Source organism: Lathamus discolor, chromosome 2, assembly GCF_037157495.1.
Source record: "Lathamus discolor isolate bLatDis1 chromosome 2, bLatDis1.hap1, whole genome shotgun sequence".
Lineage (NCBI taxonomy): Eukaryota > Metazoa > Chordata > Aves > Psittaciformes > Psittacidae > Lathamus > Lathamus discolor.
In genome coordinates, this window is record NC_088885.1 from 120,512,444 (window position 1) to 120,656,622 (window position 144,179).

General features: G+C 41.6%; 4 protein-coding genes and 1 long non-coding RNA gene across 16 annotated transcripts; 2 read left to right on the forward strand and 3 right to left on the reverse strand.

The window, feature by feature from the left end:
• Positions 1-7,200: 7,200 nt before the first annotated feature.
• On the reverse strand, positions 7,201-11,241 carry MOS (MOS proto-oncogene, serine/threonine kinase). The gene has a single exon (XM_065669371.1). The coding sequence runs from the start codon at positions 11,135-11,137 to the stop codon at positions 10,088-10,090; it is 1,050 nt and encodes a 349-aa protein (XP_065525443.1). The 5' UTR covers positions 11,138-11,241; the 3' UTR covers positions 7,201-10,087.
• An 8,603-nt stretch (positions 11,242-19,844) lies between these two features.
• PLAG1 (PLAG1 zinc finger) lies at positions 19,845-71,023 on the reverse strand. Of its 4 annotated transcripts, XM_065668299.1 has the most exons (5): positions 70,834-71,023; positions 43,587-44,004; positions 30,899-30,998; positions 26,605-26,963; positions 19,845-26,006 (listed from the first exon to the last, which is right to left on the reverse strand). In XM_065668299.1, exons 4-5 carry the CDS (start codon positions 26,844-26,846, stop codon positions 24,743-24,745), a joined length of 1,506 nt encoding a protein of 501 aa, XP_065524371.1. In that variant the 5' UTR covers positions 26,847-26,963; positions 30,899-30,998; positions 43,587-44,004; positions 70,834-71,023; the 3' UTR covers positions 19,845-24,742. The 4 variants fall into 4 exon arrangements, 3 of the variants coding, with proteins under 3 accessions (XP_065524371.1, XP_065524372.1, XP_065524374.1); XM_065668300.1 differs by lacking the exon at positions 43,587-44,004; XM_065668302.1 differs by lacking the exon at positions 26,605-26,963.
• Positions 71,024-71,237: 214 nt separating this feature from the next.
• CHCHD7 (coiled-coil-helix-coiled-coil-helix domain containing 7) lies at positions 71,238-82,964 on the forward strand. Of its 5 annotated transcripts, none has more exons than XM_065668303.1 (7): positions 71,238-71,383; positions 71,691-71,886; positions 72,279-72,350; positions 73,513-73,687; positions 81,231-81,305; positions 81,856-81,954; positions 82,734-82,964. In XM_065668303.1, exons 5-7 carry the CDS (start codon positions 81,255-81,257, stop codon positions 82,833-82,835), a joined length of 252 nt encoding a protein of 83 aa, XP_065524375.1. In that variant the 5' UTR covers positions 71,238-71,383; positions 71,691-71,886; positions 72,279-72,350; positions 73,513-73,687; positions 81,231-81,254; the 3' UTR covers positions 82,836-82,964. The 5 variants fall into 5 exon arrangements, with proteins under 5 accessions (XP_065524375.1, XP_065524377.1, XP_065524376.1 ...); XM_065668305.1 differs by having other exon boundaries at positions 71,782-71,886; XM_065668304.1 differs by lacking the exon at positions 72,279-72,350.
• A 7,161-nt stretch (positions 82,965-90,125) lies between these two features.
• Positions 90,126-97,195, forward strand: LOC136008686 (uncharacterized). Its single transcript, XR_010610194.1, has 2 exons — positions 90,126-92,569; positions 92,703-97,195. It is a non-coding gene; the product is annotated as an uncharacterized LOC136008686 (long non-coding RNA).
• A 6,307-nt stretch (positions 97,196-103,502) lies between these two features.
• Positions 103,503-115,037, reverse strand: LOC136008687 (epidermal retinol dehydrogenase 2-like). 5 transcript variants are annotated; one of them, XM_065668312.1, is made up of 7 exons: positions 114,687-115,037; positions 111,630-111,973; positions 108,407-108,538; positions 107,348-107,447; positions 106,066-106,210; positions 105,356-105,481; positions 103,503-104,802 (listed from the first exon to the last, which is right to left on the reverse strand). In XM_065668312.1, the coding sequence occupies exons 2-7, from the start codon at positions 111,948-111,950 to the stop codon at positions 104,709-104,711; spliced, it is 918 nt and encodes a 305-aa protein (XP_065524384.1). In that variant the 5' UTR covers positions 111,951-111,973; positions 114,687-115,037; the 3' UTR covers positions 103,503-104,708. The 5 variants fall into 5 exon arrangements, with proteins under 5 accessions (XP_065524384.1, XP_065524385.1, XP_065524383.1 ...); XM_065668313.1 differs by having other exon boundaries at positions 111,630-111,976; XM_065668311.1 differs by having other exon boundaries at positions 114,648-115,037.
• Between the last annotated feature and the right edge of the window lie 29,142 nt (positions 115,038-144,179).

The following is a 144,179-nucleotide window of genomic DNA, read 5'->3' on the forward strand; positions in this document are numbered from 1 at the left end:
CAGAAATATTAATACTTGTAGTTTTTCCAGCATGATGATCTCATGCTTTGCTTGTATTTACAAAATGCGTATATTACTAAATAATCTTTCAGTAATTAGGACTGTTGGAAGATGTTTCTGAGGGCCCCCAGCAGGTACTTTGTTCTTTCAATGTCCCCCTTCCCACACCTTAGCAACAGGTATATTTCCTTTTTGAGGGTCCCTTCATATGTAGAGGAAGACTTGTGTCTCATATACTCTTGAGAGATGTTCCTGGTGTGAGGCAGAGCCTGTCACTTTGTTCTGGCAGGCACAAAGGCTCATGCTAATACTTAGGGATTGATTCTTCTCTTTCCTTAAAAAGAACACCACACCTTTGATATGGGAAACTGAACTTTGTACTCTTAAAATCTTCTGTGTATAGAAGAAAAATCTTTTCCAATGAAGAATCCATCATTACTTGTGTACTAGTATACATGGATAAACCATTTGTGGTGTTAAAGTATACCACTAGGTAATCATCATCATAATCAGCACATAGTGCAATCATCAAGAAAAGAAAGAAAAGAACCTCACAGGCAGTTGGGGGGCAGGTAATGGTTTGTAGAGCATTTAAAATTAGCCAGTTTTTCCTTTTGATGGGCAGGGGGGATTTGGGAAGGCTGGGAGTGAGGGGAAGGCTATGCTTGTTTCAACTAAACAAGACCAGTATGGTCCAATGGTAATGGGTGACCGCTCTGAACTGAATCAGTGGTCTTGTCTGATTTTAAGACTAGCTGAAGACCTTAGTTTAAAAGTCACGCGGGTGCTGACAGCCCAGTGGGCAGGTAGCTCTAGCTCTAGCATAGAGCACAGAAATTCATGTGCCAGCCTTAACTTTGTTCCCAGTGAGAGCTTCACTGACTGAAAAGCTTGTAGCGTCCAGGTTTGGTTTGGGGGGTTTCTCCTCTCTCAATGTTCCTGGCTTTTCCCATTGCCTCCTCTAGCCACCTCCCTTGTGTCCCTGCGCAAATGGCTCTTTCCTACTACCCTTGCAATGATTGCTCAGATAGTGCTAATTTTTATGGTTAGGACCCTTTTCCAAATGCTGTTTGCAACTTAATACACAACTTTTTAAAAGAACTGTGCATGAAAACTAAAAAATGTAAAGGAAATTGATTTCCTCTGAAGCCAGCTGTTGAAGGGAACCATTAATTCATTATTAACAATATTCCTTTTCTCCCCTTTAAATTAGAAAACATCTAATAGCAATCATTTCATTCCCAAGGACTGACAACTTTAAGGGAGATCTGGTGAAGTTATTTCGCCTTCTATACAAAGAGAAGCTCGGGTGGCATTCACCTACTGGCATGTCAGTGCACTGATACATTCCTTCAGACACTTTACATGTGTTTTTTATGTTATCTGGAAGCCATTTTATTGAGACCGTTAGATAAGAGAGAAACAAGGTTGTCGCCACAGTAAACAATAGGTCTCTAGACTTAGTGTATCTATCTATCTATCTATCTATCTATATATCCATCATCTATCTATCTATCTATCTATCTATCTATATCTATCTTATCTATCTAATTTACTACTATTAAAAAAAAATAAAGATCCAGCCTCCCTGGCCTATCAATTCCCATATATGCTGTAAGGTTTTTCCTGCCTCTGTTCAGAAGCAACTTTTGATACTTGTCTCTGGGGCCAGCTTCACTTCTGCTACATCTGAATCAAAACCCTCTTGCTGTTTTTGAAGTCAGTGATCGAGAAAAATACATGGCTTGAAAATAAAACTGGTTTTCCTTCCGCCCTTTTTGGGGGGAGGACCTTAAAAAGAGCTGGACGTTTACGTTTCCAGTTTGCAGCCTACTTCGCCCTTTGTAGCCTGGCACATGTGCAATAGAATATTTATTAAGTTATGAATTACCTTATTATCCCAGGTGCCCTGCAAAGGCAAATGCGATCACCTCCCTGCTCTGCTGAACACTCAGGCTATTGAACCTCAAGCTGGGTAGAGACCGAAACTCAGTCTCGTGCTCAGAGAAGTCCAGAGGCGGATGGTGCCTCTGCTGTCAGATTGTCCCATGGCATTCTTAGCTGATGGCAGACTGGGAGAGATGCCAGTAGTCTTTTTTTTGTTCAGTTTTCCTCCTTTAACTGGTTTTAAGGCTTTTCATCTGACAGGCAGACAAATATTTGGCAGCTGGGTTAACTGAAGCATAGAAAGAGGCTCTTTGAGCACTGCATTAAGGTATTTGCAGCAGATAAATGGCTAAAATACAGTTTAAGTACAATGTTCAAAGTACAGTTAATTTAAAAAATAACCATTAATTTTCTCGTCCTATTTATATCCTTGTTCTAGTGGATGAATTCATAAGCACAGATGCTAACGCTGAAAAAATTGATGTACAAGTCAAATATCAAGCATGCACTGAAGTCCCAGTGAATTTGCAAATATTTGTGGTATATTCTGTAAAACATTGCTTTGTTTTCTGTTCTGCAGATATATCTTACCACAGGATATAGAAGACACCCATACATGCTCACGTCTTCACGCTTCCCATCCTACCTTCTGTGTTATGGATGTGCTCACCTCCAAGTTATATAGTATTTTTATTATTTAAGATAGTGGTGTTGCCTCTTTCTTTCTGGGGTGAGATAAAGCGTGGCACCAAAAAATAAAGGGGAAAATAGTAACAAAAGTATGAAATAAATGAGCACAGAAGAAACCTCTGAGGAAAGAGAAGCAAACAACGAAACAAACCAGGAGCAAGGTTCCAGAGGCTCCTGGTTGATGGGAAGCCAGAACCTGTGTCAAGGAAGAACAGATAGCTTCCCCACTTAGTTATCAGATATGTTTAACCATAATGCTCCAACCTGCCCCCAAATAAAGAGAGTAGCATCAGAATTGTAGCTTATGCTTAAAAACTTATTATGAAAAGTCTGTTGATATTTTTATTTGGGACCTCATAGCAGCCTTCCAGTACCTGAAGGGGGCCTATAGGGATGCTTCATCAGGGTCTCTTCATCAGGGACTGTAGTGACAGGACAAGGGGTAACGGGTTCAAACTGAAACAGGGGAAGTTTAGATTGGATATAAGGAGGAAATTCTTTCCTGTTAGGGTGGTGAGGCACTGGAATGGGTTGCCCAGGGAGGTTGTGGGTGCTCCATCCCTGGCAGTGTTCAAGGCCAGGTTGGATGAAGCCTTGTGTGGGATGGTTTAGTGTGAGGTGTCCCTGCCCATGGCAGGGGGGTTGGAACGTGATGATCTTGAGGTCCTTTCTAACCCTAACTATTCTATGATTTGGGAACCAAAGCCACTAAACCTATAGTAAGTGAGAAGTAATATAGATTGATAAAATTATACTTACATGCTTTTTCCTCTTTCTCATTCTTCCTAGAAGCTGTACATTATAACTGCATGCTTCCCACGCTCCTAGCCATCTATTCTTGTCTTTCCTCAAACCACTTAACTGCTAAAGTAATTGTTGCACTTCACAGAACTCAGTTGAGCACATGGATGCTGCTTTTCATCATGAAGAAAAGTATGAAAAACTATATTTGACCAAAATCCATTTCAGCACTGACCAGTTTTGGCTCTTTTGGGGATTCAGTTTGAATTAGATAAAATTACCTAAAATCTCTTCCTTAACTGCTTCCTGTCAAGTTTTGCACGAGTGGCCATTTGAGGGAAAAGAGGATTCAGGGGAACCTGGAGGCGATGGATGCCATTTGTTACTAAAAAAAGAAAAAAAGCCTAGAATTAGAACTTCTAATCCATGCTTTCCCTTAGTAGGCAATGTATAAACAAGAAAGCACAAAATATATCACTTTTAACATGGTTGGTACGTCCAGAGCTACTGCTGTCCATGACTAGACAAGAGAATGCAGGCACTTTACAGTATCTTCTTTGTATGCCCCTTCTGAAATTAGTAAATGCAGCCAGATTTGGTAGTTGGGTTGCTGAGAACTAGCTGAAGTTTCCATGCAGACTGTGGTTACCCCAGACAAGTACGAGGCAGGAGCTCAACCTGGTTTTCAATGATTAGGTGTTAACTGTTAGCGCTGCAGAGGTGGAAGTTTGAAAGGCAGCTTGTGCTACTTATGGACAGACAACGTAAGATCGGAAAACCAGCTCACCTTGAGAACATGGCCACTGGGACATGGGATCCCACATGAAATGGCACTTAATTTCCTGCTATTAAAAAAAAAAAAAAAACCCAAGCAACCACCAAACAAACCTAAACACAGCAATTATTTATTTCCAATGAAAATAACAATATGAAGCTGTGGAACTTAGTTGATGACACAACAGATCTGACCTTTACCAGCTGGGACAAAGGAGGTTTTGTTCCTTCCTAAGAACACAGTCAAGGTGCATGGTTGCCCTTATCTGAGGAGGTTCAGCCTCTTCTTAGCATCACATAACTCATGCTCTGAATAGAGCATACCTGGCTGGCAGTGGGCTGAAGGGCACAGCCCAAAGATTTATTACAATACCGCTGTGCCTACACTTACACTAATGCTGCAACATCTGAATCTGTGCAATACCAGATCTCTTACTTCCAAATTTGCTAGACCCTTCAGAGCCCACCAGGACATGAATGCTAGTTCAGCCTTTCAAATTCCTTATGCTTTCATATATACCTTGCCGAGGCATTTAGTCCAGAGAAAGAAAAAGTGATGTCCCTTTTTATATTTGGTTGGCTGACTGATTGGAGCAGCCATGCAAAGTATCCTCAGCACTGGCTTCACACAGTTTCATGCTCAGAAAGTATAGCAAGATGTTGATAAACTACAATTACTTGGTTGTAGCACTTACTCCAGGTCTTCAATACATCTTCTGTTCAGGCTGATCAAGCTGCTTGTGATCAGTTCCAGGAATGAAGAGAATAAATAAACTAGGTATGAGTAGCTCTTAAGGTTTATCCTGACATACAACCATGTCTTGCTAACCATCTGGAACTGTGCTGCACACGTATGAATGGGGAAGGAGAGATAAAGAACAAAACCAGCTTATAGAAACACTTGAGGGGAAATATGGGTGAACAGAATCCTGTTAAGAGTTGTAATGCAGTTGTCAGCAGCTGCTCTGCTAGCATCATGTGCTTCTGCTCATGTTTTATCTGAAGGCGTGCAAGTGTGATGAAGTCAAAGAGCAATGTGCTGCTACACTCATTAGCTTTTGGGCCAGCTTTAGAAGCAAGAAGGCATCTTTTAAAAACCTGAAGCTGAGTCCAGATGAAGAAAACGGAAAGGATAAAACTCTGGTGGATTAAATACAAAACTAAACAGAAGAAAACTTCAAGGAACTAAAGTAACCCCCTGATTTACAGTTTTCAGAATATAAAGAACAAGGAATCTGTCAGCCCTGTCCAGTGGGTCCACCAGTGTCAGGTTTTCAAAAGAGAAAAAAACTAAACAAAACCTAATCATTGAAACTTGATCCCCCCCATAAGCAACAAAGCCATTGCAAAGAATCAAAGTGTGTTCCTTGCATGTGTATTGTCCCTGGAGGAAACAAAATAGGCTCATGCTAGAAACACTTCTGCGGGAGAACTCAGGAGCGGTCTGAAATCCAAGCATCTATAAATGTTACTATATTTGCAGAGCTTTTGTGGTTGGAAGGGACCCTTGGAGACTGTCTAGTCCAACCTCCTGATAGAGTAGGGTCTGAGCAGCTGGCTCAGTACTGTGTCCAGCTGGGTTCTGAATATCTCCACAGATGAAGATACCCCAGTCTCTCTGGGCAACCAGTGTTTGACCACTCTCAGAGTAAAAATTTTTTCTCTTGCACTTAAATGGAGTTTCCTGTCTCAGTTTGTCTCCGTTGCATCTTGTCAAGTCACTGGGCACCACTGAGAGGAGATTGGCTCCATAGTTACTGCCTCCCATCAGTATTTATACAAACTGATAAGATCTGCTGGAGCTTTCTCTTTCCAGGCTGAACAGTCCCATCTCTTAGCCTCTCCTCATATGAAGAGGTTTCCATCCCGTAATCAGCTTAAAGGCCCTTCACTGCACTCCTGGTCCAGTACATCCATGACTTTCTTGTTGCGGCAGAATCCCAAGGTGGCCACAGCGCTCCAGCTGTGTCTCACCAGGTCTGAGCGGGCAGAGGGGAGCCTATCTCTTCTGGCAGCGCCGGCAGCACCTTTTGTAGCACACCCCGGGATGCTGTTGGCCGCCTTTGCCGCAAGGGCGCATTGCTGGCTCATGTTCAACTTAGTGCCTGCCAGGAGCTCCCCGTCCTTTTCTTGCTAAGCTGCCTTCCAGCCGATCTGCCCCCAGCCTGTGCTGCTGCATGGGGTTACCTGGCACTCCATCAGGTGCCAGGCTTTGCAGCTCCCTGCACTGATTCCCATCACAGATTGCTCCAGTTTGGTCAGGTCCCTCTGAACACGGCACAGCCATCTGAACTACTGACCACTCCAACCAATTCCATACTGTGAGCTTGCTCAGGGTGCACTCTGCCCCACCATCCAGACACTTAAAGGAGGTGTTAACCTGTGCTGGGACCACTATCAATCTCTGGGGTACACCGCTAGTGACTGGTCTCCCACTGGACTTCATGCCACGGGTCACAACCCTCTGAGTCCAGCAGCTCAGCCAGTTCTCAGTTTTCACTGTCTAGCCTGTACTTCATCAGTTTCTCTACAAGGATGCAATGGGAAATGGTGCTAAAAGCCACACTAAGGTGAAGATAAGCAACAGCCATTGCTCTCCGCTCATCCAGCAACCAGTAACCTCATCACAGAAGGCTACCACGTCGGTCAAACACGACTTCCTCTTCACTAATCTGCCCTGACTGCTCCCAGTAACCTTTTTGGCATTTGTATGCTTGGCAATGGTTTCCAGGATTATTTGTCCCACCACTTCCCATGGTATTTAGGTGAGGTTGAATGGCTTGAAGTTTTCTAAATCCTGTTCTGGCCATCTTGCAGATGTGAGTTAGATTTGCTTTCTTCCAATCCTCAGGAATCTCTCCTGACCACCATGACCTTCCAAAGTGGCCTCGCAGTGACATCAGCAAGCTCTGTCAGCATTTGTGAGTGCATCCCATCAGATCCCATGAACTTCGGTATGTGCCATTTGTTTGGATGTTCCCTAACCTGACCCTCACTACCAGCAGTCAGTCTTCCTTGCTCCAGACTTCCCACTGGTCTCTCAACCCTTGCACGTTTATTTGTTATGCTTCAGTTTAATCGGGAGCAAATTTTTTATCCTTGCAAGCATTCTGCCACCTCTGCTTGATTTTCTGCTCATCGGGATGTATCTGTCTCGAGCTTTTAGAAAGCAGTCCTTGACTATGAACCAGGTATCCCGAGGCTCTCTTCTCTCCAGGACCATAGCCCATGCAACTCTTTAAAAAACCCCTTTCCTAGTTACAGGGTTGACATATATTGCTAATACCGCTTTGGCTGGAAGGAGTTGTGCTGTGTTGAATCATATTGGAATTCTTTAGGAGCACAAACAGCATGCAGATAAGGACCTGGCTGATATGTTTGCTCCCTTTGGATTTCCAAAGGTATTCGAAAAATCATTCACTACAAACTTTTAAAGGTACTCAGCAGCCATGTTTAGGAGAGAAAATCCTGGGCTGGATAAGTCAAAAGGTAGCAGCAGAGTGTAAAAGTGGCAGTTTCTCAACTAGGAAGTGCCCACTGGTGTTTCACAGGGTCATGTGTGGCTGGGCACATCCATAAAGGAAGTGCAAGCAGCTGAGCCACAATGCAACCTCACCATCAGCAAATTTGTTTATTTAGGACATGAGTGCAAGGGCCAGCTACAAACTGGCAAGAGGAAATTCAAGGTAGATTGATGTAAAGTGAGGCAAACTGGCAAAATAATCCTTATCACGTAGAACTATGGATTCTGAGCCATCAGGCCCGAGATGTTTCTTAATTAGAATTAACTCAAAGCTCATCAGCAACCAAAAAGAAGCATATCAAATCTTTGCAGGTGCTAAAGAACAGAAAACATCTTCATGACAGCAGGTTATGATGTGCCTGTCTTCAGAGCTGTGCAGAGTTCTCACTCCCATTCAAAAGAGAGCCTGGTAAAACAGACAGACATCTGCAGAGCTGATTACACCTTCAAGAGCAGGTCTTGGCCATCCAGTATTCTTCTGTCAAGTATAACAGAGAATCTGAAGGGCGCTTGATTTTTCAGAGAGACTCAAGTAGCACTTATTGATAGTAAAGTATCATTAAGCACAATAGCAAGTTCCTAGCAGTTTAAGCAACAAGCTACCTAGACTGGCAAAATAAATACAACACGTAAGTATCTAAAACTACTAAGCCACTTTAATTCCATTTCTTTATTATATTCTTTTGAAGACTGGAGAAACATTTTTATCTAAGGCTTGATGTTAAGGTGAGGCACGCCAATCTCTTTATCTGACATTTTATCTTACATGCCCTCAGCTAATCATTTTAAAAGGTAACTGGCTTGGTATGATAAGCTTTATAAGGGATTTCGTGTTATGCAACATGAAAAAATAGAAGTTCTTTTCCTATAGCATAATTATTTTGACAGAGAAAAAGCAGGAAATCTATTCCAGGATTTACCTCGGGTTTTTTGGTCCCACACAGCATTTTACAGTTCCAATTAAGGGGGACAGAAGAGCAAGAGTTAAGCTTAGATATGCTTTATAAACCATTAATTTCAATGGCCAACCCAAATACCATAACGATCTACAAAATCATCTCAAATTCACATAGCGGCTCATTTCCAGGATTTCACAGGGTTAAGAACAGATGTGTGTCAAAAATCAGGAAACCTGCTTAATTCCTTTGGGATTTTTCTCCAGAATGGAAGCAAGAGGGAGGAAGGGGAAAAAAAATAAAACAATTTGACCAAAACATCACTCGCTCTCCTGTGTCAAGAATTGGAGTCTCTGAGCTGAACAGCAATATCAGCTACAGCAGACAGATCTTCCTAGCTCCAGATAAGGGTTCAGATCTCAACAGATGTATAATTATCAGTTCTGGTAAATCAGGGATCAGAGCTTTCTGTCTCCAGCATTGCCTACAGCACTTCCTTTCTCAGACACATTACAACCAGGGTAGGAAAGATAGCAGAGAAAACAAGCAGTACAGAGGATAGTTCAATAGTGTATGCTTTGAGCACTGGCAGAGGATCATTATTACTGCTTTAATCAGTTTTCCTTTTCAGTACTTCCAGTATCTTATCTAATACGGACCCATGCATTACAAAGGATGAGTAACACACACACACACCCTTACCTTGATTTAGGAGGGGTTTGTATCTATACATTTCCCTTCATGTTTTCCCAATTATTTTTGTTTTTATATTCCTCCTGCACCTCCAAAACCTGAGAACTTCCTATTCCTCACAAGATACTCTTATAACACTTCAAACTAAATAAAGTTTACAATATACCAACTAGCAAGCTGCAACTAATACACCTGGCAGCACAGAGGTCTCACAAAAGCCCAAATTGTTAATGCGTGTTCTTACTCTTAATAGCCTTAGACTGGCAAAACTGTTCCTTGTTTGGACAAGTGTATGGGTAGTTCACATCTTCCATTTCAGAAAGGGCATACTCACTGAGATTAAGTACATCCAAGAACAAGAAGAAAACCCACTGACACTCTGTATTTCTTTTTCTGCATTCATTGATTTGTGATGCATGTTCATTCCTTGGTAAATGAAGAGGAAAAGCTCAAACACACTAAACCTAGCAAAGAACTACTCAGAGCTGACATTTTGGAAATACCAAAAGGCATTAAGTACAAAGAACCTTCCAGAAGAAGCCCCTTTTTTGTACTTACTTGAAAACAACTGTTTCTCTGCACTTCACATTCCCCATTTTCTCCGTGAGCAAGGAAGCGCACAACAGATCAACCATAGAAAGCCAGAGTTGCTAATGTCTCAATCCTTGCCTCTATCCCCTTCCATGGTAAAACCCCACAGTTTTGAGAAATGTATTTATTTATAATCTTCTTACAGCAAAGCATCAAAACAGTTTCTCTTTTTTTTTTAAGTATAAAACACAGCAACAAAGCCTTTAGATCACACAGGGGCTAAGTCATCATGTTCAGAGAAAAGGCAGGGGGAAAGAAGAAGTGACAGCAAAGGAAACAGTCTCTAGTTTTCCTATAGGCTCTGCTTGAGCGCCCTGAGGCTGGGAAGAAGCTGGGCTGCACTTAGGCGATCCTCTACATTAGCCTTCCAGCAGCAGCTGATAATGCTCTGCAGTCTCTGTCCCACTGCTGACTCATGGAACACGGCAGCAGCCAGCGAAGGGCGCAAGTTGTAGGCTACCACAGCGTAGAGCACGTACTGCCGCTCGCCCAGGTAGGGCTGCTCCCGCATGACGATCTGCCAGAGGGTGATGCCAAACGAGTAGATGTCCGCTTTGGCAGTGACCCTCTCGCCCTTGAGGAGCTCAGGGGCACGGTGTGTGTACGTGCCCCCCTGCTGGCAAACATGGGGGCTCTGGGACAAGCCCTCCTCCAGCTTCTGGGAGCACCCGAAGTCCCCAATCTTGCACACTCCCTGCTCAGTGATGAAGACGTTTGCAGGCTTCAGATCCAAGTGCACAATGCCCTGCGCGTGAAGAAAGGCTAAGCCAGTCACAATGTCACAAGAATAGCACACAGTCTCCTCCATGCTCAGGGCCTTCCCTCCACATCCTCCTTCATCATCTTCATCCTGTCTCCACACACCTCCGGTGCCATAGATTACATGGTGCAGGGTGATGTTGCCCACGTACTCCATAATGATGGTGCCCAGGCTGTTCTGGCTGGCTGGGGCACACGTGCTGGCAGCCACCACACGTACCACATTATTATGCTGTAGCCAGGCTACGTTCAGCTCAGCCCAGAAGCTCTGCCGTGATGCCAGCCGGTTTTTGCTGCTCTTCTTCACCTGCTTCACAGCCACAGTGGCACCATGGTAGGTGGCTTTGTAGACAGAACCAAAGCCCCCGGAGCCAAGAGGCTGCAGGAGGCAGAGCTGATCCCAGTCAATGGAGCACCAGGCCAAGCGTGGAGGCAAGCGGCGGGTCCTGATAGACGGAATTCCTCCTAGAGAGTTCTTGCCATCTTTGCCAGGGATAACTAAGGGGCTGCTGCAGGGTCTCAAGTCCGCAGATGGGGAAAACTCAAAATGGAGAAAACAATTAAGAGGAATGGGTGATGGCATAATAAGGTGGAGAAAACAACAGACAGGCACTTTGTCACTAGTTGTTTTTGCCTGTTAAAACAGAAGACTGAAAAGTTTCCCTAGCAGAAAGGACTGCAGAGTGGCTTTCAAAGCCTTTTATCCTCTCTTCACCATTCTCCATCCCACCCACCCCCAAATGAACTGCATCTGTCACAACTAGCTGAACCCAATCAGGCTCACCTGGAAACATTCTCCACCCCTGAAGCAAATCTCTAGAAAGTCAAGGCAAATGGATTTAAAGCTAAAAGATATTAACTCACGTGGATTTCACATCATGTCTAATCTCAAGAGAAAAGAAAGATGTTCTACCCATTGAATGCCTCCAGCAAAAATGCCCCGACATTAAATAATGCAGTGATTGGTGAATGCATTTCACCACGGCTCCAGGCACGAATGATCATCAGATACATTAAACAGCACAAAGTCGTATCAGAGGAAGCAGCTGAAATTGTGATCGCTAGCATTTGATGAGGCTGTGGCAGGCAGAACCAACTATAAAAGTGTGTTTGTAGAAACTTGCCACTTAAACTGACTAGGATAAGGAGTCCTGGTTAGCCGCTCAGCTCTGCCTGTGCAGGACAGCAGCCTTAGTAGCAGCATAAACACAAATGATTGCTTTGTATAATCCATTAGATGTAGCAGCTAGAATTATACATAAATGTTTGCTCATCTTCCCATTGCACCCTGTGCAGTTATTACAGGTGTGTATTCTATCCCTGGATCCTGCTTAATGAGCTTATTGCTAAATTCACAGAGCTGTTGTGGCAGAAGTCAAGCAAGCATGATTTCACCTTGCTGGTCCCAGTAGTTTTTCAAAGGAGGTTTTGCTCTTTTCACCCTGCTTTCACATGCTCACAGTGTTCGTGCTATCTGCCTTTGTGTTTGCCACCAGCTGTGCATCAGAGCACTATTATGGGACCTATAGAGCTTTGGGGTATTTTAGTAAGTATCTTTCTGTATGTGTTGAGAAATATCTTGGAAAGTTTGGTCCCCATTTCCCTTCAGAATCTTCCTCTGGATGTCAGCTTTACCAGTACAGATCCTGGTGCGGGTCTTCAAAGATCAGCAGTGCCTGTTTCTCCAGAGCTTATCTCTGGGCAGCCTTAGCTCTGCAGGCAGTTCCTAGGTAGTCTTCCTGGTATTTCCTCTTCTTTTTGGTTTGCTTCTGAGTTGAGGGGTGCTCAGAATACGTGCAAGCAGAACTGGAGCGTTCTCCACCTTGAGATGGGTTTGGTTGCTCACCCCAACAGACACATACAATGTCCCAAAGACATCTTCTGACCCTACCTGAATTCAAAATCAGCTCAGCCAGAGGGTTTTGAAGGCATCACTGTCGTGAACCAGCGACAGAGATCTTCCCTTGTGCTGAGATTTAAGAGAAATTTGATCGGGAGAAATTTGTCATCACAATTGACAGGGAAGCAAACTTAGAGGAGAGGTGAATGAGAATGGGGAATTTGGGTTATCACCTGCCAGTGTGAAACAGATAGGCTGGGGAGGAGCTAGATAAATAGGTGCTAATACGCATTCTAGGAGCTGTTAACAAGTGAGAGTGCAGGAAGTTAGGGGTGCAGAGGGCTTTCTGTGACACAGTCCCTGCAGATGGGACTGCTTGACAGCAAAAGGCTCTTCTTCCCTTGCCCTTTCCAGGAGGGACTTGACATCAGACATGCAGGGAAGCTTTGGGGGTGGGGGAACGACCAAAGGAGCTTGAGTGTAGTTTTAAATGTGCAGTGAAGCAAGCCATCTAGACAGCAGGTATTTTATGCTCCTATTCTGAGCAGCACTATGATTTTATGCTTGTATGCAGAAGTCTTCACTTCTGATCTTTGCAGATAATGTTTTCCAGGCAGGTCAGTTGTGATGGAAATGAAAAGCTGCAGTAAGCAGAAGAAGCTGTAGGGGAGAGAGAAAGGAATTTTGTGCCTATTTTCTGAGTGCTATTAGGGCTCCAATTCTAGCATGGCCATCAGTGCCATATAGTATATAAAAGCAGCAGGGAGACATCTGTGCTGTGAATTCTCCAGGAACCTCGTCCTTCTCGTGGGAGTGCACTGGTTACAACCTGTTTTCACCAGGTTATGGTGGCAGAGAAGGTTCAAAGGGAAAGTTGGTTGAGGGAGAGGAGTAGGCAGAAGGATGCATGGATGGAGGGCCTGAGAGTGGACTTGTTAAGCTGACAACTACAGGAGCGTTTCTGGGGATTCTGAATGCTACAGAACACAGCAGTAAAATCTGTGTTCACAAAACAGGGCTGTTTCCAAACTCCTTTGGTTGAAGTCTCATTTGGAAGGCTAGAGCAGACCTTCCATGGTACTTTTTCTAAACTCCATGTTCTCCCCTCTCCTTCCAGTTGTCTGGTTTTTGGTAATTTTCCTGTTACCCTTTTTGGTTAGAAACCTTTCTGGTTTGCCCCTGTTGTGGCAGGCAGGTTGTATGGCTCTTGGGGAATACACTGGATTTCTAAACAGGAAGAGGACCGTGTTTTGGGATTAAATAGCCTTAATGTAACTCACTGTCCTGTCTCAAGCTGACTGCTGAGGACTGGAGCAGGGAGACATCCAGCCTCTTTCAGTGTGAATGCAATTAAAGCAGATTTAAAAGCAAGCAGGTTTTTAATAAATGTGATTTTCCCGTAACCCATTGATGGCTCAGGCCCAGTGACCTCCCACAAGACACAACTGGTGTAGGACATCCTTGCCACACTGCACAGCCCTGTTTGGCTCCAGCATTACCAGTGGCTGGAGGAGGTGGCCACAGCATGGTCCAGGAAGCCATTTTCAGAGGCGAGCAGGGCTGCTGGGGACAAGCTGCCCCTTCCCTCCCAGCCACCCTTCCCCAGGGGAACCCACAGCATCACAACCGGTACCCAGGGAACCCACAGCAGTCTCCAATCACACTGCTCCCATTTCGTGTTTCCATGAGGGAAAAGGAAGCTGTATGAACCAAAAGCCATCGGCAGAGAATGCAACAGGAACTTTCACAGGTCTGTGGGTCTGTGTCCCAAGGGCTGCAGTTCATCACAGCTACCCTAACCTGTGGCAGTGATGGTTTTGTTCCAAGCTTGTGCCACATTGTACTTGCACAGGCAAGTAAAACATGCCTGTGCATCTGATGCTGCAATAGCTGCCCAGCCTAATCCATGCTTCCAGATGAGAAGAATCAGCCTCACTCAGTTCATCCACTTATATTTCACTTGTATATTGGGAATATAGAAACTCTTTGGTTGCCATCACTGTTAGTTACCATTGCTGTCTGTTGAGTTGCCGGACAGAAGTCAACCCCAATAGCAAGGGCCTTAAAGGACTGTGGATGTAACCCACCACAATAGAGAAGTTGTACCAAACACCAGAGTTTCAATTTGATCAAAATGCATTACTGTTGTGGTTAGCAGCCAAAGTTTTGTCTAAAACAGGAGAAGGACAGAGCTGGGGGTTGGAACTGATTTCAGAGAGTCTAAGAGTGTATCACAGTCATTACTGTGTACATTTGGTTGGTGTACCATGTAACAAACCCTTGAAGGCATGACTGTCCAGTGGCTTCTAAGAACTGTTTTACAATGTAGAGGTGGCACTGTATTTCTAGTAGATTTCTTTATAATCCTGCTAAAGGAGTCAAATTGAAGTACTTACACTACAGTCCTACTCTCAAAACACTGTCCCTTAGCCTGTGTCTTAGTGATTTCTGAGAGGTTTTCTTCCCAGTTTCAAATCAGTTTTCTTTTTCTCTTCATTTACTGCCAGTCCCTATGATCTCAGTTTGGGATCTGGTGATGAACCTACATTCTTCCTTATGGATATAGTGTTTCACTGTCCAAATGTTGTTTCCAGTCACACCTCATTTACCTCAGATGATATTCAGAGTTGCCTGAAAGCAGTTCTGATATGATCAGTTGCACAGATGTAAGTGATACCATTATTTGAAGCCAGTCCATGCAGGCTCGCTCTGAAGATACGCCACTGATTAAATGAGGGGTTTTTACTACAAGCACATGCCAAAAGAGAATCCAGTTCATGTTTCAGAGTTTTGTTGTTTTGGTGAGACAAGTGACACCTTGGAATAGCAAATAAAAGCAAGGTTTCATTAAGGCAGTCAGAAGTAAACCCAAATGCAAAGAACAAACACATCTGCAAGAATTGTGGTGCCATTTTACCGATGAGAGATATAGTAATTTACAAAGGATAATCCCTAGTTTATAAATAGTAAGTTTCAAACCCACATCATTGCGAAGCAGCTGCTTGATGCTTTTTTCCTTCCCAGTAAGGTTAGTCCATGTGTTCAAGAGCACGAAGTGAAGGCTCTCCTTACCTGAGTGCATGAGGTTCTAACTGGAGGCATTGGCAACACAGGTGAGGTATTTACTGTGGCCTTGGTGACCACCACTGACCAGGGATAACAATCTGGTACTTGCTGCTCGTGATTAATATCACAATTGCATAAGAGCACCTTCAGACAAGCTAAGGGAATCTAAACCTAGGGATAAAAGTAATAAATGTGAAATGTAGGCTCTCACGGACAGCAATACTTCCTGGCCACGCAAAGACGGTACCTATCCTGGCGGATTTACTGTTTTCATATGGCAGGCACATTATGCAGTATTGGTTTTGCAGTCTTGCCCCGGGGCAAAACTGACTTTGCTGAATGACAGGATGATGACAAGAAGTAATGGTGGAATTTGAGACTTGTACTTATGGACTAGAAAACAGCTTCAGTGCTTAATGAGAAGAATGAAATGCCCACAGCAAAGGGCCCAGGGGGTAACATTAGTGTGATTCTACTGCCTGGAGACAGCTGCTTTCCCAGGTATGTAGATTTAATGCTGATGCCTAGGATGGAAATATGAAAGGGTCAGTCTTTTCCAGCAGCTCGCACAATCCCATTCATGCACATCAGGCCCAGCTCTGTGACCCTATGTCAGACACATCGCCATAGAAATGCACACAGCACGCCTTCAGAGAGCAGCAGAGGTGCAAGAGGATTACCTAAATGTGGTGGCTCTGAAATGATGGCCTGGGCACGCTGATGGGTCACAGACAATTATCAGAAGTTGCCCTAAGTTACAGGGCTTTAAACCTCCCAGATTAAAAGGGGTTGTACAGTTTAAGTACATTGTTACAAGGTTTGCATCAGTGAATAAGCAGAAGCTTCTTGTAAAAGTACTGCTGAAGAAGCAGTAACTAAGCTGAACGGAGCAAATAAACTATGGGGCAATCCTCTAATGCTTTATTGGCGTAGGCAGCCAGGCAGTGACAAAGTAAGAGGAGACAGTTCTCAGATGAGGGCAGACTTCAGTGAGTTGGGGAGTTTAGTCTGTGTTTATTTGTCATTTAAGTTTGATATCTGATACTACTATGCTACAGCTCGGATGCTGCTCATTTGTGGCCTATAACTGTACAGAGCCTGTATTTTCAATGTAATAATCTGTGAGGGAACGTAAGGATTCACCCGTGACCGTGTGTGCGGCAATTCAACAGAACAGCAGTAAGGCAGAGTGGAGCTTAATTTCAGAGGCACAGCATACAGAACTTTTCTGCTGAAATTGTATCTAACACTCCACAAGCGTATCTGACAAACACCTTCCCCCGCGAGTCTCTGCGCCCCGGAGATAAAACTGCTGTCGCCCATAGATTAATCATGTATTTGGAAGCAGCTCTTCCAACTTGCCTGGGAAACCACATGCTGTGTTAACTAGGAGATACCTTTACAAACGGCATGATTCATTTTGGACTTGTAAAGCACAAACACCTTACACTTAACCTTTTTGAAGTCGGCCGAAATGAAACAAGCGTCTCAACTTTTCCGGGTTTGATTACTACCCTCCCATGCACGCGTATGTACATACATACACACACACACATATATACAAATGTTTAAGCAAAGTACTAATTTTCAGAAACTGTGAGCATTCAGGTTCTCTGCATTATTTACACACATTGAGCAGAGAAAGGGGCCTGTAAGAAAGATGGGGAGAGACTTTTTAGCAGGGCCTGTAGCAACAGGAAGAGGATTAATGGTTTTAAACTAAAGGAGGGACATTCAGGATGGACATGAAGAAAAAATTCTTTACAGTGAGGGGGGTGAAACACTGGCAAAGGTTGCCCAGAGAGGTGGTGGATGCACCACCCCTGCAGACATTCAAGGCCAGGCAGGATATCGATGAGAAACTTAACACGAGCTGACAGTGTGCGCTCGCAGCCCAGAAAGCCAACCGTACCCTGGGCTGCATCAAAAGGAGCGTGACCAGCAGGTCGAAGGAGGTGATCCTGCCCCTCTACTCTGCTCTTGTGAGACCTCACCTGGAGTATTGTGTGCAGTTCTGGTGTCCTCAACATAAAAAGGACATGGAACTGCTGGAACAAGTCCAGAGGAGGGCCACGAGGATGATCAGGGGACTGGAGCACCTCCCGTATGAAGACAGGCTGAGGAAGTTGGGGCTGTTCAGCCTGGAGAAGAGAAGGCTGCGTGGGGACCTCATAGCAGCCTTCCAGTATCTGAAGGGGGCCTATAGGGATGCTGGGGAGGGACTCTTCATCAGGGACTGTAGTGACAGGACAAGGGGTAACGGGTTAAAACTTAAACAGGGGAAGTTTAGATTGGATATAAGGAGGAAATTCTTTCCTGTTAGGTTGGTGAGACACTGGAATGGGTTGCCCAGGGAAGTTGTGAGTGCTCCATCCCTGGAGGTGTTCAAGGCCAGGTTGGATAGAGCCTTGTGTGGGATGGTTTAGTGTGAGGTGTCCCTGCCCATGGCAGGGGGGTTGGAACATGATGATCTTAAGGTCCTTTCCAACCGTAACTATTCTACGATATGGTTCTGGGCAACCTGATCTACTTGAACATGTCCCTGTTTATTGCAGGGGGTTTGACTAGATGAGTACTGAAAGTCCCTTCCAACCCAAACTATTCTTTGATTCGCCTGCTTATATGAAAGTGACACTAAACCATTCTTCTTTGTACACTGTAGTTCAGTGCAACAGTGAAAATCAGTGTCAAGGGCAAACTATTATGGATCAGTTAAAAAGGTTCCCACCCAGCCACAGTGTGCAATACTAAAGTCCTGTTTTCAGAGTGAGTGCTCAGTTGACAGCTGATGCTTCTCTAGTCCCTTCTGAGGCAATGTAGCCTTGTATCTGGTGATTTTACGACACAAATGTCCTTGAAGGAGACAAAGCTGTGGAATGATGATGACACTGAAGAACACAAGTGTTAATTATATTTTTTTAAAATACTTATTTCCCTGAAAATGTTCATTTCTTGAGGACACGCACACCATTACAACAAATAAATATTATGATTTAAAAATAAAAATACCAGGCAACATGTTACACCTTTATTAGGATTAGATAAAGCTTATATTGAGTTACCTGGGATATAGCACCCAGCAGGAGCTTGAAACTTCACAGTACCGCTGGGGTCTGTCACTTTCAACACCACTACCTCCACTGCTGTTGGAAACACACAGAAACACAGCACTGCTGTTTATTTGCTAAAGGCCTCAGCTCATGATGGTAAGCAGCAGCTAATCCTCCAATATACTTCTCAAACTTTTAAGCACAGACTAAATTTTGCAACAGAGCTTATCTTGCTGCCCCTTTGTGATCACCAGCCCTTGCTGTGCCAACTGCGGCAACTGCTGCTTTGGGAAACCTAATTTCTATCCGATTTAATATACGGTTTTGATTTGCAAAGCAGGGAAGACAAGAGCATGTAGCTGCTCAGTTCTTGCTAGTCCAGCAGGAGCTCAGCATCACAGCTTTGGATTTCTCTGCCACACACCACACTGCGCCCCCCCCCCCCCCCCCTTCTTTATCCTAGGGCATGCTTGTATGTGGGAAGGATAAGAAGGAGACTGAAGGGGGAAACAGAATAGTCTTTCTCTTCCACTCCTGGAAGGCAGCAAGACCAGCTACAGAGGATGCTGAAGGACTATTTTCCTGTACTTTTTAATGCAAGTTTTGGAAAGGGATGGTTACAGGAGTGAGAGAAGGGAAGATGCCCATAGCTCTGAATTTAACAAGGTGAGCTCCAGAGGGACTGCACCAAGAGGTCTCTGGACACAACACAGATATCACACATGCAATCACATTCCACTTATTACTCTGCTCATCAGGCTGCGTAGCACCTCTTCCCCCAGTACATCAGTCAGACTTCTTTGGCAGTGTCATGGGCAGATGGGAGATCTATAGGACCAAAGCAACAGAGTTTCTCCTGAAAGCATCTCAGAGAGACAACCCACATACTAGCTCTAGCACATGCCACACTCTCACAGCGTATCCTGCGAACTATAACAGTCAATGTAAATGACTTGCATTAATCTGGAAATGATGGAGAATCACTCACCTACATCTCTCAGATAACTGGTCCCACTACAAAATCCCCAACCTCATCTTCCAGTGTTTCACAGCATTTCAAAGTGCAATTTGATGGCAAGCTGACTTGCTTCCTTCAGTTCAGATGTGTCTCATCACAGACACAGTAACATCATCCAGTTTGTTCCTTGGTGGAATCATGAAATACAGATACTTTTGCTTTAAGATTGTCTGAAAAAATGACATTTTACCATCTGTAAATTAGAAAGACAATTACACCTTTGCACAGTCAGAATAACTACACTGAGCAAAACCGAATGCATTCTGTAATCCCAAACGTGCAGACCAAGGTTATCTATTGAAATGCCAGGCATAAGTTATTCATTAACTAAAACCATTCTGTAATTTTATTGATATATTTTGTGGAGTTCACATATTTTTGTACAGCAAACATAACACTGTAGGCCACAAGAAGCTGCAGCACTATTGTTTAATAGCAGCAAGGTATATTTTTTAATCAGGGTATGTGGACAATAAATAGTCTGTTTCTTTGGATGTGAATGTTTAAAATGAAGTTCTGCTGCAGCTTCATAATGTGATTGCTATTTTACAGAGCTTATACACAAAAATATATATGCAATCTTTTTGTCTATATTTTATACAAATACAACAGTAGTTTGTGAATACATTTTAAAGTACATATACATGATAAGCAACTCAATTTCCCATATCACAGGATAGCAAATTTTAAATGCAAGAAACATATACAAATTCAGTCTGGAATGCAGGGTTTTCTGTGTTCTTTTTTTTTTTTCTTTCTCTATTTTTGACTCAAAACTTCTCATTAAAACATAAAGTCCAAACCATTTTTCCACTAGCTAAAAATATAATTTCAGCAATCCAAGTCAGGTTTGGGTGTGTCATCATTCCCCAATATACTTTCCCCAGTTATTGTCTAAATTCAAAGGCTTTTAGTAATATATAGCATGTTCTTCACTCCACACCATATAAAAAGCCCACATTTGAGTTTAACTAGCAGTCACCTGTGTTTGTGAACAAGAGCTGGGCTTGTCAGCGTTTAAATTTGCATGTCCAAAATTTTACTTTTGCAAGTGCATATGAATACATTGTGGTGTTGCACAAAGTTCATTAATGACAAATTAAGTCACAGTATAAAAATATATCATACAACTATAGGTCTAGTATAGTCCTTTTTTCTATGGGTAAAAATACATCTGAATGAGACAGGGAGGTTTGTAGCACCATGAGAGGAGTTGTATCCCAAGTTACATTAGCAGCATGATCCAATATAACAATATTGCAGGAGTGTTTCTGAGGAGATAAACATTCACTCTGGTTCAACTGTACCACTGAAGCTTATACTGAAAAGTGTTTACATATGATTAGCAATAGTTCTGTGTCACTTCCAGGGCTAGATAACTGTTATCAAAAGACACTGCCTTCCAACAAAAGTAAGACACCCTTATTGCATAAAAGCTTTGGGACTATCCAAACACATTTTGAACTGCTGTGGCATTATCTGTACGTTGAGCATAATGCTAAATAGGCTGTGGCTTTAACTGTACACTGGGAGGATGCAGGATGGGCAGCTAAGCCTATGCAGTTTACTACATGCTAGATAAGTACATTTATTTCAGAGGCTTAACTATAGACTGAGAAGAATACAGGATGAGCTGCTAAACCAGTGTATGAGACAGACATAACGAAGGATGCAATCCTGCTCCCCCTGACCTTTACGGATGCAGGATAAGGCCCTAAGTCAACTTCAGACAGCAGCATAGCGATGACAGGATATGATAAAAAGATCTGTATCAAATACTGCGTGTTAAAACATTTTTGCCGTAGTTTACCATCCAGAACTCCAGAGGACACGGTTTGCATTTGGTGAGGACAAACTCCTTTCGTTTGACTGGTATTCAAAATGGCAGTAGAAGACAGTGTAGTTTGAAACATGTAAACCTAGTAAAAACCATTGTAAAACCCTTAAGAAAGACACACTGGTTCTGTGCAATATAGCAAATTGATAAGAAAACACTGTAAAAATGTACCTGTTTAAAATTACAATGTCTACCATTTTGTACACAAAGCATTATACCAAAGGCCTACATATATGTAATCTAATGGCACTTGAAACAAATTATAATAAAAGGTTTTATAATAAAAAGCATAACCTGTAAGAAATTTTCTTAAAAGGTTTAGGTTTTCTTTTTGAAAGTGCTATATCTTGTAATATGTGTAACATAGAGGTTGACCAAGCTTTATTTTAAAAAATATTGGCCTATAATACAAGTTTAGCTCACTAGGCAAATGATCCTGAAAATATGTACTCTTAACATTCATTATTAGCTTAATAAAGCAATCAGCTCTGGCTCATGTTTCAGTCAGTATATGGTTTTTAAAAACCGCTACTGCCAAATTAACAATAAATCACTCTATTCCACAATTTACTACTAAATAAAGCACAAGCAACAAGTACACAAAAATATATATTAAAAAAAAAAAAGGAAACAAAACCCAAAACAAGAAAATAAAAAAAACCTTACTAGAAGTCTAGAAGTTGCACAAAGAGTGGTGCATGATCAGCCAGCCCTCCCCCCTCCCACCAAGAATCCATCTGAAATCGAGAAGACAGGGTTTGAAAACTGATGGTTTAGTAGTGGCCAATAGTGACTCCGCCTAAGTGATACTCAAAAGCACTCCGGTGGTGGTATTGCTTACTGTGTCAGTCTGCTTCCACGTTACCATACATCCTAGTCCAGTGGCAAACACGCTCGGTGCAGCCACCCACTGAAACCCTGACTGAATGAGGTTCAATATCTTGTCTGAGGTCCCTATTTCTTAAGTGAAATGTACATCTAACTCCAAAGTGAAATGTCAGTCCCTTTTCAGGAAGCTAAGGCACGAAACAAAGTAGTAAGGATTCTGGCTACGTGCTGAGAAACAGGTGTTGGCAACGTGTCTGTTTGGGGTTTCTTTTTGTAAATGAAGTCTAATCGGCAACTGAGCCTGATAAACAGCCGCTATGGATTGGGAATTTGTGTGCCTGAGGCTGCACAGCCACGCCGCTGGGCTGGCTGCAGGATGCTGAACACTTCCAACTTTCCAAACCACTGGAGGAATTAAGTTCGTTTATCTTCATCTCAGACTGATTTAAAGGATTGAGAAAAAACCCGAGTTCTTCCTAGCTGCGTTATGGTTGCCGATTTAAACTAGAGTTACATTCAGTTGCATTCACCTTGTGCTCTGTTCATCTGTGTTTTTCTTTCCTTTAGAAAGGTGAAAGAGAAAAGAAGCAATATTGAACGAATCATTCAACTAAAGATGTAAGCGAGCAATCTGTTTCACAGAAACCAGAGGAAGCAGTCATGAAGCAGAGCTAAAAGCCCACTTTGAGATAACGTGCTCCTAGACCCAAAATCTAGGAGTAGTTTGCAGAATTTCAAAAGGTATTTTCCTTATTAATACATCCTTATTTTAATGCCTTTGGAACACAAACACATTTATAAAAATGTTATCTTTCAGTAATAAAATTTAAATACACATATGTATAAAATAGTAAAACTACACCTGCATATTGCTCCTAGAATTACAAAAAAAAAGTAGGAGCTACTGATAAAACATCCGGAGCATGAGCTCCTTAAATGGGAGCAACTTTTGTTTCTGTGAAGTATATTTAGTTTAACCACTTAAAACCTTGTACGAATTCTCATTATTGTTTGAGAGATACTAATGTACTTGATCTCTATTTTTTAATTCCTTGTACAAAAATGACAAGGAAAAGAATGTTACTGTTGAAGTACAGCAAATCTAGTTTGCTTTCATGCATCACAGGGTTGTTTGTTATTTTTTTTTATCTTTTGGTTATTAGGGGTTGGGGAATAGAATATATTGCATTAGGTAAAAGTGGTGTAAGCAATATGCTTTTACTTCACTCCTAAGAGTCCTGTCTTTAAATCTTGGCAATGGGCAAAAAGTCCCTAACCAAGTACCCAGGTGTAGAAAGTGTGATTAACATCTAACTTGTTGCTTAGGAGGACATAACACACCATGTAACACAACTGAAAAGATCATTCCAATAGGAAAAAAAAAAAAGCAAAACAAAACCAAAACCCGGTATTTGCAAATTTACATTCACTCTCTGACTGCACACCAGTTTTGAACTGAAAATAGATACACACTTTCTGGCTGGACCTGAACCACCCTTTGGCGGTGGCAGCTGGGAGAAGACTGATGCCTACAAATGTGAATACACTACTGGAAGATTCCTATGCAGTACTCTTTCTACACTACTAAAGAGGAAAAAACAGCAAGAATTAAAACAAAAGATGAGACAAAATATTCTGCGTTACTACATTACAACACTTTTATATTTCAAGATCAGCCATTAATTTTGCCTGTTTCCCTATACCAGAGTCATGAAAGCACAATACAGTTCCAAATTCAACTTGAAACATTTGTCATTCAGGCAAGAAGAGATTCTCTGTTGAAATTCTGTTCAGCTATGATTTTAGAGAATTAAACCAATTTTGGTTTTCATCTGTCATCTGTAACAGGCCAAAAAAATTTAAGGCATAAAATGGCAAAATTCTTAACACCTTTTATAATGACTTCAATACAAGTCAAATGCTATATATATGTATATGTGTATATATGGAGTTCTATATATACACACACACAAGTTTTTCAGAAAAATCTGAATTCTCTATTTATTTAAAAAATTTAGATTTGTCATTACAGAACAGATCAGACATGACACCATATGGGACGAGGACTTGTTTGGAAATGGACTGGAAATACATACTTTTTTTTTTCCCAAATCTTCAGGAATCCTTGTGATACATTAGCTGGATTCTTTGCAAATAGTAAAATATATATTAAAAGTGGTGGTAGCTCTACCACTGACATCAATAAAACGGAATAGCTGGTATGGTTGAAAAAGTTATGACAAAGGGATGAGCGCTGAGAGTTTGCTTGGGATGACTTTCTACTGAGCATTTTCAATGTGTCAATCGGCAGTGAAAATGAAAACAATACAATGAGACTGCTTAAAAAAACCCCCAACAAAGTAAACACAGCTGAGAATAAACACTTTCAAAACATTTTTAAAAAGTTAATTTAAATTTCTTACTGGCTTCATGAGATCCGTACTGTACAAAAGCAGAGAATTGATAATGTCTTATAGTAGGCACTAAGTTAAAAATGGTCACCTAAGGCATTTCTACAAATAGACAGTAACAAGCCAGCTTTGTACATCCTATTGGAAAGCTTGATGAAATCGTGGTAGGGTGGTGGTTGTGCTTAGACTGCTTGTGAAAGCTGCTGACAACGAGTGCAGAGACCCAAGACCTATACTATTGCTAGGATCTTGTGGATCCTGGGTTTGTGGTGGAAGTTGAGTCATAGAAGAATGTGCCTCCTCTTGCGTATAACTCATTCCGAGGTTCCCCACTGAAACGGAAGGATTATAGGGAGGGCCATTTACAGGTATGAAGTTGAACAGCTGAGAAAAGTCCAATGATGGGGTGTTTAGAGGTTCACTAATAGGAACAGAGCCCTTGGAAAGGGAAACCTCCCCAGACCCATCATCTAGTGGCCCTACTTGTGGATCCAGCCCTAGTTTTGATGAAGACGCTTGAGAATCCTGGGATGAAGAAGGCATACCACTTTGCAACTCCATTAAGTAACTTTCGATTTCCCCTTTCAATGGCTGTTCTTTTTCAGGCATAGAAATTGCGTATGAGGTAGTACCGAGTGGATATTTCAACGATAGCTGGTGAGGAGGGTGGACAGACTCCATATCTATTGGACAAGGCATTCCCAATGGTAATGATGTGGCAACCATTTGGTGTGCAGATGCAGAACTCTGCATGGACTGAATCTGAGTGTTGTAGAGATTTAATTGCAAAGTGTTTGTAAATGGCTTTGATGTCAGTTCACTGGAAGGTAAAGACATCACTGGAAGCAGCTCATCTTTAATAGGCACAGAAACATTGCAGGTAAAGGGATCTAGAAGGTCCATTGGCTCTGTTTTGACCTTCAAAAGTTCTTGGTTGTGACTTTTCTTCATGTGACGCGTGAGGTGATCCTTCCGCCCAAATCTCTGTGCACAGTACTGACAGAGGAAGTCCTTTCTTCCAGTGTGCACTACCATGTGTCTACGGACATCCTTTCGGGTGTAGAACCGACGATCACAGTGTTCACACTGGTGTTTTTTCTCCTTCACTCCACCCGATGACTTGCCTGCGTGAGTTTTTAGGTGCTCCAACAGCACTCCTGTGCTTTCAAAAGTCTGCAAACATACCTTACAGGTGAGGTCACCGCTTGTTGCAGCATGCAAAGCCAGGTGACGTTTGAACCCAAGCTTGGTATTGTAGTTCTTTCCACATTCTTCACACTTAAAGGCCTCTTTGTTGGGATTGTGTGTATGTAGGTGATTCTTTAGGTGATCTTTTCGGTGAAACATTTTCTCACAATAATTACACTTGTGGGTTTTCTCAGGAGAATGAGTAGCCATATGCCTTTAAACACAGATATATTCTGTAAGTAATTATTTTGATCAAAAGACACACGTGCTCATTTTTTAATGGCAGCTAAATACTACACTAAAGGCTGCTTTGCAACAGAACCTTTTAACTGAAAGCATGACACTACATAGACAGTTCAACAAATTTAAATATAGCAAAACGCGAGCCATTTCTCTTAAATTGACACTTTTAGGTTTTGGTGGGGTTTAGCTACTGTAACAGGGACATATAGGCAAGTATGAAAGTACTCATGTAAAAGTCCATAGCCAAAAAAATTTTCAGTCCATACTCTTTTTCTCGTGACAATTCCTTATACAAATGAAAATTCTATGCTCATTTAAAAACAAAACAAAACAAAAATAAAAACAAACAAACAGAAAACAAAAGCAGAAAACAAATTAAGAAACAAAATCAAAGACATTAGCTTGCAAACTTAGGTAATTTAGAATTCTAGAAACAATCCAATGGCTACTTTAATTAACACATCCTCTCTGCAATCAGCTGAAGGCGTACAAATATATACTTTTACACGGCTTAACACGGCCAACATAAAATAGATAATATAATCTGAAAGATAAATAGAGTTTAATACCTTAGTAATTTGTACTTAGAAACAAAGGCCTTGGTGCAGTCTTGTTGTGTGCACTTGTAGGGCCTCTCTCCTGTGTGAGAGTATGAGTGAACCTTTAATTTCTCAACACTGTTAAAGGCCTTGTCACACAGTTGGCAAGGAAAGTTTTTTCTTGGTTTGGTTTCACCACGCTTACGTTTCCCTGAAGGGACTTTCTGGGTATCTCTTACTTCTGACAAATCACCAGGAATGACAGTGGCCATCGCAGCCTAAACCAGGCCTTCTTGTTGGACACTTGGGAATTGCCCAACTCCACTAAATGATTTAGCTTTAGATGGCTTCTCAAGTTTCATGTGGTCGTAAAAGAAAGCAAAAGGGGACTGGAAAAAAAAAATAAGAAACAACTAGTTTGTAACTAAACTTAGATTTTGAAGTTTACTTGCTATGTGATGCTTCTGAATAAAACTTAAAAATAAAATTAGGTTCAGCTGGTCTAATGTAATACCTGCAGGTTTGTTTTTTTGTTTTTTAACACTATTTGCTGCAACTCTTATAATGCATTGCTCAGGATGAACAGATCCACATATGCCCTGAAATCACACCTCGCAACCTTCCCCTCAAGCACTGATGGAGAACAGCAAAGTTCCTGTCTGATTACGGGAGGCACCAGGCAAAGAGCCTGCCTATCTACCTACCTACCCAGCTGCCTTTTGGCAGCTTCAGATTTCAAAGGAATTAAAGGCACGCCTGTGGTGTTTGCACAGACACACGCGCACACACACATGCACACACGCACACACTTATCACAGTGAGAATCTATAAGGCTCAAAGTGTTTGAAAGCCTGTGCAAGAAGAGGCAGTACCCAATGCTGACAGTCTGGGGGGGGGGGGGGGGGGGGGGCAAAGCTCATGTTCTCAGGTGTACTTCCTCACTGAGGTTACTGCACATCTATGCATCTGCTGTAGTGAAACATAAGCACTGACACTGATTGCTAATGCCAGGTGAAATTCTCCTGTAAACTTACCCTTCGCTAACAGAGACCTGATGTATTAACAGAAATCCTACGGATTAGGGATAGATTAGACAGATTAGGGTTTTATCAGTGCAGTAATGGAGAGCTTCATTATTTCTCCTCATGCTATCCTGGAAGATGCAGGGGCTATAAATGTTTAAATTTAGGCTAGCTCAGGATGGAGGCTCTTAGTCCCGCTGGGGCATTGCAAACCATAAACTAAGCCAGATGCTTTTGGCTAAAGGGGGTGCATGATGCTCATGTCTAAATTGTGGGTGAACAGCTTGAAATTCATCATCTGGTAACATATAGTAGCAACTGGGCACCTGCTATTACACAGCACTCAACAGCCCTCCTTTGTCGGGGGTAGCTGACGGTGTTTTTTCATCATCAGAGCACAACTGCTACTACAGATACCAAAACCGAGTGCATGGAAGGTGGAGTGCGAGGTCTGCAGCAGGGGGAATGAGGAGGACAACAGGAGGACAGCACTCAACGCAAGCGTTTAGCAGGGCTGGAAAGCCCTGAAGAGTGGCTTTTCTCCCTCAAAAGCATGCGGTCCCCCCAGCCCCGGTGTCATGGCTCACAGCTGCTGTCCGCTCCAGCCTTAGCCACGGCAGCTGCTGCAGCAGAGGCGGCTGTGCCGGGCAGCACGGAGGCTGGAGGCTGTGGCCGGGACGGGGGCTCAGACGCCACCACCCACCAGCAGCTGCTTGGACAGGTGGAGCTGTGAGCCTGGAGCCCGGCAGGGAGCTCCAGGCTGCAGCTGCTCAGCCTAGTACCACCTCCTCAACGAACAGAGCGGGCTCCTCGCTGCTGGCAGTGACGGAGGATGGAGAGCTCAGGGCTGGCCTCAGCTGAGACCTGCCTGAGCAGTGCCCAGGTGCAATGGGGGCAGAACTAAATGGTCCTTGCAAGAGCCCTAGTGTGGTCCTGGAGGAAAACGAGCCTGCGTACTCCTCAATGCATGGCAGGATGGGAGGGCTGGAGGGGCAGGGAGGGAGAGAAGGGGATGCACCTCCTTAATGTCTGCATTTTACAAAATACTCAGACTGACATCTCCACTTGAAATGCATACACAGAGTATGCTGTTGTCTGTGCCTCTTTCTCCCTCCTCCCCATGACTCTTCCTTTGTCTTTACAAGAGGAGTGAAGTACTGGCACACCAAGATAGAAATCTGCTGCCTTCCAACCTAATGTCCTTGAATATCAGGTTAAACTCTGCTACCATCTTTAAGTGAGACATCCTGTAAGACCACCTTTACTCCCCCCAGTTATATATGGAACCACTAACCTTTTTAAAGATACCCAGTGACTGAAAGATCTTTCTTTAAGGACTCTTACGATTTCAGATTTCTCTCAGACTCATTCCCACTCATGCAACAAAGTCTGCAGACATCCGTTCCATGAATGGGAACATGCACAGGTCTTCAAAGGATCAGCTTAATTTTATGTTCTCTCTCATAACCAACTATCTAGCTCATAAGTGAAAAATGAAACAGTTGTTTGGGGGCTTGGGAGCAACAATTTTCTGCAACGAAAGTAAATGAAGACCAGCTCCAATGTCAATGAGGCTGCCAATGGAATCAAAAGGAGGGTCTCATTCACATCGAAGCTGTGATATATTTGTGGATTGAAAGATTTGTTCCAATATACTCTTTAATCAGAATTGGATAATAAAATTAATTTTGCTTTCCTGTAAACAAACACACTGGTCTTCTATGCATATTGGCCTGAAAATAGAATGAAATCTTGTTTTAGTCTAATGTCTTCTGACAAATGAAGCCTAGGGGCAGGGGGAGAAAAAAATCCAACCTGATCTACTTAACAGAGAGTGTATCTATACCACACAGGCACCTATAGAAGACCTGCTACGCAGAGCTGACAGTGCAGCAGCCATGACCCTCACTGCGTGGCTAGGACACCTAGTCTCAGCGGGGTAAGAAACGGCTGTGATCTCCTTCACCTCCCTACCAAATCTATAGGCTGGGACAAGGCAGGCAGCATTAGCAAGCAAAGGGCAAGAGAACCACCTTCACACTCTGTGGCAGGGGAGCATGGTTAATTTGACCATGCTGGGTCCAGAGTCCAGCAGCAAGTGGCTTCTCTGCCTAGCTGGTGACAAGGGAAGCAGGCACAGCTGGTAGGATACAGCAGAGAAAGTGAACTGGTGCAAGGGGCACAACAGACAGAACCTAGATGGGGCTATAGGGCCAGGGAGGTGCAGGGAGCGCTGCATAGGGGTTGGGAATATCTAAGAACATGAGTATAGGAGTGAGCTGATGGGGACAGGTGGGAAAGAACTGAACATGCATCAGGTCTGGGAGATGCAGGATGTTAGGGCATGCAGAAGGGTGATATGCAGGGTCTGATGTGAGGCCAAAAGCAGTCCTTGCTGTGGAACAGCATACGAGCTTAAATTAACAACTCTGACAACTTCCCCCTCCTTTTCTCAATGCAAAGATCACATCTCAGGCTGGAGGTTTAGACCGGACATTAGCTAAAAATTCTTCACCAGAAGGGTGCTCAGGCATTGGAACAGGCCTCCCAGGGATGTGGTGGAATCACCATCCCTGGAAGCGTTCAAAAACCATGTAGATGAGGCCCTCAGTGACATGGTTTAGTGGTGGACTTGGCAGTCCTGGGGTAATGGTTGGACTTGATGATCTTAAAGGTCTTTTTCAACCCAGCTGATTCTATGATTCTATATTCAGGCCAATCTTCTCCAAAACTTCAGGTAACCTAGTTGCTGCACCAGAAGTAATTCAGAACATTCACGCAGATGAATTCAGGATTTTTTCCTCTACGATCAAAATTAATTAAGCTGACTTTGAACTGTGCTTAAATGTCCTTAAATATGCATCACTAGAACAAATATAGTGTGGATCCAATCTTTGACAATGACAGTGTTTTATTAAAAGACATGTATGCACTATTATCTCAGTACCATTTCTCAACAGATGAAGAACTTCAGTATTGATCTCTGAATAGCAAATAACCACTTTTTTTTTTTTCTTGTGGACTGAGCAATGGTGATAAAACTTAGAAAACCACTGATCCTCAAATATTACACATTCCAAAGACCAGCTGAAAGAATTTTATGAGTAATATTGCCTGCTTGTGTCTCAACATATTATCACTTAAAATCCTCATTCTTACTGGTGCTTTCACAACTGCAGGATGAATGATTATATGCAGTATCAAATATAACAAACACATTACACAAAAACTCATATATAATACTATCTTTAAACAAGCATATACTTAAAGCAGAATTAAAGCAGCCTCTGTTCAATGCACACCTGATGTTTGCCCACTAAAGTCCTCAGATTTTGGTCTTAACCAGTTCCGCTGACTCTTCTTGGAGGAAACCAGAATCCAGTACTTCCCATTTTTACTGGTCTGAAAAACAAAAGGAAGAACGGACTAGACTCCAGCGAAACCAGTACATTCAGAAAGGCTGGGATGCAGCAAGACTGAGGGATGGAAAAAATCAGAAAGGAAAAGTTAAAAGGGATAGATCCAACCCATGCACAGAACATTATGTACTGTTAATTATAAACTGTAGGAATCAATCGTTCTTGCATTATCAGTAGCAATTACGCACTTGAATTTGCAGTATACTTACATCATTTCAACTAATGCTATGGTGGACAGTAACACATAAAGAGATAAAATTAGACAAAAGCAAAGGAGTTTTCAATAAAGTTAAAAACAAAACAGTTTCCACAGACCACAAATAATTTAGAAACAACAGTAAAACATGTAAAATGTTGGGCCCAGACTTGAGTTTCTTACTCAGGAAGGACTGAATAAGAGAAGATTTCTGGATTAGGCCCAACTTTACTAGAACCTAATGCCTTCATTCTGCTTAATTATACAGGAAATAGCAGCTTAAAAGGTGACCTGCAAAGGAAAATAAAATTAATTTAAAAAATAATAAAGCCTCTTAATGATGTACATGCTACAGGTAAATCCCAGTGGAGGCAAGTCTAGGTGTGCCTGAGCAAATCCAGAGGGCCTTTCTGGAATTTCCCTTGTATCTCCCTTTTCCTTGCCACCATCCTTTTGTAATTTGCAGCATGTCTTCCTTTTGTTGCTAGAAGGCCTCCTGGATGACACAGGCATAAGTGGAAAACGTTCAGTGCCTCACTCTAATGGGAAGGTTTATCCCCTCCAACTCTTCCAGAGAGTTAAGGGCGAAGCCCTATGCAGTGTGCACATACCCCACGTGGCATAGCAGGCTGAAGGTATTTGGCAGGAAGCCGGGAGTAATGTAACATTTCCCTCACACAAACCATCTTCCCTTCTCACTTCCCATTCGCTCCATCAAAGTATTCTTCCTTTTGGTACCAAGTTCAGCTTCGCACAGCCCCAGCCTCCTCTGATGGTAAGCATGAATGTGAGCAAACCAGCATCCTTGAACATCTATTAAAGGCAAAAGTGCTTCACAGAGCAACCGACTGAAGCCTTCTGACAGTTGAGGAGCATTTATTTGGGGCTCCAGTACCCAAAGAAAAAGTGACAGATTTGTTTTCCACTAAGAAGCAAGAAAGGGAACACAACCCCCATCTCTTTTGGAGGTCCCCACGTCATCTTTTTTCAGGGCAAAAATGCCAGTAACTCCTCATTCACTCTCCCAGCAAGACCCTTATAAATTAGTTACCCTGCAATGCCTATCTCAGCATCTTCCACTGTCACAGCAGAAAGGGAGACCTTCACTATTCAGATTTTTCACACTATGTAGACAATATTTAAGACAGCCACACAAATGTAATGAACTAAGTCCTCGTGGACTTAGTCCCTCCACTACTGGTATTTACAGACTATTCCCTATTCAAAACTACACAAGCCTCCCGCTCCCGAATTCTGCCTAAAATATTATAATGCCCTCTCAACACTGTTCCCTGCTTTCTCTTACATGCTTATGGTACTCAGTTCTCACCACATACCTAAAGTCTCTCCAGCAAAAAGCAGATGCCCCCAGAAGACAGGCCATTAGAGGCATGGAAAGACTTATATCAGGGGAAATTGAAGCAACTGGAACAAATAAGCAAGCAACCAGATGGAGTTAAAATGCTGAAGGTACTCTTTATCTATTACCTTATGAATATAGCAAAATCACACTGCAGTGGATCCAGATGAGGGCAATGCTATACCTACAATTAGCTGGGATCTCAGCTTCTAGACCATGATTAAGCAGAGCTCAACAACATACACACAAAAAGGGGTAAGTTTGTATGAATAATGAAAACATTTGCTACATTTGACAGGATTAACACAAAGCGTGCTATAATTCCTATGCTTTGTGACAATAAATCAGCTATCTGATAAAAGACACTTTCTTCCGCACCGAATATAAAAGTTGTCTCTGATAATGCTGAATTTTGGAGCAACTTTCTCAGAAGCTTTTGGAGGTAGCAAATGTCTGAGGCACAATACTGAACAAAGATGAACCATTCTTCTCATAACTGCTTAGAGTGTTATTATGTTTTCTTCTGAACTAGGCGAGCTAGGAACAATCTTTTAACAAACAACAAAGCTCAAATTATTCTCCACGTGAAGCAGAGAAGCATCACACTGCAGAAAGCACTGTCACAGCACATGCTCCAAACACTTTTGCGAACTAGTAACAAAATACAACTACTGTGATTTGTCAGGTTCCAGTTCCTAGAATTGATCATCTCTGCCAGTATCTGTGAGGCACTAATTTTGCTAACTCTCCAGGCACCCTGTTAATTCCAGATTAGACAATATTTGAATTTCTACCATCTAAGAAGCCAAAGAAAACAAAACAAAACCCAAACCCTAAGCTAAATCTTTTACTCCTGGTTTCAATATTAAAAAAGACTGACATACTTTTTTCAAAACTTACTGTTCATGTTTAAAAATCTGGAAAAACAGCTACACTTGAAAATGTTTTAAAACAGTATTTGATATCTAAATTAAAAGGATAATGAAGACATTAAGTGAATGCAACCAATAATCCTCCTCCTAACTTGCATTTCTTACTTTTCTTAAATGCCCAAGCACAGTAAAGGACAACACCAGTTTCATGGCTATTTTCTTGCAAAATAAGAGAGCAATAATGAGAACACAGCATTGAGAACATTGTATCTGTCATTCTGCCTTGTATACAGGATAGTGCATCTAGCTTCGAATCCTGACATTAATCCATTTTAAACCAGAAGAAGATTCCTAGAAACAATAGTCATAATAACGGTGGAACTGGTTAAGAATTTAATAGTATTATAGAGTCATCCTGGGTTTTAAATATTTCTTTAAGGAAACAAAATGAAAAGCAGTTACTTACCCTATGAAAACTGTGATTCTTTAACAAGTGCTGTCCACAGATCCCAGGTGAGCATGTACTCACATGAACAGGATCAAGTTCTCTGAAGACAGTAATGTCCATCCAGGCTGTGCCTGTGAAGCCTCCCAACTGCTACTGGCAGTGGCATGAGGCGAAGGGTTCCTGACCAGTGCCACGCATGTCATTACACCACCTAACACGCTCTGCAGCAACAGCAGCTGCCAGTTCTGCTCTTCACTCACGCCGTGGGGAAAGAGCTGTTACCTATGCCACTGCCATCAACATACTGCTTTGGGAGGTGACAACCTCCCTCTTCAGTAGCTGATGTAGCCCTGCTGCTCCCAAACCTGATGCTGATGTGGAGGAGCTGACAAAGTTTGCTGTGGCTGAAGAAAGGGAGCAGGGCCATGGGAGAAGAATATGTGGGCAAGAAGTGATGCCCTAGCTGGGAGCATGGTGTGAGGAGTGGAAAGCTGCAAGACTGGCATCCTGGGTGGGGAAGAAGGAGGATGAACATGTGCAGCCCAAGGAAGCCAGGAGCTGCTGCTAATCAGGGTGGTAAGGGAGCAAATTAAGCTCAGGATGCCTGAGTCTAACCTCTCTCAGGTTTGCCAACAGTAAAGGCTCATTCAGAGAGAAGGACAAGAAATCGCTTGTGGTGCCTCTATGGAGACTGTGCCTGGAAGAACCACAATTACTGTAGCATAAGTAACCATTTTTCTTCTTTTCTGTATCAGACTATTAGTCACCTGACTAAAAATGTTGTGACAGAGGAAACCTGCTCTGTCCAAGCAGTCAAGGATAGCTGGGGGAGTTGAGCTGAAGGACGCATCAGCAAGCATCAGTCAACATAGCCAGGTACCGTGGCTCCGCCAAAGAGCAGCAGAACTGAACCACAGACTTCATCATGTCTGCTCCTCACAGCTGAGGCTGCTAAAACTGTGCAAATGTCACCAATGCTCCCCGAGGTGAAGGGATCTGGCTTAATGCAACTGGAAAAGGAGCACCATTTAGCTGCCTGCTTTCCCTGTGCTATGGGCTTACACACACGTCTCTCACTGGGCAGTTCAGTTTGTGGAGGCGCAGATTTAGCCCTCCTTCCTTCAAACACCTCTGCTATGACAGCTGTTGGAAGGGGCTGAGGGCATAAGTGGTGAAGGCTCCAGGACAGCACGCTGAGACCTGCAGCCCTGCAAAGTCCAGCCACTCTTCCTGGCTCATCAAGCGCCAACATGCCTACTGCACACTAGCACTGACCTCAGAGCAGTAGATCTCACAGGCTTTGTGGAAAAATCCTCATCTCAGAGCGGGAAAGGGGAAACAAAATGAGAACTCTATGGCCCAAGGTCTCCTATATCTGGAAGCTCAAGCTGAGGCTTTGATGATGGAGGACAAGGAGGAAGAAGAGGCATTGCTGGGGTGAGACTTAACTAGAAGGTGGGTTTGACCAAGGAGCCTGCTGATGTTAGGAGGGGCTCATGCCTGCACTTTCACAAAGTGATACTTCATTTAATTTCCTGCCTGCTTTATTGTGTAATTTGGAAGTAATTTGAACAGGAAGCAACATGTACGCACATGTTTCTGCCCCAAGCGGTAAAGACACCTGGCACAACTGTCTACAAACACAGCGCTGCCAGACGGCAGGAGGGACCGATCTCAACCCCCAGAGCCCCGCCTGCAGCCACCATTGCCTTTCACAGGGGAGGCAGCAAGAGGGTCAGAGCCAACAGGTACAGTACTGGACAGCAGCCAGGAGTTAAGACAGGGCTGCGCAGCTCCTCGCCTTCAGCTTCTGAGGGAACAGCCTGTAAGAAGACACAAGGGTCCACGCTGAGGCCAGAGGAGGACAAGATGGCACTGAGAGGTGGGTGAAGCCATTTGGCCTTTTGCATTTTGGGGCAACAGTTACTGTAAATAGCCATTCAAAGATGCAGGCACTGGCCCTACCATACAGCAGTGTCTCATGTAAGGGGAGCACAGACACACACAAACAACAAAAGAACAGAGAGTTTGGTTGTTTTTTTTACATATATACAAGGCTGTATTTATCTTATCTTGAACGTCAGGACTTCCCCTTATAGCAGGCAGCTAAGCTCAGAGACATCCTTCATGAATTCAAGCTCTAGCCTATATTACAGAAGCCTGGCCAAGAGAGCATGGCAGGACAGCAGCAAGAGCATGCGGAGGCTTCAGGAAGACACAACCAACTGCAAGCATGCAGCAGGAGAACTGCCTGTGAAGGCTGCTGCAGGGAAATAGAACGATGTGGGCAAAACAGTGAAAATATCTATCCAGTGATCTTAGGTATAAACGTAAGAAATACTTAGAGATAATAACACATAAGACTTTACTCCTCAGGGGAACAGCCCAACGTCTAGAACATAATGAATTAACATCAGCACTGAAACTAAACCCAGGCAACCTTTGTAGTCTACTATTAGTGGCAGCACATTCCTAGTATCTACTGTGTGGCAGAACAATGATTATGCTGCAAAGGGTATTACGTAGAAGGTAGAAAGAGACAAGAATTAAGGTATTTCCTCCATTCAAAATTTTAACAAAATCTTTGTTGGTGTTTTGGGGTTTTTTTGGAAGACATCCACAAACACAGAAACCTACTGAATATGCACAAAGCAGGAAAAAACCCTGACCTAGTTTGAACTAGTGTGAAAGATGGGTAGCAAGGGGAACAAATGCACTAAAATGATGAAATCCACCTCTTTTCTTTTGGGCAGTAAATACACAGATTACACTAGCAAACTTGTATTAAACATACATACCTTTTATTGATTAATAAAGCAAGCATTCGAAGGAAAAAACCACTAGGTTGCTGTGGGACAGTAACCCCCATGAAAATAGGTATTTATACAGATTTGACTATGAAGTATGACATGGGTTTTTCCATGATTTTGAGTAAGACCACTCACAATTCTTAAAAGCTATACTACAGTCACAGAATTTGGACAACCGGATTTTTAATTTTAGAAAATAACTCATTCTTTTAATATGCTACACTAGAAAGAGCATTACACAACCTTTTTCAGAATATGGAGGAAAAATTCTACCATGCCTGCCTTTTTCTCCTTAAGTTTCTGGAAAAGCAGAACATGAATTTACTAACGTTTATTTTATCATGATTTAATAGTCTGTAATTTAAAGGAAAAAAAAACCAAAATCACAATACTATTCAGCATCTCTCTGTGGGCTTTCCATGTTTCAAATTGCTTAGGTCCAGTTTAAGTCTGAAAGCTCAGTTTTGGTTACTAAACGTTCTAAAAGGTTCCTGATTATATACTAAATTTAAGGAAACAAGAACAGCCTAGAGTTAACCCATCTGATAATTGTGGTTTTATGGGCTTTTTAAGAATCAATATGGCACTGCATAGATGTTTTTCTAAAACCTGTGGAGAGCCTACCATACAAATAATGTTAATATTATCACTACTGTTAGAATGCTTAAGACATTCTTTGGAATCACACCACCACGCTCCACCCCCCAGGAATAATCTGCATCCAGTTTTAAAGTGATGATGCTTCTGTGAAAACAAAGTTTGGTTACTGTTTAATCTGCATACAGGACCATGTCAAGGCTGAGAGAGTTGGGGTTGTTCAGCCTAGAGAAGACTCCGGGGAGACTTTATTGCAGCCTTTCAGTACTTAAAAGGTACTTAAGAAGGTACTTATAAGACAGATGTGGAGAAACTTTTTAGCAGGGCTTGTTGCAATAGGATGAGGGGTAATGGTTTTAAATTAAAAGAGGGACATTCAAGACCAATTTGAGGAAGAAATTTTTACAATGAGGGTGGTAAAACGCTAAAACAGGCTACCCAAGGAGGTGGTGGATGCGCCATCCCTGGAGACATTCAAGGCCAGGCTGGATGTGGTTCTGGGCAACCTGATCAAGTTGAAGATGTCCCTGCTCATTGCAGGGGGTTGGACTAAATGAGTTTTGAAGGTTCCTTCCAACCCAAACCATTCTATGGTTCTATGATAAACCTTAATCAAAGGCAAATCCTGAACATGTGCAAGTAAACACAAACACATCATCATAAAGGTACATATGAGATTATACACTAATATGATCAGAAGTTAACTGATGTTCACAAGGAGTATTATTTTCCTTCGTCTGAAGACATCCTAAAATGAGACTAGATGCTTAGGCTAGATAAATGGTACATCCAGGCCAGTATTCTATCTCCAGTAACAGCCAAAATTACAGAACAGGTCACAAACGTGTGATGTTTTTTACTGACTGTGTACGTTCTTGTTTTGAAAGGCAGTGGTTAGTCTGCCTCTTCCTTCTTCTGCAGATCTTCATGATGTTGCCCTCAATTCATTCCTTTCCCAGACCAAAGCCCCAGTTCACAGAAGTGTTCTTCATATGGGAGCCACCCTATGTACCTCATCATCCTTGCTGACCTTCTCTAAGCCTCTTCCAGTTCTAATAAATCCTTTCTGAGATGAAGGCTCCAGAAGCGCACAAAGCACTCAGGGGGAAACTGGACCACGCATTCTTGTAAATCACATTATCAATTTTATATTCTATATTTCTTTCCCCTAACATCTGGGCTGTGTTTTGGCGACCAATGAGCTCATGACCTCACAACCAAATCCCCAAATCTCAACAGTAATGCTCAACTCAAACTCATTATCTTCATATATAATCAGGATTGTTCTGCCCAGTGCTCCTCAGTTAGCCTCATTTATCTACACTGAATTTCATCATCCATTTTGTTGCACCGTCCTCAGCACTTCAATGCTTTTCTACTCATCTCCACAGCTGGCTCTCTTCTTTGCAGCAAATTGCTCATCCCCTTACTGATACCATTTACAGATGAGCTGAACTGCACAGACCTCTGCGGAACGTAACTGGGACCCTCGTTAACTGAGAACTGACTATCTACTTCCGCCCTTTGATCCTGCCTTTTAATCTGTCATTTACTTGTACAAAGACTTTGCTCTTACAATATGGCTCCTTAGTTTCATTAAAAAGCCTTTCTGATAAAGTTCATTTTGATTTTTGAACCAGAACATCTTGCTGATGCCTCCAAAGAACTCCAACTCCCTAAGACTCCCAAAAGACAACTCATGAAGGACAGAAGTGACTGTGAGAAAGGGTAGTGTCTCCAGCACATACACCACATCCTGGATGTAGGTGGTAAATACGCAGTAATCCAAAGAAAGCAGCAGAAGTCCAGTCCTGCCCTGAATATCAGGCTGCCTGAACGACACTGCCTGGGGGCAAAAGCTGTGACAGGGTTTAGCATTGCTTTTTCTGTAACCTCGGATTCTCATATGATTTATTGGAGGTATTCCAATTAAAATGCTGATCCTGGTTGCCAGTCTCCTCTGCCTCTTATCCCAGCCTCCAAAGAAAGGCAACATGTAAAAAAGAGTGCCCAATTCCCAAGCAGCTGCTAATCTTCTGATACACCCTACAGTTGATTAACTGCTGTTCCATCTGAAAAGAAAATACTTACTAGAGTATTGTAATTTTATCTTAAATAAAAAGTGTCATGTTTAGTCATGATGTCCTTTATTACTACTGCTACAGCGGTGATGTTGGGTGATTGTATCGATGACCTTATGAGCTAAAACACAAAAGCCTTAGGAAAGGATAACTAAAGGTGCAGAATACTTAGGGTAATACCAAAGCAAATCCCTTTTCAAAGCTGTAATCAATGAGCCTTTTAGATCCTGCACAGCAGAAATATTGAATGTATTTCTGATTGTTCATGTACCAGCTTTGTCTATGCAATGTTAGCATACACCTTAACAGCTTACTCTGATTAGGGTGACTTCACAGAGTGCTGGCATGCCATTTTGCTATGAGGGCATCCTTGTTAACAAGGTAAGTAAACAGCTCTGCATTTGCTCCCATCTCTCATTTGGTGCATTGTGCAGTTCATTTACAGTGCTCTGCTTCAGTTTCAGTCATGCAACACATTTTGGGATGTACATCTGAATCTGTAAGCATTCTGAGACTTTATGCCAGACTGAGGAACAATCAAAAGCAGTTATGCATGACTGAACATAGCAGAGGGAGATGAAGCCAGGCAGTTAGTATCCAGAACAATCACCTGGAGTACAATTTTTGGATTTAGGTGACTGGCAACAACTACTGGGTTCAGTTTCAGGCAGCAAAGGCAGAACCTGCCAGAAGTCCACACAGATTCTACCCTGGAGCTGCAGGAACAGAAAGCCAGTCTGGGAGCACTGTCAGCATGATGAAAAGTTGTAACGATGTAGTCACCAAACAACTTTACCAGTAAATCACAAGGTAATCAGCTTATTATTGGCAGGGCAACCAAGCCAGGAAGGCAGACGGAGCACGAGAAGGTTTGTTTGAAGGGATAGGGTTCCCTGCTGCCACAGAAGCAGGCTGAGAGATGCATATCTGTTGCCCTACTCTACCCCAGCTCTACCTCCCAAACACACAGGCTTGAGACTTTACCAACACAATGGCGTATTCCTTCACAGTCTTGTTGGACACAGTTTATGACAGTAAGAATTCACCAGTGTCAATAATGGGTGCTCAATGATGAAAGGCCTGTGTCCTACAAGATTATTTTTGCCCTCCACAAGACACCAAAACAACTTAGTAGGTTCTGCTTCCCTGATTTCCAAGCCTACAGTAAGCGATGGGAGAAAAAACACATGAAAGACTGCCTTAAATAGCTGCAGACTGCCAGTGGAGCAGGCTTCCAGAAAGGTGGAAGGAAGATGGTGACAAAAAAGATGGAATTAAAAACAGTCTTATGACTGTATGGCATGCATCAATGTTTCACGCACATAATAGGAAAAAAAGTCCTGGAGGGCAGATGGAAACACAAAATGGAGATGCTTTTGAAGAGTCCCAGAGAATGTATTCCTCTAAAGTGCTCTCCAACAAGATGCCTGAACTCCTTTCATGCTGTAGGAAAGTAGCTGTAGGCTAGCAAATCATTTGCAAACAAAAAGGTATGGTTTAGTTTTATTTTACTTTTAAAAAGTTGTGAAGAGTCTTACAATAGTTGTGTTCAATTAATTTTTCAGACAGGTGCTTAGAAATATGGATTTATTTACTGACTTAACTGATGGTGAGATTTTTTCAATGAAAATATAATGACCTTAAAAACAAAGTAGGTCATGCAAGGAGTGCTCCTCCAGATGACCCTGAACACTGTCCAGGAAACATTTCTGATTAGCTCAACTGACACAGTGGTCTCAATACAGAACATCTTTCAGGTTTTGCAGGGTGTTGGAGGTAAAGTGCTGCTTGACCAGTGTTTTGTTACAACTGTTTACGTTTAGCACCTTTGCATTGCCTGTTTCTTGTCCCCTTCCAGAACTGTATAATCCATTTCAATCTTCTGAGAGTTCTCCAGGAAACCTTCCTTTCACCACTCTGCCTTTGCAACCTCTTGCTGAGCTGAGCTGACAATTTCAAGGTTCAGATCCACCTTTTGTTTATCTTCTGAAATCTGATGGCTATCTTTTAGCTAGTAATTCCCCTCTTCACATGGGCTGCAGCTTTTTTATGTGCTAAGAGAAATCAGAAAAAATAAAGACGTTACAGGTCACCCCACTCATTACAATCTCTATGTTAATATTGCTAATGAGTTTCTTCGTGACCACATTCAAATTCCTTCCCCCCAACTCTTCTTTTCACCGTGTTCCCTTCAAAACTGCAAGATGCCTTCCAAATTACTTCCACATACTACATATGCTGTTGTAGGGTTTTTTTCTGGGACATACGTAATGGGGTAAGTTGGTTGCTATTGTTTCAAAACTCAAAATGGTCATACACTGTCGGATAGGCATTTGAGTATACAGGGCTCTGCTTTGGGATCTGTTTTTCTTTTTAAAAAAGGAAAAAGAAAAAAACAGTAGGCATTACATTTGTAACTGCACACACGTGCAACTGGCTGTCCTTATGCTGAAGGATATTACTCCCTAGGAAAATTCCTAGGAGACTTAAGGGCCTCATTTATAAAAACAACAGGCAAACTGTGATAATACACTGCAAGGCTATCTATCAGCAAGGCTTATCCAGGAGTGGTAGAGGAGCATTTCCTCAAAGGAAAAAAAAAAAAAAGAAAAAAAAGGGGGGGGGGGGGGAGGACAGGAACAAAAAAGAAAAATGAGGAAAAATCCCAACACCTCCTTTACCTGCAATGTTTGTGCCAGACCTCCCTCCCACACACTCACTCACTATGGCTCCTACAAATTACTGTAAAATACACTGCAAAGTTAAGACAATTCTGTAGCAGTTGTTAGAGACACACAAGCTCACTCTATTAAATAAAAGTTTTAGAACAGCAACACAGTTCAAAATTCCTTGTGTGTCCCACCCTGAGCAAAGACTGAGCATGCCAGTGAAACTCCGCGACAGCACAGCGCTACATTTGAGGCTGCATTAAGATTTATAAACACACTGAGCATGACTAAGGTCTGGAGCAGGGGGGCAGCATAACCAAAGCTGGAGAAGGCTGTGATTAGCAACGAGGAAATGAGAGGAGATTGAACCAGCTGAGAGAGGAGGCAGAAAAGTACAGCAAGTTTGGGACTTGGCATAGCAAAGAAATATACCAGTAAAGCTTTAAAGTGAGACCAATGAGAAGATGCCATTTCAGGGAGAGAAGCAAGAATTAAAAAAAAAAAAAAAAAAAAAAAAAAGTGAAAAACATAAAAGCATCAGAAAGTGTGATCAAGAGCTCTGGCATTTGTAGTGTCAGGTACTGGAGAAACTATGAAGCCTTGAGTCAGCAGCACAGATGTGACAGATGACACTGGCTGGAAGGCATACCAACACTTGTTAAACTGAAGGACACGTTGCATGGGCAGGGGTGTAGGCAGCAGCAGGAGGAAGCACAGTCCCACGTAATGCCATCTGTCCTCTACATCTGTGCATCCCCCAAAACATGGTCCTGGCCAGCCTCCAAACTGTTTCCCCTTGCACCCACAAAAGGAGCTGAGCTCCAGGGATCATAGAGGAGAGCCATGCCATGGCTCCAGCTCAGCTGGAACAGGAATGCTCCATGCTGCGTCCAGCCAGGCTGGGCTGCTTCCTGCCTCCCCTACAGCCCCAGGGCTCCCCAAGGCAGGGAGGTGGCAGCACGCTCCCCACTGTCATCAGCACCAAGAGCAGGGTCACCTCTCCCTTAGAGATCTCCAGGCCTCCCAAAATATGGCGGAGTTGCAAAGACTTGGGCAGTGAAGATAACTTCATGACACACCTCACGGGATGGATCTTTTACACAGATGGTAGAGTGAATGGAGAGAATAAGGGGAAAGAGAAGACATGGAGGTACAGGGGAAATGATATAGTAAAGTTTCTCAGAAAGCCTTCAGTACAGCAGGACTGATAACTAGACAAGGGTAGCTGAAAAGAATTTGCTGGATTTGACATGCAAAATTTGGGGACAGAAGATACCAACAGTAAAGGCTGTTAATGTAAGAGAAATGTAGGGATGCAGGGACAGCAGCTGGGTGCAGAGGTAGCCAGTGCGTGACTGACAGTGCATCTGTGGGGACGAGGAGCAAATAAATAAAACAGGAGTCTGATTTAAGTTTGAGAATGGCAAAGGGAAAGCTGCTACCTGAGCAAGAGAGCTCTGCTCCAGAAAAAGTAGTTTTTAAACTGTGAAGTTTCACCTCCTGTGAAGTTATTGTGCAATTGGGCATGCAATACTCACCAGATCAGCTTCCTCCTCCAGCCTCTGCAGGATCCTGTAGCAGTTTCTTGGGTATTGTTCATGTCTGATGAGTCACAGTGCGTGCAGCAGGCCCAGGCCCAGCTGGACACTATGCCATAGGTGATGCTACTGACCTCTATTTGTTGGGTTTTTATCCTGTCACCTTGGGCCTCTACTATGGCACTGTGCAGTATCCCACGGTGGGGGGGAGGGGGGGGGGCAGGGAATACAAATCACTCCTGGATTCAGCAGCAGTATCACTTGCAACACCACAGCCCAGTTACGAGGGCACTGATCAAGAATTCCGTTGTGTTTGTCTTCTCCTACATCCTTTGATTCATTCCCAAGGCCAGGTCCAGGTGTGCTTTCATTTATGTGGGCAGTGACCTGTACCTATTCATCCCGTAATGATTTGTATCTAAGTAGGGTCAGACACAGATGAATCAGAGACCATCAGAGCCTTGGCAGACTCTTCAAAACTAATCAGACACTACAACAAACTTGCTTACAATCCCCACCATAAAAAGGCAACTCTTGACTACCTACAACACATACGGAGCATTTACCTCCACTCAGGATGACCCTAGATAAAAGTACACGGGCAGCAAATCAAAAGGGAATAAACGCAAACCCCAGCACATTATAAACAATTAACCCAAAGAAACCTTAAGAGAGGAAGCTAACCTATCATAAGCATTTACTGTGCTTGCTAGAATAAGTAGTCGCTTTTGATATAACCTTGAGAATCGCTTTTGATATAACCTTGAGAATTAAGTTCAGAATGGACACATGATGCTGTAAGAGGAACTGAAGTGTGTTCAAGGTAACATCCTACTGCAGACTATGCCGCAGTACATTATTTTTGTTAGTTATTTCCCAGTGATCAACAGCCTAGACATTCTCTCTCACTACCTCCATTTTAAGGTTTACAAAGGAGCAATTCTACCTATTATCTGCTTGAGTGAATCCATGCTTTCATACTTAGAAAAGCAAAATAAAAGCAAGAACCTGAAAATACAGTAAGGTTTGCATGCGGTTTCTGTTCATTACAGCAAATCTTTTTTTTTCACCATGCAGGAAGAATATCATGCAGAAGGCAAAAAAAAAAAAAAAAAAAAAAAAAGTAAAATGCAAGCATTCAAAAGTTTATTTCTCATCCTCTGCCTTTAAAGACTACTCTAAAAGATAACACAAATGGGTTTGAACAAGTTTATAACTGTTTTCAAGCATATCTTCTCTAAGCTACTGAGATGCCAAAAGAACAATTTGGGTAGACGTGCATTTCAGATCTGCATAGTCTTGGTCCTCTCTCTCTCACATACCCCTCTGTAATTTTGAGCAAAAGCAGCTCATATCTACTGCGTATCAGCTAGTGCATTTCTATCAACCTGCAATCCTTGCTCAAATAAAGAAGCAAACCCACTTAACTAAATCCAGGCTACCTCTCTGTCAAGTATGCCCTTCTGCAACCTGACCAGACCATCCCTAGTTCCCAACACACAGCCCCAGTCACTCTGCTCTCACAGCTCCTCCACCATGCATTAGCAATTGCAGCACCATACTCTTCCTTCAAAGGTTTCACTGCTCTAATGGCAAAAGTTAAGGAACCACTTCAGCTCCTTGCTGCAAAAGCCTGTAGGTCACTGTGAATCAAGTGTTGGGGCTTTCTATTAAATACACAGGCTGATCATTATTTACAAAGGCCTGGACGTTAAAACACCACTACAAACAGAAGGAGTACTTATTTACAGATATCATTAGCAATTTACAAGAAAATATAATAAAAACGAGTCACATACAAATGTCTGAAGCACTAAGTGGCTAACTGGGTATTTCAGCTATCTTAATTAACTTCAGTATTGCATCAAATGCTGTAAGAGAGCGACAAATCACTAATGCCAAGTTAGTCATTTTCAGTAACAGTTCTCATGGAATTTTTTCCTTCTAAATAATCAAAACAATTGGTCATTGGACCTTATAAGGAAAAGTGCCGTACCAAACAGAATTCCATAAAATACAGCTGTTTTAACTTCACAGTTCTCTCCAGCATCTTTGCAGCACCTGAATTTTGGGGCTGCATTTTTACGTCTGTTTCTTAAACAAGCGGACAAGATAAAACTATTAAAATAATGTGCTCAGATGGTTTCATCAGTTCTTGCGACAAAGACATTCAATAAAACCATACCATAGCAGATTTTAAACTAATAAACACCAATACTTTATTTTTCACCAGCAAAGTATTAGCCTGTGAGATTTATTACCAGAAGGTAGCATACAGTTAGACAGACAAGACTTCGACACATAACTGGATCATCCATAATTATAATAAGATTTCAAGAAGGCTTCAGAAAAGAGTAATACCAACTCTCTTTTTTCCCCCAGACAAAACCCAAACCACCAGAGAATTCAGTAAGAGAGGATCTTCTCCTCTGAATCTTGTTATGCCACCCTTAAAGCATCTAATAGCAGCTAATATCACGACAAAATACAGGACTAGACAGAACAGCAGTTAGAATTCCAGAATTCCTGTGCTGTATCAGATCTAGAGAGGATAACACTTTTATGAACCCCAAATAGCAGCCTCCGCTCTCTCCAGAGCATCTTCTGAAACACTCAGTTAAGCTTGCCTCGAGTATAGCAAAGTATGTTTTAAGACCTCGGGCACTGGGATACCTGCCAAGTCACAACAAATGCGTATACATAATCTAATCTACTTAAATTTTGAGTGGAAACTCTGTGCCCTTTAGCTATATCCCTCAAGGCTACAAATAGCATACTTGTCGGACAGGATGAAGTGTCCCTGTGTAAGTAATAACTGAGCTCTTCTGGCATCTAACCACGCCTCCTGACTTCTTCCAAAACCAAAGATGGGGGAGGGAGGAGCGACGAGGATGAAGGTGAGGTTTGGAGACAGAGGCAAAAGAAGATTTAGGAAGGGGAAACAGAGACAAATTATAGGTGGATTAGGACCAAGAAAGCAATCTGGCAGGTGACGAGTTGGTTAAAAAAAAAAATAAAATCAAAAAAATGGGGAACCCCATGAAAAGGAGGCCTAAAAAGCGAAATGGAGCAAAGCAGAGGCAAAGCAGCAGAGTTACATTGCAAGGCACTCATTGTCCAACAGCTTTGAATACAGAGAGGATTATTACCAGCCTTGGTACAGTCACCTTAGGAAGGAAAGCCAGTGATGCTTGGGAACCTGTAAGGGCTTCTACTGCTAAAAATAAAAAAAAGCAAAAAAAAAAAAAAAATCAAACCCATTCAGAATACACACAACTGTAAACAAACGGGCATATTTTGACAGCACAAAGGAGCAGTTAAATAACTGCACTGCCTTCTAAAATGAAGGAATATTACTATTTTGCTTTAAAAGCCGGGGACTACTGGGTTTGAAATTTCATACTACACTTGTTTCTGTGACCTCTGAACCTTCTGTTAAGAAAAGCTAAACAACTGGGTAAATTTTAATAAGAGATCTTTGCATTTGGACTCTAGAAGAAAAAAAAAAAAATCACATCACTGGCAGTCTTACTTCCTACCACTAACCAATCTCTTAAAATACAGTATCTACTAATCCTTTAAAGCACTTGGTGTAATTGCACACAATAATGGGCAGACTTACCTGAAGCAGATCTAGTGTGGTCTATGGTACTTGTTTTAGCAATAAAGAGAAAAAATAATCAACCTGCTACCAAATAATGTTACTACTACAAATTTCAAACTGCAGCTGCCCTGCTTACCCAAATCTAAGTACCAGAGGGCAGACAAGGGAGACGTGGAGACTTGTGCCCATGCCACTAGTGTTTCCAACTGCACAAACAAGCAGTCTTTAAGAAAAAAAAGAAATACTTGTGAACACTAACTGTGGATTCACGATCAGCCAGTGATGTGACAGTACGGCACCCACCCAAACTTTCTATCATTAAGAACATATGAGAAAGTAACACACTGAAACCTGGCTGTAGAAATTACATTTCTTTCCTGCCTCCTATCATATCACAGAATCTGCTGGAGTCAGGAAAGGTATGCATCCTCTTCTCCAGCAGAGAGAGCTGGAAGCTCATCTTACTAAGGCACACTTGCTACATATTATCGACCACACATAACACACTCCTTCTTCCTGACCTGTAGCAAAGACAATCTACCATCCCCAAACACACAGTTCTCTCCTAGCCCCGGCACTTCACATTCGCTGCTGCCATGACTAGAGCTGGGGAGAAACCTCTGCTAAAGGGCCAGCTATAAAATGGTCAAAGAGAGTGTGGGTTATGCGAAGGAATGGCTAAGAAAAACAACACAACACTACTAAAACAGGTACACAAGCCTGATAACTTCAACATGTCCCTTTCTGAAATAATTTTCTTTACCAAAGAAGACGTGCTTTCAGAGGAGCCTGTAACCCAAAACAGAACATGAGAACATGTCAGACATCTGTATTTCAGTCTCATTATTACCACAGTTGTCACCAAAACTTCACTGCTTGTACCCAAAAGCTTGTACTTGCAAAGACAAGTGTTGATACTTCCCATGAATTACAGTGCCACAGAAACCAGCACTGAGACATCACTTTTTTTTTAAAGAACCAACAAAATCAACACAAAAGAAAACACTGAAGAATCACTCAGCACGGATATAGCTCTGGTACAGATAATTGCTGCCAGTTAACCTCAAGGCCTGATCCCTCATCAGACTTGATAGCTGCCTTGGCAAGCAGCTTCAGCAGGCACCTTCTCATCTCTGGACCCAATCCCAAAAGCAAAGCAGCCACCTCCAGAATTTGGTAACTCCACCCAAGCAAGCTCTGGTATGTCCATAGGCAGAGGCAGCAGTGCCCAGCCAACACCCCGAGCTGGCCAGACACAAGCTGCCCTCCTGGCTGGGCTGTGCAGGGAAAGCAGTGCCAGGCTTGAGTGCCCATGAGCAGTTCAGAGGCAGGGGTAACAGCTCTGGCACAGCACCTTGGTGAACACTTTGGGGCTGGAGATGCACACATCTGTCCAGCTGCCACGTTAAAAAGAACACAGGGCAGCCCTCTGTCGGCCTGTCCAGACCTTTAAGCATTTTAGGTGTGCCTCCACACTGAAACAGTTCTAGGTACAGTGCTTCTCCCTCCCTCCCTCCCTCCCTTTCCTTCTTGCACTGTGCTTGTCTGGCCACAGAGTACCAGACCAGAGAGATAAACAAGTCAAATTAACTCTACAGAAAAAATGCTGACTGTTTCAGTGCAGTCTAATTTTGGAGTATCTTGGTGCCAGCACAAGAGGAGGCAGGGAAGAGCTGTCTCAGGTACGGGGATGAGCAGGTTAGAATTCCCACAGCTCTAGCCCAACCTCCAATCACTGAGAAACTGCAACCACAGATTTCATCTTGGCACTAACTGGAGTGAGCAGCTGTTCAGAATCAGAACAGCAGAAATTTCAGCATCCTGCTAAACAAGGGGATTTGGGACCACCTCTGTCTTGCAGACCCAAGGTCCAGGAGGGCAGTGAGGGGAACCAGCCTGGCAGAACAGATTGAGCACAACAGACTAAGAGAGTATCACAACACAGGGAGATGCTCTCACCTTAGCAGGGTGATGAGAGGTACTAACTGACTAAGTTCATATTACTGGCAGTGCACAGATTTCTTTGAATAAACTCGGTCAGAACCAAGTCAGCCAAACATCTACAATCACAACAGAGAGCAGCACTGACCAATTGTTTCAACTCACTATTTCTACCACAGTGAAAACAGGTAGAAGTTTACAGTCCTCTGCATCAGAGTTGGCTACCAACCATGGAGACCAACACAGGGGGTTCTGAAAGGTCAATTTGGAAAGTATCACCTGTACGTATATAACCTTACCTTTCACACTGAAATACTATGTTTTGAATTAACAGAAAGCAAGTCTGCCATGTGATGAGATGGAGGAGTCTTAAAACAGCATCAAATCCAAGTAAACACTTTTTGCCTTATTTCAATACTGAGGAAAGGTAGAGAAAAGTTATCTGGACATACAATTCCTCATGACAGCATGCCCTCCTACTTGGAGCATGTTTTCAAAGAAAGAATGAAAACATGAAGGTAAAGAGAAAATCGAATAAAATGTAACATGATTCTTAAAAGTTGAACCGTGTCAAACATCCAACTTTTCCTCAACATGGCAAAATATTCTTTATACAAAGGAAGCACAAGAGTTCAAGTCTCACTTGGCAAGAAATCTGATACATTACCACCTGAACAGTAGTTTGTTGAGCTGAGAAGGGTTAGTTCAAGAACAGTATGTCAGGAAAAAGAGCAGATCAAGAAGAGATGACAACAGATTTCTTTCTGAAAAGTGGAAGGATGTTATTTATGGACTTTTGCCAAGACTGGTCTTCAGTCTTTTTTGATTCAACATTTTATTTTTTTTTTAATGCTTTTAAATGAGCACTACCAAAATGTGTAGAAAATACAAGACTAGGAGGTACCAGAAGTACAGTGCAGACTGAAACAACACATGAGAAAAATAGCAACAAATCTTAAGGACAGCAGTGACAGAAGCGGGATGAAAAATAACAGCAAAAAAGACAGAGTAACAGAAAGTAGGGAGTTCTGCTGAAAAGTGACCAATCATCAGCTGGAAGTAGCAGAGAAGGAAAATGTTTGTGTATAATCATCCTATAAGCAGCTAGTAAAAATCACTAAAGAGCCACTTCAGATGAAAGAAAATACAATGATTAGGAAAAGCAGCTGTACTTCCAGCGCAGAAAGGGACATAAAGATGCCACTATAGCAGACTATCAAGATCTTGCTGGAACACCATGTATAAATTGGTAATACATATTCTCAAAAATTTATTTGAGATAGCACAACAAAACATCGGACCAGAAGGAAAAAAAAAAAGTCTTAAGTACGCCAATGAGACAATCAGCAGGGCTGCCATAAAGAGTTAAGAGTATGCTTATTGAAAGTAACTTTAGGCTGGAAATTAAAGGGGTTCCTAAGCAACCAAACACTGGCTTTAAATTTACATGTCAGAAGACAGGGATGTGATTAGAGGAAAAAAATGTAACTAGCTTGCAAGTGAATCTATACAAGTTCACAGAGACAGACATGGCTTCTGTGTCAGCAAGGCATTTGGCTCAGACAGGGTGATTTGTTCCAGTTCTGGGTGCTTGCATACTCATCGGAACACAACAATGGTCCTAGCAGGTCAGAGCAGGAGCCCATACAGCCCAGCATCCTTGCTCCAGTACCAGCCAACAGCAGATCATGAGGGAGGCAAGCATGTAGTATTTTAGGTAGTATCACCATTTATGATTTAGGGACTTCCCAAGCTAGACACTAATTTGGTAGGCCCCTCTTGTGCCCATGTAAGCTTTTTTACTCACACCACCCCATGGCAAGGAGTTCCACAGCTTAATTTCACATTTTATTAACAACTGCTTTATTTTAGCTTGTTCTGAACCTACCTCCCACTATTTCTCTTTTCTCTCGGCTAATGATTTTGCTCCCTCTTCATCCCATCTATGCCACTCACAATTCCTTTCTGATCCCGTATGCGACATAAAACCTCTACTGTAGTCTCCCTTTTGCAGTCTCTTACCAGGCTAGTTAGCCCTTCCTTCCATGGAGGCCATTTCACTACTTATTTTCATATTCATTACCTTGTCCTGTATTTTTGCCATTCTACATCTATCTTTTGTATAGTACTCAGGAGACAGGCACACCACGGATTTCTGCCTTTTTTATTGCTTTCCTAACAATTAATTCCCAATGTCCAAAGTACTAGAGTAAGCTCGACATCTACATCAGGCAAGTGGGCATAAACTTGAGTAACAGTGGGGGTGGTAGGAGGACATATGAACAAATACAACATATTGGTGAAAAGGCAACAAATCTCGGAAAATTAAATCAAGCTCTGCAAAGCAGAGTTCTCTGAAGGAATGAATACACACATAGATACAGGAGATGCAACTGAATAGCATGCAGGTATACCTGAAATGGTTAGAGACTGACAGGTGAAGCTGAACAGACTATTAGTTACTGCCTCTTCCAATAAGGGAGCTGGAGATGTGAAATGAGACGACAAGGACACAGACTCAAGACGGAAATGCACTGTTCTTCACATGCTTCTGCTGTGGAACTCCTTGCAACAGGGTGTTTAGACACTTAAAGAGTTTACAAAGGCTCTAGAAGTCACAGTAAGTAGTTACAGAAAAAGTCCAGTAAAGGTTAGTAAATACAAACCCACTATGTCTGGCTCAGGAAGCCTTTGACAAGCAAATTATTGAAGATCAGGAGAATACTCTGAGAAAGCCAGCCAGATATGCTTGCCCTGCTTCTGCACCTTTCACGCTTTGGTTTTGCCACTGCCAGAAACAGAACACAAAGCTTTGATATCCACGCAAGTGTAATTATTCTTATTGTATAAAATGCAAACACAGAATTTGATTAGCATGTATCAGGTTGATTGAAAACAGTATTTGTCATGTCAAGGCCTTGATTTGGCTGGTAAGACCTGTGATAACAGTTCTCTAACAGCTCTTGATCTGAAAGCAGGACAATTCCTCTGTTAACTTGCACAAGAGCCGACACTGCTGTCAGTAGGTACAAATGCTAACTCAAATCCAGCATATTTTACTGTTGGCAGAATGAGTAGGATCACATTTCACCATGCCGCCAAACACTTGCTATTGTAAGACAAACTCCTCTACATAAGAAAAACCATGACTTTGCCAAACTGCCATTGTTTGGGCTGAAATTTTACAAGTTAGTGTCTGCTTCAGTGTTTTGTTTCTTCACTTTTTCTTCATTCAAAACAGTACAGCCATTTCAAAAAATAAAGGTTAATGCAAAAAAAAGTTTTGTCTGTGTTAAAAGCTTCTGGCAGGTTTTTCATATTCCTCGAGTTCTGAACCCCTGTCCTTTGGTATGGAGACATGAAATTAACATGGGGATAGTGGTAAAGCTGTCATTTCTGTGAACTCTACCCAAATTAGGCCAATTTCTTGATTACTTATTCCACAAGCCCTTTAGTCATTCAGAAACCAATCTTTTGAGTCAGATAATTGAACACTGTCCTAGAGGACTCAGATTCTACTAGAGATCTCTGTGTCATTTAAATTGAATGCTACAGAAGAGGCCATTAATTTTCCAGGTCCTTGGCATGGGTCTAGAAGAAGTGATTTGCAGAAACACTTAGTGCCTGCAGCTGCAGTGGAAAGCAGTGAAAGTTGCATTCAAAACAGATTATGAAGACAATGGTTTTGAAAAACTCAGCCTATGAATCTCAAAACAGGTTCTCAAAAAAAAAAAATAGCCTTAGAAACTTGATTCTTAAAAAAATAATCCTCAGAAAAAAACTCCACAAGATCCATTTACTTTATTCTCACTCTGTATTTTATCCTGTGAATGCACTGCAGGGTTTGGTATCAAGGTGCTTACAGTACAAGTGTCATGATGAAGGCTGGGCAAGTACTGTCTCTCCATCACAAGGGTCAGAAACAACGTACAAGCAGCTGGGTGTTTCACTAGGGTATGGACTGCGACTGTAGGGCAGGATTTCTCACAGTATCCAGAGCCTGAGGCAAAACATCAAACGTGCTAGGGAGCATACCAGAAGTCAGTATAAATATGTTCCATTGTCAAGATCCATGTATAAGTTTCCAGCCAGCAAACTGGCTTGTGAACTCCCATCTGCAGGATACATACAGCTCCGAGAACTAGCATCCCCCTGGGTATTTGCCTTCAGTGATCCAGGGCCTGAAAAGCAGGATAGCATAGGAGTGCCCATTGTGATGACTGAGAGGAACATAATTTGGTTCTGTGTAAATGAGGGGCAGCTGAATTTACTATTTTATTTAAAATCTGTAGTGTCACCTGCTGTTGTTATATTAACGCACAAAATTAAACAGGGTGCATATATGCAACCACAAGTCCTTTAACTGCTTTTTCCCCTTTCCATGTGTCTCAGTTCTCCTCCTTCAAGTAACACTGTAAGCTTGTCTGAGGAAGGGCAGATGCCTGCTCTGTTTTTCTTTTCAGCCTCTAGTACACTGAATCCTAAAAATGGATGCTACTTTTTTTTCTTTTTTTTTTAAGACATGAACAAAGCAACACAACTCCAAAAGCCTCCTTTAGTTCTATTTATTCTTACCCGGTCATCAGTGCTTAGAAACAAACATTCTTCCTCTCTACTGCTCTCCTGTGAAAGACCACAGTATCTATAGTTACTGGAGAAGAGTGCTTCAGTTATCTAGGCTCCGATCCTTCCCATGCTTTACTTTTCAGCTTGCCCCAGAAGGCTTGCTTTCTCAGAGGACACTAGAACCAAGATTTCTCTTTCCAAAGGCTACTGAAACTCTCTCAGATCACTGGGAAGCTCATCACTCCTTAAGAGAGCCAAATACCAAAATCACATCTGAAACTGAAGAGCTGAAGAGTCACTCCTGATCAACTTACAACTTCCAGCCAACTTGCCAGGCCTCCCCAGTGCAAGCAAAGCAGTGAGACTGCAACTCTAGCCCTAAGAAATGCTGTCTGAGAGCACAGGCTGAGCTTTATGAAAAAAAGAGCCATCAACTTCCCCCAAACCATTTCTTTTCTTCTTAGCTGTAGGTCTTCCTGCCAAAGGAAATCATATTGGGCAGGTGGCACACACTGCACACACTGCAAAACTCTCATCAGAAGGGCAGAAGCAGCATCAGAAACAGCACCTCAACTTCCTCCAAAATATCTGTGATTTTCTAACAACTCTAAGAAGTAAACATAACCATAGCTCCCTATCCTAATAACAGAATGGCATGAGGGAAAAGGAGAGGATTATTTCAAACAAGAATCTTTCCTATTCCTTTCTTAAGCCATGCCTGCCTACAAGTGGCAACCTCACACAAATATGACATATCTCCTCGGCCACTTGGAAAACAAATTTATTAAAGAAAAGATTGTATTATTTTCATACAGTTTGCTTAAGAGCTTTCCTCCTTAGAATCCATGTGAAGATACTTCCCTCTTTGGTTCAGTGGAGCAGCACAAATTTGTGGCTAAGAAATTTTGGGCGTAATTCTGAAAAGAACAAACAAGCCAAAGTCCATGTTCCCACAAATATCCCCTCAGGACAGCTGTTTATTTTACATAATTCTTCCAGCTGTGCAAAAGGTGCTCTAAACAAACACAAGTATGTTGCAGAAGAAAGGGAAGCAGCTCAACACAACCTGCGCTATGGCAGAGTTCTTCCCTGCGGAGAAGTCTGAGCCCAGGAAGCTGCTGCAGCACGTAACACAGGGCAGAAAGACTCAGGACCTGAAACTCTGTTGGCAGATGAACATTTCTGATGGTTCATCTCAAGGAATGTGTTAAGAATAGCACACAGGAATCCACTGAAGCATTCAAATAGTTAGAGGATCAACATATTTTGCAGGTATGTCCTTGGCCACAATCTGCTAGTGCTTTATTTGTAAACTACTTATCAATACAGAAATAGACTGTTTTCTACTGCTCCTGTGTCACAGTGCAACATCAGACTGTGCAGAAATAAGCACACAAACATTTTTCTTTTGCAACTGATGAGTAATATGTGACTGAAAAATTATGAAAGCAGAGTAGAAAAGCAATCTGGGACTAGGAAATGATACATTAAAAAAAATAGTAATGAAACACTCATGAGAGGATGAATCAAAATAAAAACCAAACTGAACATTTCCTATAAATCAAATATTTCAAAATACTAAACAATAAGAGATTTGATTATGCAGAAACCTAAACACATGCAAAACTAAAAGGGCCAGATCAACAAGGTGTTTTGAAGTATTATCAAAGTGATGGTCCACCTTGAGAAGGTAGTTTTCACATGCACTGATATCTCTGGACAACCTTATTTTATGTTTCCCTTTTTTTTTTTCTTAGAGATATAAATAAAAGATGCTGTTGAGGAAAACTGCACAAACTTTGAATGAATAACAAGGTGGGAAACAGGTCATTACTAGGCAGGAAAAGAGAGAAAGCAGAAAACCATAAAACCCAAAGCAGAAAAATCAAAACCAGTTTATCTTTTTGAGGGCAGCAGGATGCACTGATGACAGCTAGGAACACACACTCTTCTGATCCTCTTTACTATAAGGAATTTATCATGGGCTTGACCTCTCATCTGTCTTGGCTTTTATATCTAAAAGTTTTGCTTTGGCAAATACATTCTCATCTTTAAAATACAATTATGGTCTGAAAATTGACACTAAAAATAGCACTAAGGAGCTTCATATTTATGTCTTCCTGACTTGTGTATCAATTTACTTGATTGCAACTGTCAAGCGTCATGTCCTCTGGTCCTCACAACTGAGTTCTCTAGGAGGGTTAGTCCTAAGAAGATGTTTGACAGGATGACACTTCTGAATCTAAATCCATAAATAACAGTTGAAATGTGTAACTGTAAATACATATATATAAAGGACAAAGCACTCACAAGTGTTTAGCAACTTTCTTAAGAAAAGCAAGAGCCCGAGTAAAAAAAAATAAATAAAAAAATCAGATTAGAGAAACATTAAAAAAAGTAAAAAGAATACATATTCCACTAATCCATACTGGCATGCCAAGAAAACTTAAAGACAATTTGGAACAAACTTCACAAATTCTTACAATTAGGAAATACATGAGGAATAACATCATGAATAAGTCTTGAAATTAGCAAGTGACCAAGAAATAAAGCTTTGCCAATTTCGGCTCAAATCAAAATACTTCATGATACAAGCATATTTTTAGTCCTTTTACAAATAAATGAGTGAGTTCTCTGGAATAAGATTCTTCACTCACATTCTTATTTTTTTTCCTGTGGTGTCAGAAACAACCCTTTCAAGATGATTTTTGCAAATCTGCAAACCGAAAGGGACAATTGACATGTAATCTCATATGAAGTCTGTCTTTGAAAAAAGGACAAAAAACTTTTAAATATGAATCTTGGAAAAGTTAAAAGTTTTGGTTTTTGGTTGGTTGTCTGTCGGTTTGGGTTTTTTTCTTTCACTTTAATAACTGCCTGAACTACTGCACTAACCTGATGACACACTCATTTACTATATTTTCTTATGCCCGTTATTCAGTTGTTGGCAGGAATACAACTTCATTTAGCAATAGCCTGGACCCCTCAGTAAGGGAATGTGTACATAGTAGCTCTCTAATCTTGCTGCCCAGCTGCTAAGACAGTCACATGAGTCACTTGCTGCCTTTAGAGCAACATACACCACTTGCTGAATTTAGAGACATTCTCTGTTTCTGCACTGGTCATACATATAAATTGAGTAACACCCTATCCTAATCACACACAAAACTGTTCTCAGTGGTTTTTTGGTTTTGCTTTGTTTTGGTGGGTTTTTTTCAATTTAAACCAGTGAGTCAAAGAATGTATTTCTCACTAATGCAGTCAAAAACCCAGCTCCAAAAAGTGATTTATGTACCAGTTTTCAGCATTATCGTTTTCACTCCAGCTAGGTTAACTTCAGGATTCAGTTCAAATGTAGGTAACTTCATCTAATTGCTCAGTGAAAATCCAGCCCTGAAAGAATGAAGAACTCTATCTGCCAGGACAATTCAGCATACAGCTTCGGAACAAAACACTTTACAACAATTCCTTCCTTATCAGGATTTTAAACTGTGACTGTTTCTAACAGCACCTTCTTCACCAGTCTATTTTAAAACAATTTACAGAAAGACTGGCACAGTTACTTTCATGCAGCACTTCTGTCTACTGATACTTAAATCTCCTTGTGGAAAATAACTTCATTTATTAACATAATCTACAGGCACTACATAGGAAGTGCTATCACATACAAACAGCACGCAGCCTTACAGCAAAAACACTGTGAGGGTAATCTTTTGTGGACTGTCACTGCACCCTCAGTGTAGGCCCTACAATGTTTCATTTTGCTCTGTATCACACTCTTTCCAGTATTTTCCCTGTGGTTTATTATGGCACTGTTCTTTGCAGATAGTTGAATATGGGAGTGATCAACAACACAATGTATTATGCTCATATTACGGCCATAGGTGTTTAGACTAGTGTAAGAAAAAGCCCACAGAATCATACTTCAAGGTATCAGGTTAATGCCACCAAAACCAAGGGTTCTTTTAGATTATATGAAACACACTTCTCCAGTTCAAAAATACCTTGGCCCAAAAATTACAAAAGGTGTTTAGTGTCCCTAAAGAAGAAAGCAGAGTGTCAAACCTTACCTAACTCTATCAGTTTCAAGTACAACCAAACTTGCCTTAAAATGGTCTTTACAGACTTCTTGCCAGTAGGAAATCATAGTAGGCAACGTCCCAACTCACCAGTCGAGCAGCAGCACTTTTTCAAGTTAAATACTCTAGTCTGTCAGATAACATTAAATGCAGCTCCATAACTAGCCAGAATAGTATCAAGTAGTAACAGCTAAAGTTTTCACTTATGCTGTACCATTCTGAATCAGCATTTGTAACAATAAATGAAAATGGCTATTTCTAAGCTGTTTCAGCAAACTTTGCACCCTAACTCAACTTGCAAATCTAAGCAAATTCCTTGTACTGGTATTTAATACCAAAAAAGTAGGTATTAAAAAGCAGTTATTGATGTTCACAGTGGCAGTCAACCTACAGTCAAACTTCAGGCTGACACATACATATCTACTGTTCTTACAAGTAACATGTAAGATTTCTGAAATCGAAAGATAAGGCAGAACTGTGGTTTTTTGCTGTATTTTTTGCATTTCACAGAATTTTCTGCCAAGTCAGTATTGCCAATTCCCATGTTCATGTGACACATTACACAGTGACAGTATGCAATTATAAACATTGAATGAGGAAAATGCAACTTCAGAAAACAAAGCGGCAGAGGAACATGCGGCAAGATTAGCAACTGAAACTACTAATGCAGTTGAACTTCAGAGTTTCCAATCCAGCTGGCATAAATTCTCATTCTCCTTTACTGTATCTTCCCTACAATCAGTATAGCATTCCACTCAGGTATTTGGCTATCACAACATAGTATTCTACATCAAAATTAGGAATTGCTACACCACACACACTGAGAAAAGGTTTTTGCATATGCCATTTTTAATCAACAATTTGTCTTGAATAACCAAAATGCCTTACAGCAGGCCAAACCATGCTGACATATAAAACAATTCTTGGAAAAAAGGCTGCAATTTGATAATGCACATATTGTGCATTCAATTAAGGAAACCTCTTTCCTCAAGAATTTGAGTTTATGAGTATTTTTCTGTGATAACCTGAAACCTGTCAGATGGACTCTAGTAAGAGGTAGCTGCCTGGAACAAAAACACTGCCTACAGAATGATGTATGATGGCTTAGTGGATTAGCATGTTAAAAGCATAATCTCTTTGGACAAAGCTATTTTTAAGTGGTTTTAGGAAAAAAAGTATAAGATGTTAATTCTGTTTTCCAATAAACATAACTTTTGATCTGCTGAGTCAGAGGTGTTATGCATAATCATCACAGCAGGAGTACAATGCTATTTGTATTTGTTTGGAGGAAAAAGCATGCGCACAATTCCATGCAAATAACAAGGGAAAAAAAAATAAATCACTGAGCAGAATTCAATTAAAGGCAAATACACCAGAGGGAAACGGTAACTCCGACAAAACAAAACACTTGTTTTCCTAGGTACAATACCCATTAGCGGTAAGTCAACTCCATGTAATATTTATATTCAGGTTTTATAACCTACACTTCCAACACTGGACGAAAATACTTTGTGCTACTACATCAGTACCATACCACTTCTCTATGTATCACTTTTAATTCCAAATTCAAACTCACAAAACCAACAAACTCACTAACCTTAGAAAGCACTTTAGAATGCGCTATCGGCAGGTAGTAGAAAAATATGGTGTTTGTACAGCTTACAGGAATAATTATGGCAGGGTCCTGAATACCTATGCATGCCTAGGTACCTAACCTTTACACCACAAAAGAAAATACCAATATACATGGACAAAACAGGGTTTTTTTTCTGTTTTCTTTTGATCAAATTCTAATTTTTTTTTTTTAGTGACAACTACAGTCCTCTAAAGGTAGGTTATGTGTTATTTTCATAAATATATTAATACAACACACATTCCCTGAGAGATCCAAGCCATTGCTAAATGAATCTCCCACGTCAGAGATCCATGTATTATTTACTCAGTTATAAAGCATCATCAGATTAGCATAGTAGGTGTTTTTGCTTTCTAGACACGTAAATATTTTTCCAAGATCTTTAATAAAAGGATTTTTGTCCTTTTCAAACACTCTGACTTCATATGTGGTTACACTGATTGCCCTTTCAAGTTGACAGACTTGTAAACATCATCCTGAAGTGCCCATTTCTGACAGTGGAGGAAAAAATGAACATGTCAGTGAGTGAAGGAAGGATCTTATTCCAAATAATTGATTTATCTGTTAAAGTCAGAGTAAAGCAGTTCCCTGTTTGCACAGCAGAAAAAGACCAGTCCTTCACTGCAGATCTACCCCTTCCACATTTAGGACACTGCAGTTCCATCATTAAGCAGCAACCCCTGCTGAGATGCACATGACTCTACTGTTCCATGATGTATCCTCAGTGACCAGCAATTTCCAAATAATGTTAAAAATATTACTGGTTTCAACCTATAAAAACCCCAATCCTGAGCAGCTTGATTCTTGACAACCTGAAAGATCAACCCTTTTCATGAATGCTACCTGAAACAATCTCAAATACACGTTACAGTAAAACAAAACACCAAGAAACAAACAGATGGGGAAGTACCACTCGCTCCCTGAAAAACATTTGCACTTCAACACAGATTTCATTCTGAGAGAGGCTTAAAAGGTTAGCATTGCAGACTATACAGTTACTACTGTACATTTACTAATGACCCACCCAGAATTAGATAGATGGAAATGATGATATTTGGAAAGCATGAAGTAGAGGCTGCATACCCTGAAGGTCACAGTGAAAAGAATTGTAAGCGTTCAACTGGACTTTAACAAGCTTTGCCAGAGGGACCCAGGACATGCATTTTTATTGACAGTTTGTTCAATTTAAATAGTTCTGATTTATAGCAAAGCACTGTTGAAGAGGCCAAGGAAACTTTCAAATAATCTGGTCAAGATCAGATAGGAAAACAAAGTCTACATCTTCCATCTACAAATTCTGTAGTTTGGGTGATTTAAAAACTTTGCCAGCCACTGCAACATACTCAAAAAATACCAAGAAATGGAATTCCTAAACAACTGATGAATGCAACAAGTGGCAGGGAAAAAACACCAAAAAACCACACAAACAAAAAAACACTTTTATCACCACGTAACAAGTCTACAAATACCCAAAGCAAGAAGACAGAATACCCAGGCTCTTCAGGTCTGATCTCTGCCATGCACAGGCAGGGAGTATACATATTTTTGGGTACATACTCTCTCAGATGTACCCCCAAACACCAAAACACATCATGAACTAAGGAAATTGCTAAGTAATAGTTCATTCATAAGAGGGATACAAATACATTATGATCTCCATCCACTAGACCTCTCAACCTTTCTACAAAGGCCTAAGTTACAAAAGATTTGGAGAGGGAGATACATGGATAGATAATCCTCAGATCACTGTTGGCAGCAAAAGTGGTGGCGAATTTTTATGTATATTGGGAAAGGAAGAATTAGTAATGAAACTATCTCAATATCTCAATGAAACAAATGTGATTCAAGTACTACTTCAGGTAACAGTTACAGAGCACTTGCAACCTGACAGCAAATTTCTGCCTGCCTTTAAGGTTTTTTTGTTAAGCTACCTACATAAAACCTTTGTGCTGGAACTACCACCAAATATCAAACTATCTCCTTTACAATAAATGTTCGATGCTTAACAGAAAGGGTTATTTGACCTTAAACCACATTTTAACAACAAAAACTATGAAAGGAATAGGAGAGGTTTAGGTCATCTGTGAAATCTTTTGAGGGTTTGCTCAGGGTTGACTGTCTAGTCCTTGATTCCTGATAACTGGAACACACAGCACAGTACTCTAGTACTTATTTAAACAAAACTTTGGGGAATTTGACCTGCTTAATGGAGAACTGTGGAGTTCATCTCAAGATAACTGAATGTATTATCAGTTTTGAGGCTGCAACATTACTGTGCAGCCAAAATCACAAATTCTTAGGATTTAAATATTTTGAGATTGAGGGGCAGTGATTTAAGGCATTAGAGCCCCTTCCTGACCACAGCTCCCTTTCCATTCAGAGCTTGACGAAAGATCGTCTCCTTTTATGCTCAATATTTTTATTAGACAAACTGCAGAAAAATAGAAAATAACAATACATATTCGACCTTGCCAAACTAAAGCGCCTTTCTACTCCAACCAAATGAATGGGTAATCAATGCAGTTAAAAACTGCTTTAAATGCCCTTCCTTTTCAGTAAAAGTATTTAAATATACTGAAGAGTAAGAAGTTTGTTTTACATGATGCATAGATAAAAAACTGTACTAGAAACCGAAATGTACTACCCAAGACTTAACTTACATTATCAAATATTCTTAAGTGGTCAAGTTTTCAAAAGTAAAATAATATTATATTACAGAGAAGACCTCTAAACCCATTTCTCCCTCCCTCTTCCTCCAAAACTTATTTCATAGCTTACCATTTCTGAAAGTGTAATCTAGATTTCTGTTTGCCTTCTACAGCAATTGATGCTATGAGTGTGTTCGAGTATTTCTTATGAGGAATAGTGATACCACAGATTTGATTAATGCTACAAGGCTGCAAAACCTGACATCTTTTCCTCATAGGCTAGTTTAACATTCAGCCAGTTTGGGACTATTTCCATCATCTAAATACCATTACGTTTGAGTTTCCCATGTTATTCCACACACAACTTTTATACTTGCAGCATCATCAGCCCAAGTTAATTCCACAGTACCCCTCAGCATGTTTTTTCTAGCACAAAACTTATCATGACCAACACTTAATGAAATACAAATTCATTTTGAGGGAACGAAGGAGGTTTAAATAAGTGAAAGAACTGCTGGGCTAAGGAATGAGTGTATCCAAAAGAAAAGGATACACTCGTCCAGCTAAGACAAAAACCCTTTAAAATCACAACAGGGAAAACATTACATTTTACAAGTAATGAGAAATTAAACGAGCTTGATATAAATATTTGACATATACTTTTTAAAGCAATTTCAACACACATTAAAACCAGCCTGAATAATTAGGATAATTAACATATTATGATTCCCGGTTAACTTTTTAAGTAACAAATAATGTAAGTTTGCTGTTTAGGAACAGAGCTGATTTCACTGTACTGGTATGCTTATAACTGTACTTAAACACCATTTAAAATAGCATGTAGCAACACCATCCTTTGACAGATGCAATAATATTTTTATTACTTTTTCTGAAACTGATTAAAATATAGCCATAAGCTATATATTTGTGCTGGGGTATAATTAGAAGTGGTAAGTCTAAACACAATCACAGTATTCAAAAGAATTAAAGAAAACTGTCAAGTTACAGAGGAAAAAAATTCTACAGATTCCAATTCATTGGCATTTATTGTGATCAGCTATGTCTAAGCTCTTCTCTAAGCTATGTGGTTCACCATTTCCTAGTGTCTTAGATGAAACAAATTCTGCATGTATTGACCACAATAACTTCCAGTGAACAAAATAAGCTTGAACAATGTCCATATTTAGCTTTTAAACACAGCATAAAACCCTGAGAGGATTTTAAAATTGTTTTATTTTAGTTTAATACTCACTATTCTTGAAGTACTTGTGAGGGTAAGAGAGCCAGTAGCTGGTAGCTAGTACTACAAATTCACACCTTTGCTGTGTATCATCTTATGAAAACCTAAGAACAGCTGTAGGCAACTTCTACTTTTACATATACTGTATCTATACTTCCATGTGGTAAATACAGTATTAAGTCTTGTATGTAGGCAGCTGTAGTAAATGAACAATTAGTACAAATGAAAATTCCACACGTGACAGTAAGAGTTTGAAGAAACTTAACATTTACAAACTTGTAAATGTTTTATTACTAACTATACAGGCTTGATTGAAATTTAATAGTGAGCTGCCAGAATCTCTCTGCCTTTCCTTCAAACAGGTCTCTTAAAAAAAACCAAAAACAAAACAACTAAAAAAATCCCAAAACAACAACCAAGAAAAAAAAAGTCCTATTGCAAAGACATAATGTCGTCCCTAAACAGCCAGATGTTACCTTAAAAGGGGTGTGTGCATATCTGTATTACGTATAAATGTAACATCCATGAGAAATACAGGTACCATGCAACAGACAGTTGTATTAGAAGTGAGAAACACTTGGGACAGTAAATCTGATTTGCATACACATGGTCTTTCTGCTGCTCATTTAGTGTAATAAGATCTCATTAATTCAGAATCAGATGATTTGCAGGGCTTTTTAGAGAACTCATGCACTAGTAAATCTGATATCCTGCAGTATACAAGCACGTCATAAATGAACAGGGAAGATAAGTTTTCTGACATTCTTGTTTTTTGATTACTTAGCAATTCACAGTAAACATGCAGAAGACAAAATCAACCATCTACATCTTGTTTCATGAGAAATACTTCAGATTTGGCAGTCTCCAAAGCATAGTGTGACCCACAACCGTAAAGAAAAGCTTTTAGGGTGAAAGTTAGTGATACACAGCATTAGGCTACCAGGTAAATTACCTGTACCATATGTAAGTTCACATGCAATCTGCACAGTGAAATGATATCAAATGAAGTATTATTTACATAATAGGGAAGAGATTATTGTTAGATTATTATTAGTTATCCTAACCTTGGTAAAAAAACAACTTTGACAAATAATTCTCTTTATACACTTTCTAATCTGATTTCTAGGGATATTCTCCATTAAGAGAGGAATTTAGCACATTAAGTGCAAAAGAAGATTATAGCGATTCAGTTCTCTATAACAGACACTTTCTGCATTTTTCCAAGTTTCTTTACATAGTTATTTCTTAATTGCATCTGATGGCAGTTCTAGGTTTTACTTTCCTGATTCCCATCTGACTTCTCAAAGCTGATTTGAGATATTTTACTTCAGAGCTTTGAGTTGCTGTTCTGTGTGTTATAGACACAGTTGTCCGCATACATTTGTTTTATCTGTCTGACTTTTTTGTTTTATACTAGTTCAGACCTGTTTGTTGGGGGTGTTGTGTTTTGGTCTTTTTTTAGTTTGTTTGTTTTTCATCTTCCCTTTAAACAAATAAAATAAAATTATGCACACTGGGCCACATTCTACTTTCTTTGTGCCCTCTTGTAAGTCTATTAAAACCACCATAGTTGGACATGCATAAAAAAGCCCATCGCTCTGGCCATGTATTTTAATATATTTGACAAGGTATCTCTACACTCTGAACAGACACTGAATTAGGAAAGGGACAGAAATTATTACAAAGGTGGCTACAATAGGAATTGACTTATTCCTTCAACGTGAGAATAACTATATAAGCTTTCCCACTTTTTACTGTTAAGTATGTACTTATGCAGTCTTCTCAAAACCCTGCTATGTACAGTGGTTAATTTTAATGCCATGATCCTACAGTAACTGTTTACAAGAGATGCAGGGTCCACTTAAATATTAACAATTTTAATATATCCTATGAGAAGGCCCCATACAGTATAACTATGATCACATAACTGTTTTTAAAAACATGTTATATCTTGTAAAAAAATTTACCCCCCCATCTAATTCTATTCATTTCTGCTAATTCATCCTTCTAAGATGAGACAGTAACAGGTGAACACTGATACCAAAGTAGACAAAAAAAACCCCACTTCAATAAGCCAATCTAAATAAAAGTAAAACTGAACTTGCAGTAATGGTGACCAGTTCTGTTCAATATTAGGCTTTTATAACTTGCTTACAATTAGAACTTTTCACATTTGATGTCTGGTGGACAACAGTTCATTTAAAATGCATTAGTAACTGCAATCTACTGAGTTTCAGATAAAAAGTCCCTATATTCCTTAAAAAATAGAAAATAAAATATAGGCAGCTGTATAAGTGATTATATTGATAGTTAATTGATTTTTCACATTCAAATTACAAGTTCATACAATTTAAAAATTAATATAAATTTACTTTAATTCTATATGTGATTTTTTTATTTGCAGGAAAAAACTACAACTGTCTACCAAGAAGATCTTCAGATAAATGAAAAAAAAAAATCCCTTACACTTCAGAAATTTAAACATTATACTTTTGATCAATATAAAATGTTACTTTGTTCTAATATATGAATTATTTTGAAATAGTTTTTTAAGGCTACCTACATGCTTGGTAATGGGTTAAAGATGCTTAACAGTTCAGTGGATAGACACTGCACATTTCTTTCAAAATCAATATAAGCTAAATCCTCACTGGTAGCAGGTATTTGGAGAGTATCTCCTTGAAAACAAGTGCTCTCTCACTTTGGTGGTGGTGGCTACTAGCTCCTTTTAACTCTACATTGATTTGAGAATGGTCGAATCGCTCTAACATATTTCACATTTTCCAGAGTATCTCCCTTTCGTAAACAGATAAACTTGTTCGAGAACCCTCCCAAAATGTACTTTCTGACAAAAACTGGTTTTAAATATGTAAGAGATTCTAGATACAAAAGTTAAACCACTTATGCTTTAGACTCTGAAGTAAAACATCTTTTTTAACAAAATAACCATGAACAGTTACAAACAGTGGTTTATTTAGAACATGAGCAGTGCCCTCTTTAACCCTTAATTTTAAAACACTTGCACTGCACTGAAAGGAGACTTAAGGGCACCATTTTGACTGACTAGCTGCAGAGATGGACAACCATTAGAAATGCCTGCACTTTGTATGCAGTGCCTTTTGGAATTACACAAACTTTTAAAAACCTTCTTAATTTAAGTCTCAAAGTTCTATACTAGAAAACTCATTTTTCAGGATAATTACTAAATGAAAAGTACACAACAAGAGACACACTTGAACTAAGCATTCAAGAAAAGATGAACGCATGTCAGTTTAGACTTCTGTGTTTGCTGTACTGTTGTAGAATACCAGTTATTAACTTTAAAGCATTACTGAATAGGATTGGTAAGTATCTAAAAGGGATTTTAATACATTTATAACTCCCCAGTTTACCTACAAAAAGTAGGGTAACTTTGGCAGCAAGAACCCATAATATTTGCTTCCCCAGATGTTTAGATTTTAGAAAATCTTGAAAAAATAATACTGAACAATGTATAGAATCAAAGCAACATATAATACAGATGATTATCTTAACTCTTAGAAGTAAAGAAACTTTGAAAGTTACTTCTGATTTTATTAAACACCACATCATCCCTGCAAGAATAATTCAGTTTGCTACAAAAAAGAGAGTAAGTTTGTAAAAAACAATCCTAAACAACATTTACCTTCTGCTATTATTATCCCCATCTGGATTATACCTTAAAATTAAACCCAGTTCAGGAGAGTATCAAATTCTGTTAGAACACCCTTTCCTCTTCCTCCCTCCCTATGTCCTGAATGTTATACTATGGTTGGATACCCTGAATTTACTTTGTAATACATAACTGTAAGTCAAGAAAGATACTCCACAACGTGTGCTTCTGCCTTTTTTCAGCATTACAATATTAATGATTTGTAAGCTTTTAATTAGGCAAAAATGTAGTAGCACATTAAACACTTCATACTGATGGTCACAGACACAGTATTTGAGCAGTTCTTGAATACTGCTCTCAGTACCATTAACTAGTTTATTTATAAAGCTGTTCTGCACATCTACTAGTACCTATCTACCCTGGTACAACAAAACCATGAACACATGGTGTGCTGCTATTAATTTATCAAATTTCTATGCATTTCAGGATAATGTTACTTCAAGTCAATAAAAAGAAAAGATCCCTGTATGAAATATTTGGAAAGGAACTTTGAAGTATGAATTCTTTAAAACTATAAAAGAGATCTCTAAACCATAAGAAACAGCTTTGAAAAACTGTTTAATTTCATTCCTTTATACAAACTGATTAATCTGTCTTCCTTAATGAGCCTTTTTTTTTCTAGCCTAAGAGTAGCTAATGTGATTTAATTTTCACAACTGTGAGTCACTGGAAAACTTTGAAATTTCTTCCAAAATCTCTAACCACAAGACTATCCCAGTCAACAACTACTATACAACAGGTTCTTTGGTCACACTTGCAGAAAAGGTACAGACAATTTGCGAACACATGCCATTCAATACAGAGAGCTATCACAATTGACATTCAACTTTCTCAAGTTTAAAAAATACTACTTGCTGAAATTGCCTCCCTACAAGTACACTATTCCATCTTCCCTCTTGAGAACCACATACCTGTATTCAATTTTTAATCTAGAATACAAAGACTACAAAAACAAGGCACGTGCAAAAGAAACACCGCAACTCCGCATATAGGTATCAAATTGCCATGTTAAGAGGTGATGCAAGTTTCTTAAATAGAACATTTCAATAAAAATTAAAATACATAGGGAAAAGCAAAGCATTTCACATCATTACAGTCAAACATTTACAAGTTAAAAATTAAGTGAAAAAACTGTACCAGCCAGAACCCATGCTAAAATCATGCATGGACACACACATGCACACATATACATGAAACTAGACAGCAGTTAGGATGATTTTTCTTTTTTAAAACAAAGCCAGAGGCAACTCTTCCAAGTGATGTTATAATTACACAGCTAAGGTGTTCTTGTAAAAAGCCCCTATTCTGGTCAATTAAAACCTACAGTTATTTTCACTATTTTCCAAACCTTTTGTTCAGAAAGTTTAAGTATAGAACAAGCTCCACAATACTTTTCAACAAACTCAGGTGTCCCCAACAAAACCGAACTTACTCAAAGTAAAAATAACGCACTTCACAACTTCTGCAAAATGTCTGTGAAACTGCCCTATGCACACAGGTCTCCTCCCTGGGAGTTCATAGCAGAACAGCACTAGGTTTTAATATCAAACAACCTGAGACCATTTCATTTCTGCAACACCCATTCCAAAAAAAAAAAAAACAACAAACGCTCTCCAAAACGCAGCATTTTAATTGACCCACCAAGAAAACTCCCCTGAAGACCTGCTACACACAAAAGAATTGCTTTGATCCAAACGAGTCTGCACGTTTTCCCCTATTATCCTGCCTTAATTTATCAGACTAGGGCCGATTTGACACCTTTCCATTACAAAAATAAACAACGAACCATCCCTCTGCTAGAGGCATCACCTCTGCAGAGGTGATGATAACCCTAGGAAAAGAGAACCTGTCTCTTTAAAATGCCCTGCTATGTCCCTGATCCCACGTGGAACCAACATCAGCAGCACTTTCGCATTAACTTCAGTGTGAGGCGAGATGAGGCATCATTATTTTGCATAAATAAAACGAGGAGACTGCAGAACACATTCTTTGTAGGAGACAAACAGGTGAACTAAATGTGCCAGGGAAATCAGCAACCATCCGCAGAAGAGGTGCCCTGTGCCTGAGCCCTCTCTGCTTTCCCTATGGAGCATTACCTCAACCCCACACTACTCTGAAGAATTCAGTTTAAAGAGAGGAGGGAGCCACCAGGAAAACTGGAAATTCAAAGGCAACGAAAATGCACTTTATAAACCGGAAAGGTTTACTCTTTGCCTCACACATCCTAATTAGATCAGGAAAGTGACACTACAAAGGCATTACATTCCGGCCCGGGGAGGGCCAAAAAAAAAAAAAAAAAAAAAAAAAAGAAAAAAAAAGGGGGGAGGGGGGGTGTGTGTGATAAAAGAAAGAAAGAAACAAAAAGAAAATAGAGGAAAAGAAAGGGGCCCCCCACCTCCCCAAGCCCCCCAAGCATACAAAAAGCATTTTAAAAGGAAGTTATAAAACAGCACATATAGCATTTATCTTATCTAGAATCACTCCACATTACCCCCAAGTTATGCACTTTCTGCACTATCATCTCCCCCTACCTCTCTCTCCTGAAAGGGATTTTCACGTTTTCTCATTGTCGGTGGCGAGTTATAAGAGGCTTTTGCCTTTACAAAGAATTCATCAACAAAAAAAAAATAATAAATATTAACTCCTTGCTCCCTGAAACCTTAAAACGGTCTCGGGAAGACACGGGTTTTATTCTGTTACCTTGAGGAAGAAAAGAGGGAGCAGCCCCGATTTTTAGGTATTTTTTGGCATTTTTTTCTGATTTTTATTTTGTTATATGCCTCAGTTCTCCCTCCATTTTGGTTGTTTATGATACTGACAACAAGCTGTCCCTGCTCTCTCTCTCTCTCTCTCTCTCTCCGGATCTCTCCTGCTTTCAGTTAGCAAACCCCCCTCCCCAATGCAACACGACTCAGCACTTACTTGGGTCCACACTTTTCTCTAAACACACACCGATGGGGAAGGGAAAAGCTTCTGGGCCACTCGGAGGGGGAGAGCAGGCAAATTCGTTTCTTTATTACGAAAAAAAAAACTTTTGTCCAAAAAACGACGGGAAAGGGGAACCGAGTGCCCCAAAGTCACTCCGGATCCCCCCAAAGACGCAGCCGCCAGGTCCGGGGGACACCCCACGGGTAGCCGGGTCCACGGGGAAAATTTCTGTGCGAAATTCGGCCGGTTTGATGCGGGGGGCGAATTTATATTAATTTTTTCCCTCATTTTTCGGCACCGCGGTCTCTAATGTCTTCCGCTCCCTCTCGCCGCTCTAGCCGCTGTCATTGCATTCACAGCACAGGCTCCGGAGAGGCGAGGAGGGGAGGGGGCGGCCGCGCAGCTCCTGCTCCTGCCCCACTGCCGCGGCCCCGGCCCCAGCCCGCCGCGGGGGTCGGCGGCGGCGGGCACCCCGCGCCCTCTTGCCGTCCCCCGGGCAGACCGCTGCCTCGCCCGCTCGCTCGCGAACCAACATAGCGCCGCGGGGAGGGAGGGAGGGGAGGAGTGGAGGAAACTCCTGAGAGAGGGCTTTTTTTCTGAAAATCATCTCTTTTTTTCCCTCCGAAGGAGGGGAAGGGGGGGCACCGCTCGCCTCAGCTCCCCACCCCAGCTCTTCCCCTCCGGGGAAGTCCGACGCGGGGCGGTGGGGGGCTGCGGGAGATGGGGGGGGGGGGGGGGTTGGGGGGGGGGAGAGAGGGATGGAAGGGAGGGATGGTTAACACAAACTTTTCCTCTCTGCTCGCTGCTCCTCTCTCCTCTCCCCCCTCCTTCTCCTCCTCCCCTTTCATAATTTAAATAACCCTGATATTTCCCTGCTAAACCCCGGCGCCTGCCCCCCAAACCCGCAGCAGACTCACCGCGGGAGCCTCAGCATCCCCTCTGCGCCCCGTTTCCACCCTTTACAGTGTTCTCCGATTTTTCTGTAATTTTTTCCCCATATTTCGGGCTGGACGCGGCGGGCCTGGAAATTGTTTGCTTTCCCGTCTTTCCAGCAGCCATTGTAGTGTATGCGCTGCGGTGCAGCCCAGCCTGCCGCACACGCCGCGCCCACACCGCCCGCCGCCCACACGCACCGCGGGTTGGACACCTCCCCCAGTCAGTCAGGGCCGCAGCCGCGCCCCGCAGCCGGCGCCTGCGGCCCGCGCCGCCAGCCCCGTTGGTGGAAGGAGGCGCCGCTCAAGGCCGGGGCGGGCCCGCCGCCTCCGCCATTGGAGGGCAGGCGCTGCCACTCAGCGCCGCCGGGGCGTGGGCGGCGGCGGCGCTGGGCCGGGGGGAGCAGCGAGGCCGGGAGCGGGGTAGGCTGCGCCCGTACTTAAGCGGGCTGCCCGAGCCGCTGACGTCTTTCGAATTGGAGACGGGCTGCCCCCCTCCTGTCCCGGGCTCCCGCGGACACGGCCGGGGACCGAGGTGAGTGCCGCTACAGCCGGCCCGCGCTGCCCGCCCGTCCGCCTTCCTGCCATGCCTGCGGCCGGGCGCCGCTTCGCCTTCCCTGCCCGGAGAAGAGGAAGGCTCGCTCGCCTTCTCGCCCGGGCCCGGCGGCGGGGCCCGGGCACCGCTTGCTGGCGGCAGGTGGTGCTGAGAGGAGGCTGCGCGCGCGCGGCTGCCGTTGGGGCACCGGTGGCCGTTGGGGCACCGGTGGATCCCCGCGCGAGAGGGGCGGAGGGGCCCGGGGCCGGGCTGGGGAGTGAGGGGGCTGACCACCGGGCTCCTGCAGACAGCCCCCGGCGGCGAGGCAGGGGCTGGGTGGTGGGCGCCGGCCGTGGCCGTCCCGGTGGCGGCGTGCCTGCACCTGACCTGCCCCCCAGCCGTCGTCTGGAAGCTGATCTACGGGCTCGGTGGTGCCGAGCGTCCGGAGCCACCGGCTGCCCCGTCCCGCTCCCCGCTCGTCCGCCGTAACAGCGATAAAAACGGTAAGGTTTCTATACGGCCTTCGCTCCGGGGTTTAAGGTGTAATGAGTTGGGCTGTATTGCAGCATAATTAGCAATTCTGTATGTATATATGCGTTTAGAAAAACTCAAATACTTTTCAGTGGGAGGGAGCCTACAGAAAAGTATCCTGATGGTTTATGATCTGAAAAAGCCCTCGGGCTAAAGAGTGCTAGCAACAAATTCATTTCTCTGTGGTACAGTTTACAACTGTTAATGTGTTAAAGCATAATTAAGAACTGTGGCATAGACAAGCCTTTGGTTGTGGTTGGGCTCAGACCTGCAGTCTGCAAGCAGGAAGGGAAGCCTGTGCATGGGTAAGGACTGGAGGGGAAGGCTTGCTTCCTGCCCAACTGCTCATTCAATCACACTGCAGCGTTTCAGCGTGACCTGCCTGCCCTTCTAGCTGATAATGTTTCAAACCCTGAAGTACTACTGGGCGGAGGAGGTAGGAACAGCACAGGAGTGGTCAGACCTCTTTGGCAGCGCTATGTGTAAGCTTTTGCCTACTTCAAACTAAGCAGCTTCATGAGAACCTGAACTGCCTGTTCACTAAGTAGCTATTTAATCTATTGTGTGCATTGTTCCTTAAACTGGGCATGGTTGCAGACTGGTAGTGTAATCAAATTGAAAATGTTAATTGCAGTTTGTATAATGAACGCTGATGATGGTACATCTTATGACTCACAAATAGCCTTTCAGAGAGCAAGACTGAAGTCAGTCTAGTACCGCACACCTTGAGGCATGTCTGCTTAGGTGGTACTTGCACCTCTAATACTCGAGTTGCAACACAGACGCAAACCAATCTCTACAAACATTGTGTCTGGCCTACTGACTTAGATAAGCCACTGTGCTATGCTGCCTTTGTTTTCTACTAATCCTCCTCTCCCTTCAAGTCTGAGATGATGCTACTGTGTTCTACATGTGTGTGCTTCCATTTGAGTTGGAAGTGCCAGGTCAAGAATCCTCTTGCACCCACAAAAAAACAAATGTTTGCCTGATTTGTAAAGTTAGATTAAACACTGAGTAGTCCTCAAAAGGAGGTGGTTGGGTTTTCTGATGCAGTTCTTTAAAAGGCCCATTTGTAGAAAATGAGCATGTAGAATTAAAAAAAAAAAAAAAAAACACCCAATACTTCAAGCACCAGGAAAGTGCAAGGTGCAAAATCTAAGGGTTAGTCACCTGAAATACCTTACTCTTGCTGAAAGAAGAACCTTCATCTTGAGACCATGCCATTAGGCCTTAGCTGGCATAACTTTGCTATTTTGGGAGAGTATGACTGCGCACACTTAACAGAAACCTGTCTGCAAGTAAGGACCTGCCCTCCTGATAGGGCATGATACACAGTAAGTTAGAACTCTGGTATGTAGGCAGCCTTGCATCTGTTTTTGTAAGTTACTTATAAGCAGGGACATCCCTAATGGCAAAATATGATAACAATTTGAATGAAGAACCAAGCATGTAGCTTGCAGGTATTAACAGTTAATAATACTAAGCTCAAAGGTAAACAGCTGTAAGAATCCTGTTTGATACTAGCCCGTAGACTATAGTTGTAGCCCTAACCCCCACGCGCTTCTGGTGCCAATAAAGGCTTGTGCTTTACTTTACAGTGTCTACTGTGGAGTGATTTCTTTGAATCAAGTTGGCAATCCAGGCAGGAGACTGTCCATTTGGCTGTGAGAGCTTCTGGGGCCAGGGACCCTCGGGGTGCCCCTGGAGAATTCTCCGGAGGGACTTCCTGGTTTCCGTTGGATCATCACAGGAACGGACAAGACCCTGAGACAGGTACACAACTTCAAAGCACTACGTTACTTTGAAGGAAATTCTTAGTTTGTGGTTTAGGGCTACCCATAAGTCATATGCTGGGTGTTGCAGCACTGACCTGCTAGCGGTACACAGGTGCTTGGGGTTAGAGTCCACATTGTCATTTGTGTGGATTGCAGGTTAAAGAATTGGTAGGATTCTCACTTTGTGTTTAGCGTTCACCCGTTTTTGTGTGTTACCTGTAATCAGTGTGCATTTTTTGGGAAATTTGATACGAGGGAAGGGCAACCTGGTTACGAAATCCAATTAGAAATAGTTCAGCATTTGCTGAAACAATATCTATTGAACTATAACTGCATGGTATGGAATGAGTGAATGTATGTGAGAGACATGCAATTAGGTACAAAGCGAGTGTGGAGTTCCGATCTGTGGTTCTGCTCTCCCATGAGGGGAACAGTCAGAGATGAACAAAGCAAAAGTAACATGGAGTGAATGCACAAGTAACACAAGCGTGATTGGGACGTAATATTATCACAAAGCAAGTGCAAATGGGAAACCAGGAAAGTCAAAATTTAATACTAGAAGTCCCCTGGGATGCATCTTAACACACGGGAAGGAAATGGGGCGTCCCCTAGGAGGAAGCACGAGCAAAAAGACCTTGATTAAAATATTGTAACCAGTGGTGGTCATTGCATAAATTGGAAGGGGGAGAAAAATGGCCAGAAAGTGGAACCTTAAACTGTGGTATGATGTTACAGTTAATGCTTTCCTTATGAAGGGAAGGAAGGTGGCATGAAGTCATGTATGCAGATATGTTTTTCACACTCTGAGACCATCCAGAGTGGCAGAAAGACTGTGGGATAAACATTGCATCTGATAAACATTGCACCAAATTCTGTTTGTGTTAACACTAGAAAAAGAGAATAAAAAGCAAGGAGAAGTTGAAGTGGTGCTGCTCATCATGGATCCTACAGAAGGACAGAGGTGCTTGAAATACAAGGAGGAGGGGCCTGAGGAAATGCTAGAAGGTTTTTTAGTCCCAGGGAAACTGCAGAAAAAATATTAACTCTTCCCCCTTCCCCAGAACATGGGAGATGCACTACAACTGAGACAATAATGAAAGGAAGAAGTCAGGTTGAACAATCACTCATGTGACCATTGCAGTCTTGGGAAATAAATTATCAGGGAGATGGAAAAACTTGAGGTGCATAGAAAGAATCCTTTCAGGGTCATAACACAAGGCCTCCTAGTAATAGGGTAAGGGCTAATCAGTGTGCTTTCTGTAAACAGGAAAGGCACTGGAAAAGGCAATGTCCCAAATTGAGAAGGGAGGAGGGGCACCGCCCATACCTCGCTGAATTAGAATAGGGGTAACTGGAGAATCAAACCCCAGACAATCCCCTGATTGTAATGAAGCTGGGGAAAGAAGACACAAATGTAGAACTTGTAGTACACGCCAGAGGTACGTTTTCTGTGTGAAATCAACAGTTAGCTTTGATTGATAGTGAATCTTTAAATGTAATTGGGGCGAAAGGCCAGCAACGGAAGGTACCATACATGCAACCTCTCTGATATAAAATAGGTAAAACGGTAGGAACGCACATATTTATATATATGCCGAACACCCCAAAATCGGTATTAGGAAAGGATCTCTTTAAAAAAGTTGGAAGCGGAGATCAAGTTTAAAAATGATGAAATACAAGTGAAAGCTAAAGGTGACCAATTAATGGAAGTATTAAGTTTAGCTCTAATTCAGCCACAGGTAACAAAGCAGGTCCCCTTGGATGGCTTGGGTCAAGTCTATCCAGGAGTGTGGGCCGATGGAACGCCAGTTAAGGCAAAGCATGCCAAACTGATCCAAGTAAGACTGAAGTCTGGGACCCAACTGGTAAGAATCAAACAATCCCCCCTCAAACTAGAAGATAGGAAAGGAATTAAACCTGCAATAGATTATTTTTTTTTTTCCTCAAATTTGGTCTTTTTGTAGTATGTGAATCCAAATATAACGCTCTCATTTTGCCAATCTGGAAACCGGATGGGAAAAGCTATCCATTACTACAAGACCTATGAGCTGTCAATAAAATAGTAGAAGACCTTCATCCCACAGTGGCCAGCCCTTATACTTTGTTAACTAAAAGAATCTTGTTTGGTTTACTGTTTTAGACTTAAAAGATACCTTTTCCTGCCTGCCATTGGATCCAGAGAGCCAATAGTTATTTGCTTTTGAATGGGAAAATCTTGAGTCAGGTTGGAAATCCCAACTCACCTGGACTGTGTTACCCCAAGGCTTCAAAAATAGCCCAGTGTTATCTGGAAACCAACTGGCAAATGACCTTGAGGACTGGACGGCACCCACTGGGGAAGGAGTTTTGCTCCAATATGTAGACGAGCTGTTGATAGCCACCAAAACCTTAAACAGCTGTAGGGAATGGGATAGTAAGCCTGTTAAATTTCCTCAGACTGAAAGGATATGAGGTATCTCAACAAAAGGCGCAAATAACGAATCAAGAAGTCACCTACCTGGGCTATGAGGTCTTGTGGGGGGGTGGAAATTAGGACAGGAATGCAAAGAAACAGATTGCCAAACTCCTCAGCCCAGGACATCTAAGGAACTTTTGATTTTTTTCAGGATGACAGGTTGGTGTTGATTCTGAATCTATAATTATGGTATATTAGTAAAACTCCTATACCAGTTGCTGCAAACAGAAATGAGGAAATTACAGTGGACTGGGGAAGCAAAATGAGCACTTAATGAATTGAAGGAATTCATGAGAGCCCCAGCCCTCAGACTCCCAGATGTCACCAAACCGTTTTGGTTATTTTCATGAGAGACAAGGCATAGCCATAGGTCATAGCTCAAAATATAGAACCCTATAAAAGAGCTGTAGCTTACTTCTCAAAGCAACTAGATGAAGTAAGCAAAGGATGGCCTGGATGCTCATGGGCAGTGGCAGCTCTTCTAAACATCCAGGAAGCTTGAAAATTCACTATGGGGAAAAAAGTATGACTGTCCTGATACCACATAAGTATCTGCGGTACTGGATCAAAAGGGGCGGCACTGGCTGTCTCCGTCTCGGTTCCTTAAGTACCAAGCAATATTGGTAGAACAAGATGATGTAGACATAGTCACTACTAATATTGTCAACCCAGCCTCTTCTCTCAGCAGTGCCACAGCAATCAGGGAGCCAGTAACTCATGATTACCTGGAAACCATTGAAGCCACTTACTCAAGCTGGCCTGATTTAAAAGAGCACTTGCCGGAAATGGAAACCTGGGTCACTAATGGAAGCAGCTTTATTAAAAATGGAGTTTGGAAAGCAGGATATGCTGTAACCACTACTCAGAGAGCCATTGAAGCCTGAGCCCTCCCAGCAGAAACATTGGTGCAAAAAGCCAAAATGATTGCTCTAATAAGAGCACTAGAATTAGCCAACAGAAGAGACATTAATATTTGGCCAGACGCAAAGTATGCGTATGGAGTAGCGCACGCCCATGGGGCTGTGTGGAAAGAGCATGGGCTTTTGATGTCTCACAGAAAACAGATCAAGTACTCTGCAGGAATATTGAGGCTTCTTGAAGCTATAAAGTTACTGAATCGAGTGGCAGTGAAGCACTGCAGAGGACATCAAGGGGTGACACGCATGGATCAGGATAAAGGGAACTGACTGATGGATTTAGAGGCAAAGAGCGGCAGAAGAAGTAAACCTACTGGCCATACTAAATGGAAAGATAGGAAGTGTTACTTCTGAAATTTCTTATTCAAAAGAAGATTTAAAACTAGCTTAGGATTTAAAGGCACAACTTACAAATAAAATTTATGTTCTTCCTGAAGGACAAATAGTAGTGCCAGAACAAATATTATGGGAAATAGTTCAAGAAGAACATAATAAGACGCACTGGGGAGCAGCTGCCCTGTATAATAGTTTAAAGAGATGAATAGTGGGATGTAACCTGTACACCACAATAACACAAATAACAAAACAATGCAAACTCTGTAACAATCTCCAGACTACTAATAAACCCAATTTAGGGACAACTGGGAAGGGCAGTGTCACTGGACAACACTGGCATATTGATTTCTCTGAACTACCCAGAAAAGGGGGCTACGGATACCTTTTAGTACTAACAGATACCTTCTCTGGCTGGCCAGAAGTCTTTTGAACCTGGAGCTGCAAGGCTGAAGAATTAACCAGGCTGCCCCTTAATGAAATAACCCCCAGATTTGGAGTGCCAGCAACCATATCTTCAGATAGAGGTACTTGCTTTTGTGCACAAGTTGTACAGCAAATCAGTCGGATAGTATGAATTGATTGGCAGTTACAGTTAGTTAACTAATTTAAACTGCAGTCAAGCATTACCTCTAGCCTTGTTGCGGGTAAGGGTTAGACCGGCATTGAAAGAGAAACTAAGCCCTTTTGAAATGCTTTATGACCGTATACTGTACAATATCAAGGGGAAGACTTATATATCAGGCTGATTTCTCAACCATAAAATCAGAATGTAAATCTTTTATTAACTAAATCCTTGTAGGGTGGGGAGCCTGGATTCAGTCTAGAATACCCTGTACTAGACACAGAATGGACTTGATGGGATGGTTTGGATCAGGAATGGGAGTCTTAAACTCTGTTGATCAAGAAGTCTTAGTAAATAAATTAAGCACAGTCACCTCAGAGCTAGGAAATCCAGAAATTCCACTCGGATCATCTCACCTGACCATTGCCCAAGCACAGCAGTTGGTAAGTGATCTTACAACAGTGTTAGCAGAACACACCTCCCAGGACCTATATCACATTATTCATTTTATAGGGAATTTGCAAGGAAATCTGTCTGTAGCTTTAGACTGGATTCAGTCACAACTTTTGTTACAATCTGTTGCAGTGGCTATTATTAGGGAAGGAGAAATGGGACTTTTGCCACAAGAAGTATGAACAATTATTGTTAGAAATAGTACTGCTTTTGAGAAAACATCAAGCATGGTGGAAAATAGTAAATTTCACATATAACCCATTTCAGAGGGAAATTACCGCTTTTGTATTGACAATTGAACATGCCAAAGTATTAGACATATTTCCTGTATTTGTCTCTAGAGACCATACACCAAGGCACTGTAGTCAGACGATGGGACACAATGTATGGGCAAAATTTAAGACCCAGTATTGACAAACTATAAGCATAGAGGCTTGTACTCCGAGAGAACAGTTAGGGTTCATCTGTCAAAATGCTATAACTGAAAATGAAGGTCTCTGTCTCTATACTGAAGACAGCATTTGCATTTTCAAAATGATCCCTGTCACTCATGCAAGCTCCCAAGTATATTATATTGAAAAGGGATGTTCTTGCGTAAGAACTGCATGTGAGAATATAACAATTGATAGCTATATTGAAGAAACAAGTGCTACCAACTTTTTCTGTATGCAATTTCACCAAAATCATTGGATGTGGTTTAAATTTCACCATCCCTGTAACTACTAATCAACTAATACAGATAACTGTGTTATACCATGATATACCTCTCCTGCAAATTGGAAATGAGATAGAAATTTCATTCTTTTCAAAGAAGATGTTGCATCACGCAGACTTCGAGAAGGTGATACATAAGGTCCATGAAACTTCGCAGTGAGCTGTGTGGACTGTTAAGCACAATGTAGAAGAGATTAAAGAAATCATCACCAACATCAAGACAACTGGAAAACACCACTGATGCAAAATTTTCTTGGGAGGGACAAAATGGCAATCTCCTATGGCAATTCAACTTCTTAATTTTCTGGTCTACCCCCTTCTTATGCTAATACTGACTATGGCTTTATTAACTATTGTTAATTTGTAGATATGATGGAAAGTTCATACGGTATCTCAGCAAGTGTGCATACTATGGACTGCACAGAAGAATTTGCACAATTTCGAAGAAAAGGGGGGATTGAGACTAAGCCATTAGGCCTTATTTGACATAGCTGCTATTTAGGAAGGGTATGACTACACATGTTCAATATAAGCCCGTCTTCAAGTAAGGACCTGTCCTCCTGGTATAGAATGATATACAGTAAATTAGAACTCTGGTGCGTAGGCAGCCTTGCATCTGCTTTCGTAAGTTGCTTGTAAGCAGGGACATCCCTAATGGCAAAATACGATAAAAACTTGAATGAAGAACTAAACACGTAGCTCACCGGTATTAGCAGTTAATCAGTCATACTATGCTCAAAGGTAAACAGCTGTAAGAATCCTGATTAATACTAACACAGTAGGATAAGTAAACCACAAGTTACATAACTTAACCAAATTGTATGAATGTATCCTTTAGGTAAAATTATATCAAGATGAAAAGTAGGTATAAAAGAACCCCTAAGATTTTTGTTGGTTTTTGTTCTTTGGACATGTGTATGGAGGTTTGAACCCCCATGTGCTTCTGGTGCCAATAAAGGCTTGTGCTTTCATGTGTACTGTGGAGTGATTTCTTTGAATCAATCTAAAACATTGTTTTCTGTCTATGAGCTAGTAAGAGCAGTATTTGCCGTTTGTTTGTTTGTTTGGGTTTTGTTTGTTGGGTTGTTTTTTTTTTTTTTGGTCTTTTTTGTTTGCTAGTATCAAGCAAAACTAGCATTTTACTGCAGATTTGCAGTTATCAGTCTCTTACCTGAACAGAAACAGGTTTAAGTTAGAATTAGCAGCAATGTTTTTAGGAAAGCCCCAATAAGATCAAGCAAGGATGTTCTTCAGCAGTTTCCTTGATGAGCTATACTTTAATTTGCTGCAAAGGCAGTCATCTGGTCAACATTATTTTTTGTTAGATTTTGTGTTTGTTTGGAACAAATACCTGCGTGGCCATGTGTGTGCCTGAGGCAATGTATGGGAAGTTGTAAAGGGAATGAGGGTCTGCTGTTCATATTAATGTCATCATCTTGGATCACTTTAGGTTCTTGGCACTGAACTCTGTCTCAAGCTTACAGTTCCTACAGTCAGTATTAAACTACTAAACTGGTGAAATTATGGTTCAAGCTGTCATACACAGTGCAAGTGGGTCTGGTCCCTCCTTGCAGTGAAACTATTTCTGTTAAATAAGATCTGACACAGCAGCACAGGAGGTGGTTGGGCACTTGTTACACCTGGGAGAGCTCAGCAGAGATACAGATGTGATCTAGCAAAGGAGTAGCCACAAATCTGGACAAATTTACTTGTACGTTGCTCCCACACTTTATTGAAGTGTCTCCAGTGTGTTGGCTGTGAACAGCTTCTGTGGAGTTGTTTCTACTAGACAAGGTCACTTCCTCAATGATATGACAGGCTGATGTAAGAGCCACTACCGTGGCTCTGTTCTCTGCAGGAATTTGTTGGGGAATAAGTGCTCTTGGTTGCAGGCTAAACTTGCTTGAGTTGTCTTGCTGCTAGTGCTTTTGAAGTAACATTTTGCGAAAGAAGTATGGTGGTGGTGGTTTGTTGTTTTGTTATCTTTTTTTAAGACAACCAAACTGTATGTTATTGGAGGGCCTTTATTACATGCTGAAGCTCAGACTTAATCCTGATTTACTATTGAAAGTGGATACTTAACCTGTTTCTTTTCTGTTTCTAGCCAAGGTACAAGTGTCCGTCCAGAATGTCCAGGCATGCACAACTTAGAGACCATGATGTAAATCCATGTATAGTGGTAAGATGATCAAATTGGGATTTCTGTTCGTATGTTTTAAAGTTAAATAATACAATTTCTAGAGGATTTTTTTTTTTATGGGTAGCATATGGTTGGCATTTTGCATGAAAAGTTTCTGAAAAAGTCTGAAGGTGGGAAAATCATACATTATAGTAAGTGTGAAATAACAAGTAATTCCTCACAAATAGGAATAATGCAGCTGATAGCAGTCTTTTCAATTTTCTGTCCTTAAAACCAGAGCCTGAAATTCTTGTTAGACAAGCTTGGTTGATTTTTAAAAGTGTTTTGTGGGTTATACCAAGCATCTTTGTAAACAACTATTCTATGGACTCTATCCTTACTATGTAAAGAGCACTAATGTCTCTTATCTTCAAATGAAGTCATTGCTTGGACTTACTGATTATTCTTTATGATAGATGTTCCTCTGCTCTCTTTGATAGTATTTCATCTGAGAAGCTGCCTCCTATCTTTGTTCTGGGACTTGTTAGAATTGTTAGACTTTGAGTACATTAACTTCCATCAACCCTGAACTATGTTTTCTCTAATAAAGGAAACAGATGCCTCTAATAAATGTATGGATGACAACAACTATAATAAGGATAAGTGTACTGCTTATTTTTTGAAGTACAGAAACTGCAGAAAATTCTGGGTAAGCACAGTAGATTTTCTGAATTTTACTCTTTGCCTTGCTTTAAGTACATTACTTCTGACACACTGCTTTCTGAACTCTGCAGATTAAGTGCTGACTGCTGCTGTTTTATGGTGACTTGCAGGCCTAGGTAGTCTCAGTACGTATTGCTGAAAGAGTTAAGCAGGTGCACATCAGAGTACTTCGTTCTCTTAAATTTACCCTCTTGCATTATGAGTGTTTTTGCAGTAACTGATAATGTTTCCCTCTGAATTTGCGTCAGATGTTTCTAGTAATAAGTTTTGTTTTAAAAGGATGTAATGGAAAAAAATCTGAATTAAGTTCCCATTTTTCCGTTGTTTTGGGTCATGTTTACTTGAACCTAAGATAAAGCTTAGGAAGAGTTCATTCTTATTTGGTGGTGTCCTTATTTCCTTCTCTCTTGTGGAAGAGAAGCATCATGAGGAGCTATGTGCAGTTAAACTGTTCTCTCTTTCCATATGCCGTAGTAGTAAAGAGTTGTCTAGCTTAGCCTTGCACAAACTACAAAAAAAATATTTACAGATGTTAGTCTGACATAGTGAAGTTACAGTATTCCCATTACACTGTTTTCTGAAGCAGCAAGGTAAGCTATCAGATTTCTTCAATTAAATACTAGCACATTTAGTTATCAGCTAATCAGACTTAGAGCATCAGGCTCTTGATATATAAAGAGTACTTCTATTAAAGGATCTTATTAAGAGCTCCAAGGCACAGACTTCTGAGAAATTGGTGTTCTCATGGTCATTTTATATTTTCAGCATGCCGTTATGATGCAAAGGAGAAGAAATGGAGTGAAACCAGAGATGCCTTCAGCAGAAGAGAGAAAGAAGATGTTGGAATCGATGGGGAAGCCCTACTGACTAGAAAGTTGTGTTGCTTGACTGTTTTCACCATATATATGAAGATTTACCAGCAGCAAGTTTACCTTTCATGAACTGGACTTTACAGTTGCCATATCTTGGATTAAAATAAGCTCCTAAATTTGGAAATGTGTGTGTTTTCTAGGATAAAACTTCTTGGTTTTATTCATACTCCCTGTCTTGGGAACTTGGCCTCTCACTGGAAGACACAGTATTGACACAAATTACGTCTAGGTGCTTTGGAAGTAGAAACTAACTTGCTCTGAAATGCTAAATATAAAATTAATGGGACTCACAGAAAATCTGTTTGAAAGGAGAGAGCTGGTGAGTGTTGCTGTGTAGTTCTAACGATGGAGCAGGTTAAGAGACTGGTATGTGCAACATGTTTCTGGTATCCAGCTATTCTGCCTGGTAGTGTGTATTTACTGTGTGTGATCTTACCTCTGTTTCACAAGTTGTATTCTGTGTTCCCAGTTTAGTAAGACCATTCATGAACTAAAACGCCAAATCCAACAAGCTTGTCATTAAGTCTCCCACTGCACTCATCAGTGAGAGCAGAAGCTTGCAGTACATCAGGTTTGCTTGTTACAAGGCTAGAGAGATTGAAAATAGAACTGAACTCCTTGGGTCTGAACTGAATAGTATCATCTGTGGATAGTAAATAGATACTTCGCTGGTGGGCACGTGGGAGGGACTCGCAGAGGTGTAAGCATATACTGAGTGACATGGCAGGTTTAACTATAGTACATCTCTCTAAGACTCTCTGGACAGCTGAAGCCCTAGATTTGGAAATGCTTACTCATACAAGACTATCAAAGCTCAGTTTGAACAGGTACTCTAATCTTAAGTGAGACTGATTCCTTAACTAAACAGAACAACTGCTAAGTGTAAATGAGTTGCTGTCTAGTGGAAACACTGTTTTGTTTCCTCTAGTACCTTCTGGTGTCTTGGCTTAAAAGCCTGTACCCTGTGGTAAAACACAAAAAAGGCTGTCAGGAGCTCAAGTTCCATGTGAACTCCTTTAGGACTCACTGCAATCAAATTGGCAGAACTCTGGCTGACCTCATGGAGGATGGTGTAAAAGTGTTGTCTCTCTATTTAGACTGTTTTGGAAAGACTTCATGGCTTCCTGTTTCTCCTTATGTCTGGCTTGTCTTGTTTCTTTCCACTGGAGGCCTATTTCTGTGCTGATGGGATTTTTATGCTGTTTCCACCTTCTCCCTTGTTATTTGACCTGACTGGTGACAATTGGAGATCTGCTTTTGCTCCTCCTTTCTGTCTGTTGTTCTGCTTATGCATCTGAGTTTTGAAATGGATTGATCATGCCCTTTCTGTTACTGGAAGGAGTGTGTAACTCTATGCTTTTTGAGTTCTCCGAGCATAGCTGTGCAGCCTCCAAGCCATGTCACAAGCTCCCTGGTCAGTTCCTGGCAAGGGAAATAGACTTTTTTCACTCAAGATCGTCAGATTCTTTACTTTAAATTACTTTCTCTGCACCTAAAATTAAAATTTTGCTGATATTTTTGTGTGTGTAACGGAGAGCAAACTTTCATTATAGATTCAAAGACTCTTTATTGCCCACCACCTCCTTGTCACCTTTTTCCAGTACTCTCCTACATACGGGTTTTTCCTTTTTTGTCCATTTGGCACCAGTTCTTTTTTTGCCAATTTGAGCATTTTGGTCTGTTCTCATTCCAGCTTTTATTTTAAGTAGTAGTTTTGTTTTGTCTCTGATCTAATGATGTAGTCCTGCAGTGACTTCTAATACAGCTCCTTTTGAAGGTCTTGTGTTCTCTGTTCAACCTGTCTTAGAGAGCTCTTAGCTTTCACTAATCAAACTTAGCCATAATACTTCCTCATTTTCCATGCCTCTGCTTGATGATCTTGTTCATCTGTAGTTTTTTGGGAGCTGACTGTCCCCACTTCCTTAGGGTTGTGTCTCTCTGGACTCTTCTGGTTTTGCTGCATTGCTGTCTAAGGGCACCTTCTCTCCTACTTGGCACAAGTTTGTCATTTGGCACCTCTGCTGTATCTTTGGGCATGTTCTTTGCTTCTGTGGCTTTACCTACTATTCTAGTGCTGCTGCTTGCCTGTTGCTGTGCTCTTATGTTCTGGTCTTACATTAAAATATACTGCACATTTTAGTTCTGTGCAAGAAAAACAGCATCTCCTCTTGATGTGGTTATGCTGATTGTTCCTTGCATAAGCTCAAGTTCCTTGCATAATCTTATTTATCCTAGGTTTTCCTTTCAGGTTTTTTCTTTGAATGTCGAAGTGCCCTTTCTCATAGGGTAATAGTTGCAGTTACAAAATTTTCCTGTCACTGTTTACTTGGAAAGCTTCCACTGTTTTTGTTTTCTTTTAACGGGTGACAGACTTATCTTTAGATTATAATAGGCACACTGTACTACTTTGTAAAGTGTTTCTAAAGAACTGTGGCTGGACTGGACTTTGGAAAGTCAGAAAAGGAGATGTGTTCCCTGTTTTCAAGTATCAATGCGAGTATGTGGGATCACAGGGCAGGCTAAGGCACATGTAATGCAAGATCAGTATTCTAATATTAGACTTCCTGATCATCACTGGTCACACATGGTAAGCTCCCTGTGGGTGTTATGACAGAATTGAGTTTAATGAAGAACTGGGGGCAATTTAAACAGTGACCTTGTAGGTTTAGTTTGGGCAATCTGTTAACCATTGCAGAGAATGCCACTTATTTATGTCTGTTGCATATACCTTATAGTTACTGTTAAATAAGACAACTTTATGAAAAATCTTGGAAAGCAAGAAGTTTTCTTCCTCAGGTCATAATGATTCTTGAGTAATTCATTACTTAAGTCTAAGTTTTCATCATTTTTCCCCCTCACTGAATGCTGATGTTCTTGCTTTCACTATTGAGGCTCAAGAGTGGTAAGTTATGATAGCTAACACATAGGCTCTTATGTATGAAATTGTTGATTTTTTTTCCATTAATTTTTCTAGCGTGGTTAACCGTCTTTGATTGTGAGCCAAAGATACAATTTTTTTCCTCATACTGGAGAGTTTGCATTCCACACTTCACTGAAACACTGAGGTAAGCTGTAGCCTGCCAGTCTTACTGGGCAGAAAAACTAGGTTGAGTTCTGTTTTGCTGAAGTACATTCTTGTGTACTAGGCCAGAAAACATAACGCAGTGGACCAATATAATTAATTCAGAAGCTGGGAAAAGACCTATGGGTTTTAATAGGTGTAATTCTTCATGTTGCTTGTGGAACGAGGACCAAATCTGCGTAGTGGCATTAATGTTTTATTTTTTTGACAGCTGGATGGTGCTGTTGCACAACAGACTGCATGAAACAGACTCACTCCACTTACTACTGCCTCTTGAGCTTTTTTTTTAGCCTCTTCCCACAGAGATCACAGAATTCATGCAGGAGAAAGGGAAGATTGGTGCTGTCTCTATAAACAGAAGAGGAGGGCAGTTTCGAGCACTACTGGAAAACAGGAGGTTTCTGTGTAGCCTGAGAAGCTTTGGAATGTGGTCCTGAAAAGAGTATTTTTCACTGTGGTCATTTGATAGCAGCTGAGCACCAAGCAGCAGCTGCAGGCTCTCTGTCAGGCTCAGGTGAATGTCCAGGCTTCCATCTGTACATTTTTACCATCTCATTTTTCCCATTACTTCCCAGTGCATGTTTGTACTTTGTATGTTTGCCTCGAAGTTTTGTGCTGCCACAACTGGGATTAGTCTGTGCTCTTGAAGGTGCTAGAAGTCATCTAACTCTAAGAGTCCTGAAAACTTGTTCAGGTTTAATAGCTGAAGCTTTGAAAGACAGGGAGTTGCATGTGCTGCAGCTCCGAGTGGTCTCGTAATAAAACTTTCACACTCTTGTTATCAAGGTCATGTGTATATAGGGAAGGTTTCCCTAAAACTTGGGCAGAACAGGCAGGATGAACGTAAAGTGTATGATGTTGCTCTGTTCCAGTACCTTTGGAGGCAGCCCCTAGCTCATGCTTGAAAGTATCTGCACCTTTATAGTCAAATCTTCAAAAGAGCTTTGAAAAAAAGGAATCTTATTGTGAAAAAAAGTTTAGGAAAATAGTACACTATTGCAGGCTGTTCTCTTGAAATAATTTGAGGCAACTGGAGGAAATAGTTCTGTAACTACTGAAAATAGTGCAAAGTAAAAGAAACATGCTACTTGAGATTTTTTATATTTTTGTTGCAGCCTGTTTGATAGAAGAAAATTCTAAGAGGGAAGTACTGCATTATACTGACTAAATACAGTGGGTCACTAAAATAAACCCTTAGTATGTTTTATACATATGATACCATGTATATAATAACTAAGACTCACCAGATTTGGAATAAGTAGTTTCTCTCCATGCTTTAAGTTTCTATCCTGATGAGTTCTATCTTAAAATTCCTTTCTGAGGATTTTCAGTCTTAAGGCCTTCAGTGTAATGATCCTCAGATGCCACGTGATTACCTGCCTTTTGACAGCTGAGCTGCTAACTTGAAATTCCTTTGCAGCCTGCCGGTCTTCAGCATCCTTTCCATTAAGCTCAACCTCTTGTCTTCACACTGATGCTATGTTCTGCCCTGGACACCGTTTTCCTATTGCATTATTATTTTAACTTCTTTTCTTCAGGTACAATACAATCCTGATTTCAGTAATATCTTTTTGCTTTATCAGTTACTCTGCTTTCCACCCTATGTTTTAACTTTGATCACCATCCATGCCTGAAGTTTGAAGTTCATCTTGGAGGTTTTGTTCTATGGCTTTATCCTCCCTAATTGCCTTATGCCTAGTAATTTTTCACAAGCTAATTTCCATTCTCTCTGGCTGGAATATCTTCCCTGCTCATATATGTATTATACAACTTTTTTTTTTTGTCTATTTTTTCCTTTCTACCCAAAATGTACATTTCACACAATGTATTTTTTGTTTTCACAAAACACAGCTAATTTCCTGTGATTTAATAAGGCTGTTTTAGCAGCAAACTCCAAAACTACCTGTGTATCTACATAAAATGCTAATTAGGCAGCTAATGAAAACATCTCTTAAGTTCTGATAGCCCTTTCTCAAAAAAGCTTTCCAGTCTCCTTTATGGTGGTACGTTGTCTGTAATTCAGGCTGTTGGCTCCTTGAGCAGCAGCCTGCCATTTGTTGTTAGCCTGTACACAGCTGTGGCACTGAAGAACAGTAAAAATAACACTAAAGTTGGGCTGAGAGCTACGAAATGTTCCCTGCCTTACTGATGCTGAAGTAATGTGGCAGATGGTCTAGTTCTTGTTAGTAGTTCCTTCCCTAGCAAATCTGTTATGAGGACTGATATGAGAGCCATTTAGTATGAAATGCTTTCTCCCAGTGGTGTTTATGGGATCAATTCCTTAATCTATTGTATAATATCTGACAAAATCAGACAAATTGAATGGGATGGCTCTTCTGTCAGCTGGACAGTTTTCTTTTGTTGTGGGTTCTTTTTTTTTTTTTCTCCAAGCTAATAATCTTCATTGTCAATGAAGCTAGGCACACATCTATTTGTCCCTAAGAAGAGTCTTTTAAAATTAAATTTGAGACTCGTTTTCCATATCTAGGGTTTTTCCACTTCTAAGTAGATAGTGGTATTTGCGTTAACTTCTGTGTCCTTTGTACGACAAAGGATTAGTCATGTTCACAACCTCCATGTTTCTTTGCAACATTCAGTTTGAATGGATTCTGTCTGGATTCCCAGCTCTAATTTAAATCTATCTGGAGCTGTTCCACAACCTGCTACTGTTGTTTGGTTTGTTTTTTTTTTTAAACCCAATATTAATTGCTGATGAATTACTGCTGTCTTAAAAGTCCAGCTACCCTTGGGCTACGTCTTTACCTATTTTACTTTGATAAACAGCTGTGCACTGCATACTTCCTGATATTTAAGTGATATTGGCAGAACACAGACCTGAAACAAAAATGAAAGTTGCTCAATCCCTGCTATTTTCTTTAACATTGCTTTCATTTTCAAACAGTTTCAAAAACATTTTGCCTCCTTTCGTATTTATTCTGGGTCACATCAGTGGATATAAGCTATGGGCCATGTTTAGAAGCTGCTATGTAACTAACATTTCCTGTCAATGCCAAACTCTTATTTTACCTGGAAAACATTTTTAGTCTTTTACAGCAGACATTACCACAGATAATTGTCTTCTGTTTTAGCTTTTTCTCTATTGTGTATCATTCTTTCCTAGCAAAGAGTTTATCTTGTATCTAACATCCTCAGTGGAACAGAAATGCATGCAGCTTTGCCTGCCTGTCCTTTATGTTTATATCACCACTCAGTATTTTAAATTTACGTGTTCTCCAATATACTTTGTATTTTTTCTCTTAAAGGTTTCCTAGTTCAGCCTTTTCTTTTGGAAAGATGCTCTTAAATTCCTGTACTACAGTACCTTCACTGTGCTGTTTATGTTCTGTTTAATACTTCATGTGACAGTTTCCTGGCACAAAACCTGTCCTTTGTGCCAGGGAATATTAATGTGGTCCATTGCCCTGTAAAATAAGAATAACCCCCTCTCTGTCATTGCAAAACACCATTTCACATGTGCTGTGGATCTCTGGATTTAAAATAGTAACAAATCGACAAAACTTTTTTTAAAAAGCAACCCTTTTTCTAGATTTACTGTTACTAGAAGGGATGAAGAGAAAACATTTATTTACCTGCTTTTCAGTAAAAGCAGTTGAATATGAATGCTGGATAATGTTAAGTACCTGCAAACTATACAGTTAGGGAACTGTATGGGTCAGATTTTTGTTGCATATGCATGCAACAAAATTGAATTAGTGTCTGTCAAAATGGGAAGAGAACTTTAATATGAATTAGGTGATGTATAACGAGGAAAAAAACATAATGTCCAAGCTAGAAAGAGACACTTGCTGAATATACTAAAGGCAATTCACAGCTTAAGACAAAGCTAAACTAAGAGCAGAAATCAGTTCAAGCTTACAAACACTCAAGCCTAAAGAATCTAAACATTTTTCATTGATGATAAAAGATTGCAGTCTGTGTGCCCAGAGATAGCCTGTTGGTAATATTTCTTTGTCACATTAATCTAAAAAATTTTTCTTGCCATGAAATGTGGAACCCTGAGCAGTCCTTGGTTCTAGAGTTGCGAACAACTGTTGAAGTGATCAGGATGGATTGAAGATAGAGGAGAGATCCTAAAGCAGGGTGTGTGCTACGAATTTGCCATATCCTGCAATATCAGTCTTCAGTTCTTTGCCTCTAGGTCTCCTAGTGATGAATGGATTTGCACAGATGTTACTTATGGTCTAAGAAATGCTGTGGTTTAGTATTCTACTTGACAGGTAAACAAAAGCAGTTCCTTAAATAAGTTAAAGATGACAGTTTAAGATCCTGGGCTGGTCCTATCTATGCAGGGTGGAAGGTCCACTTTGACTCTCAGATTTAAAATGTAGATCCCTAAGGGCCTGTTGGGTGTCTCTTATGTTCAGACATTTAGAGTCTGTGGATGCCAAATACTTTGATATCAAAAGTCCCTCGTGCTTCATGTTCTGCTTTGCACTTTTTGCACTTTGGAGCCAGCAGTGCTGATGCACTAAGTCTTTGTCCCCACCTTGGCACTGTTGGGATTTATGGAATAAGCATTTCAGCCCTTTAGCCCTGGGGAATGATTGTAAAGTCTACTAGAAGGAAACTTATTTTCATTGTGCCATGTTATTTGACGGTCATGTTTTCAGTGCATCCCTTCAGCAACTGCCATTCCAAGTTCCTTGTTCCTGCCCCTCCAGCTGGTGCCCCTTTCTGATCCCCACATTGGTGCTGGTGCAGCACTTCAGCCTGGGGAGTGTATCCAGCTACAAAATAGAAAAGTGGCAATAGGAAAAAATGTTGCTTTTCAGCCCAGCTAGAACCCTGGGCACCTCAAGGTGCAGCTGCAGCCACACTCCTACCCCTGGGCTGGATGGAATCATGTAGAGTGTCTGAGAGAGCAGCAAAAGACGGAGCAAATGCAGAAGCCACAGCTGATACCACACGTCAAGCAAGTCTTTCCATGCTTGAAAAAGAGACTTAGGTATTCAAAGCTGTGAGTACACAAGGGCTGTGATTCTTAGAATTATCGAATAGTTTAGGTTGGAAAGGACCTTATGAGATTGAGTCCAACCACTAAGCTAGCACTGCCAAGTCCACCACTAAACCATGTCACTAAGTGCATCTACACGTCTTTTAAATGGTTACTGGGATGGGGACTCAACCACTGCCCTGGGCATCCTGTCAATGCTTGAGAACCCTTTTGGTGAAGAAACTTTTTCTATTATCCAATCTAAACCTCCTCTGGTTCAATTTGAGCCTATTTCCACTTGTTCTATTGTGTTGTTACTTTGAAGAACAGCCTAAACCCCCCTTTGCTACAACCTCCTTTCAGGTAGTTGTAACGAGAGATGAGGTTTCCCCTGAGCCCCCTTTTCTCCAGCCTAAACAGCCCCAGCTCCCTCATCCAGCTTGTGCTCTAGACCCTTCACTAGCTTCATCCAAGGTAGCAGTTCTGCTGACCCCCCTCCTTACTTCTCTGAGAATTGAAAACTCTCTCATTTTGTGATTATTGTGCCCAAGGCAGCTTCCAACCACATCACCCACAAGTTGTTCTCTGCTCGCTAGCAACAGGTTCAGGGAGTGCCTTCCCTAGTTGGCTCCCTCACCAGCTGTGTCAGGAAGTTATTTTCCGCTTGCTTCAGGAACCTCCCGGATTATTTAGTCTCTACTGTATTGTATGAGGTGGCAGGCAGATAAAACCTAGAAGGAGTCGCAATTTCCTAGCATCTCCAACTGGGCAGTTTAAATAGTCTTCTTGACAGTGTGCCAGTCTTTTTAGTACCAGATATGATCACTCTGCAATTAAGCGCTGTGAGCCCACATGGATGAGGAGTAGAAAAACACTGAAAAGGCTCACTGGTAGGTTTTACCTACCTGTGCATTAAAAGCAGTTATCAAGTTTCTGCCCTTTAAATTTTAATGTTCAAAACCCTGAGAATCAATTATGTTAATAAATACTTTAACACCTCAGCTCTTTTAGAGTCGCTGTGGGAGAAGAAGAGTTCACAGAGTGCTTTGGTTTTCTGCGGTGTAGAAAAATTGCCAGCCGGGAGTTGGCAGAGAGCATCAGTATCTCTCTAGGATTCCTCCAGCTGGCAGCTGCAGGATATCAGCCTGCCGGAAAGGCTGCTGTAAAGCTGGATGTTTGCAAACAGCCAGCTGCTCCTTGTGTCTGGGAAACCTCATGCTCAGTTTGACCCAAATGGGTACTGATGTGCTTGATTTTTGTACAGGTCTGGAAATGCACACCAGTCATATGTGAATCTGCTCATGAGGTCAGTTGCTGATTATTGCTGCCAGTTTGCCTCTGTAAAGCAGCAAGAAACTGGCACTGTTTCTGAAATCAGAGCAATTTGCTAATTTAAAATGTCAATAGATTCATTTATGGGTTTTTTTTTTTTGCATCCTTTGTCAGGTCTAGAATTGCTATTCACTTACAGAGAATTATTTTAGGTGCATGTTTTCCCTCATGATTTATTTCCAGTCCAACTTTCACATTGCTAAATTCTGCGCTAACCCAAGCAAAATAATATTTTCTGCTCAGTGAAGGATTAATACTTTTGATGAGATGTTTCTGACACAGGAGGTCCACAGATGTTCTTGCACAAGCTTTAAAAAGGACATTGGACATGTATTACAAGAACATACTCAGCAAATTTTAGGTAAGTGAATTCACTTAATAAACTACTTTTCATCGAACTAGATGGAGCCAAATCAACTACTTTCCCAATAAATTTATTAGTGCAGTATAGTTTGGTGCTTACTAAGCTGTCTGGTTCATGCTGTGTTTTGGAGGGGAAGGAGTGAAGCCAGTGGCACTGGGAAGTTTCAAGGCAAAAAAGGACGGCTCCCTCGGAGTACAGCAATGCGCTTACTGCAGTGCTGCTGCTTCTCCAGATTTTGAAAGCAGGAATTCATATAGTGCTACACAACCATCCCTGAAACTCAAAAATATTGAAGCCAAAAGAAAGGTGAGCTATTTTGGATGCCCCCTTCACTGCTTTCCATTTCGTAAGGGATAAGGTGTCCCGAAGGGGCTGGAATAGGAAATTCTCACGGCACCAGAAAGCATCCTGGGATTCCGTTTCTAGCCTCACAGTTAATGTCTGGAGTTTCTAACAAAAGGAGCCAATCACTATGTTAAATTCACGTGCATAAACTCTTTTGCGGATACTGAACGCTTTGGCATATGCAGTTCTTCTTTCAAAAGCCCATATTCAATACAGATTTCAACATTTCTGGACAGTAAGTCATCTCTCTATCCATCAAGACTGAGAACCACAAAAGTTGGGTGCTTTTTATAATTAAATGTGACTTCTCCAAGGAGAGATGACTGCACCATAAGAATGGAAATTTTTCTGCCAGAATTTGCCTGCCTGTATCACTTTCCCTGCTGAAAGATGTGCGTGGGATTTGGGATATGCTGTCACAATGGGTCTTGGATGAGACATTACAGATCATGTGCTTTGGATTTTGCCTGACACGGAGTTTTGTCAGGCAGCTTGCAGAGAACACTGACTCCTGCAGTATTTATCCAAACGACCTTAAAATTACTTGGTCAAAGGAAAAAAAAAAAAGTAGGTTATAGCTTTCCACTCCTTACCTCGAGCTCTTGAACTGCATAAAGATCAGATTTCTTCAAGAGATATAGGAGAAGACTTTGTTTCTATTCCCCTTATTTACATTACAGCTATTGTCTAGTACGTCCTGCTTTTTCTGGGTAGGCAGCACTCTCTGAGTGCTAAACACAGCTTACTAGACTGCCAGAATGACAGTTTCACATTGTACTATGAAGGTGGGTCCTTAGTGTGGGTTCTATTAGAGTAAGGCATCTACAAGCCCCTTGTTTCACTGCCCATGATCCTACTAACCCATTGCTTCTGCTTTCATTCCCCAGCATGTGCTGACTACTCTATTTTCTTAGGTAGGGTTTAATAAGTTTTTCTTGATGTTATGCAAAATAATCGGGCAGACCAATATTAGATGCCACCACTTCAGCCTGTGGAATAAGAGTTTTGTTAGCAAAGTGAGATAGAAAATAGTTTTATTTTGAAACAGTAGCATTTGGGTATTTGCTTGCCAAGTTAATTTTATGTTTCTTAATACACATATTCCTTAGACTGAGCCATCATTTCCTGGTTTCTGAAGCTGAAACAATATTTGTTTCCTTCCTAATCACATGGTTTTAGTTAAAAAGGAGTTATGATTTGGTTCTCTTAAAATTAGAAGCATATTTTGTTTCAATTTGATTATTTTTAAAGTTTGGCAACTCTGACAACAGGAAAAAAGACTCCTAAGAGCAATTTCTTAAAAAAATCTGGACACTTCAAAATAAATGAACCACCACCAAGTAGTTTTCCTTCAATAACCTCACTATATTTTGATTTCTCCTGTATTTCTTCTAACAGTTTTATCCACTAATATTAACCCAATGAAGATATTTCAGTCATTGTATCCATAAACTAGCCTTGATTCATGGAGAAGCATCCACACAACCTCTCCTAAAGATCTGAGCTGGCAAATTGCATGCATGTGAGTGCTCGTTAATTTCACTGATGGATGTAAGAGAAGCTGTTAGCAGACTGTAAAGACTGAGCTTCAGTGTTTAACCTTTCTGGGTGACTGGGAGGAGTAAGATTACTTCTGTGAGACGGATGGGAAACTCTTAAACTCTCAAATACTAGTTACAAATAAGAAAACGCATTGTTCTCATCAAGGAGTTTAGATGTTCTTTTGAATGAACCTCAGAATGTCACAAGTTGCTGTCAATGAGGATAACCTTGTGAAATGTTCCCTCTCTGCTGAACAAAACCAAAGCTGTTTGAAAGAGACCCAGGTGTGACTTCCTGCTTACTAGCAGGTGTGTCATCTGCTCCTAACAACTTATCTGGGGGTGCAGCAAGCAGCATGGGTGAAGATTAGCTTCATGTATAGACACTGAAATAAAGAGCCCACAGCCTCTGGCAACTCAGCAGAGTTGAAGGGTACTTAGATTCAGTAAAGACAGTAGTAGGAAGCCAAAGCATTTTTTTTTCTCTGTTCCCAAGAAGCCAGATCATATCCTCAGAATCTTCTTCCTCAGGTACTACAAAACCTAATTCTTGAGATAAAATAAAAAAAGACATCTGGCAGTAACTCACTGCTCCTTATGTCTGCCCTGATTTTTGCCCTGCTATCAAGGACACCTTCGATTTTATTAACCAAAGGCAGAAAAACAACTGTCAAGATTCCTCACACAAACCACATTCTGCCAGCTGTGCTAAAACAAAATGATGTAAGGATCAGCAACTATAATGGCTCCTCTGGAGAGGCCGTCTCTAATCCTATTATGAAGATAGGTATTTTTCCAGATAAGCTTATGCCAATGGTTTCATTGTTCAAACTTCTAGGCCTCATTCCCCTAAAAATCAAACAAACAAAAAGCCCCACAACACCACCAGGGAGGAAAGCAGCACACATCTATGAAGGCATTTACATTTCAGCGTTCACTGCATGTGTATGGTCATGTGCATGTTTATCCCCTGGAGAAGAAACCACATTTTAGCTCTCAAAACTAGAAGCATACATTCCCCCCCTTTCTTTGAGACCTGTTTAAACTATTTGGATATTATTAAGCTAGGTGTCATTCGTGAGGATAATTCAAGCAAGAGGAAACAGAATGGAAAAAAAGAATATTTGAGAGTATTTGCAGATTTGTTTTAGTATTTAATAATGCGACTATGTTTTTATCTAAAAGAAAAAAAATCCTCTAGAAGAGGGACTTTATCGCCAGTGTAAAATCTGCCTTAAATAAATATATAACAGGCTCAAGCACTGTGAGTTTTAGATGAAGGTATCAGAATGGAAAGCTGTGATTTTAGGCAGTGTTTCTTCCCTGTGATTGTTGGCCCTCTGGGTATGTCTCAGGTCATACTCAATAGGATGGAAATGCGCAACCACTTGTTACAGCTCAGATCCTGACCTTTAACTGTTCATATCACATTTGTAATGTTTTTATACCTTAATTTAAGTTCTTAAGAACTTGCACCATATGCTGAATTTCTGACTCCTTCTGTCTGGGGAAGTTTGAGGAAAAAGAGAGCCAAGATACAGGAATATTTTGCCTTCACTCCTGCTTCCTTTACAGAAACTGAGCTAATCTGGGAACCTGGATCCTAGTTCTAATCCAGTTTTCTTGTCCTGAGGTGAAGCCAAGGTTTACCTTTCCATTGAGAAGACAAGCGTGTTCACTCCCTTCACCCCCGCCCTTGATAGTAGAAACTGTTTTGAACCCACGCTGCGTGGTCAGAGTGGAAGTACAGTGGATGATCCTTCTCCATGGAAACTACAGATCAAAGTGATTTTTGAGTCATATTTTGAATGTAGCCAAGTGTTCTAAAGCATTACACAGTCTGTGAATTTGCTTTTCCTTCACTATGGGTTAATGAATAATCCACTGTGTACTTTTATCTTGCAAGGTTTGGTCTTTAACTGTTGGTTGCAGGAGACAGAAAGCAACTAAATATTACTGCTTTTTTTTTCTTGTTAAGTAGTATGTGAAATCAGTGAACAGAATGTTGTAAGGTTTGTTAAACTGTAGCTATCTAACAGCTCGCCACTGTCAGATGGCATAGACCCTGCTGCCTTCACCCCATCCCCTCGCCTAGGACAGTCTCATCTTCAACCTTCTGCCAGGTCTCACACCTGCTGGATCTTTTACTGAGGTGATCAAATCTGCTAACCCAGCAGGCACAGCTTCTGTAGGGTTAATGACTGGTCTTACGCAATTTCACACTTAAGCAAAGTGATTGTGCAAGGACTGGAACACATGAGCTACAGGCACCACATGGCATCCGCTCACAGATAACCATTTGTGACTGCTGCCCTTCTGTTCAGCTTTGAACATTTAGGTCAAGAGACCTCCCGTGTAACCCTGGGCTGCCACCAACCAAAGTGGTGAGTCAAGACTCTGCGACAGCTCATATCCTCTGTGGCTCACCAGAGAGACCTCTAACACCGAAAGACTCCAGTTGCATGACAGTGAGTTCAGTTCCAATTTTCCCATCTAATTGTTCCTTTAACAACAAAAGTCTGCAAAAACCAGCCTGACAAACCAATCTTATGAGTACTGCTTCCTGTTTTCTGAAGCTGAATCCAGAACAACAGTTTGTGTAATGATGATGAGCTGTTAAATAAAATTAAGTCTTTTTCCCTACGGACTTTGTAATAAAAATTGTAAACAATATTTTGCAAATAAAGCTGCAGGCCTATGGGCTGTCACTCCCAGATGGCATGAATTAGTGGAGGAAGATTTGTTGTGCTTCCTTTTCCCAGCTGCCCCTCCTCTCTGGGTTTTGGATGTGCTAACCTTGGACAGGGATGACTCAGCTGCTGGTGAATCACCTGCTGCAATGCTAACAGTGATAGCTTGGCTCCATTTCCTCAAGCAACAGTGAGCTGTCAAGGCAGGCTAGCAAGAAAATTGTCTTCTTCTGTCTAGCTGGGAGAATTTTCCTGCTTGCACATCTAGATTCGCTGCAATTAGAGGTAGTTGCACAGATTTTAGCCTGACTTCAACAATCCCTGTTGAGATCTTGTTTAATAAAAGCTTCCTTGTGCAACTGTGTGTTCGTGATAGGGCTGTAAAGCTTTCTTCAATAGAAAACCAATCAGTGAATAGCTCATGTACAGTATAACTGGAGAAATACTGATCAGGGACATTTCACTGTTTTCCAGTTGGTGGCAAGGAAACTAATGGAGTATTTCCAACCAGAGAGATTGTTCCTGAAAGGAAATGTGATCTAGAAAAATATTGTGAAATCTTGCTGTTTCAAATGACTGTTTTCTGGACTGAGTGGAGAAAGACAGAACTAAAACTAAACACAGTATGGAAAACCTTGCCAGGCTCTGCATCTCTATGGGGCTGCACATGTAAAACCAGTTGCTAGGAAGAAAAACATGGAGAATCTATTGTCACTGTCAGGTGAGTCTAAATGTCCTTACTGTTTGTGAGTTACAAATCAATGCTAGTTACCACAATAATTTCTAACTAATGCGCTCAATGGGTCTTTTTGGCTATTTCCTTCAATGTCAGTACCTTCTTCAGTAGTCAAAGTAATGTGTAAGGCAGCTGCCTGTTCTCAGTGACAGTAGCACCAACCATTCCTGCAGACAAGCAAGCAGCCATTGTGAGAAGATCATCTCCAAGTCTTTGTTGTGAACATGGGAAAGAACCAGCATGCCAGGTTTGCTCATATAATCATTCTTACTGTCTCTCAATCAGCCTTCAAATTAGTCTTATAATAAGCATGTTGTTTGAGAAACAGATACGATGTTTACTCAAAGGCATTCCTTCACATATTTTTCCATTAACATCCCACATCTTTCCTATTAAACAATATTCCATTATCTGGAATAGCAGGCATTGGACTTAATGATATTTGAGGTTCCAGAACATCACCACTTGCAGAATGCAGATATCCCAATATTTACAGAAACACAAATGCAAGGGTACCCGTAACATCTCTAAATGACATTAATACTGTGTACTCTTCACACCATTCCAGCCTCAGTGGAAAGCTATTGCTGTGTGCTTAGTTGCATGACAGCACACACAAATCTTTCTTAGAGCCAAACAAGTATTGTCAGCATTGTACTGTCTGTGATTTGCCTCTTTTAGGCAAAGACCAAATCACAAAGCCCAATGAATTGATCTTCCTCAATTCATTTTCAAACTATCAGCCGTTTTAGTGCTGGAATTCTCAGACTAGTGAAGTCAACTATTTACCATTCTATTAACTGTAAAATCAAGTTAAGCGTAATGTATGTGTATGTAAGTTTACAGGTAGTATTTTTTTCCCATCAGATTTTCCCATTGCTTTTGTTAAGAGGGATCTTATTTCTTTCATTGAATTTCTTCTTATTCCATTCTCAATCAATCCATCTCGGTCTTTAAAAAGCTCTAAGATAACATCCGTCTGTTTATACCAGTCCTTCCTCTACAGACAAAATACAAAGGTTACTCCTTATAGTCCAGCTTGGGAGTGGTAATAGGATGAGAGCCAAGGAATTTCCAGAACTCTTGAAGTGCTAGTAAGTCATTACTGATGCAGTGCCATGAATGTTTGGTTGATGAAAGTTTCTGCCCCTGATTAACAGATACTGTTAATGCATCCCAACGAACCCAAAGCTTCTTGCTTGCTTACACAACAGGTAAAGAATAAGAAGGGCAGTTAGTTCCCCACTAGGAACAAACACAACCTTTTAGCAATCTCTAACCTCAAATAGTCTCTGCAAGAGTCTATTTTGGCTACCACCTCTTCTGAGTCCCTTCCGCACCTCAAGTCACTCTTCATTTACGTTATATTTGTTTTAGAGTTTAAAAATTGATAGATCTATTGGTGTGAAAATATATGAAATCTGAAGATCAATCTTGTGGCAAAGTTTGCCTTCTAAAACAGATTTCATGGAATACATGGGCATGAAGCTTTAACAAATGAAGACTTTCATTAGTCACCACAGAAGCTCTAACTGTTTACATGTAGGAATGTAAACGTTACAGGCAGATTCCAAACAAAACTTATACTTCATGTAAGTACAATTGAAGTATATATGTGTATGTATGTTTGGATACATAGAATCATAGAATGGTAAGGGCTGGAAAGGACCTTAAGATCATCAGTTTCCAACCCCCCTGCCATGGGCATGGACACCTCCCACTAAACCATGTTACCCAAGGCTTCATCCAACCTGGCCTTGAACACCGCCAGGGATGGAGCATTCACAACCTCCCTGGGCAACCAATTCCAGTGTCTCACCACCCTAACAGGAAAGAATTTCCTCCTTATATCCAATCTAAACTTCCCCTGTTTAAGTTTTAACCCGTTACCCCTTGTCCTGTCACTACAGTCCCTGACAAAGAGTCCCTCCCCAGCATCCCTATAGGCCCCCTTCAGGTACTGGAAGGCTGCTATGAGGTCCCCACGCAGCCTTCTCTTCTCCAGGCTGAACAGCCCCAACCTCCTCAGCCTGTCTTCATACGGGAGGTGCTCCAGTCCCCTGATCATCCTCGTGGCCCTCCTCTGCACTTGTTCCAGCAGTTCCATGTCCTTTTTATGCTGAGGACACCAGAACTGCACACAATACTCCAGGTGAGGTCTCACAAGAGCAGAGTAGAGGGGCAGGATCACCTCCTTCGACCTGCTGGTCACGCTCCTTTTGATGCAGCCCAGGATACGGTTGGCTTTCTGGGCTGTGAGCGCACACTGAAGCTGGCTCATGTTCATTTTCTCATTGATCAGCACCCCCAAGTCCTTCTCTGCAGGGCCGCTCTGAATCTCTTCTTTGCCCAGTCTGTAGCTGTAGCTGGGATTGCCCTGACCCAAGTGTAGGACCTTGCACTTGTCGTGGTTGAACTTCATAAGGTTGGCACCAGCCCACCTCACAAGCATGTCAAGGTCCCTCTGGATGGCATCCCTTCCCTCCAGCATATCAACTGGACCACACAGCTTGGTGTCATCGGCAAACTTGCTGAGGGCACACTCAATCCCACTGTCCATGTCAGCGATGAAGATGTTAAACAAGACCGGTCCCAACACCGATCCCTGAGGGACACCACTCGTTACCGGTCTCCAGCCGGACACTGAGCTATTGACCACAACTCTTTGTGTGCGGCCATCCAGCCAGTTCTTTATCCACCGAGTGGTCCATCCATCAGATTGATATCTCTCCAATTTAGAGACAAGGATGTCGTGTGGGACAGTGTCAAAAGCTTTGCACAAATCCAGGGAGACGACATCAACTGCTCTACCCCTGTCCATCAGTTCCGTAGCCCCATCATAGAAGGCCACCAGATTGCTGAGGCAGGATTTCCCCTTAGTGAAGCCATGCTGGCTGTCACCAAGCACCTTGGTTTTTTTTCATGTGCCTTAGCATGCCTTCCAGGAGAATGTGCTCCAAGATTTTACCAGGCACAGAGGTGAGACTGACTGGTCTGTAATTCCCCAGGTCATCCATTTTCCCCTTCTTGAAAATGGGGGTTATATTTCCCTTTTTCCAGTCGTCGGGAACTTCACCTGACTGCCATGATTTTTCAAATACGATGGCCAGTGGCTTAGCAACTTCATTCGCCAGCTCCTTCAGGACCCGCGGATGGATTCCATCAGGTCCCACGGACTTGTGCACGTTCAGGTTCTTAAGATGGTCTCGAACCAGATCCTCTCCTACAGTGGGCCTAGGGTCTTCATTCTCACAGTCCCTGCGTCTACCTTCTAAGACCTGGGTGGTGCGGTTGGAGCCTTTGCCAGTGAAGACCGAGGCGAAGAAGTCATTCAGAACCTCAGCCTTCTCCAAATCCTGTGTAGCCAGTCCTCCTGATAGCTTCCTCAGGGGTCCTATTTTGTCCCTAGTCTGTTTTTTGTTTGCTATGTACCTGTAGAATCCCTTCCTGTTATCCTTAACATCCCTGGCTATGTTTAATTCTAACTGGGCCTTAGCCTTCCTAACCTGGTCCCTAGCTTCCCGGACAACATCCCTGTGCTCTACCTAGGCCGCCTCTCCTTGCTTCCATTTTTTATAAGCCTCTTTTTTCCTTTGAATTTTCCTCAGCAACTCCTTATCCATCCAAGGAGGTCTCCTGGCCTTCCTGCCGCACTTCCTTCTAGTTGGGATGCAGCACTCCTGAGCTTGTAGCAGGTGATCCTTGAATATCAACCAACAGTCTTGGGCCCCCCTGCCCTCCAGGGCTATATCCCATGGAACCTTACTAAGCAGGCTCCTGAAGAGGCCAAAGTCTGCTCTTTTGAAGTCCAGGGCAGTGAGCTTGCTGCACGCTCTTCTTACTGTCCTGGGGATCTCAAATTCGGCCATCTCGTGATCGCTGCATCCAAGGCTGCCCTGGAGTACCACATTCTCAACAAGCCCTTCCCTGTTGGTGAGCACAAGGTCAAGCATGGCACCTCTCCTTGTCGGCTCCTCTATTACTTGCAGAAGGAAGTTGTCTTCCATGCAATCGAGGAACCTCCTGGATTGCTTGTGCCGTGCAGTGCCATCGTTCCAACAGTGTCAGGGTGGTTGAAATCCCCCATGAGAACAAGGGCCTGCGAGCGTGAGGCTTTTCCTATCTGTCTGTAGAGTGCTTCATCCACAGGTTCTCCTTGATCAGGCAGCCTGCAACAGATCCCCACAGTAATGTCTCCCACGGCTGTTCTCCCTTTAACCCTGACCCACAAACTCTCTGTAAGCTGCTCACCTGCCCCCAGACAGAGTTCCATACTCTCCAGCCTATCCCTAACATAAAGGGCAACTGCTCCTCCCCACCTGCCAGGCCTGTCCTTTCTAAAGAGCCTGTAACCTTCCATTCCAACACTCCAGTCATAGGAGCCATCCCACCATGTTTCTGTGATGCCTATTATATCATACCCCCATAGATGTGTACACATCCTCTTCTTTGTTCCCCATGCTACGGGCGTTTGTATAGAGGCATCTGAGACGAGCTCCAATTGAAGCCGGCTCGTTGGCTGGAGCAGCTGGAATGTATCTACATTGTTCCGAGCATTTATTATAGGTGTTGGCAACTGAGTGGGTGTGTTGGGATGGAATGATGACCCCCTCCCCCAACACATCTAGTTTAAAGCCTCCTTGACCAGTCTGGCAAGCCTCCTACCAAAACTGTTCTTCCCCTTCTTTACCAGAGCAGCTCCACCAGCCCCCAGTAGACCTGGCCTACTAACTTCAGTCCTATGTTCAAGACACCCACACCCCTGACTATGACACCACCCTTTTAACCATCTATTGACCTGGCCAATCCTCCTAGCTTTTTCTTGGTCCTCCCCTGTGTCCTGGAGAATTGACCAAAAGGCTATCTGAGCACCGGAGCCCCTAACCACCTCTCCCAGGGCTCTGTAGTCTGTCTTTATGTTCCACCGGCTACTACTACCTATATCCCTAGCACCCACATGGATCACTAGGAGTGGGTAATAGTCCATGGGACGTACTAGAGCAGGCAGCCTCTCTGTTAACATCTCTGATCCATGCCCCTGGTAGGCAGCACACCTCCCTCGAGACGGGGTCAGGCTGACAGACGAGTGCTTCCGTCCCTTTCAGAGTAGAGTCCCCTACTACTACTACCTGCCGCTTTTTCTTGGCAGCACCAGTAGAGATCTTTACCTGTGCATCAGCTGGCTGTTTCTGGTGCAAGTGTGTTTCCTCATCAGCCTCCTGCAGGACAGCAAAGCGGTTCTGCGTGGGGACAACAGATTTAGGGGGAAGCTCCTTGCCTTTAATTGTCCTTTTCCTCCTTTTTTTGTTGTTTTTTTTTTTTTTGTCACTAATTCCTCCTTCTTTGCTTCCCCTCTAGCTCATGCAGGAAAGAAGGAGGCCGTTAACCCGGGAAGCTGGGAATTAGTGACAAAAAACTAATCCTGGGCTACAGGGAAAGGGTGTTATACAGTGAGTGGACAAAAAGCACTGCCTGTAATGCTCCCCCACCTTTTGAAGCTTCAGTGATCCTCATAAGTCTCACCAGAGACACAGTAGTTCTGCATTCCACTAGAATATCTGATAGCTGTGAATCCAAACCGGACTGTCACAGGAAAGAAAAACCTCAGTCAGAGAAGCTATTTTGTTAAAAGATTTATTTTAGAAGGCTTATGGTTTTGGACAGCTGCTTACTGAGGCACACAGTCCACACAGGTGTCTTCAGAGCATCAACTGCCCCAGGAAAGTTACCAGAAAAGAGGAATCTGCTTGGTTCCTTCCTCAGATGAGATCACATCACCATGAAGACCAGTTTCCAAGCAGCTGCCTATTGCTCTGGGGTATGATTTCCAAATTCATAAAGTAAATAATAATAGAGCCTGTATCTCAGCTGCTACTTTTTGTTGTTTTCCTTCCCAGTTTTGCTCAGAGGATCAAGTTAGTGACAAGAAAAATTACATCTCTGTGCTTTGAAGCATTACAGGATAGTAAGATTTCTGCTACCACAGGAACATGAACTCACATGGAAAAGAAACACCACAGGCAACAAAATAGCATGTTCTTCTGTACAGCAACTGTCAAACCAATGCAGCCACCCCAGTCAAATTTGGAACCCAGTCATTTTTTTAGAGACTATTTGAAGTTTCAAACAATGGTCATGAAACCAAGAATTCCTTTATAGGAGCTGCATTGTACTTCATGCTGTCAGACATGATGCTGTCACAACTGAGATGCTCTGCCACTTCATATACCATCTTCTTGTTAGGACTTCACAGCAATCCCTCTGAGTCCCAAGATCACCACCTCCAAAAATTGATACATGTCACTGTTTCTGCACCAGCACAGCACATACTTTCATTTCACAAAGCTTCCATTTGCTCTTGAATTCCTCTGCTTTCCAGGGAATGGTAATGGCACCAGCAGTACTACCCCTCCTCATGGTTCAGTGAATGACAGTGAGAAGTCAGGTCCACAAGAGGCTTTCCTGGCTCCCTGCCAAATACACGTGGTTTCTCAGTCCCTTCTCCCGCAGAAGTGCCAAGTATTAGTCTGTGATGCAGGATCATGTTTAAGGCATTACAACAGACATAACTGAAAGGACTAATTTCAGTTAATGTATTTCCACAATAAGGTGAAAAGAAAACAGTTCACCGGATTAAAAACAAATAGTTTGAGTGAAAGCTATTGATCTAAATCAATAAATCTAAAAATCACTTTTCTTAAAACCTGTTACTAATGAGAGGTGAGGCTCCTCCAGTTCACAGCTGATAGAGAAACAGTTCTTTCCCACTACCACCTTTAGCAAGGTCCACTTTAGAGTTGCTGGTCTCTGAATTTTGTGCTTTTTCAGTCCTTCTTTGCTCGACCTTTGAAGCTATCCATGACATGGAGGGTTCCAAAATACTCCATAAGGAGAACAGAAGCTTTCACTGGTAGGATGCTGTAAGGCAGGGAAGTTGAAGAGAAGAAAGAACATTAACAGATAAACAAACCAGAACAGACATCAGTAGAGTTGTGCATTTTTATCACAGAATTAGTTTTACCTGGCAAATACTAGCAAAGACAGTATACTCTCTAGAATATACTACCACTGGTCCTCTCAAAATATCCCTTACACTCCCTTGGCAGCCTGAGTTATTAGGCAGATCAATTTCCCAGTCTGGCTTGCACCAGTCAGAAGTGCCCTAATGCTAGAGCAAGACACCAGATACACAGTTACCGAGAAGCAGGCCTAGTCTCTACAGCCCACAGTAAAACTATAGCAAATGGAGTCAGCAGGTCAAAGTTAGACATTCCTGTCACTGTTCGGTGGTCCAAGGGCAGACTGAAACTCTAGAGATGAGAGAAAAAAAGAGAACTCCAGAAACGCTGGTGTGAATTTTCATTAAGTTCTGCCCGAGCGGAAGCCTGGTTGGCACTTTTAGTCAAGCACATAGCTGAAACATCCCTGGGCAGAAAAGAGAGAGAGGGAAAGAAGGAGAGGCATAACTTACTTTTTTAAAGCGAAAAAGAAATAAAGCACACGTGGTAGCAGCAATATTTCTTGGTCCCTCCGAACAGCAGTAATTATCTTCTCAGCCACATACTCAGGCTCCAGATTGGGAAGCACATGCGGCCACCTGGAAGAGAAGGCATTTCTTACTATAACAAATTGCTTTGGATTGAAAAAGCAAATCTTTTACTCAAAAAGTCTCGATTTTGCAGCTAGTCAACTAAAAGAAGAAATAAATACCACAAATCCTATGAACAATAGAACCTTCATTATGTTAGAGGGTGAGTAGCCACTGTTATTTCCCCCTTGTATGATCTCGTAACACAAGCAGTCCTCATATTAAGACACAAGAGGCTTTTATTCAGCTCCTCAAATTCTGTCATTATACAAACATTCTAGCAAAGCTATGCCACTGATTTCAGGAGGCGAATGGGGGTTTAGAAAACAGAGAGGACAGCTGGAGCATTTGGCTTCTGCAGAGGAAAGGACACCAACTAGGTTTCACATTTCAGCTTACATGAATATCAAAGTACCAAGGGCTTTGCCATTTGGGTTGCCCACTCACTGGATAAGCACTGTTAACACCCACCTGAGGCCCTAAAAATAACACAAGCAGAGAAAAGCCTAGATCATGAATTTCATAAGGAAATAGGAGTATGCAACATACTGAACATGCAAGTTGCATTAAAAACCTCACACAAGTTTACTCACTTAGCGCTACAGCCGTCAAACATCCCTGTGTTTATGAAGTAAGGGCACACTATTGTGGTTTTAACACCAGTCTTTCCCAGTCTTCTCATCTCTAGATTAACTGACTCTGCAAAACCAACAGCTGCAAATTTACTTGCGCAGTAATCTGTAAAATAAACAAAACATTGCACTTAAACATTTTAATCTACTAATTAAACTTCACAAAACAGGTTCAGTGAGTCCTGCCACTGAATACACACACAGGAGCTGTAACATGACAGAGAACCAGGACAGAACTATGTTCTAGCAAGTAAACTATCCCACCACAGATTGGTGTTTGTTTGTTAACAGTATCAACAACAGCACTATACTTCAGAAATTATATATACACAGTACCTGCAGGAAATTACTGTCCAGTAATAAAATACTTTACAACAGAGTAACAACTGTTTTCAGGTTTAAGTTACAAACGAAATTTGCCTTTGACGTGACTCACTCCTTTACTTTCCCCTTCCTAAGTTAACTGTTGTTTCTAGACCGGCAGACAAAGGGTTTCTCATCACATCCTGGCAAACCACCTTTCCACTCTCTACTGAACAATAGCAAATGAAATGATCTTTTCATACCAGACCTTATCTTTGAATTCATGCACTAGCTTCTTGCATCAAACTCAAGCTTTCAAGACTCTAATGTGGTTTCAACTTGAAACTCAATTTGTCTTGATTATCAATGCCTTGAAGCTACATTTGTTTTACTGCTATGTCACCTTATTTCGTTTTCCTCCCCCTTTGCATACACTTTTCAAAATGCCTTCTGAGTTCGCCCTAACCTCACCACTTTCTTTCCATCGCTGTGTGGGCTGTCTTGAATGAATGGCTGAGGCAGAGAATGCAAAAGGAGATACCACACCTGGATTTTAGTAGTTCTCTGAATCAGGGAAACCCGTACAGGGCTCTGCTTAGCTTGGGAACATGCTTGCCAAAACCAAACCACCAAATGGCCTCTTCCCTACCAAATACCTGCAGATTAATTTTAGTACCACTGAAGTTCTTGGTTTCCAAAGCTCTACATGGCTCCTAGATATTCTAACTGCCTTGGCAGGAAACCGTGTTTCACAGCACTGTGAAAACTCATTCGAAAGGAATGGTCTGCTTAAGGTCAGCTAGTTTGAAAGTCTGACCACTTACCTGACCTGTACGCAAAGACACAGAAACTCGAAATTAGCGTTTAATTTTCGTGAGTACTGACTGCAGAGCTTAAATCAAACTAATTGTCTAGGTGAATAATAGCTTTAATACAGCACCTGAAAGAAGATTGACTCCAGTCAGTCCCGCTGAACTTGCAATACTAACCAAGTGTCCATGGTTAGAGGCTATCATGGCTGGGAGGAAGGCTTTGTAAGTCTGCAACAGAAGTCAGAGTTGCAATGAAACACGTTACTAAATAAGATACGTGCTATAATATTCTGAAGGTGTTGTTTATAAAGAAATTCTCCCTACAGTTTAAATAAGGGGGAAGGAGTTTGTTGTTTGAACTCTAACCTTCAGCTACTAAGCTGGGACTTTCCAGGCCACACCAGTACCACTTTCGCCTCAACACCACAGACAGACTGTAACTTGCTGAAAGCTAAACACACAGCTTCAGCTAGTTGTTAAGTTTCTTTCAGCCTAAAGCTCAGCACTGCAATGCTTCAAATGAGAATTAAGTGTTCACTGTGAATTTTGTAACATGGCAAAACTCTGAATTTCACTTTTTCCTTCTATTATATTCATTAAATCTTTGTGATTAAATTTATTTATGAAGAAACTGAAGCATGTTCTAGTATCTCCTTTGCAATTATTTATTATAGGAACACCACATAGATGACCTGCCTTCCCTGGAAGAAAAAGCACATTAAGTTACTCATTTTGGACAAAAGCCCCACTTAAGAGCATTGTCTGAACATGTGGTATTTCTTACTGAAACTATTATAACCACAAAGCAACTAGAACACAAGCAGAACTGAAAGCTTCTCTGTTAGTAGAGAACAGCAACTTTTAGGCTGAGCCTCCTTCATGTCAACTAATTTTGAGATTATGACTAGCTTCAGAATTCAGCAAATGGTAAACTTCAATCTTAAGAGCATTTCTAAATATGAAGCAGTTTTGCTTCTATCTACCTACCCCAGAAGTTCCTAAGGGACCCGTTCTTCCACTCTTATTTTACAGACTTCCATAGAAAGTAATTTCTCATATCATTTCCAAATGAAGTTACAAGGATCTATATATCCTTGCGTATTCCTCTCAATTCCAAAAGGCAAAATTAACACTGAAAACATATTTAACCAGTATCTTAGCATGTATATGTAAAGTGCAGGTATTACCCAGAAGTGTGCCATTATGTTCACTTCCATAGTTTTTTCCACAAGCGAATCTGGAGAATCAATAAATCTCTTCCCAGTTACAACACCAGCATTGTTGACTACAATGCTAACATCGCCAACTTCTTTTTTAACCTAAAACAAAAAGCCTCAAGATATAATGCAATAAATACAAAAGATGCCTTCTAAGTTTTACGTATGAAAACATAACAAATAGAAATACAGCATGTATCAACTCGAACTTCTTATGCTTGTTACAGATCCAAATGCCTCAGGTTCTTTCTAGAGCTGAGCTTACAACTAGACTTAGTCTGGAGGTATGAAGTCCAACAGCTCCACACAGGCTTCTGCTTTCAGCAGCTCTGGCTCTTGCTGTGACTGTTCCAGACACGTTTCTACTGCAGAGAGTTTAACTAACACAACACGTATTTCGCTACAGCAAACCATCTTAAAACCAATGGGCAATCCTGTTCATAAGGCCATTTTTATGCCACGCGGTGAGGCACAGTACATAGATCCTTGTGCAAATTCACCAGGATGAGGTACATCAAATACACGAGGGCTCCAATATCTAAACCTCCACTTGTGAGGTTCCTTGTGTTATATTCAAATCCTCTTATGTTTTCCACAGAGCAACCTGAGCACAGAGAAAGCGCTTGCACTGTGCCAGCTTGCACAGTACTTGAGCCTTTTGATGACTGCCAAGACACTCAGCCCAGGCTCCCCCACTCTGCTTTGAGGCAAAGTCTAGGAGACCTTTACTGAGTCTTTCCCGTAACTGCTGGGAGAGGTGAGCTTGTCAAAGCTCTAAACCTCCCCTTTGTGCAGTGCAGGAAAGTATGTTCCAGCTTATCTTCTTAAACATCTTTTTCAGGTACAAACACTATTTCCTGTTTGTTTCTGCATTTATATTTATGCTTTTATATTGAAGTTTAGTAGTGAGCAATTACTACAATTCCCAAAGACCATCCCTAAACAGCTTTCTAAGAACCACAAACCCCTCCAAACTGCCTACAAGAGGTGGAACAAGCACTGGGTGTTCTATAGGCAGTACAAAATACCACCAGGAAGCATGCTTCTACTGTAGCTCCTCTGCAAAGGAAAGCATTCTGAGAAAAGACAAAAACTGGCTGCAAGCTGTCAGCTTGACCAAGCAGCAAGAAAAGACAATGGATAAGCGAAAGAGATGATAGGCAGGAGATCCTGGAAGTAAATGTGAACCCAGATGTCATTTTGTAACATAATGAGGAAAAGACTTCTGGTTCTTCCAAAGTAGCAGGATCAAAACACCCATAGAGTTACTCCCTCTTTCAAAGCTCTAGATTCTTAAAAGTTCAGCTGAAGTCAATGGAAGGAGAAGCAGGTCAGAGAAGGCCACATTCCTTTTGGGGTTGGGTACTTCTGGAACAAGGATATTAAGTTTCTTGACAGCCAAAAGCTGTTCATCCTGGTGGTACAGGAAAGGAACAAGGACACCATCATGTGCAGAGCTTTTTAGTTTTCTCCCTAGTGGAATGGCTCTTCCCAGGTCTCTGTGTGGCTGATGAAGTATCAGAAGTAGGTATTTAAGGTACACATACATTTTGTATTGGCTTTGAGATTGTTTTACTAGGCACAAAGTTTTTAACCATATCCTGCCCTGTGCATATGAATTTAGTTCACTATAGTCATGCAAAACTCCAAGTCATTGCATGAAGCTGAAACATGGGGGGGAACAAAACCTGGAACCACGCTGCCTCATCTTGCAAAGCCCGACACTGAACACTATGATCCAAAGTCTACTGCACTGCATTAAGTGAACAATGGCACCAAGCACTAATACTAGAGTCTTGTTGTCAACCAAGATAGGAAAGTTGTCAGTATGATTCTATATCAGTTGTCAGTAGGGCATGATATTTCTGAAATAACAGTAGTAGCGTCTTCTACATGGCTCAGCAGGATTATTAGCAGATTAGCTGTTAATGATCTGCTGACAGAAGATTGTAAGTGAGCAATCATGCACTGAGACCCTCTTACCACTTCTTGTGCTAGGCTCCTGTCTACCTCTGGTTTTATCATCTCCAATTTGTGTTACATACTTTGCTACACCCTCTTCTGTTTGGCTAGAATGGCTCTGCTACTGCTTTCCTCCATGGGACAGAAGGGCTAGCCCTCGAGTCCTGAAAACTGAAGGTTAGTTTCTACCTTCTTCATTCCAGTGTCCTTCACACTGGAATACTCCCTCCTCCTCCACTGCTCCCAGCTGAGCAGGAAGCACAGTTGCAGGGCTGTGGTGAGACATGTGAAACTACTCCACAGGGACAGCAGCTGTGCAACTCGGGTGGCATAACAAAGCTGCACAGGGGACCAAGGGTGACCAGCATTACCAGGATTACAAAACCAACAGCATCATCCTTGAACAAGCTTTAAGTCATGCATAAGCTCCTCTTATCAGGAAATTTGTTCTAGTCATTTTTGCAGATATAAAAATGCAGAAGCCTGAAGCTTCTTAAGCAGCACCAAAAGAGGAACTTCACTGCAGCCAACAGATGTTCCTGAAGACAGCTGAATCTTTATTGTTTTTTTAAGAATTCATCCTCAGGCAAGCACTCACTGTGGAAGCTTCCCAGTCCAGCAGTTATGTTTAGCAACATCTTAAGCAAATGAAGACAGGTTGTTATAATGGAAACTGTTAAGCAATTTAGCTTCTGGCAGTTCTACTTGTCTGCCCAAAATATCTAACCACGTGCTATATTTACAAAGCTCTTCAGAAAGGAAAGTACAAAATATGTAAGACTTTGGGATACATTTATTAATTCTGATAAAATGAGTCTGCAAACATCTATTTACAGCCATGGAACTATGTGAAAATTGCCAAAGCAGTTAATCCTTTTTATAATGTATGGTCTTTACGGTTAACTTTTGGTAAAGGGCTGCCAGCACTTGAAATACTGCTTTAGCTTCAATAAGCTGATTTTCTGCACTTCACCAGTAAGATCTTGCTCAGTAGTTGAATGAACGAGAAGCTGCTCAGTTGAGCTACTGAAAAAGAGAACCAGCTCTTTTTATTTTTAAAGGAGCAGAGGTACACAAGTCAACCCAAAAAACAGTATTATTGAAAAAGGTAGCATGTGAAGTACATTCTGAATCAATCGACTTTAATCTCTTGAAGTCACTAAAACTTACCATACATATGTGCATGCACTCATCTTACAATAGCGTCAAAGCCACAAATACGATACTTTACCTGATCAGCTACTCTGTAGACATCCTGCCTGTTGCTACAATCACAGACATAGCAGTGCACTCTCACCACTCCATTTTCTTTGACCAGTTTACTTGTCTCCTTAAGCCCCTCTTGATTAATGTCCCAGAGAACCACTGTGGCTCCAAGGCTGGCAAACTTTAAGGATAAGAGTCTCCCAATGCCACTTCCTGCTCCTGTTATTAATACTATTTCACCACTAACACTCTTCTTCCGTTTAGGTACAATTGAGAACACTAGTGACTCCAGCAAGTAATAGACAAGTAGTCCAATGACTTTGAATGTTTCCAGGAAGAAGTTCATCTTGAGAATACTTCTTCAGATACCTGCTAAAAGAAAAGGTTTTTCAGACAGGTTAAGCTGTAAAGAGAAAATACAAACATCAGTATTTCAAAATGCATTTTCAGATCCATTCTACATATTTTCTGTAGCCTGCTTCTGAGTGTTACTTCAAAAAGCTATATAGGTTTACATCTGCACATCAGACACATTTGTCCTTCCTGTATCACCTCCAGGTTGCTTCAACCACCCTCCAGAACACAGCACACAATTGATTTAACATTTGGCAGAGGCAGGAGACACCTATCCCCATCTGCTTCAGCAGTTCCCTATTCGTCATGTCATGGGTTTCCATCTCTGCTCTGCCAGAATGTGGACTCAAAAAGTGATTGCTGTGCCCTGAACATCTTAAGCAGAAATTCATGGCAATTACAAATCAAACCTTATGGCTTGATCAAAAAACTTTAGATCTCACAGGCTAGTCCTTCAGGTCAGGAAAAATTCTCCTTTTGGGACTACGACATTTTTGCTTTGGAGGCACTCCTTGTAATTAAGAAATCATATGCAGACCAAGTCACAGTCTCAACCCTGCTGACAAACTGCCAGCACAGGAAGCTTCAGAATACAATGTGCTTGAAAAGCTCCAAACCACACCTGGCTGTCACTATTTGCTTATTGAGGAGAGCCTACTTTTAAAACTGAACAGTATTTTGTTTAGGGATACACTGCAAAGCTATTGAGTTTCTTCTCTTCACCTCCCTGCATTAAGCAAATGTCCTGGGCTTGAATCTCAGGTATGCATTAACTTCACAATCTGTATTCATCACGGTAATGCTTACACAAAGCAGGAATTTAAGTCCTTGAAAGAATGCTATTTATTTCCCAGTATATGAATGCTATGGTTAAAGCACATTTTAATTGTTGACTAACTGTGGTTTAACTATGGATTAATATCTTCCTTCTCAGCTAAAGGTAGAGCACTTCAACCTTTAGCACTGCACTCCCAGTTGGAACACATCTCTTAGTTAACACTGCTATCTATGTGTATCGGTAATCATGTTTGACAAGTACCAAAGAGATAAGTTACTTAGATCTCTGCTACTCTGAGCAAAGTTCATGAAATTCTGCATGTGGACATACAGGTGTTATCATGAGTCTCTGGCTTTACACGCAGGAAGCAAGGCAAGACCTGAAAAGGGACAGGCCTCTACTGGAACACAGCAAGTTATTTCGGAGAGTTTTGTGTCAGAAACATTAGGACATCACAAAAATATTCCAGTAACAGAAAAGCATTCATCAAAACCTTAGTGGGTAGGGAAACAAGTTCTTTCTGAAGAGAAGTCACAGAAGTCCCTTTTTAAAAGGGACAAAATGTGTGCAGAGGCAGTAACACCAGTAAGAAATGGAAGAAATACCAAATCAGCACAGGAATATTTTTCTAGAGCCAACACTGACATTTCCTGCAGTAAGCTCACATGGAGCTGCTACAGATATAAACAACACCAGGGCTGTACAGGAAAAGTGTTACTAAATTTCATGTGCATCAAGAAACCTGCAAGTTTTTGGAAACAGAGTCCTTCGCTGGACCTAAAACAGAAGCAATAAATAAGTAGTTGCTGAATTTAACTTGATTACACCGACTCAGCACACTCTGAAAGCAGACTGGTATCTCTGGAATAGATAAGAATGTTGTAGTTAATCCCTATGGAAAACTAAGGGAAGCAGTTACCTTCAAAGTATAATACACAATTTGACCTAAACCCAGTTTAGAACTTGGGTTAGCCATTTATTAAACAAAATAATGAATTAGGCTTGCATAGGGCAGAGGCTGATTATATCTTAGGGAAGTACTGACTTTCTTTTAGAGAAATAGAACTGGTTTAGGCATACAGACCACAGGGGACTTTCTGTTAGATCACCAACTCCGCACCCTTCAATGAGATGCTTAATTCCCACTGACACATCTCTTGCCAGCCCAGCTTTGACTGGGCCAAGAGCCCTCCATTCTCACTGCATTAGCACTGCTAATTACACAGCTACTGTAACCAAGCATATCCATAGGCAATTACATTAGCCAAGGCTGATTTTGGCTCCTCAACTAGAGCAAGCAGGGATCTGTTTACAGGTGAATTAACCAAGGGTACCTTCAGCACAAATAAGATCTCAGATCCCTTCTGATAACACATATTGTTTTTTAATATGCTACACCCAAACAGACATAAGTATGGAGAGCTTTTATATTGTAGTGAAGCATCAGAGGATTTACAATAGCTTATCACACAGATTTCTTTTCAAGCACAAAAACTTTGCCAGCACAGACTTGCTGGTGGGTGTGCTAATGCTTACAGCGAGGCTCTTGCAGACTCTCAAGTGCTCAGGAAACACAAGGGCAGCATTAGGGCTGGCACCTGCACCACAAAACACTTCTGCTACCCAAAGGGATTAAAGGTTGCTCACGCAATCATCTGAGTGGAGCTTGGCAAGCACGAATTTACTCATTGCATCTGCAGGGTTGGGTCTCCCCAGACCCATCCTGGTCCTGTGCCATGATACCCCATCCGCAAACCGCTGGGCAGCCCTACTCTTCTCTGCTAAGCACACTGACGCCACCAAGCCCCAAACCGCACGGCAGCTCTGAGCAGCGGCGATCCGCTCACCGCTCTCTCTCAAGCCCGGGACCCACGCTCCCCACCTCCCCAGCACCGGGACGGCCGCGGGTACCTCCGCCTGTGGAGCTGAAGGACACAGAGGGCACCCCACCTGACCGGCGCGGCGCTCGCAGCCCCGCGGCGGCTGACAGGCTGCAGCAGTAGGAAACAGGCACGACGGTTCCGGACGGCGGGGGACGGGCCAGCCTTTATGCCGCCTGCCCGCCCCGGCGTGGGGCTGACCGGAAGCCCGGGGGCGGGGCGGAGAGGAAGGGCGATGCGCTCCCGGCACCGGGAAGCCGAGCCGAGAGCCGTAGCTCCGCTGCTGTTGTTCTGGTCGGCGTCGGGAAGGGGGCTGCTGTCCGGGGCGGCGGTCGGGGCGCTCGGCCCCGTTGGCTCCTGGCTGAGGCTAAGGCCGGGGGAAGGGCGCAGGGCTCAAGGACGGAGCAGCTCGTTGGGCGGGGGTTCTCGGGCAGCTCTCTCCGCTTTCTCTTTAAAGACAGCAGCATTTGTAACGTGCTTTCGGTTTTGAAGAGAAAGAGTCTCTGTTGGGAGGTGATCGCTGCGGGCAGGCGGGTTTCCTGTGGCTGGGATAGATGCGTATTGCGGGGCTGGTGCAGGAACGATCCTTACTTTGCGGCGAGGGGCTCAGGAAGACGTGTGTGGCGGCCGGAGAGGTGCCAGTGGGTGAGGATAGGGCACGCGGCGGCCTCGGAGGAAATCTGGAGGAACCGGTTTGGCAGTACTGAGCTTTGGGAAATACGGGATTTAGGGAAGCCCGTGTAAACAAGCCGCTATGCTTTGTGTGCTTGCCATTCTGTGTAAGATCTGCACCCGAGGGTATGCTTTGGGTATGATGAGATCATCTGGCCATGTGAAGCCGTGCTGCACGGAAAGGGTTTCGCTGGGGTGAACGGGGCCCTTCCAGGGTGGTACCCTTTCCAGGGTGTGAAGGAGACCTGGGCTTGTGAAATGTGTTCTAGCTATAGTCAAGAGTACTAGTATAGTCAAAGAGTCTTGAGTTCAGCTGCGGCGGTACTGCCTCACACCATGCTAGCATCAGTGTATTCCTGATGTTCTGGAGCTTGCCCCTGTTCCGGTGCAGTCTGGATCAGTCCATGGCAAATGGTAGGGCCGTGTTCCCACCCCTGGGGCAGTCAGTTCCAAGTGAACTGGACACCCCTCCAAGTAAAAGCAAACTGTGGCCTGCACTCTGCTGCCAAAAGAATTGAGAAAAATGCATTGGCAATATCAATCGTGGCAAACCACTTGGCTGCCTTTGACTCCAGTTCATACTGAAGTTCTAGCATGTCCAGTACAGCAGCACTCAATGGTGGTGTGACTTCATTCAGGCCATGACAGTCTACTGTTAGTCTCCACCCTCTGTTAGACTTACGCCGACTATATGGGGCTATTAAAGGGTGAGTGGGTCCTGCTGATCCCTCTTTGACTCTCCAGTCTACGGATCAGCTGATGGATGGGAATCAGGGAGTCTTGGTTGGTGCGATATTGCCGCCGGTGCACCATTCTGATAGTGATCAGTACACAGAATCATAGAATAGTTAGGGTTGCAAAGAACCTTAAGATCATCTAGTTCCAACCCCACTGCCATAGGCAGCGGTGCTTCGCACGGTTTTCATGTCGCCCAAGGCTCTGTCCATCCTGGCCTTGAACACTGCCAAGGATGGAGCATGTTCTTCAACCTTCAGCAACCTCAAAACACACCACCAGAAAAATACGACTGCAGGTGTTTTCTTGGCATGGATTAATATGCCTCCTTTGAAGATTGGCATGTTTGTGTGGCTGGTATACTTCTGTAGAAGTATGGGAACACAGCTTTTTGAGTGTTATTGTCATCTGATGAATTAAGCAGACACTTGCTTATGAAACACCAGATTTAGTATACTGCATAATAAATGAATGCATATGAAACAGCAATTCGTAATGTAAGCTTCCTTAGGCAGCTTCAAAAATCTGATGCTCAATACAGTAATTCCAAAGAAATTTCAAGACTTTCGTGTGCACAAGCACTTCCAAGGAGAAAGGATGGAGAGCATCCTGGGTGATACATACTGGCAAAGGAGCAGGCTGCTTTACTCGCTTGCTTGTCTTGGAACAGACAATGGCTCCCTACAGTCAAGAAGAGCAGGGGTTTGAAAGGTGCAGTGCTGTTTAAATACTTTTCTTGCTTCCCCTGCACATTCTATTGTTGAAAGAAGTCAAAAGGTCTTTTCTTTCAGGTACACAGGTTTGGGTCAGAGTCTAGGTGCTTGACTAAAGACTGCTGCACCCTCAAGAGCTCTTCAGAGAAGAAAAATCAACTGCTGGATTAGAATAATTTAGTGGGAGTTACTATGTTACTGTAGTAAAGCAGTAAATTCAGGAGCCTAATGATACCCAGTGACAGTGATGAAATACAGGGTTGGCTGCTGCTGCTTTTTTTTTGTGGGTTGTATTGTTTACAGTGACTCGCTTAAAACAAGGAAGTGTAAAAAAAACACCCCAAACAAACCAACAAGCCATTCATGTAATTTGCAAAAAGGTGTAAACAGAATGTGCTTTCTAGTAATACTTGGAAATTAATAACATTTAACACTGAAGCTGACCTTATGATCAGAGTTGAAGCTTGGAAGGTAGGAGACCTGGCTCCTTTCTCCAGCTTGTACAAAGGTTTGCTGCAAGTAATAAACTCACAGAATAAAACTTGACAAAATGAAACTCGCCAAATATCTTCAGTTTACTCGTCTGTATGATGAAAGGCTAAAATTAGCCTTAAGGCAAAGAAACCCTTTTTAAAGAGTCACATCAGTGTCTTCCATAGTCCTGGGTCAGAGAAGACCCACGTAGAATCATTACTCTTGATTCGAGTCCAGAGATGGAACTACCCTAATTCATATGAGATGAGGATGTGTCCATTTTGCCATACATTATTTTGGGCCAATTTGTGAGTGCTGGCAAAATCCCAGGAGTGCAGAACTGGGACTGGTGGTGTTTGTGCACTCTGAGTAACATTCGACTGGATATTTTCAAAGGAAGTCAAGGTCGTTCAGTCATAAGAACAACTTTGTAAGTGCTCTCACTTTTGCTTGGCTGCAGCACTTCTGCTGCCCAAGTGTACTGCTAGTCTGTAGCTGTTTTTTACCTAGGGCTGTACTGTATTTTGGTCTACTTTAATTTCCAGAAAGCCTTTGACATTTGTTGTTGGGTAGATATTGGCACCTCTAGTGGAACAATGCAACCAGTAGCACACCGAAGTGCTATTTATGCTTCATGTAGATCTGTGATAGATTCTTTATTACGTTGACCTGACTTCAGTACCATTTCGGCATGATTATGAATCTGTCACAACAAATGAAGATAAAGCAAATAGAGAGTAATGGTTGCTCTAAGCTGGATAAATGTAAATGCATGGTGACTAGGATACTCATCCTCACTTTATAATAATAAACACCACCACCACCCTGGTGCTGTTGGAGCCATATTCTCTTAAAAGCTGTTGTTTTTTTTTTTTTTTATTATTGGATTTTATCATTAACTCAAAATGTTATAAATATTTTGATATCAAAGCATTATTTATCCCCCACATACCCTAGCTGTCGAAGGGAAATACTGTAACATGCTTGTAAATAGTCTGATCTTTCCTCTTTCTTTTAACTGGCAAGAAGTACAAAATGAAGTACAGGTGATACCACTGGTGCCTATATACTGTTTTATTCTAGGCATCTATTGTGAAACCTGCAGAATTCCGAGAAGTTTCCAGTGGCAACGTCAGCTGCTTTAGCAATTGCAGGTACATCATTTCAGTTGCAGCCTACACAAATTTCTCTTTAGTCACATTGCAACTGCACAGGGAGAAGTGAGTCTTAGTTTGAAAACTACTGCTCTGCTAATACAAGTCAGATGTCTTCCATGTTGCCTATGAAGGAAGTAGGGCAACCACCACTCAGCCAGAATTCTCCCAAATCTACTTTTTCTCCTTATTCTAGCAGAAGAAAAACAACTGGGGCAAAGGAGATTCCAGTCAAACGATTCCAGATCAGCATCCTGAACACAGAAAACTTGAGCTGCATTCTGAACTTTCATTTATCATACACATTTTGTTTGATTCATATTTACCCTCTAACAGGAGTTGATTGAGTTCTAGTTCCCCCTATCAGCAGATTGAAAACACAGGAATTCTGTAAGTGACAAACTACTACCCACTGGTGCCCTATTCACTGCATCTGGAAAGAGTGTCAAGTCCTGTTCAGTGAGGGTGAGGGGGTGAGATGTGCTGTGCTAACATCTGTCCAAGGTATTTACTAACAACACAGCAAATATAACCAGTGGTGTACTGAACAGCGTGCTTCTATCCCTTGCAAATCAAATTAAGAAAGGGACAAATCCTCAAAAGAAGAGGAACATGCCAGCACTAAGTATCATCACGAGTTAGTCATTGAATGCTCAGACCCCACAGTTCCGTTTAGCTGTGTTTACAGTATGACAGAATCATAGAATCATAGAATAGTTAGGGTTGGAAAGGACCTCAAGATCATCTAGTTCCAACCCCCCTGCCATGGGCAGGGACACCTCACACTAAACCATCCCACACAAGGCTTCATCCAACCTGGCCTTGAACACTGCCAGGGATGGGGCACTCACAACCTCCCTGGGCAACCGATTCCAGTGTCTCACCACCCTAACAGGAAAGAATTTCCTCCTTATATCCAATCTAAACTTCCCCTGTTTAAGTTTTAACCCATTACCCCTTGTCCTGTCACTATAGTCCCTGACAAAGAGTCCCTCCCCAGCGTCCCTATAGGCCCCCTTCAGGTGATGGTCAGTGTCAGATCATGACACTTTGACTTTCATTCACTGAGCATTCCACTGCAGTGTGGTGACTCTCATCAGAACTGGTAAGTAAAACCCGGCAAGAAAATAATTGGGGTTCGTTTTTCTATCTGGGCCAGCTCTGTGATCAGATTTACCGTACGCCTACACAGTACAGAGAATTGTGTGGGAAGAGGAGTGAAAGCCTGCAAAGTGAGGCTAACTTAATCAGAGCTTCTGCATGGGCAGAAGTTACTAACCCTGGCAGCACGTAGCATTATAGACAGGGGTGTGTCTGAAATCATCTTCTTTCCTCAGACAGGAATGCCTGTTAATGTTAGTCCTCTAATACCAAAATCCACTTGTTTCTTGTGTATGTAAGTGACTCCATCACCTCTTGTGACTAACTGGTGTATGCTAATGGTAAAAGGGGTGTATGCCCTTCAGTCACGAAAACATGTGCCAGTTTCTGTTACAGCAGGGTTACGAGGTGAAGGACCTACACACACATTTTCCACCTCCCAGGAGGACATGTCGAATGCCTGGTTATAATTTATCAGAGCTGCAGAGCTTTGAATCATGCTGGGCAGGTGGGTACGGCACAGGTATCTGGCCTTGCTGATACATACCCTCATGCAGCAGTCCAGAAATGGATGGCAGCAGCAACATCACCTTTTTGAAGTCATAGAGTGTGGAACTTTATTGAACTCCCTGCAGTAGGAATGGAATTGGCACGCTCCGCTCACCTCTGGGTTCAGAAGTGTTCAGTCTGTTGATCCCAAATATGCTTTGGCATGAAGTAGCTGGGAGTGACAGCTGAGTGCTGGCTCAGGTAGGCAGGCAGCATTGGCTGAGCTTTCACATCTGTTTCCAGAGCTGAGACACTTTACTCAGAACAGCGAGACAAATGAAAGAAAAGGTGCAAGTAATTCTAGTGTGATACAAAAGTGTTAAAGCATATGCTCACATATTAAGTATGTGTCTAAGTGGTGTTATAAATCAGGGCCTTGTCTGGCAGCACTGGGTGTTCTGATCCCTCACTGGGATTTTATGCGCAAATGCATAACCTTTTGATGAACAAGGAACACAGTCAGTACCCTGCCACAGTCAGCTGCAAAGACTGCTGCTAGTCTTTTTGCGTTTTTTTGCACGCTGCCCTATGTGCCCATAGTATGTATTTCTCATAGTAGTTTTACTTGTAAGAGAACCTGCCTGTACTGCAGGAGGAAGTGGCCCACAAGATTTATCTCCTTTCTCTGTGAAGAAAATACATTCGTGAATGGTTACTTGGGGAGTTTGGGCTAAAACATCATTCACAATACAGATGTCTACAGGTTGTCAGGATGGATTTAAAGGGAGAAGGTGGGAAAAATAAAAAAGGTAATTCATAATCCTCACTGAATAGCAAACAGTGAGGCAGCTTCCTGCCATTTAGGACTTGGAAAAACTTCTTCCTAAGAAAAGAGTATTGCAGGGTTTCTGACATGGAAAAAATAGAGACACAGCAGGAGAACAAAACTAGCAAAAGAGATCTGAGGTCCGTAGTTATGTTTGGGAAATGAGGCAGCAAGGCCGATAGTCAGCTAACAGAAAGAAGAATCAGCAACATTTTAATTAATTGAGTGTATATGATAGCAGTGGGTGGGAGAGTGTGTTCTAATACAGGAATAAGCTAAACCACTCCCCAAAAGAAGATAAGGGTGTACAGGCCTGATTTCTACCAGGTGGTTCTAGATAGATACACCTCAATGATACATGCTTATGTGGCATGGTACACACAATACTACATACAGTGCAAGCCAATGATGTAAAATTCCGATCCAAACCAGGGAGATGATTTGTATTCAGGACCTTGAGGTCTTGAGTACTAACAAGGCTATTTGCCTGTGTAGTGCTCTGTGTGTTCAAAAGTTAGAGAGTATAAGGAAAATGACATTTCAGATATAGGAGGGAAAAAATCTTGTCCAGCTCTTTCAGACATATTTCCCACCCTTTATCATAGAATAGTTAGGGTTGGAAAGGACCTCAAGATCATCTAGTTCCAACCCCCCTGCCATGGGCAGGGACACCTCACACTAAACCATCCCACCCAAGGCTCTGTCCAACCTGGCCTTGAACACTGCCAGGGATGGAGCACTCACAACCCCCCTGGGCAACCGATTCCAGTGCCTCACCACCCTAACAGGAAAGAATTTCCTCCTTATATCCAATCTAAACTTCCCCTGTTTAAGTTTTACCCCTTGTCCTGTTACTACAGTCCCTGACGAAGAGACCCTCCCCAGCATCCCTATAGGCCCCCTTCAGACACTGGAAGGCCGCTATTAGGTCCCCACGCAGCCTTCTCTTCTCCAGGCTGAACAGCCCCAACCTCCTCAGCCTGTCTTCATACGGGAGGTGCTCCAGTCCCCTGATCATCCTCGTGGCCCTCCTCTGCACTTGTTCCAGCAGTTCCATGTCATTTTTATGTTGAGGACACCAGAACTGCACACAATACTCCAGGTGAGGTCTCACAAGAGCAGAGTAGAGGGGCAGGATCACCTCCTTCGACCTGCTGGTCACGCTCCTTTTGATGCAGCCCAGGATACGGTTGGCTATCTGGGCTGTGAGCGCACACTGAAGCCGGCTCATGTTCATTTTCTCATCGACCAATACCCTCAAGTCCTTCTCTGCAGGGCCGCTCTGAATCTCTTCTCCGCCCAATCTGTAGCTGTGCCTGGGATTGCTCCGACCCAGGTGTAGGACCTTGCACTTGTCATGGTTGAACTTCATAAGGCTGGCATCAGCCCACCTCACAAGCATGTCAAGGTCCCTCTGGATGGCATCCCTTTCCTCCAGCATATCAACCGGACCACACAGCTTTGTGTCATCGGCAAACTTGCTGAGGGTGCACTCAATCCCACTGTCCATGTCAGCGATGAAGATGTTAAACAAGACCGGTCCCAACACCGATCCCTGAGGGACACCACTCGTTACCGGTCTCCAGCCGGACATTGAGCCATTGACCACAACTCTCTTCATGCTGCCATCCAGCCAGTTCTTTATCCACCGAGTGGTCCATCCATCAGATTGATATCTCTCCAATTTAGAGAGAAGGATGTCGTGTGGGACAGTGTCAAACGCTTTGCACAAGACTGTTATGTAAATTGTACTACATTTTTATGTACATTAATTACTATATTTACAATTTGATGGCTTTGTTACATCAATTTGCCCACATTTATTTGATTTGCATTTGTTAATACATTTTCTCCTACAATAAACTGTTGTATCTTTGCGTATTATATATTAGATTCATATTCTTAAAAGTCACTGTTGTCACCTTTTGGGTCTGATTTTAATGCCTGTATTAGGCTTTTGAGGCCTGAAACTGAGCATCATGCTGTTAGGTGGCAGTGGGCTGACACATGTGATACCACAGCAACACAAATTGGTCTGATAAAAAAATCTCAGTGACGTTTGTGAAGAAAGGAAAGCTGTCCAGGAGGAGTTGGAAAAATACCTTAAGAAGGGAAGATCAGTAAGGAAGTTGGGAAAGATCTTCCCATCATGTTCAACAAAGAACACCATCCTTTTTTTTTTTTTTTAATCAACACCCTCAAACTTCTCAAGACCACTCAAACTTCTTGAAGAAAACCAGTGTTTGTAGTAACTTCCTGAGCAAAGGCCAGCTTCTGCACTACTGTCCCACAGGTTTTCAGTTTAGCAGCAACCAAAACCAAAACTAAGCTTTGAAGATTCAGCTCTTATTTTCATATAGTCTATATCTGCTTATTTATACTCCCAAACACTTGTGGGTACAGTTCTGTCTTGCTTGTTTATGGTGATTTGATAGACTGCCTTTTCATGTTTGGCAAAACATCCGGTGAGAAAACAGTGGCTGGGAAGGTACTGCCAAAGAGATGGCCCAGCTACCAACCCCATGCTCTTGGTCTTTCCTAGAAACGACCAAAGAGCCAAGAGAAACTAAAAGATGCATGATGTATCTGCTCATCTCAGGTTAGGTAAGAACAGGGCAAGGGTCCCTGTGGAGTGGTACACAGCCATGGTGTCTGCCTCCCCCAGTCTCAACTTTGTATGGGGAACAGTGCCCATAAACGCGGTCACAGCACATAGGCACTGCAATCCTCTAGCAGCTGTTGCTCTCCAGGATGTCTGTGAAGTGATTACAGAGAGCATAAATCAAACAAATGATTCTTAAAAATCAACCTCTCAGATGCCGCAGCCCCCAGAAGGAAGAGGCTGCTTCCCCCCCGTCACCACCTGGGGCCACCTGAAAACCCCCTCCGTGCTGGCCGGCACTACCGCCTCCGGCCCCAGCACGAAGGGGGGCTGAGCAAGCGGTCTGGCTTTTTTTAGGCTGTTGGGCTTTCCCCTTCAGGTCTGCACCTACACCAGCCCCCCCTCCCTTTCCTTCCTTTTTCCTTCCATGGTGCATCGAGCCGTTGATGCCCCGGAAAACCACAGGGGGACTGAGGAAAGAGACTGAGCGACCGCGGCGTCCTGCAGCAAAGCGCGCTACCGGCCGCCACAGGTGCCGAGCGGCCCCGCCGAACGCGAACTGACCCCCACCTCCCTCACGGGCCCCGCTAACGGCTCTCCCAGCAGCCCCCGCGGCCGCCACAGCGCCGTGCCCCTCCCCGGGGCTGCTGGGAAACGTAGTGCTGCCACGGCGAGGCGGCAGCGCGGCGCAGCCGGGGCCTGCGGGCGGAGGGCATGGGCATGGGCATGGGCATGGGCATGGCGGCCTCTCCCGCCGCCCGCTCGCAGCCCCCTCGGGTGGGCGGAGGCTGCGTGAGGTGGTCGGGCCCCGTGTGCCACAAAATGGCACCTGCCGGTTGCGCGTTCCGGCGGCCGTCGGGTCCAGGTGCAAAGCTCCCGCACGTACCTGAGGGCGGGTGAATGTCGGTGCACCAAGGGTGGCGATTGAGCAATGACAGCTGATAACGTGACAGGCATCCAGCACAGTAACGTGGGTCACAAAGTGTCTTCTCTGAGGATAGGGCTTAGGTGTGCCCCTGTGATGCCACCTCCGTGAGTGGGGAGAGCACCTGGGCGCTTCTGTGCGAGCAGGTTTCCACCGCTCACATCCACGGTGCCAGGAGGGCCCAGTGTTACAGTCTGTATTACAGACCTGCTGCTCCATGTTGCCGGGGCTTGTATCGTGTTTTCCACATCTGTGATGTTTAAGGCTTAAATCGTGTAATAAGCATGAATGAAATTCGGCTGGGAGGCAAAGTGCTCAAGAACAATTCACCCAGGGGCTTACTGGCTTTGTTTGTTGTTGGTTTATTCTTTCTTTCTCTGTTTTAGAGAAACAAAGAAATTAAGAGGTGTTTCTTCATCTGCCAAATATTTATACTACATTCCATTGTTCAGGTATGATAGGAAAGAAAACCCACTGGGGTTTATTTCAGGTGCTTCCCTGTAAGCCGCCCTCATGTTTGGCAAACTTGCTTTGCCAGGAGGACAGCTGAACTATAAACACTTTGAAACTAGCTTGTCTTTTTAACTTTTCCTCTGAAGCATTTATCATGTTCCCTAGCAAATTATTCCCTAGAACATTATTTCCCGATGGCCTCATAATAAAACAATAAAAAATTAAGTTTTCTGAGTGCTGTAGCTTGGATATAGTGACCGAAGAGGTGATAGTCATTAGGTGTTGCTGGAAATTACACATGCCTATCTTGTAACAGGATACAATGAGTGGAGCCACAGAAAGCCACACAAGAAACATGCAAGAGAACAACACTTCGGTGTTTCATGACTGAGAAGATGGTCAAACACAGGAACAGGCTTCCTAGAGAGGTGGCTCAATCCTGTCAGTGTTTAACAGGCATTTGGACAGTGCCCTAAATAATATGTTTTAACTTTTCATCAGCCCTGAAGAGGTCAAGCAGTTAGACTACATGGTCACTGTAGGTCCCTCCAACTGATACATCCTATCCTATCCTAGCCTTCTTATCATTATTCTTATTTTTGTCCTTATTCTTCTTTAATTCTTATTCTTTTATTCTTCTCTAACGTTGAAAGTCAGAGAACAAAAAATTATATAGAGATGAGATGAAAAATACACTTTCCAACATATTTGAACTTATATACTGGTCACATTATTATTACTGGCCTGTAAAATATCTACACCTGGGGACCATTGAATGTGTGAAGGTCAGTGCAGTACACAGATTTCAGATTTGATAGGTTAATATGACTCACAAAAGAATCTAATTTTAAAGAAGGTGTATTTGTACTAGCATAGAGGAATTTACTGTGTGTAATTTTAATATTATGGCTAAACCTCCTACAAGTGTGAAATCTTAAGTGAAGGACATGTGGCTCCTTGAGTAGTTGAGCCAGCAGTTGTCTGTCCTGAACAGCTGAGCCAGTGTTGTCTGGTTTTCAGATGTAATGCCCAGACAAATCAGTCCTTAAAGCAGAGCCATTACTGGTCTGTCTGTTCTCGGCATCTTATTTCTGGCGTCCCTTTGTAGAAAGTCCCTGCACCAAATTTCCACTCTCATTTGATTTCTTCTGTTTCTTCTTTATCAGTGTAGCCTGTGAACTTCATCTTGTGTGTTCTTCCACCTCCTGCATAGATGTAATCATGCATTCCTTCATTTGTTAAGGACTTGCAGCAACCACAGTGAGAAGTACATACCAACGTGTTTACTGCCTAATGAAATGACACCTTAATTTGATTTATTACCAAGAAAAATGGGGCAAATGTAATAAGTGCCTCACCACCCTCATATTAAAGAACTTCTTCCTTATATTCTTCTTCCTGTCCAAGTTGGACAGAACCTTGGGCAACATGGTCTAGGGTGAGGCATCCCTGCCCATGGCAGGGTGTTGGAATGAGATGATCTTAAGGTCCTTTCCAACCCTAACCATTCTATGATTCTGTATCTAATCTACTCTTTTTCTGTTTAAAGCCATTTCTCCTTGTTCTGTCACTACATCTCCTTGTAAAAAGTTCCTCTCCAGCTTTCCTCTGGGCTCCATGTTGCTATGAGCAGAAGTCAAAAGGGCACCTTAGATTTGAAGCAGTGTGTATTTGTTGCCTCATAGAGGCTAAGATAACTACGTATCAGCAGTATGAGTATGTATATCTACCTCATACAGATCAGTGTAGTTTAGTAATAAAGCATATCCGATCACCTTGTACAGATACACCTGTAAAATAACTTTATACTATTGTTAAAAGGAGAATCACAGAAACATATAATCATAAGGGTTCCAAGAGAAAAGAAGGGCTCTTTTCCAAGCCTCTAATTTCCAAGCCAAGTTCCTCTAGTCCTAAGTTTGTGTTCACATCTACCAGAGTTGCACAACTTCGAGACGTATGTGTGCTAGAAAGGTAAGATTTTCTTCCCTTATGGGGTTATCTTGATGTTGGTGCTTGTAATAAGATGTTAATTTTCAATTTAAATGTGTTCTTTTATTTTCATTGTTTGTTATCCACATAGCCAGACATGTCCCACACTCCATATTAGTGTAATATTTGATCCTGTTACGTCTTTTTGGTACAGTCTTGTTCTTTGCTTGCTGATTGTGTAAAAAACAGCTTTCGAGGGCTTTCTCCTATAGAGACAAGAGCACAGTACTAGGTGTTTCATGTGAAAATTAGACACCCTTTTACAAGTCCTGAGCACAAGCACATTGCAGTTTCACAAGCTGAATGTTAAAGGTATCCATTAAAACTTACCCCATTTCTCTATGTGCGTTCAGGTTTTATATTGTCAGTTTTACAACACAAGCACAAGCTGAAGGTCAAAACTGAAAGTGGCTAAAGTATTTGCAGGATGCAAAATTTTTCCCATATTCCACATCAGTTTCAAATGCAAACATAGTTCTTTACATGGAAAAAAATGTACACATTTTGTACTCTACAGAATAGTTTGCATAGGTAAAACCCAAGCTTGTTAGGCTTATGACTAAGTTTACAGCAAACAAGAACACCATGGATAAGCTCTTAAACCAATAAAACAGGGCCAACAGTGCATTAAAGGCTCATGAAAGATAAACTGTCCTAAATTTTTTGAATGGGGTAGTCACATAAGGGGAGAGAGGATTCCATGTGGAAGAGTCAGAAGGAAGTGGGTGAGCTTGTGATTTGAAAAGCTTGGCCATTAGCTCAGTAATCCTTTCAGTTCCACTGTAGAAGAGTCTGTTAACACATTGTCAGACTTGCTCAGTAACGTCTCTCATGCTCTTTCAGGATCTGCGGTTCTGTAACTTTCTCATCTATGAAAACCAGAGTGAAGAATCAAGATACATGCTAATGCAACCTTAACTTTGCCACCTGGAATGGGCAGTAAGGAGTTATCTGCTGGTATCTGTCTGTGTCCCCATCTTTAGATGATGCTGAATTAAGGGTTTAGGGGATTAGCTGGAGGAGCTTGAGAGAGCTGTTATTGAGGGATGAGATGATCCACCCCAATTATATAATCAAAAGAAATCATGAGAGATTCTCTAAGGGATACAGAATGGCCAACGCCAAAGTTTTATACCATGTTTAAGTGGTGGACTCCCATGGTCTTGTCAGGGCTGCTGATGTAGGAGGGAAGAGGAGGTTGTGGGTGTCCATTGGTAGGCCTGTGAAAGTACAACCTTGTGTAATAGTTAATGTGGCTGAGAATAAAAGAAATGGTTGTAAAATTTAACAGGGTTAATTTTGGGTACCAGACTAAAATTTGAGTGCATAACTGTGTGGGAGGCTTTGGTTTAATATGTTGTCTCATGCAAACATGCGCTCAGATTTAGCAATGAGATAGATTCAGTGTCAGAGCCTCAATTCTAGAAAAATATCTATACTCTTAGCATGCAAAATATATTTATGTGAATTAAATTACAGTTGCTCAAAGAAAGCAGAATTTAGGTATCTTTGATGAGTAACTTAACTCACTATTGCCTGATTTCAGAAATTTGAGTGACACTGAATGCAGTGCATGTGTGATTCTAGTCTAATCCCGCCTCCCTATAGTACAACTCTCTATAGTAGAACATGGATGGTGGTCATACTTTGAAATAGCTAAAATATGTTAGGGCCAGTGAGGGAAAAAAAAAATTGGTCTAACTCTGCCAGATCCTGACAGGGTACTGGGGACATCCCTCTCCTTTCCACTTCCCTGCTCACCTTACCCCCAGATATCTTGTCCTTGCCCAGGGCAATTTTCCCAGCTCACCCTCTTTAATTGCTATTGAACTGTTGCAAGTGGCAAAGTTGTGTATAAGAAGCTGGCGCTTTCTCTCTTACGTTTTCTGTTGCTGAATGCACTATAGACACCACTTTAGTTTGGGATTCAGTAGTTCTGGGTTAATTGATGTACCTGATGTGCTCCATGTGGAGATGCCTCTTTGTAGTGAGGGGATTAGCTTGATTATTTTTCTTTGAGAATGAAAGGGTGAGACTCTTCTAGAGTTCAGCCTAGTGAATTTGTAGCAAGATCTGACAGAAACAGAGAATGCATTGCAGTAGCTAAATCACATGGGGATAAATCAGTGCGTTGGGTGGAAAATGAGCCCAGACCAACGACTGCTCAGTAATTTATGCACAGCACAGGTATGTTAACAAAGAGCTTGTGATCATGATTGCTGTCCAAATCATGTATAACCATATAGGTATAAAATGCTCCAGGGATGTAAGAAATAGATTTTCTGGCAGCAGCTTCTGGAAGTAACAGAGCTGAGATGTGAGATTGCTTGTTAGAGCTTTGTCTACTCATCTGTGGTGACGAGGAGACTTACTTAAATCTTATGAAAGTGGAATGTGCTGCAGTTTTGTCCTTCCCAGTCTGAGGGTTAAATTTGCATTGCCTTCAATGTCTCTGCAACTAAGATGAAAATAACTTCCATGTGTCACTTTTTCTCCCTTTAAAAATAGCTGGAGTTCCTTCTAAATTATGTTCAGTGTTCAGTATATATCCCCAAAATACAAATATCCCCAAGTACTTGAATACGGTTTTAATTTCTTCATTTCAGTGTGTTCCTGAGTTAGAAGATCTACTCTCTTCTTTCTTCAGTGATAAAGAACAGCATTCTCTGAATATACAACCAGTGTCTTAAACTCCCAACACCTTTCTGAACATTAGTTTTGATAAGTGTTTTCATGTTTGTATTACACAGGCAAAGAAACAACAAGTGAGGTGAAGTCTCTTCATGGGAAGCACAGGGAAAGTTGTGTTTTAGCATGGGTTGAGACCCCAGGACTCACATCTCAGAAGCCTGATTTCTGGCCACAAGAAGACATACTAACCACGATGTCTTCTGGCTGCCCTGCTGGTAATCCAATCAGGAATATTTGGCAGAAGGACATAGAAGTTACATTTCCATACTTTTTTTGAGAAGAGTTGTAGGAGAGAAGAGAGTTGAACTGAGGGAAATGCAGAATGCAGGAAGAATTGAGTCACTGCCTGCTCTGAGAGGCAGCCAACACTTGGCCAGTCCTCCAGTGCTATCTGGAGAGGGTGCTGTCGGTCCCCAGCCAAACTGGCAGGAGCTATGGAGAGAAGACAACAAGGGTGTGAACGAAGTATCTTGAGCAAGGGTGACCTGAAGGTATTTCTGGGTCCTGCCTTGGTGGGGAAGAACTGGAAGAGTTGTACTGCAGAGCAGGAGGGATGCAAGAGAGGAGACAGTGCTGTGACGGTGCTGCTGAGGAGATGCAGGGCGTTGTCCAGGAACGATTAATTGTGCTGCCCCTGGAACAGCTTATAATTTAGAAACTCTGATTACAATTTAGAGAAAGGAATGAGAGGAAAACAAGGGTGGCACAGAATAGTTCTGTTTCTTTTTGTGATGAAGTGAGTTTTCAATGAAGGGCACAAGATCACATTAAGGGCCAGTATAGCTTTGCAGGCTCTTTCACCAAGAATGGTTTTGTTTCTTTGAAGATGAGATTATTGGATTCTGACAGAGCTGTCTGTCTCCATGGTAGTGGAGCAGGCTATGGAGGGGACAAATGCAAACCCAAGTTTTCATTTCGGCTAACGTTGTTTTCTTAGGGCTTGCCTGCACTGGGCCACTCAGGAGTCTTAAAATGAAATAAGCTGATGCACATATGCTAAGTTGCACTAAACCTCTATGTTGATGCTCTCAGTCATTGTAACTTAGGTCACCCTATCTTAGCCTACTGTAAAATGGAACTGCCTTTCTTCTGAATAAAAATGCAATAAGCCTCACTTTATGTATATTGACTAGTTAATTTGTCTTGTCTAGAGATTTTTCTTAGTGCCCCATGTAAATGAAACCTTAAGTGAAGGCAGGACTGGGGCCACATTGTTGGCAGTGAAGATTCCCAAGCTTAGCTGAGAGTGGTGTTAGGCTATGACAGGACTAGGCACCAACTTCTTTAGGAAGCCCTTGTTAACACAAATCTAAAAATATCTGCTTCTTGATTCAGTCACATCTATTATAGGACATTTCAATCTGCCTTTTTGAAAAAGTTTATAGTGAGTGAGGCAATTCCAGAAATATTTGGAGGCTTCGTATTTCCTTGATCTCAGCCAAATTGGTTTCAGGCCTCATTATGGTAGGGGAAACTATAAGACTGTCTCTCTTACTAGCTTACTGACAATTGCCAAAGATAATTACGTATCAATTATCTAAAAAAATAGGGTCAGGAAGTTTGGGGAGATCCACGATAGGCAGATATACTTCATTGGCAATACGTTTCACAAACACACAGGCACTTCTTTCAGTGTAGAAGGTCACAGTGAAAATGACAACTGATCTTGTGTTACAGGATTTATTGTATGACAAGGTACGGTGAATATGGAGGCTAATCAAGACAAAATGTCACAGAAGTGACTCCACTAACTGGCAGAGCTCAGAATTTTCTGTTTTGTGATAATGAGCAGATATGTGACTTTGAATGTCTTGAACACTTGCATTTAAATTATTCTGGTCTTTGAAAATATAAAAAGCTGCCAGAACATTGTATCAATGATCCTAGCTACAGGTAGTCTTGCTTACCCAGAAACTAAAAAGCATTTCTGACAACAAGAAATAGGATGATTAAGATCTTCAATCAGTTAAGAATGCTTTTCACACTTTTACTGTCACTTAGAATTTTTATCTGAAAGTGCATTCCGACAGTTTGACAAATGTAGGAAACATCCTTGTTCATAGAGGGTGCTGATTGTATCTCAAAAGTTAGGTGAATTCTGAAGATGGGGATGTTGGAGAACCACAAGACTCAGCAATAGCTCTTTGGAAGATTCAGAGCTGAAGACTCACTATCTGCTGTGTTTATCAGCCCATTTGAGTATGTTTGTGTGGACCTGGATAATGTCACATTCTCTAAATGTTTCTCTAAGCCCTGAGGAATGTAAAATGGCAGGTAAAGAGAGAATCCAGAAGTATATGGGTGGTATCTCTAAACCAGAGCAAAACTGTATGTATTTTGAATGGTCTTTTTCCAAATTGTTAGTTGCACTCTAGAATGTAATTTTCTTTTTTTTCACCAACAGAAAAAGAGTAATAGTTAAAAGAATTGGTGTTAAAAATGCACATTTTGCTGAAACATTGAAAAAGTGATAAAACCCAGGAGATTCCAGCTAAAATAAAATTGTTGCAATGAAAAAAGCGAGGCAGAAATACTAAAAAAAAGAGTGAAGAAATACATTATACACTGAGGCCACCTACTGGGTATTGTTGAATTAGCAGAGCAAAATGAGTAGAGTCAGATGGCAAGAGTCCAAAACAAAGGGAATTATCTTGATCTTAAAAAGAGAAAAAACTATCCCCCCAAAAAATCCCGAACAAACAAACAAAAAACCCCAAGCCACAAACCTAGAAAAAAAAGAGAGAAAATTTATGTTCTGGAAACTCAGATTATATATATATTTTTTTTTCTCTTTAAAAAGTTTCAGGAAAAGAAACTGAACTTGCAATGGGGCTTAATTTTCATTGCACCTGTCAGTCCTCCAAAGGGGTGTTATAATTTTTTCCAATGATAGATTGTCCCTTTTGCCCTAATGAAAGTATCATGGCTGAGCTGGTGCTCAGAGTAGTGCAACCCTTTGGATCTGGGTTTGGCTATCCTGGCTGGAAAACACGTGTTCACCTTTCTCCTTTGTAAAATCACAGTAGGTTAATCTAAAGGAATCTCAAAGAAAACTTATAAAACAGTTAATTCCAGTGCCTTAAACTAGTCCCATTCAAACCCAACAGTACAGTTCTATGATGGTATGGTAGGAAAAGTGCATTTTTATCTCTTGAAGTGTGGTCAAGAGAGTAGAAATGACTGGTTATCATATCCGTGAATGATTCCTTTTAACTTAATAATTAAAATGAAGTTAGTATCTGGATTTGCTAATGTCAAGGTAAGGCAAAGTTGCTCCAAGAAGAACATAGCAGTAAAATTGGTATGCTAGTGCTTCTTATGCTTTAGAACAAGGCATTGGTCTTATCTAGTTCTGTTAAAATTCAGATTGCTTTTTTAAATTTGGTGTTTATTCTTCAGTTTTAAGAGACAGGTTTTCCTGGGCAAATTCATCAGTCCAGGAAGGTCTTTTGAACCATATAAATGTCTGAGCAGAGTCAGGGGAATATGAGTGACTGTAACACACATTCAGCACTGTCTTTATGAGAACTTTGTATGAGTGTTGCCTGATGGTAAAACTTGCAAGATTTACAAGAGCTGAAGATTCTTGATGTCTGATCTTTTCTGCCACTTGACTAGCAAAATCCTGTCTAAGAAGCAGAGTATTTGGGGAAGGTGGAATTCCATCACCAGAAGATGCCTGATTTTTAAGCACTTCTCCGTTCCTTTTCCTTTCCACAGCCCTTCCCTCTGTTGGTGTAGATAAGTATGACTAACTAAAGAGTGTATAGAAATTTCGCCACTGATTTCAGTGCAAAATTCACAGCAAAACATAATCTACACAGAAAACTCGTATTCTGCCACCTGTATCAATACAATCTGTAGCAATGAATTAGCAGAAATGTCTTATGATTACACCAGATTTTAAAAGGATTAGGAGCTACTGACATGGCTACAGTGATGGGGAGAAATCTGAGTGAAACACATACTGTTTGAACAAATTATATCATTTTTTACTCAAAGCATCTGTGCAGTGCCCCGTGCTTGCTGATGCGGAAGCATCAGAAGGGGGGAAAAGCACTGTCAAGGCTGAAAGACTTCTATGTGGTTTTTGCAGGCATTTCACTGCAGGTTTATAGTCGGTAAACTTGGCTTCTGAATTATAGGGATGTATTCAGTTTTTTTTCCTGGCTTCAGTATGTTGCTTATTTTCTGTGTACAATTTTTTTTTTTTCTTCAGAAAAGTTTCCGGTTCCTAGTGAATGGATTGTAGATTTAAGTCGTATTTTTTCCCTGCTGAAAGCAATATGCTGGTCTTTGTTTTGCAAGAGCAAATGTAGCTTTCAACACGTGTTACTTGGTATGTACTGAAACTATCAACCTGATTGTGTAGTCACAGCCTCATACAGTATAACCAAATATACCCACAAGCTCAATGAGAGGCTTTTGTCATTCTGAATCAGGTAAGAACAGATTGTACTGGCAGTGAAGAGCTATCAGATATCTTGTCAAGAGACAGGCAATTTGTACAATGCTTGGAGAATACCCCACTTCACACATTCTTTGTTTAGAATGATGGTATGAATATATTTGATGGAAAATCTTAAGAAACTTAGAAGCTATACCTTGAAAGTACAAGTAGTATTGAATGAAAGTAATGCAGACACTTATGCAGGGAGGTCTCTACCATCTAAAATATTTAAATTTACTATTATAAGAACAATTATAGTCATGACAACTTTATTCTACTTTCAGTGTTTCAATTTGATTCAATGGATATAAAAATTATTCTTTCAGCTGAGAGGCAGTTTTCAGCACTGAAAAGTAGTGTTTGCATGTCAAATCTAAAATATTTTTGGGAAAAATAGTCTTTTGTCTAATAGATATTGATCTCACTGTAATGCGTTGGCTCTGCTATACAGTTAGTTTTACAAAAAAGTAAAACATTGATGGAATCAAAAGCCTTTCCCTTATGTGAACTTTCCTGAATGTACTTAATAAAATAAACTTAATTGCAATCACCATTATTCCTCATGCCATAATGAATATTATTTCATAAACTGGTATCAGGCCAACTTTTATACATAAACCATGGAAACTTCTTCAAAAACAGGTTATGTATTTAAAATATGAATTTTGACATTGAAGTATTTTTGTTGTTAAAAGAAGAATTCTATGCAGACTAAATTCTTATTCAGTTATAGTAGGTGTGCATCTTTGGATTAGCCATCATAAAATACTTACTGGAATACTAGAGTAGAAATAATACTGTTAAATATGCATGATATTACTTTCTCTTGCCATGCATTCTGGGTACGTATCTGTGTTGTCTAAAATAGTGTGTGACTGATCATATCTTCCCAAGAAAATTCATAGATTCTGATTTTGATGACACTGTGGAAGACCATAAGCTATAAAATGTCTGGTTATGTCATGGTTTTAGTAGAGCTTTGCTAGTCCTGTTTCTCTCATCTTCTGTTAACTTAATTTCCAAATTTATTTGTGTGCATTTGTGTGCTGTTTAGTTTCTGTTTATAAGCCTGTATGGAATGGGCAAGGAAGGAGAGGTGCTGGAGTGGGTCCAGAGAAGCTTTTGAAAGGTCCAGAGAAAAAGTTTCATGGGGAGCAGCTGAGGGAACGGGGGTGATTTAACCTTGAGAAAAGGAGGCTTCGGGGAACCCTATCACTCTTACAACTATCTTAAAGGAGGATGGAGCAAGGAGGTGGGTGTTGGTCTCTTCTCCCAAGTAGCAAGTGATAGGACAAGACAAAATGGCCTTCAGTGGTGCCAGGGGAGGTTTAGATTGGGTATTAGGAAAATACTCAATATCCAATATCCTGGGATATTCAGGATGGACATGAGGAAAAACTTCTTTATTAGACTGATAGTGCAGCACAGGAGAGTGAGTCCAGGGAGATAAAAGAATCTCATTCCAATTTTCAAGGCTCAGATAGCCAACACCCTGGCCAACCATGTTGTGTTGAGTGGCAAGTAGGGTTAGAAACCTCCAGAGATACCTTCCAGTCAATATATCTATGATTCTGTGATAAGTCCCGTGAAAAACAGATGATTCTCCTGCTTGAAATGAAAGCTGGCAAAGTTCAGCTGCACTTACTACAGCCCATGAGTATTTTTCATGTGATTTAGGAATTATTCCAAACACAGTGACATCATTCACACAGCTCTGGACTGTACAGTGCTTACAAAGAATCACTGCTATCATTCTTTGGCTGTCTATAGATGTCTATATGGCACTAATTTAAAGCAGAAATATCTACGGAGCCCCTGCAGTTGTCCCAGGTTACTTGCAGATAGATACAGGCTGCATAAACAAGAATAGAAAACACCTCTGCACTGTGAGTTTTTGAAATAGTTCAACAGCAACTGGCCCATGAATCACAAGAAAGAAGCGATCAGTCACTGGCTCCCCCAGGACTGTGCAAAGATGCATCATACCCTTGGTTTTCCTCTTCATCTATCAGTGTCTGCATCTGTACTGGGAAAGAAAACAGCATCAGAGCCTGACAACTCTTCAAAGGTCATCTACATTCTGGCATTATTAGTGGGGCTTGTTCTTTACCAGTCAGCACTCTCCCAATGGCCATGGTTTTGAGGACAGTCCAGGCCAGGGGTGGTTCCCTGAGGCCACTCCATTTTTTGGGGGAAGAGAATTTAAATTCGCAGACCTCAGCGACATGACATCCTATTTGTCATTCACATGCTTTTTGCAACACAAAATAGTCCAAAGTTGTGTGTATCTACAAAGAGTCAAGAAACACAGTGTGGTTTCTCAGGTGTCTCATTAGATATAAAGAATATTCAGTCAGTGGTAAACATCAAAGTACTGCTAGTAAGTTCAAGTACCATAAAGACCGCTCATCTGGTGTCTAAGATTAAGAGCTTGCAGCTGTCCTTCTGATGAATAAAAAGCTGTAATGATATACACATTTGTATCTACAGTGCATTTTGTTGCAAGTGTCACTTGATGTCTCCCAGATGTTTTAGAACAGATTCTTTATTCACCTTCTTCATACTACCCTTGATATTTCCATCTCTCTCCACACTGGGTTTATTAATCCTTATTTATTCTACATTTCTTCATAGGAATATCACTTGCTGGTTCAGAATTACCTATGCTAGGTTTCTCTTTACCTTTTTAATTTCTGCTATGCACTTTCAGTCATGCTCTTGGCATTTGTAATGCACAAAATTGAGTTTATTCAGTGACGTAACGACATTTTTTGTCATGTTCAGTACTTATTTACTAATAATTCATAGCATTTCCCTTACTGTTTTATTGCTATTCAACACAGAGATTTGATGTTTGCCTCATTACAGCTTTAAAATCTTACTCCCTATTAGTAATAGCTAATTTGGGGCCATTGTTAGATTTGTATGCAAAGTTAGGATTGTATTTTCACTTATTATTTTACATTTGTTTACATAAATGTAATTTCCTCTGTGAAATATTTTTGTACTTAGTCACTCAATCTCCTGAGGCTCTTCTGTAGTTCATTTTCAGCCCTTATGATGCATTATAGCTGCATCAGCAGCACACTGTGTCTCTTTCTCAGTCACACCTCTTTTTGTGGTCATTTTGGATACGGTGAACACTTTGGATCTCAGCACAGTTCCTAGAGATGCTCCATGTAGTCTGTGACAGTTAGCATTTACTCCTGTGTCTCCTATTTTTTTTGTACAATGGTAAGGACACAAGGGCTTTTCCTGCTAGCCATTGTCAGTATATTTTTTTGATCTTGTCAGATGTCTTCTTGGAGACTTTTTCTCCATTGTCTGTAGGCTTCTTGATTCTTCAAAGAAGAACAATAAATGAGGCAATGTAGTAACTTTTCTGAAGTGTATGAAACTCTGTTCTTACTCTGTATTGCTGGTGTCGGGCATCTGCAGGAAACAGGTATTGCCTCTGTTTAGTATAGGTAGAGATATATTGAATGACATGAATGGAGATGGACAGCTGAAACAGTGCAGAAAAAGTATTTCTGGAATATATAATTTGTTGCTGATGCAAGTTATATTTTCCCAAGAAAAAATTCCTCAGTAGTTACGCAGAGGCAACTACCCACTAGTAAACAGATATAATTACTTTTTGCTATTCCATTGCAGTGAAGATGTGCAAAATATAAAGCAAGGCTACAGAATCTGTGTTTTGACCAAACAGTAGTTTGTTCCATGCTGTGAATAAAAAAGTAAAGAATGAAAAAAAATTGGAAAAAATATCCTGACAGGCTCATTATATTTAACTGTTCCTGTCACTAAATCTTCAGTCTTCATTATGATCAAGTAACTTAAGAAAATGAAATAGCAGACATTGCAGAGCTCAGGTGTGGATGATATGTCAGCCCTCTCTGGGTTCCAACAGGAAAGAACTTACTCTATAGAAGAAATAGGATTACTTGATCTCAGGCCTGGCCATTGACCTACAGAGAAGTTTAGCTTGTGTGGCTAAATGTCACTTACATAAATAGAAATGACTCCTTACTAGTATGTTCACATTCTCCCATATCCTCCCACAACACTTGAGATGGTCAGCTGTGAAAACAAGTTGTTTCCTCTGAAAGGGAAGGATGCTGGAGAATGTACTAAGTTGCTTGGAGTGCTCTCTTACACGCTTGCAGTGATGAGTACTTGCTAGATACTACTGGACTGCTCACATGTGGAGTTCAAGAACAATCTCTATGGGATCTTTTTTATCATCAAGCTAAACTGATCAGGTGGCATAAACTCAAGTACTAGAAAGAGGTAGATGATACACTGTTCTGTCTTACTCCATACAACTGTGCCGCTGTTTCTGTCTTGTTGGCTCTGTACTTGGACAAAGTTAGCCCAAGGATGAAAAACAGCTGTGTGAAACAGAACCCATGCAAAGAATCATGATGTGAGGAAAGGCTTTCTGAGGAGCGCAAAATGCAGTCTACTTTGGAGCTAGTTGATTCACATCTGTAATTGATCAACTGAATCTATAATTTAGAAGTCCTTTTGCATTCCTTGATTGTGCTAAGTTTGGACATAGCATTACCCATGAGTAATGCTTTCTATGAGCTTTGATTGGCTAGAAGACCCCGTCCCATGCTGGCAAACAGTGACACGTTACTCAGTTGTTCATGCTTCACTTGCTTCCTGGCTGGTCTACAAGAGTCTGTTGTATTTGGTCACCAGGCTTTTCAGCACTTAGAACAATTCACCTAGAATAAAAGCCCTCAGCCATGCTGTTTATTTTGAGTGTATCATCAGACCTGTCCTCAGCAGTTTACAATCTCTTCCCACAAAAAAGTCAAAAGCAAGATTTGGTCCTTCTCATCACAGCAGGGTTTTTCATGATGGCCAAAAAGCATCCAGAGCTTAGTGTTGACAGCTGTACTCATCTGTTCCTGCAGACCATTCCCTTTGCTCTCTATCTCCACCTCAGTAGGGGTAAATGCTGTCATAAAAGGCTGTTCAGGAGACAGAATGTTCTCGGAGACCACTTTGAGACTGGGAAATGAAATTTCCTGGGATATAATGACAGTTACAAACCTGACCATTCATTCAAAGTGTAAGACGCATTTATTTGATCTTCTCTATCAAAAACACTGAGGCAACGTAAATCTTTATAATCAAAACAACTCTATCAAAAGATGACACTTCACTGCCCTATCATGTTCCCTTGGGAAGAAGATGAAAGAACAAACAGCGTGCAACAATCAAGAGGTAGTCATGCTGCTTAATGTATTTTGGAATGACTCTCTGATGCTATGCTAGTGAATGAGGTATAGTGAACTCCTGCAAAGCTGAGCAGAAAATTGCTCAGAGCCTAGTTCCCGTGCTATAAGCTGGTCCTGATGTAACTTTGATACCTGCTCCATTAAGCAACATGTAAATGGGGTTGAGAAAGCAAATGCACCCTTCCCTTCAAACACACTTGGTTCTTCCATTTGAAGTTGGCAACACTGTCTTAGGTCATTTGCATTCACATATTCACATGCAAATGGTGAATACTCAACATTTTTCACTTGTTGAAGTTTTTATGGTTGAGGCCCAAACCCCTCAAAACCACATACCAACCCCTAGTTATCCTCTGTGCTTAGCCCCAAACTCCTTAACCACTGAATTCCAGTCTCCACTCCCTCTACCAGATGCCAGAATTTTTGTAAAGCTTACAGCTTCCTTTATCCATGACAAGAGCTCTTAGGCAGACTTAACCAGCACATGAATGAACACAAATGAAAGTGATTGTAATACTGATAGGAAAGCGCAAAGACAAATATTAATAAAACAATAAAACTAAATGAAGGTAGTACCCTTATTTTTATCTTCTGCCAGATATTAAATTAGATAATAAAGAAGTATCAAGTCTAGCCACTGTTGATTGAAGCTTATTTTCTTTCAGAGTCCAGGCAAATTCCAGAGTCACCGCAGAATCTTTCCCTGGCACTTTTCTTATTCCTTGTATGTTCTTACCCATTCCCAGCAAGTCCCAGTACGAAGCTTGCAGTTGCCTGCTGTGCTAGGAGCCACTATCCCATACTACAGAAATCCACTCTGTTTGTGTGCCATCTTGGCTTTCCAGCTTCTTCAGGTGCAGGACTGCATTTGGGATGGTGGAGCTGAAACGTATGTTAGCAGAAGACAGGTACAGCTGATCAGATGTCCATTGCCCTTCGCAGAGGCAAGAGCTTGCTTTGGCAGTGAGAATTTTCTCCAGGTACCCTCTGCTACAGTTTTTAGAGATCAATAAAAGACTAAGACACTGAATTGCGTTGGAATTGTCTTCGGTTACTTTTATGCAACTAGAATACTCTGTGACAGGAACTAACATTCTCTGTATTTCAGTGTGAAATTACTGCGTGTGTTATTTGACCTTGTGCGTAACTGTGTGCATACCTGCATACACTGGTATGGAATTTGCAGCTGAATGCCATAGCATGAGGAATCCTTTTTGCAGTTTCTTTCTATCACACTCTAATTTGAGAAATCACAAGCAGTTAGAAAAACAAGGATTTTTTTTAGAATACTCATTAAAAAAAGAAATAAGTATGATTAAAGAGGAGAAGCTTCAAGGCAATAGTTTATTTTTGAAAACGTGGGGGGTTTATTAGTTTAATAGTTGTTTATATCAATTGAGACAACTAGTTTCTAGAGAAGAGGGAAATCACACCTGCTCCACAATAGCATATTTCCTCTTTCTTATTTGATTCTTTATTTGATTATATGCTTTTTTTGCATTCAAATATTTTCATGGCCTATACACCCTCCACAGCCCCATGCACCATCAAAACAGAAGGCAAGAAATTAGAGACAGGAAAGATTCTCAACTATTTACTGACAAATAGAGTACACAGTTTACAGAGTTTACAGAGAGATTAGTTAAAAATAACCTCGTTTGAAAGTACTTATTTTACTGTTTTACATGCAATGTGTAAATATATACTAAAATAACTTTCTTTTAGCATTTAATAGGGAAGAGCTGCAAGTTCAGCTAGATTTAGCGTGAGTTATTTGCTTTATTTAAAAAATAAATTTTCTACATATTTGTATAAATATTTCTATATTATATATGTTGTTTCACAAATAATATAATTGCAAAAGAATAAAGAACAATATTGACAGCATTATTTTTTTTTAGCAGACCTTAAGAATAGCATCCTGAAAAATCTTCACCCTTATACAGAAAATGTTACCGAAACAAGGACTAAACCTAAATAACTCGTTAATTCTGCTAATAATAAGAGAAGAAGTTTAAGTTGCTAGTACCAGTATTTTAAAGCTGTCTAGTCTTAGTCCTTCCTTTTCTGAACCATGATGTTATCTAGGTCGTTGAAAATCCCAAAGTAATTCAAAATGAGCATTGTTTCTTTCCTTGGTGCAAAACTGAGATGTCAAGTACAGAATTTCTGTCAGTCCATGAAATTGTAGAAATCACCTTCTCCTTCCTCATTCTCAGTAAGCCAATCTAAACTCAGAGTGGTTAAGTTACACTTTACGGTATTTCTTTAGGTCTCCAGCTTTCATTTTCGTTTTATGTTTGTAATGTTATACAGGAGACACCAATAGCAGATGACCAAGAAAATGAGGTTAGATGCAATCATAGGGATTGCTGAATTACTGGCATTTAAGATCTTCAGAGCCATTTGTTTTCAGTCATTTCTCTTTCATTGAGTGAATCTTTAACGAACTGAGAAATTTCACTCAATGAAAGATTGCAAGGTGAATGAAAGATACTAGCATCACTTTTGAAGATACCAAACAGGAGACATTTTTAGTTAGCCCTGAAGATATTATATGTACCTGTCACTAACAGTATCTGAATACCCCTTAATTATATCTAACTTCCCCCCCATATTAATATAGTTATTGCAATATGCTATTTAGCTATTACCGTAATACTGTCTTCTTTAGTAATAAATTTGACGATCTTGAATTTACATTTCTGACACCATTCTCCGTGATTATCTGACCTTCTCAGGTTGCAGATGAAGAAGAATCCTCGCTTCAGTTGGGCCCTGTAGTTGAGAGAACAGTCAGTAACAGAGGCTTTGGAAACCAGGAATTGTTGATTCCTCCCTCAGAGGGCATTTTGCCAGAGAATTCTGCTTGAGACGCATGGAAATTCTTGAACTAAATATATGCGTGCATGGGACTGGAAAAATATATACGAAGCATGTGTTTCTATAGGAATCCTATTCACCTAAAGCATAACAAGATTTCAAAACACTTTTTCTTGGTGACTCAGATTGGAAATGACCATAAGCTTGACAGTCTATCAGGTTGCACATTTTTACCTGGTTTTTAGTTATCGGTATTTGCTAATCAATATTTGGCAGAGAGAGGAAAGAGATCATGAAGAGGAAAGACACATTCTTAAGTGCTTAAGTAAGAGCGTGCTTGTGTTTTTCCACTTGAATTTCAAGCGTGATCTTTCTGATGGCATACTGTATGTCTGAAGTAGAAGATGAAAAAGTGCACCTGATAAAATAAGGAACGGGCATTTAAAAAAGTGTGAAGTTTCACATTCAAGTTTCCTTATTTTAGAGCAAATGATTTCAGTATCGATTCTCCAGTCTCACAAAGTTGTTCCCCAATAAAATCTGTCAGAACAGCTGCAGACAGTGTGAGGTTTTAACAATGAATAAATAGCACTTATTCCAGAGCCTGGTGAAATTTATAGGACTTTTTCCCACAGTGACTGACTTGTTCAAATGTTTACTAACTCGTGCTATGTATAAATATTCAGGGTTCTCCTTCTGTAAATGCATGCCTAATCTGGGCCAGCTGAAGGCAACTCTCTGTGCTCAGTTTTTCCGGCAGTGATATGGACACTTTTCTGGGAAGGCAGACTCAATTCGCACGCTCATATACACAAAGAGGGCTCAAGATCTCAGCAGTGCTTCAGATTATCTGCCCTCAGTTTCCTTTTCTTTGGTCTTTTCCCTAGCTGTGTGGTGAATACATGCCGGCAATTATGATCGACAGTTCTCAGCACATTCATTAAATACAATGTGTTAAAGATGAAGCTCATGGCTGATGAGCCCTTCTGCTGGAACAGCCTGACGTGACCATATCAACATTACCTGGGATATTGCCTGTCTAGGTAACTAAAAAGGATGCTGGAGTTCCTGGGAAAGCCCCTTTTCTTTCTTCCGCTGTGTTACACATCAGGAACTGTGTAACATGCTGTGAAATACTTATGCCTTCCAATGGAAACTGAAGTAAAAGCATGAAGAATTTCAGTGTCATTTGATGGGGTGTTCAAACTGAATCTAAACTTGATTAGGAGGAAGTATTTATTCTTCAGGACTGAAGCCTATAGGGAGTGTACAAAGATTTTATCACAAACATATGTAGCCATGCAGTGGGTGTCTCAGGCCCAGAGCACTACACATTAGTTCCAGGTTATTCACATGGTCACTCTGGTTTGGATATGCCAGTAAAACATACCCATATGCTGTGCAGGCTTTGCAGAGCCAGTGAGTGACAGGGCCTGTGGATGTCTGTATCTGCCTCACAATACCTGCCTCCCTCAAGCGAGGGAGGCAGATAAGCATAGGTGCACGAGAGCACCTATGGTTTTTAACACTGCATGTCTGCACAAGGACATACTTTCTCCCTTTGTTTCTCAGGATGTTTTCTAAGTAGCTGTTCTCCACAGGGAGCTTTGTCTGCTTCATGAGAAGGAAGAACTAAGCCTTCCTGGGCGTTAGACCTGGACTACAGGGGCATCACTATTTTTTTGACGCTGCTGTACATCCTGGATATCCTCATGTTTACAGCAGGTAAAAACCTCCACTCGGGACATCTCAGCTCTGTATGTAATGCCAAAGGAAACCTGCATTGGAATGAGCACAATAGTAACGGTCTCCTGCAGTAGACCCTAAATACATGACTTTTCAATGTAAATTAGACCTGTGATTTATTTGCCTCTTTCTCGTGCCCTGGAGAACACTATTTCTATTATGTGCTCTTAACTATCTTCATCGCTTCTACTATTGCTGATGTGCAGGGAACTTGATCCCTAACTTTTGCGTTTTTCTATGTTCATCCTTCTTTACCCCTGTAAACATTGGGCAAGCTCACTGACTTCTGTTATTTTGTGTTACCAAGGGTTTCCAAATTTGACTCTGTCCCATGTCTAATCTTCTGGACCCAGCAGTCTTCTGGACATCTCTTTTTAAATATCTTGCTGTGCTTTTGTAACAATTTGCCCTCTCAATTTCACTCGTGTGCACAGTCATTTCTTATTGCCAGGCTTGCAATTAATT

What these genes read in the sequence shown, in the direction of transcription:
- PLAG1 (XM_065668300.1), bottom strand. Translation starts at nt 26,846, where the DNA reads ATGGCCACTGTCATTCCTGGTGATTTGTCAGAAGTAAGAGATACCCAG. An exon ending in TCTAAGTACAAATTACTAAG is followed by an intron (nt 26,007 to 26,604) that starts GTATTAAACTCT and finishes CTGTGTTTAAAG; the next exon opens with GCATATGGCTACTCATTCTC.
- CHCHD7 (XM_065668303.1), top strand. Translation starts at nt 81,255, where the DNA reads ATGTCCAGGCATGCACAACTTAGAGACCATGATGTAAATCCATGTATA. An exon ending in ATGTAAATCCATGTATAGTG is followed by an intron (nt 81,306 to 81,855) that starts GTAAGATGATCA and finishes TCTCTAATAAAG; the next exon opens with GAAACAGATGCCTCTAATAA. An exon ending in GAAACTGCAGAAAATTCTGG is followed by an intron (nt 81,955 to 82,733) that starts GTAAGCACAGTA and finishes TTATATTTTCAG; the next exon opens with CATGCCGTTATGATGCAAAG.
- MOS (XM_065669371.1), bottom strand. Translation starts at nt 11,137, where the DNA reads ATGCCATCACCCATTCCTCTTAATTGTTTTCTCCATTTTGAGTTTTCC.
- LOC136008687 (XM_065668312.1), bottom strand. Translation starts at nt 111,950, where the DNA reads ATGAACTTCTTCCTGGAAACATTCAAAGTCATTGGACTACTTGTCTAT. An exon ending in TCTACAGAGTAGCTGATCAG is followed by an intron (nt 108,539 to 111,629) that starts GTAAAGTATCGT and finishes TTTTTGTTTTAG; the next exon opens with GTTAAAAAAGAAGTTGGCGA. An exon ending in TGGAGTCAATCTTCTTTCAG is followed by an intron (nt 106,211 to 107,347) that starts GTGCTGTATTAA and finishes TTTATTTTACAG; the next exon opens with ATTACTGCGCAAGTAAATTT.